General features: G+C 42.9%; 3 protein-coding genes across 3 annotated transcripts in view; 2 read left to right on the forward strand and 1 right to left on the reverse strand.

The window, feature by feature from the left end:
- The first annotated feature begins 12,644 nt into the window (after positions 1-12,644).
- Jam3 (junctional adhesion molecule 3) lies at positions 12,645-71,853 on the forward strand. The gene is made up of 9 exons (XM_034510944.2): positions 12,645-12,806; positions 62,437-62,502; positions 63,225-63,338; positions 67,230-67,382; positions 67,796-67,998; positions 69,018-69,117; positions 70,319-70,448; positions 70,527-70,581; positions 70,879-71,853. The coding sequence occupies exons 1-9, from the start codon at positions 12,731-12,733 to the stop codon at positions 70,912-70,914; spliced, it is 933 nt and encodes a 310-aa protein (XP_034366835.1). The 5' UTR covers positions 12,645-12,730; the 3' UTR covers positions 70,915-71,853.
- Positions 71,854-74,233: 2,380 nt separating this feature from the next.
- Positions 74,234-140,207, reverse strand: Ncapd3 (non-SMC condensin II complex subunit D3). The gene is given in 36 exon segments (XM_034509855.2): positions 74,234-74,586; positions 74,672-74,732; positions 74,822-74,896; positions 79,893-79,970; positions 80,661-80,794; positions 81,032-81,189; positions 81,645-81,827; positions 83,240-83,350; positions 85,861-86,057; positions 86,280-86,413; positions 86,681-86,818; positions 95,808-95,887; positions 96,718-96,956; positions 97,871-97,978; positions 98,071-98,185; positions 100,661-100,768; positions 104,897-105,012; positions 105,122-105,219; positions 105,556-105,747; positions 110,423-110,643; positions 112,392-112,526; positions 113,066-113,139; positions 119,739-119,810; positions 119,979-120,035; positions 120,519-120,771; positions 120,904-121,029; positions 122,062-122,134; positions 124,119-124,252; positions 126,426-126,513; positions 126,825-126,886; positions 127,195-127,368; positions 127,749-127,832; positions 127,834-127,934; positions 130,941-131,103; positions 134,883-135,037; positions 139,598-140,207. Coding segments are annotated over 36 exon segments (4,476 nt in total). The 5' UTR covers positions 139,668-140,207; the 3' UTR covers positions 74,234-74,477.
- A 105-nt stretch (positions 140,208-140,312) lies between these two features.
- Positions 140,313-144,179, forward strand: part of Vps26b (VPS26 retromer complex component B) — a 25,612-nt gene continuing 21,745 nt past the window's right edge. The window contains exon 1 of the mRNA XM_034509856.2: positions 140,313-141,006. Within this exon, the coding sequence (XP_034365747.1) occupies positions 140,784-141,006 (223 nt within the window). The 5' untranslated portion in view covers positions 140,313-140,783. The remainder of the gene's footprint in view (positions 141,007-144,179) is intronic.

Genomic DNA, 144,179 nt, shown 5'->3' on the forward strand with positions numbered 1-144,179 from the left:
CTTAAGGAAGAGATTGCACAGAGCTCTACAATTTACGGGACAGAACAGAGCCAAGACAATGGCAGGTCAAGGACAAGCAGGACAACATCTTGATCAGGACTATTTACTTAAGCATATCTCATGTGCTCTATTTTAACCTAAACATCATGTAAGAACCCTGAAGACTGACTTAGGGGTATTAGACCCCTTTATTTTTTTCTCCTCCTCCCAATGTGGCCTCATTAAAGATTTCTCTACTTAACATGATTATTTATTCACTTAATATGCAGGGGATGGATGTTCAATCCTACCTACCCTTGGGACTGCCAGAGGAGAGGGCGGCTTAGACCCTAAAAACTCTGGATCTCTCCCATCTACGCCATTAAGATTCACACAGAAATCTTCTCTGGGGCACTCGACAGAGACATAACCAGGTTTCCCAGGTTACTTGGTAGTTCTTAATGCAGGCAGGTTGAGATCTAACATTAACTATCACACCTTGAGAATCCTATTAGCTTCTTTAAGCCAATGACCCACGTCTTCGCGTGAATTCTGGGTATCCTGAGCCTTCTCTTCACTGTCTTCATCCTTGTTCATGTGCATCATCCTACAGTTCTTAGTCTGCTTGTCTTCTTATCCCACCACACACTCAGAGGAGGCTGTGCCTTATACATCCCTTCCATGTTCCTCGTTCGTTTGTTCTCCAACCTAATCCTTCCACTGAGGCCTCCCTGTTATTACCCCTTTTGGATCATTTTATTCATCTCGAGATTTGAACAGATTTTTTCCATTTGCTTTTTTGAGTTCTCCGCTGTGTAGGTCGGAGAGGGTCAAGCAAGTTCACGCCCCACACAGGCATTTGACAAAGTCCTAGAGGCTGGGATTTGTCAGAGGAAATAGCTTTTCCTTTGAGTTTAGGGGCAGAAATGGATGCTTTTCCTCCCCACACACCCTCCTCCTACGAAGCAAGCTTTCAATTACAAAACTGCTGTTAGTAACTGTCCCTCTGGGCTGCCTCTTCACCCCGTAGGTCCAGGCCTGCTCTGCTCTGCCTGATTCCCCGTTCACCTTCCGCCTTCTCTTTCTTCTGCCTCCCCTCCCCATCTTTCCATTATCATCTCTCTTTCAAATATTATTTTATCTTCAAGTCCCTTTTACTTTCTCTCACTTGGAAACATATTTCTTCCTCTCCAGCTCTGTGTATTTAACTTTCTTCTTTTCTTTTACACAGGATTACTCTGTATAACACAGCAGAGAAGTAGAAATCAATGCTGGGTCACTCTGAAGGTTTCTTCGGCCTTAATTGCCATTTGTCTCCCTCTTTCGTTTTTGCGGAACACAAACTCCTCCAGGCAGGAACTTTTATCTGAGCTCCTTAGTTCCTACCTCAAAACTGAGCGCATGCACAACATATTGCCTGTTAAACAACAGGAAGAACCTGTTAGGATCAGGCTGTCCCTCTCTATGACGTGTAAAACAGTGATTTTCAGACTGTGCACTGCCACGAAAAAGCTCTATTTGACAGGCAGCATTCGACTCCATTTTGAGTGCAATACAAAGAGATGATATGACGACTCTGTACCTGGGTGGACTTGTAACCAACATCTGTCCAGTGCTAGCCATGTAAAAACTAGCTGAAAGCTTAGCCCTAACAGTAAAAAAGGGTTCCAGCCGATAAAGTTATCAAGGCAATCTGGGACTGCATGGAGACATTGTGTTATAGGGTAAAAACCTTTCATGGGAAGACACAACATATATGTCTATTTGCCCCAGATAGGGAGTACTCAGCAGAGTAAAGCACCCAACTTGGTGAATCAAAGAATTTTACTGGAATCACTTACAGGAATATGGGTGAGGGGTTAGTAACAGGAATAGAAATGACTCAAAGACAGCTGCTGGGTCACTTAGACTCACCTTAGCACAGGTGGTAGCTCACAAAGCTGGAACCTGAAGCACACTCTACAGCCTGGAGGCAGCCCAACAGGTTGGGAGTATCCTTTCCAAGTGCCTCAGTTGATCTAAACCTCTTCCAGGCAGCTCAGTTAGTTTCTGCTTCTAGGTGTTTGGTCTAGTCTCAGAGTTTTTGCAGTTTGGCTTGTGTGAGAGTCTTCTTTGTGGCTCAGCTTTGTTCTGTCTGAGAGGGACGCTCATGTTGTTTTGTTTGTTTGTTTTTATTTTGTTTTGTTTTGCTTTGCTTTGCTTAGTTTGGCAAGGAGGGGGCCTTGGGTCTGGTCAGTTTCAGGGACTTCCTGAAGCTCTTTTGAGTTGTTTGCTTTCCTCTTCAGGTAGCTTCCCTGCAGGATAGAATGTTTCAGTCTTGGAGGAAACTGTTACATAACCCATGGGTGCATAAAAACCAGGCCCACACACTTTTCAAATACATCAGACTGAGTCACAACACCTTCACCTGTACCCTAAAAAGACAATGACATCTGACACTGTTGGCGACAGCCTACAATGACCTGTCACCTCATCACCTCATGTATGCATCAATTCATCAATAAGTGGAGAGTTCTCTACTGTCCTGGCTGCTTCTGCTTGGTTCTGTCATCACTGTTGACCTAAATGACCACACATCTATCCATTCACCTATTTGTCTGTCTGAGCCTGCAGCTCATTCATCTTCCCCTTTGCCCACTTAAACTTTGCCTCATCCTTTACCTCTGTGGCCTCTCTAGTCTTGTACCTTGCTTGCACTTGACCCTGTGGCTTAACCCTGTAGCAAAGTCTTGAGCCAACAAACTTGTCTCATGCAGAAGACTTTCTTTGTATCCCTGTGGGTTTTCTGCTTATTTCTAGTTATTCCTCTCTAAAACTTTTTTCTTTAGCCCTTTGTAGCCATTCCATAACCTACACAATGCAAGATTTAATATAAGTAAGAATCCGAAGTTAATAAACGTATGCCATTCTATAACCTATACAATATGCACTGATGTGGTAAGATTATTATGTAATATGACCTAAGAATTAATATAAGTAAGGATTCAATTTTTTTAAACATATTTATCTTGAGTAGCTATCAAGGAAAATCAGACGGATGTGGCAAATTGTGGCCAATGAAACCACTCTAGCCTATGAATCTATTGTCAACAAAGTCTAACACTGTCTGTCCACGTTTCTGACATAGTATACTCACAACAGGGCTTTTCAAGGGCAAACCTCTAGGTATTTTTCCATCTTCAGGGAAAAAAAATCCAGCATCCTCAGCATGAAGATATTCTCTTACTTATCATTTCCTGAGATAGGATATCCCTACGCAGTTTTGCCTGGCCTGGGACTTTCGATGTTATGTAGACCAGGCTGACCTCAAATTTATAGAGATCTCCCTGTTTCTTGTCCTTGGTGTGCTGAGGTTAAGGACATGTGTCACTGCTCCTGGAGAGATATTCCTTTATTCTTCAAACTCCTTGGTCATTTATGGCTCCCGTGTGGGAGTACGCTTTACTTTATTTAGGGTTCAAAAGTGCTTAAGGAGCAACATGCTGTAGATGTGGCCTGTGGTACAGGAAGTAGTGCTTACACTGAACTTTTTCTCTTGTCAGAAGAGGTAATGTGGAAACCATAAGTCTACCGTGGGCACATACCACAGGGCACATTCCATTTGTCATAATTTTGTTCTTTGAGAGGATTGTATGTGTTGGGAAGAAAATACTTTAACATAGGTATTTGGGAGAGCAGCTCAGACTGTAGGGAGCTTGATGATGGGAATGAAAGGTTCTTAAGCTAGAAGGAGATGGGAGAAGGAGGCTGTTAGAGAGGAGGCCTCACATTTTCAGGCATCACCATAATGGCTCAGTTCTCTGGCGTATACTATGTATACCACGTAATTAAAAATAAAAGGAATTTTGACAGAACTGAACTTTTTCAGAAAGAGAGGAAATAACTCCATGAAGATATTGGGGCTTGGGGGAGTATAATACATAAATTTAACTTATTTATACCCCTATACCCAACTATCAAGAATATACCTCATTTTCTAATTACAAAAGGCACATTTAAAGTTAAATATTAGCAAGACATAAAGTCACTCTCAACAAATACAGAGTGTTAATTTTAATTATATCTCATTTTCTGACCAAAACAGTGGCTGTAACTCCAGCAGGGCTCAGGATGGAACTACATGGTAGAATCAGTAGCCAGCATGCTGAAGGCCCTAGACTTCATGGGGGTAATGGGAGAAGACAAGACTTCAGGAAAGCAGACTTCTAAACAATGAGTGAGTAGTAAGTATAAACTGATCATCATAGTGGCTTGGGAGACAACTCAGCCGTAAAATGCACTCGCTGTCCTTGAGAAGAACCCAGGTTCACTTTCCAGTCTCCATGTGGTGGCTCACAGCCTTCTCTAACTCCAAATCCCAGAAATTCGATGCCATCTTCTGACCTCCATGTGGACTTTACATATTTGAGGCACAGACATACATGCAGGCAAGACACCCATACACATAATTAAGTCTTAAAAAAATTTAGCAGTCACAAATGAGATCATAAAGTACTTGAGACCACGTATCAAAAAGGCAGTATACTGTGGCTATAGATGCAGCTAAAGCTGTTTTTTAAAAGGATGATGGTCTCAAACATCTACATTAACACAAAAGAAAAGCTAAAAGTGGACTGGAGAGATCACTCAGCAGTTAAGAGCACTGACTGCTCTTTCAGAGGTCCTGAGTTCAAATCCCAGCAACCACATGGTGGCTCACGACCATATGTAATGAGATCTGATGCCCTCTATGGGATGTCTGAAGACAGCTACAGTGTACTTACATATAATAAATAAATAAACCATGGAGCCAGAGTGAGAGGGGCGGGAGTGAGAGGGAGAAGGGGGTGAGGGGAAGGAAGGGGGTGAGGGGAAGGAAGGGGGTGAGGGGAGGGAAGGGGGTGAGGGGAGGGAAGGGGGTGAGGGGAGGAGAAATCATCATCTTAAAAAAAAAGAAAGAAAAGCTAAAAGCAATTAGACTCAATGTCTATAAAGTCTATGGAGAAAATATGTATTACAATCTAATATAGTATAAATTAGAGGTGTATATGTTATATTTAGAAATACAAAAAAAGACCATTTAAATTGCATTGGGGGGCACGATGGAACTTGGGAATCCTAGTGGTCGGGTATGTAAAGACATAATATCTGAAGTGGATCCTCAGGACATAATGAGTTTGGAAATGAACATGGGAAAGGAAAGGAACGGAAATTCAGAAGGACATCCCACACAGGCACTGTTTTGTGACAGCCAGAGGAGTTTTAAGAAGTGTTAGGTTCTCAGTGTAAGCTGACTCTAAGGAAGAAAGGAAAAGGTAATGCAAGAGACTGAAGTTGTGACACTCATGAATATAACAACTTGTTTCCTAGCTGTGACTTCTTTGGTCATAACTCAGGAATCTAAAGAGCACAAGGAACAAATTATGCATTTCAGGACGAAAAGCTGGGTATTCCAAACACAAGGGAGGCAGAGGCAGATCTCTGTGAGTTTCAGGCCAGCCTGTTTTGCAGGTTCCAGACCAGTCAAGGCTACACAGAGGGACCCTATCTCAAAAAGAATGAAGAGGAAGAGTACGGAAGAGGAGGAGGAACCAGAAGAGAAGGAGGAAGAGAAGAAAGAGGAGGAGGAAGAAAAAAAATTTCAATCCGAACACCTTAGTTGTTAGTTCTACAGGACACAGGAGTGTTTCCTTCATTCTAAAGGTATTAATTATTAATTAATTAAGACTATTAACCATCTATTATTGTCTAGGCCACAATTTTGATGTCTACATATGGAAAGAGCTGCCTGAAGATCAGTACAACAAGACATATACGCCATGTTGAAGTCACATTAGATCAGTTCCAGGTGCACTGCTACCCTGTCAGGAGGACAGATGGGAACTCTGCATCGCAAAGCTTAGCAAAACTGCCTAGTTCTTTCCTGAATTCTAGGGAACAGGGCCAGCCTGGAAGAGAACATGTTGCCTGGAAAGAGGGAATGGGCTCAAATAACACCAGACTATCAAAGGCAGTGAAACAGAGGAGCCCTTAGGGATGAGTGATTCTAGCTGTTTCTCTTGTCCAGGGTTGAATGGCATCACCAGGGGAGGAAGACTCTGCTGAATGTCATCAGTGCTGTCAGATCTGACTTTATCCACCTGCCCTGGCTCCCAAATTGTGCTCTATTTCCCAAGGCTAACCATCGAAGAATCTATTAATGTTAGTTTAATGCTGCAGTCAGTTAAAGGTTGGTTTGTGGGACCAAAACTCAGGATGAGTGTTTGAAATAGTAGATTGCTGGCCAAATTTATATCCTCATGAGTTTACCTTTTATAAAGGTATAACTAGTTATAACTACTGTCATTTGTCTGTCCTTTAGTTTTGTGGCCACTTGAGGGTCTTAAGCTGTTTTTCTCATTAATTTTTGTCTTCTTGGTTGTGAGCCTAGCTTTTAATAGCTGAGCAATTTCTCCAGACTTTTGATTCATTTTTTTAACTAGGCAGTGACAAGAGGTTCAAGGTTGCTTTTTTTCCCCTGTAATATTAGTATTACAAGGTTTTCAGCTGCTTCCTATCCCTGCTGCAGGAGAAACTGGGGTAATTGATGGATGCTGTAATGGATTTAACTTGCTAAGGAAATACTAAGTTACATAAAGTAGAACTTTCTTAGAGAAGAGCTCTGCCTCCAGTATGACTTAAAGGTAATCAACGGCTTAACCAGGCTTGTTAGGAGGAAATTCTGTACCGTTAACATAATTGAAGTTTAGGCTTGCTGAACGAACATTTCTATTAAGATTTCTTCACTAAGATTGTCACCAATTAGCAGGGTGGTGGTGCGGTTCATCTTTAATATCAGCACCCCGGAGACAAGCAGGCAAATCTCTGTGAGTTTGAGGCCAGCTTTTTCTACAGAGTTCCAGTAAAACCAGAGCTACACAGAGAAATTCTGTCTTGAAACAAAACAAAACAAAACAAAACAAAACAAAACAAAACAAACACAAAACAACAAGATTGCCACGAATTAGACCCTCTTCCCCATAACAAAAGGAGAGAATCCTGGCTTACAACTGGCCATTGGGGCCCATTTCCATATTGAAGAACACAGCCCTATGGGTAGTCCCAGGATCACAGCTGCCATTAAGACCCACTCAACTATCAGGAGACACATAATTCTGTGAGGTAGGCAGGGTGACCCAGAGTAACAACTGCTGGGAAAGAACAACACTGGTTTACTTAAAAAATAATTGTGATAATATCTTTGCTGGGTAAGTCTCTTACTTGCCCAAACAACTAGATGTACAATCTCCTGTCTCTCTCTAATTGCTCAAAGTGTAACTTGGGGTGGGGACCTGAAAGAGGTTTAAAGATGACAGTGTATGTGGAAGGTGAAAGCTTGAGACCTACATAAGCTGCTAAAATTTTAAGGCTGGTTTCTCTCTGGGCCTTGGTCAGAACTGGATGTTCTTATTAAATGGCCTTTTCCTTATTCCTTATTATGACTGGGTCAGTTCTCAATAGTGGGGCTTAACATGGCTGTGTCATCCCCATGCAGGTGACCCAGGAAATAGAATCAAATCCTCACTTATCCGTTTCTGGAGCATGATATCTAGAATCTGTGTAGTATAGAGAAGTTTTCCTACCTATTGCTGAAAAGGTCTGAGCAGTACAGGCTAGTACTCTTTAGAAGAATTTGCTTATTGTAGAGGCCTGAAACACCAAATTGGACCTAGCAGGGTCTCTACTGAGGTCAGACAATCCCCACAGCAAAGGAGGAACAAAGGGGGAGTCACAGTGCAGGCTTCTGGTTTCTCCCTGGTGCCCCGAGGAAGCAAACAGTCTGTGGTGCAATTTGTGTGAAATGAAAATTACCTCTAATTGGAGGGCTGGGATAAAAATATCTCCAATCTGTAAACAAAGCAATTGCATCCGCTGGAGGCATACAACTATAGCTTAAAGTGCCACAGGTTAGGCACACTGCAACAGGAGGTGGTCTACCCTGCACTTCAGAAGCAAGACTTGCTCCTAGTTTTGTTCCAAGGTAGCTCAGGCTGTCCTTGAGGCTCCTCAGCATCTCCAGTGTTAATGTGTTTTAATATGTATTGGGGAGTAAAGCACCCCAGATACTTTAACCCATGCACTAGCACAACCCTCAACACATATATGAAGACACACACAAAAAAACGCCTACACTTGGGATCCTGAGAGTTCATGTTGGTTAATTAATTAATTTTATTTATGTTGGTTTTGTGAGACAGGGTTTCTCTGTGTAAGTTCTGGTTGTCCTGGAACTCGATTTGCATACCAGACTGGCCTTGAACTCACAGAGATCCTTCTGCCTCTGCCTTCTGAGTGCTGAGATAAAAAGGAGAGATCCACTGTGTCTGACAGATGGGCAGGGGGTGGGGTGGTGATTTTGGTTTCACATTTTTAGATGGAGTTTCATGTAGCCTAGGCTGGCTCGATAGTTGAGAATGATCTAGAATTTCTGATCCTAACTGCCTCTAGTTCCTGAGTGCTGGGATTACAGGTATGTGATACCAAGCCCCTTTATGTGGTGCTTGGGATTAAACCCAGAGCCTCAAGCATGTCAGGCAAGTGCTCTGTCAACTGAGCTGCCTACTGTGCTCCCAGTGACAGTTTTATTAAGTAGCTGCTGCTGAAGGCCTCACCATAGGAAGTCACTGAGAAAAATTTGACACCAGTGTGACCTTTTTTCAACTGAATCACAAAAAGGATTATGGAAATCAAGTGAACTACAACACATTGGAGGAGAAGGATCTACCTGCAACTATTTGATTAGATCAACAGGAGAGGGGTAAGTCTTAAGTAAAATTAAACAACTACTTTGGAGACGAAAATAAGAGGATGACAGTTTGGGTAAAATGTAGGTAAGTGTAGTAGAAAGTATTGCAAAAAAAAAAAAAAGAAAAAAAAAGAAAGAAAGGGTTGAAAGAAATGAGAAAAAAAATAACAAGTATATGACCAAACTCCCAGAAAAGCTGTGTAGAGAAATTTTTTGGGGAGGAGAGGGTCAAGTCTCCCATAAAGAGAAGGATTCTCTTCCTTCTCTCATATTGGGAAAGCTGACTTCAGGTGATTATTTTGGGGCTTAATGACATAGGGAAGGAAACAGTTATGATTGTGTAATTTAAAAAAAAAATAATATCAGCTGGTGTTGTAGTGGAATTAATGCCAGCACTTGGGAGGCAGATGCAGGCAGATCTTTGTGAATTTGGGCCAGCCTGGTCGACACAGTAAGTTTGGGGCCTTGAGTCTTTTTCTCTTTGTGCTTATCACAGAAAGAACACAAGGAAAAGCAAACATCCACGAAAGGCTCTTCTTTGCTTTTCATTCCCTCTGACATCTCTGAAGGTTTGGGAGTGTTTTATTTATCAAAGCTCAGGCAGAATATTGAAGCCATTTTGACCCATTTTTTTATCATGTTTATCAGAAGGATGGTAGTGAGAGAGAGAAGAACTTTGAGCAGCAAACCTGTATTGAGCTACATCTATGATTAAGTTGTTTAATCTCTGGCAATCATTTCACTGGGATGTGTAGTAGCGTCCCTGTTTTATAGGTAAGGAATCCAAGCCTTAGGTAAGTGTAAATAAGCAGACACATTTGCGCTGCTCAGAGGCAAATCAAGCAGGAAACCCACTCTTTGCCTCTTGATGTGCTTTTTGTGTCTATATTAAAAAGTATTGCAAAACTCTTAAGTTCACCTTATGCAGATTTAATTTTAATTCTTTTAAGAAATGCATCTCTCAGCTGGGCAGTGGTGGTGCACGCCTTTGATCTCAGCAGTCAGGAGGCAGAGGCAGGCAGATCTCTTGAGTTTGAGGCATGGAGTCAGTTTCAGGACATCCAGGGCTGCATAGAGAAACTCTGTTTTGAAAAATCAAGAAGAAAGCATCTCTTTCTAATATGCCCCACACTACAATAAACACATTCAGATGAATTGTGCTGCAGTTAAAGGCGCAGACTCCCAACTCTACTTACCAAATGCTTCCAGAACATTGCTTCTGACCTCATTGAGCTTATTCATGCTGAGCAGAGTTCGATTTCTCCAGGAAGAACAGACCACATCACACACAAATGTGTTACCAGCCTTGCAGCATCATCTTCACTTGCATTTCCATTACAAGGACACGCTTTAGACACTCCTAATGACATGGGAACTCTGTTGTGGAGGGAAGTCAGTTCTTTACAGTGAAGCACCTGCCACCCTTTCTCCCAGGGACCTCTGCCCTTTATAGAATATTCATGAAGCCTTTTCTTGCAATCTCTGCCTGAATTTCAAAACAGACTCTAAAACAGAGGGGCATTTAACAGAAAGAGCCATTTTCATAATGCAAACACGGGAATTTAGCAGAAGAAAGGAAGTGTTGGCTTCTAAATAACGGTGCTCTGTCTACAGTCAGATGCCATCTCACGGTCCCCAAGGAATCAGACCAGTTTCTTCAGTTAGGTAAGTATGACTGAGCACATGGCCAGAGGAAAAAAGAGCGCAGAAAAACAAAACAAAACAAAACAAAACAAAAATACCCCTCCCCCCAAACAATTAGGCTTACAGAAACTCCCAGGAAATTCTACTTTGTTTTGTGTTTAATGCAGAGAGAGAGGCCAGCATGAAAAATACTATTTACACACATTTGCCTATGACTTAAACACATGATGATCAGAAATGGAAGGAATGAAAAGACAAGTAGCATTATAGTAGGTTATTTTATCTGGACGTTTGGGATTAGTTTTGTTTTTGTTTTTTTGTTTTTTTTTTTTTTTCCTTCTGGGTTTGTGGTGGAGTAATCAATTCACATTTGTAAAGCTTTGAACATTTATAAAATGTAGACTGAAGGTCATGTAGAAATGAAAATCGAAACACGCTTGGCAGTGACCTTTCTCTTTCAAATTTCTTGAAATATTATTTTGTTACCCACTGAATAATAGTACTGGTTGTTGGGAACTCTGGCACCCGTTCTCACAGGCTCAGAATTCTGTTTTAACTGTGTTGTTTCTGGAGCCTCAGAGATGCTCTTTGTAATATTAAACGCAGTGTAAACCTTTCTCAAGAGTTTTCCATTGTATTCAATGACACCAGGCTGCCTGATTTCCTTAGGTCTAAGGTCCAGTTCTTTGTTGTTGTTTTGAGACAGAGTTTCTTTATGTAGCCCTGGCTATCCTAGATCTCATCCTACAGACTAGGCAGGCCTCGAACTCACAGAGATCTACCTGCCTCTACCTGCTGAGTGCTGGGATTAACAGGCAGGCACCACCACAGCCCAGCTCCAGTTCATTTTTATCCTTCTTGTCATCTGCTTATAAGATCTTGCTGCTTTTCCTTCCCTATCCTTCCCAGTTCCCACTATTCAGAATTCAGAATTAGGCTAGTAAAATGGCTCAGTGGGTACCTGAATTTGATCTCTGGAATCCATGTAAAGGTGGAAGAAAGTCAACCTCATGAAGTTGTACTCTGACCTCCACATGCACGTTGTGGTATATACGTCCTGCCAGGTACTTCTGTACTCACATACAAATGATGATGGTGATGGCGGTAATGATAAAATGACCAACCAGTTTTAAAATGAAAAAAAAAAAAAAAAAAAAAAAAAGGAAGGCTGGAGAGATGGTTCTGCAGTTAAGAACACCTGCTGCCTTTCCAGAGGACTTAAGTTCAGTTCTCAGCACTCACAGCAGGCTTACCCTTTGTTAACTGCACGTCTGATCTCTCTGGACATCCATTCTTATTTTCACATACCCACATGCAGATATACACACATACATATAATTAAAATTATAAAAAAATTTTAAAAATCCAGATATGGTGGTGGTTATCTTTAGTACTAACACTCGGAGACAGAGGCAGTTGGGCTTATGTGAATTTGAGGCTAGCCTGGTCTATTTAACTTTCAAGTTCAAGGGTGGCCAGGGCTACATAAATAAGACTTTGTTAAAAAAAAAAAAAGTAAAAAACTTGGTGACAAGAATTACTCTTGTATTTTGTAGGATAAACTATTGGAGATACCATTATGCTTTAGCTTTACCAGAGAAATAAATTATACTTCGACAGCATCTTATTGAATTTATGTACTGGGTATGTTTTGTTAAGGTTTACACAGGTTTCAGCGTTTTCTCCTTTCATTACCTATGGAATCAGGACCCCTACAGGTGTGAAAACACTACTGTTTCAAAAATCACTCGGTAATATCTTTATTTGTAAAATAACACACATTTTCTTCAAAAAATATGATTTATTTTATTTTATGTGTATGAGTGTTTTGCCTACATCTATGTATGCACACCACAGGCATATTTAGTGTCGTCAGAGGTCAGAAGAGAGCGTCAGATCGCCTGGAACTGGAGTTACAGATGATTGTGAACCACAATATGGATACTGGGAATGGAATCCGGGTCCTTGCAAGAGCAACAGGTGCTCTTCATTGCTGAGCCATCTCACCAGCCCCAACATTTCCTAAATTTTAATGGAGTAATCCTTCTTAGATCTGTAGCGATAATCTACAATTTCACAAATCTACCCCGCCTCCCTCCCAGACACGTTTTTTAATTCTCTTCCCGCTAAGTTTATCGACAGAGGTAGCACCTGGAAGCACTGAGCATCTTTGCATCCATAGCAACCAGACTTGAGCTTTTTCGGTCACTATGGTGCCGGCTCTGCCCGGCCGCGTGGTCGCTATGGAAACTGGAGGCGGGTCGCAGGGTCCAAGCAGACTGGGCGCATGCGCACGAGGCCGGTTCTCTGCTCCAAGCCTGAGCCCCTCACATTCCCCTCGACATGGCGCTGAGCCGGCGGCTGCGACTTCGGCTGTGCGCGCGGCTGCCCGACTTCTTCCTGCTGCTGCTCTTCAGGGGTGAGTTGACGCTTCAGTGACGCTAGGAAGTGTGTGGTCTGTGACGATGGGGATAGAGCGGCCCGGGCCGCAGTGGAATAACGGTTTCGGTGCCCAGGACTCCAGGTCCGGCCGAGGAGCTGAGGGGTGGCCTCTGCGGGAGAGTGGCGGGCGCGGCTCAGCGGGCCGTCGGGTCGGGTCTCGTGCTGACCCGCGTGGATGCGGCTGGTCCCGCACAGGGACACGGCCCTTTAGAAGGACCGTGGCAGCTGCCTCACGGGCTCTAAAACTTGCTAGAGAAAACACCCCATCAGCAGTGTGGTACCCAGAAGTCGTGGACGACGAGCGGCTTGGGGAGCTCCAGAGGCCTGTCCTCCCGGAGCTGCTAGGGTCAACAAAGAAGCTCAACTGATCGAGGCCAGCCATCCTTGTGCGGAGACGGGGACTGCACAGCGATAAACACCTTTGTTGCAGCGTGGTAGAGGAGACCCTGACTCCCAGATAGCATCTGGGTCATTTTGATCTCTGCACACTGCTGAACTTGAAAGTTTTGCTCATTTCTTTTCAGTGGAATTCCTGGGAGACAGTATTTCCCCGGTCGGTTGGGCAAAAACACTGTTCCGTTTACTTTGCAGTTACTTTCCATAAACACCACAGGGCACTTTGAGCTATTATCTCAGTCCTTAAAACAGCTCAGTGAAGTGGGTTTGTGAACCCATTTTCTGAAGCTAATATTAGCATTCTTAAAAAAAAAAAAAATTATTTCAAGACTGACGGACAAAACAAGCAGTGCCAAACTTAAGGTTGCATAAGGCACCACTCCTTACTCACAAGGTAGCCCAACCCGGACCACTCCTCAACCCTTGGTTTGTTCCTTGGATTTGTTGCCGCCCACGATGTTCTCCAGAATACACAATACACCAAAGCACTGTTGGGGGGGGGAGGGTCAGGCAAGAAAACAAAGCGTTTTTGTGTTTTGACGATTATTTTATTCTTGTGGGGTGCTCAGAGCGGTGGTAGAAACCAGGGCTCTGGTGCAGAAGTATTGCAAACAGGCTTCTGTAGTAAGGGTGACCCTTAGCATGTCGTTTTGACCATAGATTTTGCCTGATTTAAAATTTTCAAACCAAATGCAGTTGGGAGATAGAACTGACCAGAGGCTAGCCAGGAGACAGGAGTGTCAGGAATGTCCAGCTCCCACTGTGTTGGTCACACTGACACGTCCTATTCACGGACTAGAACAACACGCTATTGTTGAAGAGATTTGCTCATGTAAAAAATCTGCAGTTTTTATTAGGGAAACATTTTGCAGTTGACTCCAGGGATGAATTTCTTCATGCTGGTTTGTGAGTAAAAGTAGAAACTGCTAAGGGCTTGATAGACTCTTGTGTCAGATGTTGCCCCTCAGGTGGGGCTAATTTGGTGGGTTTCTTGCTATTGAGGAATGGGATTTACTTGCATTCCATAGAGAGATTTTAGGCTAGGACTGAAGGCAAAGATGGAGGTGCCAGGATGTATATATAAGTCCACTTAGAAAGCTGTAGCTTTCTTTTTAAAGGAAGTAGTTTCCTAGTCTATAGCTCTTAGTTTATGTATACCTTAAAGCTGTACTCTGGGGGCTAGAGGGATAGCTCAGTGATTATGAAGGGATATCCTGGCAGAGGACCCAAGTTCTGTTCACAGCACCCAAGTTGATGACTCAAAGAGCATGCGGCTCTAGCCTCAGACGGTCTGACACACTTTTCTGAGCTCTGTAAGCACTCACATTTATACATGCAGATGGCCCCTTCACACATTAAGTAAAAGTAAAATAAACCTTTAAAAACGTGTCATCTTCCTAGGGGACAGCTGTGCCTTTTTAATTTTTAGGATTATGCTTTTCACTTGGTATTTCTACATAGCATTTTCATTTAAAAAATGCTGGTTCCTGCCTGCTGTGACTCATGCTTATAATGCCAAGGCTGTGGAGGCTGAGGCAGGAGGATCACTGTGAGCTTTAAGGCATTCTCGAATACACAGTGAGTTTCAGGTTACCCTGGGGTAGAGTGAGACAACAAAAAGTACGAGTTTCCCATTGGATGTGGTGGCACATACCTGTAATCTCAGGACTTGAGGGGCAGAGAGAGGCAGGAGGATCACTGCCAGTTCTTCAAGTCCAGCCTAGGCTACATGGCAAATTCAAGGCATGCCAGGGCTACACAGAGACCATATTTCAAAAAAGAAAAAGAAAAAAAAAAAAAGGTAATTTCTAACATAGTAAACATTCCATGTAATTGCCCCCTTTGCTGGGCGATATTATGACAACTTAGTGTGAATTATTGTATTTAATTTTGATCACTTAAGACTGTGTTACTGTTTTTCCTTTTTTTGTATATGAAGAAACATGCATGCAGAGAGGTAAGGTGTTTGAGTTGATACCTCAAGCATCTTAAACTTAGAAGTCTCTAGTCTGTGGCAATTCAGTCTTTGGCTACTTGTTTATTGTATTTGACTGTGGAAATTCTTACTATGGATCAGTTTAGTGAAATTATCATGTGTTCAAAGACATACTGTTTGTATATGAATAATATTCCTTTGTGAGATCGATCACTGGTGTGATTCAGCTTTACAGATCTTGTGCCTCATCCTCTTTTTGAGTGGTTATGTAGCAATTCAATAACTTTCCAGAACTTTTTACCAGAGAGAAGACTTTATTTAGAACTAGAATAACAGTTTGTAGTCTTGAAGACAGTTTGCGAGATGAAATGTAGAGAAATTTTGGACCAGATACTCTAATTCTTCTGTTTACTTGGACTCCTGAAACATGTTTTAGAATGGCCTACATTGACTGATTGCTTGATTGAACTCAGAGCCTTGAACATAATATAGCCCCTGCCCTTTTGTGGTATTTTAATTCCTTTTGATTACTTGATTGTCACAATCATACATGCTTTCTGATTGTATATTGTAATAGAAGACGCCACGGACATAGTGCACCCAACTTGCAGCTGTCAGAGATGCCGTATTAACAAATTCCTTCTTCATAAATCCTTTAAATTCTTTCAAAGCACAAGTGGGTTAAAAGAAAAGAAAATATGTGTGTGTGTGAGTGAGTGAGTGAGTTAGAGCATGCAGTTGGCCGAGGACAGCCTAGTGATGGGAGGTTGATTCTAGATTCTCAAGGTGTTTCCAATCAGGCATGTGATGGCATTAGGGTTGAATGCACATCTGAAATCTTTGCACACGCCTCTGAATTCTAACACTGTAAACATATATCTTCACTGGCACATGAAGAGATCCGGAAGCTAAGTTGGGTAAGCACATTCTTTTACACTCAGGCTAGCAAGGACACTATCCACTGAGCGGGAGCCTAACACATTAATTTCGTGCCTCTTTGCTGCTTGCTGTGATGCACAGAAGTCTACCTGTTTCCAATATCCCAGGAAACAGTGTTTTTTCCGTGGTGGTGTTTCAGTTTTCTTGCGTCTCTGTGGTATTGATTGTGTGCCGTGCATTGCCCTTTCCCCCACCCCTCAGCACCGTGCGCAGCAGGATTTGTGGTGCTGCTTTGCTCTTCGATCTATAAGGAAGATTCTTCACTTACGACCTTTTGCCTCTTCTTTTAAAAGTTTTTTTTTTTTTTTTTTTTTCAAATAAATGTTTTATGTTGTTTTAGTTACTTTTCGGTTGCCATGACCAAGCACCCTGACCAAGTCAACTTATAAAAGAAAGCACTTAATTTGGGGCTCACGGTTCTGGAGGATTAAAGTCCATGACCATCATGGTGGGGAGCATGGCAGCGGGCAGGCGTGCGTGCGTGCGTGCGTGCGTGCGTGCGTGCGTGGCACTGCCTGCCCTAACTAGGAGCTTATATCTTAATAGGTAAGAAGGAGGGAGGAAGAGAAGAGAAGAAGGAAAGAGCTAATTGGGGATGACATGGGCTTTTGAGACCTCAAAGCCCACCCCCAGTGACACACCTCCTCCAACAAGGCCACACTTCCCCATCCTTCTCAGTTGTGAGCTGCCAGTTGAGTACTGGGAGTCAAACTCAGGTCTTTTGGAAGAAAACCAATACTCTTAACCACTGAGCCAACTCTCCAGTCCCCATAACTTTATTTGTATGAATGTGTACCTGTTTGTCTGTATGTGTATGGATGCACATGTCCAGAGAGGCCAGAAGAGGGTGTCAGGTCCCCCAGAACTGGAATTAGCAGGTGGTTTGGAGTTAACTCTGTGTAGGTGCTGGGACCAGAACTGGGTCCTCGGCAAAGGCAGCAAATGGCCTTAAATGCTGAGCTCTTTCCAGCTCTTTATGTATTTGATCTGTAGAGCATCTCAGTACCTCGTTGGTTTACTTTGTTTCTACAATTCAAGTTCTACCAGCCTTGTCTTCTGTTGTCTCCGGTAGCTTCAACTCACCCTCATCTTTCCTGTCTGAATAATCACATTTCATGGTCTGTAGTTCATTTCATTCCAACCAAGTTAACATGTCTACATTATGTCAGGTAGTGTTCATCACAGTAGGGACACACAGTGAGTAAGAAGGCCAGCCCTTGAAGAGCCAGCCATAATATGTCTATGACCACTCACACTGGGCTTTGGCCATTGGTGTGGGTACAATTAACAGTGATGTTAAAAAGGAAACTGACCCAGGACAGAGATGGCTCTAGTAAGTCTTGCTTGTCTGTCTTTGTCACTTAAAAGCCAGTTAACATTTTTAACCACTCTGTGTGTCTAGGCATTTTTAGTAGTTCTTATTTTAGTTCAGCGGCTGCAGGAACGTCAGGGTAGTCTCAGTTGTTACTGTCATAGTTGTTGTGGAAGGAAATGGTATTTTCTGTCATCTACTCTGCGTAGCTGCAAAGTTAAGAGGAAAAACGTGGAGAAATGTTTATCAGGCGCTTTAAAGGACACGGGCTGCTGCCACTACTACAGTTTGTGATTACAGTCATGTAAAACACCAGGGGAGAATGTGGCGATCATTGCTGGGTTGTTTCTAAGCAGCGGAGCTCAGGGCTGCTTTCCTTGACTCCTGTGCTTTCCCTTCCTGATTCTTTTGCTTTGTTTTTGAAGTCTTTAATAAGGATTAAAAAATATATATATAATTTTTAAAAAGTTGCACTTTGTTTTGATTTCTCATAGCTACGGTACTAAGATTTTAGATAAGACATTAGTATAGAGAAAACGTGATTTGTTTAACTACCTGTAGCCTCTGCCTTTATCTAGTTTCTTCACTGAAGCCGAATTGGATAAAGGAGGAATGTCCTCGGAGTTCACTTGTTTGTTCCTGTATTCTTTGTGACACATTTCAGCGATTAATTGCCACTGGCTTTGGGTAGGAGAACAGCTGTGGCGTCAACAAATGGTTAAGGGGGACTGAAGTCTCTCGCAGTACCTGCCCTGCCCCCCATCATTAGGAACAAACAAAAGAACCCGAGTGATTGCCTGGCTTGCTGCTGCACTTTGATTGAGCACTGCCCTGTGCCAGCCACTGAGCTCCCGGGGTGGGGGGGAGGGGGAGTGCGGGATGGGGGAGGAGAGGGGGAAGGGGGGGGAGATGGGGCTGGGAGTAGGGGGAGGGAATGGTTCTCTAAGGTGATGAGAATAAGGAGGGCAGGTTGCTTTCACGGGAAGCAGAAAGTTATCCACCCCTGTTTCTGTCCAATGTGGACGGACAGCCCTGTCACTAGAATGAGTTGCAGCTTCGCAGCTGTCTGGAAGCTTATGGAGGATGTAGCAGACCCTCAAGACAGCTGCTTCTCTTTCTTTGGCCACGGTTTACATTAAAGCACTTCTGTGTTTTGTTCTTTCCTTTGCTAACAAACAGTCTGGGCTTGTATAGCTCAGACTTGCCTCTCTCTCAGTGTCTCTCTCTCTATCTCTGTCTACCCCCCCCCCCCCCATCCAGTGTCAGAGGTTGATGTCAAGTGACTTCTATAATTGCTTTCTATCTTATTTTTTGAGACATGGTCTCTCACTGAACTGGGGACTGGTCAGAGTCCACTTGGCAGAGTGGACAGCCAGCCCCAGGGCTTCCTGTCACTACCTGTCCAGTGCTGGGATTTACAGCTTGTGCTGTGTCGCCTGGCCTTTACTTGGGTTCTGAGGTATCCTTTCAGGTCCTCATGCTTGCATGGCCTTACTGAGTGATTGTTCCACCTCAGCTGTTGGTACACAGGGCTTACAGGTATGTAACACCACACTTGCCTTCCCACTGACCACATAACTGCAAGTTTAGGTGAGTAGAAATGTGAGAAGAGAAGAAAGTGGAGGAAATAGTGTGGACAGGGATGTGCTTGGGAGTGTGTAGTGTTTGTTGAGACTCTGGGTTATTATGATACATAACAGCTGTTGAATGTGGTGTGCTGGGCATTGTATGGATTGTACCAGACAATGTAGAGAGTTCAGGCTACTATAGCATAATATCATAAACTGAGTGCCTTAAACCGTAGCCATTTGTGTCTCACTGTTTTGGAGTCTCAGATGTCTGAGATCAAGGTTGCTAGCAGGTCCAGTTCCTAGTGAGGCCTTCTTCCTGGCTTGTGGATGACTGTTGTCTTTTCACAGGCTGGAGAAGGAGAGAGAGCTTGATGTCTCTTATAGCAGCCACTATCACATGATGGGGTACTACTCTCATGACCTAAGCCCAGTTACTTTTTAAAGCCAGCACCTAATACCATCTTATTAGGGACTGAGGCTTCACCATGAGCTTTAGGAGAACACGAACTTGAGCTGCCTTAACTGGTCTCAGCACTTATTTTTATTTACAGGTACTGAATTTGTAGATGTGGAATCTGAAGCCTGGCCCAAGGTCACAATAAATAAAAGAGCCATACCCAACGTGGGGCGTCTGCAGTGCTCTCTCCAAAGCTCAGGGGCCAGTGCACAAGAAAAGGCAGGAATACAGCATGAAAGAGCCTGAAGTGTGTGACACTGTCTTTTGGACATAACATAGCTTGTACCCTTGAGCTCTCAACAGCTGGATTACCTATGCGAGATTGGATTTGTCACCATTGCAAGTGTGGAGATTTGTTTGTCAGTCGGAAGCAGGAATATGTATGAACAAAAGAAGTCAAGAAGATTGCAGTGGAAAGATCACCTAGAAAGTATTATTAACAGTCTTAGTAATGGTCTGGAGCATGGGTATCCTGGTTCTAGACTGGGTTTTGTTTATATTCTGGACCCTCCCTTTTAGCTGTGGACAGTCTGTTCCAAGACACCCAGTAGATTCCTAAACCTAGATAGAGCAGAACTCTGTGTGTCCTGTGATAGTTCCTCTACACAACATGCAAACATCATGCCTTTTCCCTCTTAATTAAGCACTTACCGTGCCGTGTACTGTGGCTGAGATTTACGCAGTTTTTAAACAATAAAATACAATTAATGTCTTTTTCCCTTCACACTTTCAAAGTTAGAAGATACTTCGATGGCTTCTTTTTCTTTGGTTATCAAGTGAAGAATTTTCAGCTTTTTACTGAAGAGTAGCACTGTATGGCTTCTGTGCCACGTCTGAATTGCCAGTGTTGGGGCCGCTGAGTAAAGTCAGGGTTACATGGATACGGTCTGTATCCTGATGGTTGACCTACTAGCCAGATGCCTTCTGAAGTGAACAGTGAGCTGTCATGTATATGGTGTAGACATCATGGATAAGGGGGTGATCCATATCCTAGGTAGGACAAGCAGGACAGCATCAGTTTTTATCTCAGCAGAGTGGCCTACAGTTTCTAACTTAGGAACTGCAGCTTTTGGAATTTTCATTTGCTATTCCAGGATATAGCTGACCTCAGGTAACTAAAACTGCTGATGGGGGAGGTGGTACTTGTGTCTGAAAAACTGTACCTAGGGTTAATGTTGTTCTTCAAGTGCATATCTACTGGACATGCTATTTTAGGTTGTCAGTCCTTTTGTCTTAGAACTTAGAGAGAGGATGAAGAAGGGACAGTGTGTATGCTCAGCCCTCTGGTTGAGCAGTTTAGAGTTGTATCCATTTCTTCCTCTAGATTGCTAATCTTTTTCCTAGCTACATTCAGAGTTGGTTTTCTCCTTTCCCCTTCTTTTTTGGGGGAGGGGCATTTTGAAATGTTTCTGCTTTATGTCACTAAGGTAAGTTTCCTTTTGGTTTTCTACTTAGATTTTATAGTTTATATATCTATATGTTTTTTTTCCTGTGTATTCAGTATTTGTTCAAATAGTCATCTTTTATTTTCTTATCTTTCAACTTGGGGCTCTGACTAAATGCATTCAGATACTGTGTCCTCCAAGACTGTTGTTTTTTCCTCTCATACTGTTATATTCTTGCCTGTGTAAGCTATTCTGAATTCTGCAACTAGATATTTCTGCTTCTAGCCTTATCTGTTATTGAACCAATGCCTGGAGGACTTTTCCCCTACTGATTATTATGTTCATTTCTGAATTTTTACTTGGTTCTTTTTGGAACTTTTTGCTTAAGGTTTCTTTGAAAAACTTGAGGCTATGTGTCTATAATCAGCCCTGGTAATCAGGACACTCACCCAGGAGGGACTGGAGTGTGAGCCCAGTTTGGGATACAGGTTCTTTGGCTACTTTGTGGGTTCTTCTTTCTTCCACCTTTTTGCACCCTTTTCCACTTTTTCAACTTCCTAACACTAGATATGAGAAAAAATGGATAGAGAGGGAAAGGGAACATTATTAGACCACTTCCTGCTGATTAGGGCCTTCAGGTTTCTTGGGGCAAGTTTGATATTCCTTGCTATCAGAATATCTAATTTTTTCTCCTTTTTTTTTCTTTGCTCACAACTACTTAATAAACTGGGACCAACAACAAACCAACCAAAAATCCACCACCAACTCTGGGCCCTAGCATTCTTATATCCTCTGAAAAATCCCCAGTATTCCAAATGTGGCAAAACCTCAGAAACTACCTGCAACTGGCAAAAATCACACCTCTGCTAGAGCATGAGACAAATCATAGCCAGCTGCAGTGGATAGTTTGAAGTAGCCTCATATTCTATACCTGGGATTAAATGAAAACATATTCTTAAATAAATTTCCATGTTTTTAAAAAAAAAATTCCAAAATTGTCACTACAATAAGTTGAAATCCTGGCTCATTCAACATGCAAACAAATTTTAGCATTTATTCATAGCTATCTTAGTTTCTGTATTCGATATTCCAATATCTAAAGTCTTAGGCATCTAAATCTAGTGTTCCTTGTTTCTCGTGACTTTTACATGTAGGGTTTTGCTTCCTTGCTTATAAGGAACAAGATTCATCTGTGACAACTAGGCCTAACTCAAGGATGCTTATTTTGAGACCAGGCTTCTACCCAGTGCCAGCTACCAGTTCCCACCTCTAGGGTGACTGTTGTCCTTTGCAGGATCCCTGGAGTAATTTGAAAATGTTAGGCTCTGCATCATTTTATTCCCTTTGACTGAAGGACACAGAGAACCCTGAAATGCTAAACTATGAGCGTGTGCTCTCAGTGCTCCCTCCCTGCCTTTTGGTTTAGCCCAAGCTATTTCTGTTTGTCCTTTTACTATCTCCTCACTGCCTATGAGTCCAGAAGTGCAGTGTCTAACCTGTGAAGATCTTGCTGTTGGGGTGAATTGCATTTCCAGAAACCTCTATTTTACTTGTTTCCTGTTTTGATTAACAGAAGAGCTATACAAATAATGTTTGCCATGACAGGAATGCTGTTGTCATCCAAATATAATTTGCTGTAGTTTACACACTTCCGGGATGCTGTGCAGTCCCCTGGGGAAAGAGTGCATATGACACTGCTCCAGGCTGGGGCTCTGTAGCTTTAGTCCTATGCCTAGTCCTACAGTTGTAATCTCTGACCTTTATCTGCCATTCAGGACATAGCCACATAGATAGGAGACTTACAGTCACCCAAAGTGGAAGTCACAGCAGTGACAGCTGTAAGTGAGACATCCTGAGGCCAGGGACAAAGGTGACCTGGGGCTTCCAGCTGAAATAGGAGATTCTTCCTTGTTCAGGATGAGTGTTAGCTTAAAAGGACAGATGCCACCCACTGCACCCTGTTCATCTCTACGCACTTTCCGGGCGATGGAAGGAGCTCTGCATTGTGGGTCGAATGGTCTAGATTTTTTCCAGATATTATGTGATTTGTATTTAGATCTCAGGGAACTAATACTGGTTTTAATCCAGATAATTAAAACCGCACCTCTTCTCTTACACTATCACCAAAATATTCATGATTGTTTCCTTTTGTTGTTAGATAATGGGTTTTAGTTTTGAGTGTTAGATCCAAAGACGTGATTTTCCAGGCATCTGGCAAAGTTGTTAAGTGATTAGCTGAACTAATGTATGTATGTATTCATTCTTTATAATTGTATTCGAGACTTTTAAAACTTGAACAGCAAATTCTTCTGGCCAGCATTTAGATATGGTCTGGAGCCAGGTAAGCGTCATTTGAAGCCTACCATGGGAGGTTGGAAAAACTCGTTCTCAGAGCCACAGGCGTTTGTCTGTTACCCTCCTCCTTAAATATCCTACTAGATCTAGTAGTTCAAGAGCTCCTGCTTTTATTTACCAAGAATCAAAGAGACATAGGTAATTGGTTGGGTTGCATTATTTGAAGTATACAGCTCCCTAAGTTCTAGCCATAATCCAACTCTAGAATCTTTTTTTTTTTTTTTAAGTTTTTTTTGAGACAGGGTTTCTCTGTGTACCCTGGTTGTTGTGGACCTCACTCTGTAGACCAGGCTGTCCTCGAACTCAGAGATCCGCCTGCCTCTGCCTCCCAAGTGCTGGGATTAAAGGCGTACACCACCACTGCCCCGGGGTTGCATTATTAATTAGACCGAATTCTTTAATGCCTACTGTTGGTCACCTTGACAGTGCTTAAAACTGTTAAGGGAGGAAGGGTTTGCGCAACTCACTGATTCAGAACTTGCTGTGCATCACATCTTGGAGAAGTATGGCAGGGCTAACATCATGGAGGCTGGGAAGCATATCCAGGTGGAAAAAGGAAGAGAAGGAGGCAGGGAAGGAGTGGGAGAGACAAATGGACTGAGAGACAGCCCTACAGGTGTGCTTACCAGTCTCCAGGGCTTAAGCATTAACGCCTATCATCAGATAGGGCATTTTCTCTGCTGCTGTATTTGGTTTGGCTATAAGCTGTTTGGCTGTATTTATTCATTTTTAAAATTTGGTGTATATGTGTGTTTTTGCCTACATTTATGTATGTGTACTATGTGTTCGATTGGTACTTACTGAGGCCAGAAGAGGGTGTCCGAGCCTCTGGAACTGGAGTTCCAGATGCTTGTGAGCTGCCAGGTGGGTGCTGAGAACTGAACCCTGTTCTTCTGCCAGAGCAACAAGTGATCTTAGCCTTTGAGTCACATCTCCAGGCTCAGTTGTCCGACTTTACAGGATGAGTTTGGAACCTTAGCTGTGAGTCTATAAAGCCATCACTCAATTAGAACAACCATGTCTTTTCCATATCTTTTATTTGAATGCAGTGTTTTAGACCTAAGGGGACACAAACTTGTGTTTTGGAAACGTCATAGTAAAAGATGAAGATTAAAACCTTTTCCGAAAAAATATTTTTATGTCCATACCTGTTAATTTCAGTGGGAAAGTGGGAGTAGCAGCAGGTAAAGGGGCCTGTTGCCTGGTACCTTAAGTTCAGTCCTTGGGACTCACATGGTTCCCAGGACCTCCATAGCTGGCTCTTAAGGACATGTAACCTCAGCTCCAGGGGATCTAACACCTTCCCCTGACTGCTGGGGGTGAGCGCCTGCACTTGGACACACACTGACACATAAATAAAAAGTAAGTCTTTGAAAATTAAATTGAAAAAGCATGCATGTTACTTGAGGGAGGATAATCTTTGTCTCAGGAGATAGCAGAGGTAAACCACCACACAGGGGACAAGAATATACAGGGATGAGTTTGTGACTGGAGTTTCTCATCCATCATCTACCTCTGATGTCCACTGATCATCCCCCAGGCACTACTGTTCACAGCTTTGGAGGGGAGGGGGGTATGGACCCCACTGAGGTCGAAGCTCTTAGGCCATGGCTAAAGCCTCACTTGCTGTTTGCAAAAGCTGCAGGAAGCCATTCCTCAGGGTGAGTTCAGGCTAGGTGACTGTTGAGGTGTATATTTTGTGTTTTGTTCTTGAGCTCACAGAATTTACTCTCTGTGCTTCTCTTGTCAAGTACATTTGCTCCGTGTGAAGTAAATTAAGGTTTACTGAAGCCTGGTCGCTTCTGTTCTTACCTGTGAACAGCACCTTTTACCTCACACATTTTGAAAGCCTTTTAAGAGACTTCGAGGAAGAACATTAGCTCAGGTTTGAAGATGCCAGTTAAAAAAACAATCTTTATCAGAGTATCATACACATATACAGTGAGACATGATCATTCCAATCCTCCAACTTCTCCTTAAGCCCCTGCAATAAAGCCTCCTCAGAATTTGTGTGTGTGTGTCTTTTTTTTTTTTTTTTTTTTTTTTTTTCTGTTTCTGTGTTTTCCTTGGTGCTGCCCGTTTGTGTGTTAGGTGGGGCCATACATTGGAGCACGGGAAATCTACCATGGCCATGTATTTAGAAAAGAACTCACCAGAAGCTCCCCTGCCAATAATGCCTCGGTAAGGATGGGACCTGAGGAGCTCCTCATTCCTGCTGCGGTTTGGGCTGCACTGCTCCTGTACAGGACGACGTTAGCTGATGGTCGTGACACCACGTCACACATTTCACTTTCTACTTCCTTTCCCCTGATGTTGCCTTAGACTTGGTGGTGGGGGCAGCCATGGCAGTGGTGGGATGGCGTGTGATAAAGGTGCTTATTGAGAACCGAGCCCTCCGTTTCTTATTCTCAGCATGTTGACAGCCATGCATCTCTCTAGCAGCTGCTGCCCAGTGCGGAAGAACAGCCCTGGCCTGAATTTAACCATACATATTAAATACAATTTGAGGATGTTACAATTGAACAAATCAACCCTTTGGACTTCTATCTTAGGTTCTTCCTTCCCATGGGAGTTAGCCCAAGATTACGTACCAAGGCATGAAATTCCCTTCTGTGGAGCAGGCCTCAGATCCAGTCAGAACACCATTAGTTACTCCATAATAATAGTCATGCCTCTAATGTACACATTGCCATATATCTTGCCTAGGTTAGTATTGTAGTGTGCAAGGCCCAGTGCTAGGTAAGAAAGACCACTGAAGTATTTTCTCTCTGGTTGTTTGTATAGTGCCTTCTGATGGAAGCTAGGAAGCTAGGCAGGAGAGATTCCTGGTAGGTTCAATTGCTTTCTCGGTGTCCTGTAGCCAACGTGAGTGATTAAGACCCAGGTTTGGGTTTTGGTCTTATGACTTATCCCCTTTTCTCTGTTATTTGTAATGGAAGAATCATGTGCCCTGCTTTGTTGTAAAGCCTTGATGACCCATGCAAATACTCTTTCTTTCAAGGGAAAATGACTGGGTGTAGCTTTCTGGATGTAGCCTTTCCCTCTTTTCATGTCTATGTCCCGCCTTTCAAAGAGGAGCTGGGAGATGAAGCTGGGTGCTAAAGCACGGCCCCCTTCCCCTCTTGCTTCTTGCACATGGCTATGTAATAATAAGTTGATACTAAAGTTGATGCTAAAACTGTAATAGTTGATTTTCTGCTGGAGGACCCTGAGATTGGTCGTGTGCTGCCAGGTTCTGTGGAGCCGCACTGTCTCTGAGTGACTGCCGTGGTGGTGTCCTACAGTTCCATTGCTGCAGCTGACCTGTGCACTGCAGGACATCATCTTTCTTCTTGTTCCTTTTCAACTCTCTCCACGACATCCAGCTTTATGGATTCTTTGTGCAGCCTCTTGGTAGAACTTTAGTCTGAGGCAACCTCCTTCTCTTCCACGTTCTATTTATCAGAGCCAGCATAAGCTAAATCTGGCTTGACTCACTCCTGCTGTGTCCACTCTCGGCCCTTTCCTTATCTAGAAACCAGCAGTACTACACACCTCTGGGGTTATTTTACAAACTACTGGCTATATAAAGTACTAACAGTAATAAAAATAACTTACTAGTATACTACAGTTAAGGTGAAATCATTTAGTTTATGGTGGCTCACACCCAGCCTGTGCTACATCGCAAGGTCCTGTCTTTAAAAAAAAAAAAAAAAAAAAAAGAAAATAAATTAACAAATATTAAATTCATAGTTCATGTGGAGAATACTCAGTAGAGTTCCTGGCATGACCACAAGTGCTTTTTTTAGGTTTGCTTTTCAGTGATAATCGGTCAAGAATTACTGTTACCAACCCCTGTTGCTGCGGCTACATATATTAAGCTGCAGCTTCTTTGATTCTTAGTTATCTATCAACAAAGTGAAGTTGCCTAGCTGGCTTCCCTCACCTATGAAGGAAGCCCTTCCAAGGCCCTGAATCCCATCTAGTAACATGCCCTTGGTTTTGCAAAAGATGTTTTATCTACAATTAAGATTTCTTTTCTTCTGCTTTGCCTTTTCCCCTCTTGTACTTCTGGTTATATAGGTGATGTTAGAATAGCCACAGACATTTTTTCCCAGGTAAGGGGACTTGATTTGGTAGGTTGTAATTTTTTTTATCACTGAAGACAGGGTTTCTCTGTGTAGCCCTGGCTGCCCTAGAACTCACTCTGTAGACCAGATTGGCCTCAAACTCAAAGATCTGCCTGCCTCTGCATCCCAGGTGCTGAGATTAAAGGTGTGTGCTGCCACCCCCCATAGGAGGTTGCAAATTAAAAAAAAAATTTAAATTCCTATGTTGGAAAAATATTATGTTCAAAATGTCCTCTAGAATTTTTCTGCAAAACACTAATCAAACACTAATAAAATTTTGAAAATTGTGAGTAAAGAAGAAACGTTCTTTCAGACATTTAGACATTCTTGTCTCAGAAAGTGGTTGTTGCACCCCACTCAACCAGCAAGGAAGATGCGAACAACCGGATCCTTCTCAACAGCCTTTATTGTAAAAGCGCTTCATTATTTACCAGGGAACCCCAAGCACCCAGAGCGAGCTGCTTATATACACTCAACCCTAGTTGGGGAATGCGCGTGGAGGTGCTCGATTGGTCAGAATTGCAGTGCTTCATTAACATATCCTGCTCGGGAGGGGTTGGTGCCAAAACTGAGTTGGTCCATAGGTGATCGCATGCGCAGTGCACTTGTTTACTTGTAGATCATACCAGAAGCCAGTGCCATCTTGATTAGCCTAGTCGGGTCGGAGGCCTACAAGTGGTTCCCTGATTATTTATAGAGGAAATTAGACCTCTTTGCCTGGGAGACATTTTTCTTGCCTGTACCAGGAAACACTGAAGTTTAGTGGAAATTTCAGCCAGCATCTTTAGAAGTAAAGGAGCTGCCACTGTACCTCAGAGTTTACATTAAGAACAAACATGTGGTTCAATAAATACTCTTAATGGCTGAAGCTGTTTGGTGCATATGTATAATTCCAGCTCTCAGGAGACTGAGGCAGGAGGATTATGAGTTCTAGGATGGCTTAGCAAGACTGTCTTAAACAAACGATAGAGGACCCCATGGCTCAAAGGGCACATTACTAGACTGGCCTCCGTGTTCTGAGGTTTGTTTATACAAACAAACTTAGAGTTTTAGTTGTTTTATTTTTTTCCCATAACTTTTCCCATAACTTTTCCCATAAGTTTCATATTCTGAGGTTATTGTGTTATAGTTTTTGGGTGATGGACATTTTTGGGGGGTGGGTGGGAGGAAGGAATGAGAGAGAAGAAAACTCCCAACTCAGCAAAGTTCACCACTCAAAGATACAGCTAGCCACATGCAAGGGTGTTAAAGTAGAGAGAACATTGTAGAATTAATTAAGTTCTGGCCTCCCTGAGCTTTCCTAGATTATATTCATATTCATTTCAGATCTTTAGTTGAAGTCTTTAGAGTCTGGAAGTATGAATTGTTTAAGTTAGAGGCATATACTGGGCAGCAAATCTTGGAATTTGCCTTGTTGTAGACCTCGGTAGATAAGACCAAATTTCCTTTGTCTATCCAGTTCCCCTGTGTTCGGCTTCTGCACATGAAGCTGTTTGATAAAATCTTGTTACTTAGTAACTGGGCTGATGATCTGGAGGCCTGGGCTCTGCCCCTGGTTCACACTGTTGATCCAACCTATTCATTCACCCTTCCCTGTTGTTTTCTACCCATAGACAAATTCTTACCCATCTACTCACATAGACATGCAGGGTGCTGACTTTTAGAGTGGAGAGATGTGGTAAGGCAGGACCTTTCAATTTCAATGGGTAGTGCACTCATGTGCCACTGAGCATTGAGAAGCTCACTGCATGCCAGGACATCTGAACACGACTCCAGATGTTTCCAGGTGTGGGTGTCAGTATCCCTGCTGAGCATCACTGTAAGTCAGCTTGCTCACACCACTGCTGTAAGTCTGGTCAGCAGAAGGCAATTGAGGCCTACGGAGCTGAGCAACAAGCTTTAGATCATATGACTATATAGTGATATAACTGGGTCTGAAGCTCCTGTTTCATGAATGAACTTGGCAGATGTTCAGTGTTTATCTGCTGCGCAGTACTCAGTTTGCTGCTGTGAGCCATAGAGTAACTATGTTTGATGTACATGTAGAGTATCGATAACCACTGAATTCCAGTCTAGGGAAACGAGCAGGAGTACATCTCTGGAATCCAGTAGCCATTGCCCAAATAATATTAACTGCTTTAGGGCTTATGTTGAACTCTTCTGTATTTTCCATTTGTACTTTTAATGCTTTCCAGTTTATGCTTTTTAATAAAGGCAAAAATCTACATAGTAATCTTTTAGTACTTTTGTTGTTTTGTTCCATTTTATCGTAATGTCCTGAGTCTTCAATGTACAGAAATTCTGGATTCACTTGGAAATAAGCAAGAAAAGTCGTAAAGGAGGGTCCCAGAGAAATGTGAACGAGCATGGTGCCGCATGCCTGTAATCACTGCACTGGGAGATAGGGGAAGGGAGAGCAGGAGTTCAAGGCTATCCTTGGCTATATCGAGTTTGAAGCCAGACTGTCCTTCATGAGACTCTATCAATCAAACAAAAAGTTAAGTACAGTTGGTTCTCAGAAAGAAACTAAATGTCAGACAGGGACATCCAGAACTATTAAGCAAACACTTGTTTAAGGGCTGATCACATTATCTGAACATTGGGATTCCAGAGTTCTTTCAAGCTCTTAGCTGTGAAATCTCGGCTGTGGTGCAGTCGTGAGTAGGACCTTTCCTTTGGTGGTTATGTAACAAAGCCATTCATCTTTGCGGGTTGCCTGAGCTACTTGCTGTGTTGAAGACCTCAAATGCTTTGCTTTGAAGATGCTTTTCTTCTTAAATGTACCGAGATTTCTGGATTTATAATTGGGTTGTTATATAATGTGATTCCAAAACTGAATTTAGAACATGAAAGAGCTTTGAGTCCCATGGTCAGCCTATCAGGGGTCACATCCTTAAAATAAACCAACTGTCTACACCCAGAAGCCATCAACTGTCAGTAGCTCCTCAGGAAGGTGTTGGGGGGGTTTGTGAGTCCTTCCCCATTACTGCTGGTATGTCACAGGCTTGATCTCGTACATGTAACTATATTTACTGCTGAGAGTTCATAAGTTCAATGGTTCTGTCATGTCCAAAGACACTGTTTTGCCCCAGTCCTCTAGACCTGTGGCCCTTACGTTCTTTCCACCCCTCTTCTGTTAACCCCGAGTCTTGGGGGGAGAGGAGATGTGATATAGGTGAGTCTTGGGGGGAGAGGAGATGTGATATAGGTGTCCCATTTGTGGCTGACCTTTATTGTCTACACTCTACTTCTGAGTTTCTGTTTAATCACTGTCCGGTGCACAGTGGCTTCTCTGATATGGTCACTAATGTATGGGCACTGTGCCATTTTATAAGGCATTCGAAGGGCTGGAGAGATGACTCAGTGGATCACAGTACTAGCTGCTCTCCCGGGGGACCCAGGCTTGATGTCCAGCACCTACATGGTGGCTCACAACCATTTCAGGGGATCCAGTGCCCTCTCCTGGTCTCTTGTAGACACGGGTTATGTTCTAGGTCTATAGGCATGCAGGCAAAACACCTATGCATATGTGCTGAATAAGTGAATGGATGAATGGGCTTTGAGCATCTGCAGGATTTTGTATTGGAGTTTCCTTATTCCTGTTGTCCAGAATCCATTTCAGTATTGTACCCTAGTCTGCTTTCCTTTAAACAGAGAGTGGTTCTCTGACGTTTCCAGCCCCTCTGTACTGACAGCTTCCGTATAGTGGAGTGTGCAGTTGGTTACCAATAAACATTTTGATTCTCCCCTCCTTTGGTAGACAGCGCCTAGGTTTACTAATGAGACAAGTAACTAACCCACCAAATGTTAACATATTTAATTTGGCTTAATATTATTAAACATTTGTTGGATGCTCATGGATGTTGGTACTTTCCAGAATGGTTTGTTGATTACCTAAAGAGTGTGTGATGTCCTGGAGATTGTGAAAAGGGCTCCAGTCACTGTCATTGTAGGATATACTTCAGGACCCCTTTGACCTTTATTCAAGCTTTACTGAGACCTCAGAATGAGGTCAGCACCTTATGATAGGAATGGAAATTGTGACTGCCTCCATTTTCTTTGGCTATCCTCCTCCCCAGAAGTTTGTACTAGAACCAGTTTCTAAGAGGAAAAGCTGGCAGGTTGTGGCCACAGTTGTTGATATCTGTGGTAGGTGCTCTGCATTCCAAGACCTTTGCTAATTGGACGATCCCGGCTGCTCACTGTGCTGCACGATGCAGTCGGGAACAGGGCACGTGACACTTCATCAAAAAAATTTTATTTTAAAGATTATTTTATTTTATGTCATTAACTGTTTTTGGTTGTATGTATGCATGTGTACATCTTGTATGCCTGGTGCCCTCTGGAGGCCAGAGACGGCATTGACTCTTCCAGAACTGGAATTAATGTGGTTGTGAGCCACTGTGTAGGTTCTGGGAATCAAGAATCCTTTGGATATACAGCCAATGGTTTTAAGTGCTGAGCCATCTCGACAGCTCCTGGCATCACTTTTTTTTTGTTAGATTTATTTATTTTACATATGAATGTATTGCCTGCATGCATGCATCTATGTGCACTCTGTGTATTCCAGGTGCTTGATGAGGTCAGAAGAGGGCATTGGAGTCCCTGGAACTGGGGTGATGGTTATGAGCCACTATATGGTTTCTGGGAACCTTGGAACTAGTGCCTCTCCCATCATTTTTGAGACCTGTGAAATCATTTGGTGAACCTTCCTGGAACATGACACAATTTAATTCCTTTTGCAGAAGCATTTCTTAAATCTAAATGGCTGTTGCAGCTTGAAGGAACAGGTTCATTTCTAGCTGTGGCAATAGCTCTTGTTTTATTCTACAAACAGAGAATAAAAATGAAGTGTGGAAAGTCCAAACAGTGAAGAATCGAAAACAAGTCAGAACTATTTTCTAATGTTAGCTGTATTTCTGTCTAGATAACACTTATTTCAGGTTGATCTTTCTTTGATAAATCCCATAAATTATGGAGACTAGATTTAAGGCGTCTCTTTCAGGGATGTATTTGTGCTCCTTCCCCATCTAGACAGAAACCCACTGTTCGGTACAGGTTGCCTGCAAAGGTGTGCTTCTCCTGTCTAAGCCTCCTGAGTGTTGAGGTAACAATTTTGCATCACCATACCTGGCTCTATTTTTGAGATTTTGAATCTGTTTTTTTTGTTGTTGTTGTTGTTGTTTGTTTGTTTGTTGTTTTTTTCGAGACATGGTCTCTATTATTACATGGTTCTGGATGTCCTGGGACTTGCTATGTAGACCAGGCTGGCCTTGAATTCAGAGAGATCCACCAATTTCTGCCTCCCTATTGCTCCACCATGCCCAACCTAAGTCTGTTCTTTCTTTCACCTTGCCTGTGTATGCTTTTTGCACTTTAAGATCAATTCTAAGTTCTTCTCATTGTTAAGGACTCTAGCCCTTGAGAGTTTGAGAGGAAGAGAGAAGGGGAGAAGGAATGAGAGCGAATGACTTTGCCTTAAGTCTTGTTTGATGAGGTAAGTCTCTCACACTGTATACTGTAAGCTACCTGGCCCATGAGCTTCTGGGAGATTCTCTTGTTTCTGCCTTTTATTGCCCCAGAGGAATACTAATACTGTATTGTACCCTATTTTTCATGTGTAGTTCTGGGGTTCCAAACTCATGTCAGGCTTGTAAGGCAAGTGCTTTTACCTGCTGAACCGTCTCTCAGGCTTGTCCGTGAATTCTTAAATATTTAGTGCTGATAGAATTGTGAGAACTACATTCATTTTTTTCCTAATTATTTCAATCTGTTAAAACATAAACTTTATGCAACACACAGGAAACATTTCCTTTCCTATTTAGTTTCCTTAAAAATCTGGATCAGATCCAGCCCTTTGGACTAGTCAGTATTTAGGGCGAGCCTGCTGCACCCAGATATGAATGACACAGGCTCTGCCTTCTGGAATAGGTAGCCTTGCTTTGCCCTCTCTCTCTTCCTTCTTATCTTTTTCTTCCTTTCATTTTTTTTGGGGGGGGGGATGGGGAGGCAGAGAATCTCTCTATGTAGTTCTGACTTTATTGGAATTCACAATGTAGACCAGGCTGGCCTGGAACTCACAGAGATCCTTCTGCCTCCACCTCTGGAATGGTAGTCCACTTTTTACTGCAGCATATACATATTGCTTCTATATAGAAACCTAAAAAAATAAAAAAAAAAAAAAAAAAAAACAAACAACAAAACAAAAACAAAACAAAAAAAAACCCACAAGTTAATGGAGATCTGTTTGGAAAGCTTTCTCTTAATGAAACAAAAGTTGGTTCTTCTTCTTCTTTTTTTTCTTAAATGTGAAAATCTTTATTGGATATTTTATTTACATTTCAGATGCCACCCCCTTTCCCCATTTCCCCTCCCTAGAAAACCCCTATCCCACCCCCACTTCTCCTTTTTGCTTTTATACTATTTTTTTAAATGTTAATCAAAGGCTTTATAAGTTTGGTAATGCTCAATATCAATCAGAAGTGTAACCCAATACCCAACCTAGATATATCAACTATCTTTGACTGGTGGGGACACGCAAATATCCACCTCCATGTCCCCCCCCACCTTGTCACCTAGCTCCTCCTCACCTCCTCTCCTTACTCCTTATCTTCCTTTCCTTACTCCTCCCACCTTAGCTCCTCCTACATATCACTGTTCCTGTTAAAATAAAACTTTTCTCTTAGAATCCAGTTAAAGCATAACTATACCAATTTGTATCAGTAAGGTGCAAGATAGACCTAATACCCAGTCCATCATTTTGTTGACTAAACAGAACCTCTGTCGTCCCTTTTAACTAAAAGACTTAATTCTGAACCTGGCTTTTTTTCTTGGCTTTAGAATGAATGTCAGCTGAAAACCATCCTCTCAAACCTTTTCTCTCAAAGTAAATAGCCGGGATTGGCTATGAGACTATAAGTCTTCAACCCCGTCAGAAATCCAGAATGACTGAGTTAACTGAAATTATGGGAAACACAAAGCATAGTTTCTAAAACTTAGCCAAATTATAGAGACCACTGAGCACCTGGACAGTCCCTATACTACAAAATGTTGGAACATTCCATCTTCAGCCTTCTGGCCCAGCATCATCTGACAGACCAAGTGATGCAGAATTATTAAGGGCTGATTACTCTGTCTTGGCAGATATAATCAGTCAACTATTCTACAAGTGTGTCCTTTTCTGGACAGTGATTTGTCTGTAGATGAAAAGAGGCAATTCTTGCCTAGTGGCTGTGTCACCACAACTGGAGTAACTCCAAAGATGCTCAATTTCTTCTTAGAATCCAAGTCAAGAAGCTGTCAGGAGCAGACAGGTCTCTAATCAAAATGGACATTAATACAGAAATGTTTGTAACGTCAATTCTGTGGACTTCTGACGTTTTGAAAACCAACTATCCATGTAAGGCAATCTGGACTATTGTTTGTTAACTCCTCTCAGCTAAGTAAAATATAGAAAACACCCTAACAATAAACTTAGAGCCATGAATTTGCTATAGGCCCTTAACTCACAGGCTAACCATCTCAAATCAGTTTAAAAAGTTAAAGAAGGACTGGGTCTAAGCCTTGTATTCCTAAATGTGTTATACAGGCGCAATGCCTATGATAGTAACAATATTCATCTCACTTTTATATTAATAAGAAGCTCATACCAATGAAAACCTTAAATTTGAAATCAAAGTAAATTTTGTACCATTTAAGAAATTATAACTTCATTTTAATAACAATTATACATATTTCTACCAGTAGGTTATGGCTATGCAATAAATCCTAGCTAATCCTCCCTGTTCCACCAAAACCACTACTTTTCCCTAGAAAGACAGCCCAATATTAACCACCTCAGTCCCCAAGTCCAGGGAATAGGGACGCCGACTCTTCATTAACTTCTTCAAGCTGATTATGGGTGTTGAGATATTAAAAGAGGGGCAGGGGGAAGAGTAAATTGATAAGCCTGTGACACTGTGTCTTCACTGCATCCAGCTGCAATTCCAGGACTTCAGAGGTTTGAGCAGGTCTGCTCAGCTCACTTGATGAGTAGATACACTGAGGCTGTGTATTCTGCAATATACAATTCTCAAAACAAATTTGAGCATCTAGATAATTGTTTGTTTAAATTCTGGAATCTAGTCTTCTGGAGACCTGCCTCTGTCATGTCTAATCCATATAATTCTGGGAGTTTCTATGAGGGTGTGCTCCCACCATTCTCCCATTTTCACCTTTCTGCTCTCAAATTCCCCAACACTAGGGAATCCAAACTTTCAGGCACCAAGGCCCTCTACTTCCACTGATGCCTAACCCCTTACCCCATCCCCCCTCCTCCATTTACTATGAGGGTGTGCTCCCACCATCCTCTCATTCCCACCTCCCTGCTCTTAAAATTCCCCAACACTAGGGAATCCAAACTTTCAGGTATCAAGGCTGTCCACTTCCACTGATGTCTGGCAAGGCCACCCTCAACTACCTATACAGGTGGAGCTATGAGTCCCTCCCTTTGTGTTCTCGGGCTAGAGATTTTAGAATGGCTACTCTAGCTTGTTTCTTAGGGCCATTTGCTTGAAAAATTGTTTTCCAGCCTTTTACTCTAAGGTAGAGTCTGTCTTTGTCACTGAGACGGGTTTTCTGTATGCAGCAAAATGCTGGGCCCTGCTTACGTATCCAGTCCATTAGCCTATGTGTTTTAATTGGGGGATTGAGTCCATTGATGTTAAGAGATGTTAAGGAACAGTGATTGTTGCTTCTTGTTTATTAGAGGTGAAATTATTTTTGTGTGGCTATCTTCTTTTGGATTTGTTGGAAAAGGATTACTTTCTTGCTCTTTCTAGGGTATAATTTCCCTCCTTGTATTGAAGCTTTCCTGCTGTTATCCTTTGTAATACTGGGTTTGTGGAAAGATATTATGTAAATTTGGTTTTGTCGTGGAATATCTTGGTTTCTCCATCTATGGTAATTGAGAGTTTTGCTGGGTATAGTAGCCTGGGCTGGCATTTGTGTTCTCTTAGGGTCTGTATGACATCTGTCCAGCATCTTCTAGCTTTTATAGTATCTGGTGAGAAGTCTGGTGTGATTCTGATAAGTCTGCCTTTAAATGTTACTTGGCCTTTTTTCTTACTGCATTTAATATTCTTTCTTTGTTTTGTGCACTTGGTGTTTTGGTTATTATGTGACGACGGGTATTTCTTTTCTGGTCTAGTCTATTTGGCGTTCTATAGGCTTCTTGTATGTTTATTGGCATCTTGTTCTTTAGGGAAGTTTTCTTCTATAATTTTGTTGAAGATATTTATTGGCCCTTTAAGTTGGGAATCTTCACTCTCATCTATACCTATTATCCTTAGGTTTGGTCTCCTCATTGTGTCCTGGATTTCCTGGATATTTTGTGTTAAGAACTTTTTGCATTTTGCATTTTCTTTGACAGTTGTGTTGATATTTTCTATGGTATCTTCTGCACCTGAGATTCTTCTATCTCTTGTATTCTGTTGGTGATGCTTGTGTCTATGACTCCTGATTTCTTTCCTAGGTTTTCTATCTTCCAGGGTAGTCTCCCTTTGTGATTTCTTGATTGTTTCTACTTCCATTTTTATGTCTTGGATGGTTTTGTTCAATTCCTTCATCTTTTTGGTTGTGTTCTCTTGGAATTCTTTAAGGGATTTTTGTGTTTCCACTTTAAGGGCTTCTACCTGTCTACCTGTGTTCTCCTCAAATTCTTTGAGAGTATTATTTATGTCCTTCTAAAAGTTCTCTATCATCATCATTAGAAGTGATTTTAAATCTGAATCTTGCTTTCGTAGTGATATAAGGAATTGAGGACTTTCTAGTGTAGGAGAACTAGGTTCTAATGATGCCAAGTATCCTGGGTTGCTGATGCTTATGTTCTTGTGCTTGCCTTTTGCCATCTGGATCTCCTTAGTGCTACCTGCCCTGTTCCTGACTGGAGCCTGTCTTTCCTATTATCTTGGTTGTATCGGAACTTTGTGGGGTGGGTGTTACTACTGGGGTAAGAGCTGGGGCCCAAAATTTGCTCAGTGCTCTGGGCCAAGAGTGACTTCCTGGGTCCTAGTGGGTCCCAGTTACTCCCTGTTTGGGGCAGGGGTTGCTGTCTGCTTACCTTAGATACTGCCAGGGTTAGAGCACCTGGGAGGCCTGCTTCCTCTGGGTTCTTAGAGATTGGGGGCAGAGCTGCCGCCAGGGATCTGCTCAGTGCTCAGGCCCAAACCGGAAGGACCAAAAGTTGGTTCTTAGAAGACACTGGCTAAAACCAGTGAACCTTAAAAGAGTTCATGGGAGATGTGGGGGATTTGTTAAATTAGCTTCAATGTTTTGGGGAAGAAAATTAATTTTTTTTTATCTGCCAAGGAATTTTTTTTTTCTGTTTGCATAGTAAGAACTGTGGTCTCTGATATATAAATGCCATCCCAAGTCCACAAGTAAATGCTTCAAGCTGGGCAGGCAGTCTCGTCTTTATGTCGGACTTGTCCTCAACAATATTGTTGAGGTGGTAGGGAAAGCCATTTGCTGCTATGTACCCATGACATTGTCTCCGTGCACTGACCCGTGGATTGAAGTGATAGTGGTGTTTTCTCTCTGTCTTTCCCGGGTCTTATTTAACATTATATGGAGCTTTCTATCCATGTGATTTTTGGAGCCATCTGGGGATGTTTAGCTTTCCACCTGCTGGTACTTGACAGGGGCACTCAATAAATACTCTGTTCTTAGGATCTCTTTGCCACTAATACACATAGGTAGTCCATCATTAGAGGTAGAACTCTGGGTTGTCAGAATCTCTAGGTCCCTATTTAAAAATGTGTTGGTTATGTGGCACAGGAGCGAGGTGATTCCGAAGCATGTGGCTGCTGAGTCAGAATGACAGGCTCAGACACAGGTGCCTTGGTAGCAGTTCATGACGAAGTCTGTTTGCACTCTCTCTGAAGTTCTTCCCACTCCTCTCTAATTAGAAGGGCACTTGAGGTACACACATAGGATTCTACCTACATCCTTCTTTCAATGTGTCCTGAGCTTCTCTGGTGATAGCATAGGAGCTGACAGCATTTATCAGCCTCTGTTAACAATATTGTATTTTAAATCAAATTTCTACCATTTACTTGTATCTGTTAATTTCCAGATGTCTCCCCTTTTACTTTCCTTTGCCTAGTGGAGATTTTCCAGTGTTACCCTAAATATATTTATAAGTCAGTGTGCTATTGATTTGCATCAATGTCTGTAAGATTAGAGTTTCTCTTTGTCGAAACATAACCCCATTATATGGGAAGGTGATGTTGTTACTGAACTGGGGATCACAACCTGTGCCCAAGTAAGGTCTGGCCACCATCCTCAGTTTACTAATTTGAAAAGCCAAATAAAAAGCAAAGAGCAGAAGACTATTTATCCAGTGTGGCCAGTTCGGAAGAGGAACTGTCTTAGTAACCCTTCTTTTGCTGTGAAGAGACATCATGTCCAAGGCAACTTATAAAAGAAGGCATTTAATTGGGGGCTTGCTTATAGTTTCAGAGGTGAGTCCTTGAGCATCATGGCAGTGAGCTTGGCAGCAGACAGGCAGACATGGTGCTGGTGCAGTAGCTGAGAGCTCATATCTGATCGATAAGCATGTGGCAGAAAGAGCAAAGCAAGACTGGGTCTGCCATGTGCTTTTGAAACCCCAGAGCTCACCCCCAAATGATACACCTCCTCCAAGGCCTCCTAACCCTCCCTAAAACAGTTCTTCCAACCAGACACCAAGCATTCAAATATATAAGCCTGTGGGTGCCATCCTCATTTAAACCACCACAGGGATAAAAAGATCCAGTGAACTTTCCACCTCTGTCTTTAGGTCCTCAAGTGAGTTCACAGTTTAAGTAGTAAGTGAGGGATATGCACATCTATCCCACCTACCACTTGCCCTTCATTAGCTGAACTTCAGTCTTACTCCATAAGGTGGGCTGACAGGTTGCTAGAACTGTGTGAAATCTGTTTTTGGGAGATGAATCCCCCTCTCTGGCTGGCACCTTTCCTTTCTCCCAGCATGAGATTCCTGAGGGAAATTTCCATTTCTTTGGGGTCATCAATAGCCTGACAAGTGTCTCTTTAGAATACCTTCATTTCTATCTGTCAGGTTTCTCTCTCTCTCTCTCTCTCTCTCTCTCTCTCTCTCTCTCCCTCCCTCCCTCCCTCCCTCCCTCCCATATATATATATATATGTGTGTGCTTTTTAAAGATTTATTTAGTATATAGTGTTCTGTATGCATATATGCCTATGCACCAGAAGAAGGCACCAGATTATAGAAGGTTATAAGCCTCTGGAAAAGCAGCTAGTGCTTTTAACCTCTGAGCTATCTTTCCATCCCCTGTTACAAAATATTTTATTAGATGGTAGGTCAGTGGTTATAAAGATAGAAGTGTCTTCTTGTTTGTCTTCATGTACACGTATGGGTGCACATGTGTGTGACGATGCACATTCACGTGTATGATGGCCAGAAGTCAACCTCAAATGTTGTTCCATGGGAGCCTTTCATTTGGGTTTTTGGCTTTTTGAGACAGTCTTTGCTGGCTTGAATTCACTATACAGACCAGGGTGGCCTCAGACTCATAAGAGACCTCCTATCTCAGCCACTGGAGGGCTATATTTAAAGGCATGTGCCACTATGCCTGACTTTCCACATTGCTTTTCTTTTTGAGACAGTTTCTTACTGGTGGTCCCCAGAGGAATGCCAGTTCAACTAAGTTGGTGGGTCAGGAGTCCTGATGATCTTCTTGTGTCTGTCACTCCAGAGCTGACCTTATAAACATGAACCAAAATGCCTGGCTTGTTTACATGCTGGGGTTTGAACACAGGTCCTCATTCTTGCATGGCAAAGCATGGTACACACTGAAGTATTTGACTAGCCTCTCTTTTGGTTCTTGTTTTGTATTTTTAGAATGAGTAATGACCACTTTGTAGCCCTGGCTGGCCTAGAACTCATTATGTAGACTGACTTGAAACTACCTCAGCCTCTTCAGTGCTGGGATTAGAGGCACGTGTTACCATGGTTAACAGAAATATATTATTTAAACATTATGTGCATGCGTATGTATGTGTGCTTCTGCTAGTTTCTGTGTGCTGTGTGCATGTAGGAGCTCATAGAGGCCAGAAGGGGGCATTGGGTCTCTTGGGACTGAAGTTACAGACATTTGTGAGCTGTCATATGTGTGCTGGGGACCAAATTTGGCTCCTCTGCAAGAGTAGCCAGTGCTCTTAACTGCTGAGCCACTTTTCTAGGCCTTCTCTCTATTTTTTAATTAAATTGTATTATTTCCCTTCTTTCCCCTTCCATTCCCCAACTCCCTCTCAAATACATGGCTTTTTTCCCCCTTTGATTATTTGTGTGTGTGTGTGTGTGTGTGTGTGTGTGTGTGTGTGTGTGTGTGTGGTGGTTTGAAAGAAAATGGCTCTATAGGCTCATAGGGAATGGCACCATTAGGACATGCCTCAAGGGGCCCCACCCCTATACAAAAACTACAGATAACTCACCCCCTCTCTGTTTTTGTAAGGGTCCATGATTCCCCAACAAATGATTCTCTGGACTCACATAGTATACAAAAGCAAAGAGAAATTTATTTTGCAGAAGTCCAACATAATGGGGTCTAATATCTTCCAAGATACAGGCCCCAAAGTAAGCTCTCAGGCCTGATTTAAAGCACATTAGGGGAATTCTGGGGGTAGAGGGGTGACCTCTATTTTAATTTGTTGGCTCGATCTCTAGGAACATTCCAGAACCAATCCTCGAGTGTGGGGGGGCTGGAAACTTTTGGGGGGAAGTCTGGAAATTATTGCCGAGGAAGTCTGGAAACTGCTGCTGACCCATTGTCCTTGCCTCTAGCCAGGTCCAGGGGTAGCTTCTGGGGCCTGGATTTGCTTGAACTTGCCTAGTTCTTGGAAACAGAGATAGAAGCCTAGTCTCCTGTACTGCCAGTTTGCAGCCTGTCATGAAGTCAGCCTATCTCATTCCTTCCTTCCTTCAGTAATAGGCCATCTCTAATCCTTGAGATGTTTCTATGTGTTGGTATTGTTGTTTGAGAATCATCAATTGAACGGTAGAAGTCCGTTCCTTAACAAACTTAACTAAAGCATTGATTATTCAGGGACCATAATTCAAGGCCAGCATCAGTAGGATAAGATGACCCATCAGGGCAGAGACAAGGTAATCAGCTAAGGGGACCAGTTGAAGAGGATCATACCAACCATGAGACCATTCTCTTTCTATTCTTCTGTCTCGTAGTCTCTTCCTGACTAAGGCCATGGATTTTTTTTGACCACCACTGAGTGGTCAACATAGAAACAACGTTCCTCACCTAAGGCTGTACAGAATCCTCCCTGCTGGAAGAACAGCAAATCTAGGCCTCTTCGGTTCTATAAGACTACTTCTGCCAGGGAGGGTAGGGACTCCTGCAGGCCTGTGATGGACATCTCCTGTATATCTGCATCTGTCGCCACCTGTAGGGTCTTGTAATTTTTTTCTTGAAGCATTAGGGCTGAGGCACCTACACTAGCAGCTCTGGCCAGCCCTATGCCAAGGAGAGAACACTGTGGAAATGCTACCTTTTTTACCTGATTGTTTGGAGGTGCTAGCTGGTTGAAGACCTTCTCCTCAGAGTAATAAGTCACTCTGGGTACAAGCTGTACTAGAACACAAAAATCCTCAGTTGTATTTACAACCAGGCCATAAATGCATGGGGTAAGCCCCGAGGTACAAGCCTGCCGAGCATTCTCTGGAGGCAGCATGTATCCTGCAACAGTAGGGGTTACAGTGCTGTTGTAGAGGTGGGAATAAGCTATGGGTACCTTATTTCCAATACAGAGTCCCTGTCCGGTAACCAACAGTTCTGGGTTAAGCCTGGGAAGAGAGGAGTTAAGAACCTGCTGTCCAATTGGCCTTCTTGCCAGCCACTGTGAACTTGGTGACAAGGTTGTTGCATCGCCTCTGGGGGTACCCAGATAGTAAGGGGGCTAGTGGCTGGTACAGCAAAGCGTAAGCAGCAAGCAGTCAGGATCAGGAGCACTGGAGTCAACAGGGTGAGGGGTAGTGACCTTTCATCATTTTTTTTTTTTTTTTTTTTTGGGTGGCAGTTCACCTGGAAGTTTCCACTGGGACTTCAACTGCTGGATGTCTCTCTCCTGCCAGGCTTAATGTAAGAGTGTCCACCGTCCTGATCCTGTCCACCTTAATAGCCATAGCTGATCCAGGCATGGCCAGGATCATGGTGTGAAGCCCTTTCTTTCCAGCAAAGTTCCAGAGTCTTGTGGTTATGTCTCTTAATCCAGACTTCCTCACCTGGTTCAAAGCAGTGGGGCTTAAGGGAAGGAGGAGACTCATACATCTGCATATGGCAGGTCAGAGTTGCTTCTGGACCCTATGGAGGGCTTCCAAGGATTTTCATGGGAGGGGACCTCCGATACAGGATCTCAGAGGAGGGGGAGACCTAAAGTACAGAGGTGTTCCTCGCCCTATATAAGGCATAAGGTAGGAGAGATGCCCAGTCACCACCAGTTTCAAGGGTTAATTTGGTCAAGGCTTCCTTCAGGATCTGAGTCATCCTCTCTACTTACCCTGAACTCTGGGGTCTGATGCACAGTGTAATTCCAATTGGTCCCCAGAACCTGTGCTAGAGACTGAGTTACCTGAGAGATGGATGCTGGTCTATTGTCAGACCCAAGCAGGGTACGCAAACCAGATCTGGGGATGATGTTTTCCAGAAGCTTCTTTGCCACTACGTTGACAGTCTTCTTTGTAGGGTAGACTTCTACCCACCCTGAAAAGGTATCTATAAAAACTAGCAAATACTTGTATCCATATGTTCCTGGTTTTATTTCTGTATTACCTATTTCCCAACTAGCCCCTGGCCTTCGACCCCTGATTCTGGTTCCTGGAGCGGCTCCTTGATTGGGGCCTGAGGAGTTCACAGCCTGGTAGGTGGCACCATCTGAGATTACGTGATCAACCAAGCATCCTAAGTCAAATACTTTGTACCTTGCCCCGCACAGCAGTTCCTTCAGTTTTCCGAGACCCAGGTGAAGCTCGATGACCCTGATGGAGGCGTGGCTTAGCAAACTCCTTAGGTAGGACGGTGCAGCCTCCAGAGGCCAGCAAGCATCAGTCTCTTCTGTAAACTTGGCATTTTGCCTGATGTTGTTTGTCTTCAGCAGTATATTCAGGGATGGCTGGCAAAGCTACCAGGATGCTGGCAGTGGAAGCCTGGGATGTCTCCCTTCAGCTCTATCAGCTAGCCTGTTTCCTCGGGCTATTTCTGATGTCCTTTTTTGATGCCCTGGCTTCCTTTGAGAGGAAGCCATGATGCCTCCAATAAAGCAAGCATTCCTTCCTTATTTTTGATGCTTTTTCCTTCATCAGTCAGTAATCCTATCTGCTGTCGGTGTAAATGTTAGCTATGCCTCCTTTTGCCAATTTTAAAGCCTGGGTTAGAGCCTTTAGTTCAGCTTTCTAGGTCAAAAGGAGTCCTATAGGCTTCAAAAAGTCTTTCTAGATATTCTCTGGGGCTCTTATTCTTTCCCTGTATCACCTGCCTCATCTTAGATAAATTTGTGGGCCATCTGGTGGTAGATGTGGAGCCTCTCCGTATGTTCAGCAGTGTTAAAATCCCAGTCGGGTCAAGTCAAAGGAAGGGCTGCATGGTATCAGTCTGACCCTGAGTGCCAGCTCAAGCTCCTTTGCTGCGGGTCTCTTTGCACAGTAGTGTAGCTGGGCCATGTGGTAGTTCAGGTTTTCGTTGTTTAAGTCACATTCACAGTACGGAGTGGCTGCTCCAGCTTTTACTCTTTCCACGGATGGCCCTCCTTCCCCACATCCTCGTTAACACTCACTGCCATTTGTTTTCCCAATGATTATCACTCTGACTGGGGTGAAATGGAATCTCAAGCTAGTTTGAATATGTATTTCTTTTAGAAACTGTTTATATGTCTGAATGTTTTGCCTATGTGCTTATGTGCGTCACATGTGTGCGGTGACAGTAGGCACCAGAAGAGGGCATTAGATCCCCTGAAACCGGAATTATGGATGTTTTTGTTGAGCACAATAACTGAGAGGAGAAAAGTCAGTTCCATAATTACCCATTCAAAGCAAACTTTTTTTAGAGGTGCACCTGGCACTGGCCAGCTGACTGTCTCACCGTAAGTAGGGATTTTGGAGAGTATCTGCTTTGGCCATTTGAAGTCTCTCTCTTTTCTGGGGGAGAGGTAAAGTATTAACAGCTGTAAGTGTGTTTAGAGGGGTGAGAGAATTGGCTGAGAGAGATTGTTAGAAAAATACAGTCAAAGAGGAAGGCAAAGATGTAAGCAGGGTCATGTGGTTTGCAGGTTACATTGGATTTAAGAGACAGAAACATTCTTACATAGAAATAGTTTTTGTAAAGTATGGGAGCTTGACATAGTGGTCTTTGCAAGGTATGTTACTTCTGCCTCGCTCGCACCTTTTGAGCTGTGATTTTTGGTTCTGGGAAACAAACCCAGGTCCTCCAGAAGAGAAGCGAGTGCCTGTAACTGCTTGGCCATTTCTCCAGGCCTCTGTTTCCCCTTTTAAAACATTTATTAACCATTTGTATTTTTTCTCTTGAGAACTCTCTGTCAAGAATATTAGCCTGTGTATTGATTGACAGTGTGTGTATGTTTAGGTTTTACAGATCTTCATATAGTTCAGATATTAACACCCAGTGTGAGGATAGCTCATTCTGTAGGGTCTGCTTCTTTGATAGGGTTCTTTGCTGTGTAGAAGCCTTTTCAAGTCCTGTAGTTTTATTTATTAGTTCTTTGGGTTATTGCCTGTGTCACAGGGATTTTCAGAATGTTCTTAGTCATACCTCTGTCTTCAAGTGAGACTGTAACTAGCCTGCCAGAAATGACAGTATTTTACATAGAGACTTAACAGTGGACCCCAGGAAGTGGGAATTTCTTCAGGAATCTCACTCAGGGAGAAGTAAAAGCACCAGCCCTGGGGTGGGGGTGGGACTATTAATTGAGTTTTTAAAATTTTTTTTTTTTTTTTAGAACAGTGGTTGAATTTTGCTGCTTGGGGTATAGGCAGTTGATCCCAAATTTGATAACATTTTCCTATAGTAGTTATATGGGTTTGGGTTTTGAATTAAAGTATTTGATCTATTTTGAACTGATTTTCATGCAGGTGAAAGAATACATCGAATTTCATTCTTCTGAGGGTAGGTATCCAATTTTGCCATCAATTTATTGAATAGGATTTCTTTTGCCAGTGTGTGATTAATTTGTTTTTAAATCTGTTCTTATTTTTTTATGTGTATTTTATCTGTATCTGTGACTGTGCACTGTATGTGACAGAATAAATTCGACAGAGGTCTGGGGTATCTTTGGTGGGCCCACCAAGATCTGTGGCTAAGAGCACTCAAAACAAGACAGGAAGCAGGGAGACACGGAGGCGAGTATCTGTGGTGGTGGTGGGGTTCTTATGTGTCCACCTGTGCCTGTAGCACCTGTCATACCTGTTGGTGGCAGGTGATGCCTAAGCTGTTGCTAGACCCTGAGGACAGGCTGGTTCACATACATGATGGCTAACAGTGTGGGCATGTGTTCCTTCTGCCTTCAAAGGCTAGAAGAGGGCTCCTGATTCCCTGGAACTGAAGTTACAGATGGTTGTGAGCCATGTCTGTTCTAGGAATTGAATCCAGGTCCTCTGGAAGATCAGCTGGTTCTCGTAGCTGTTCTAGCCTTCCAAGTGTATGTTTTTGACAGTTTTGATATTAGGTGGCTGAAGCTGTGCAGATTCATTTATAGGCCGGTGTCACGTTCCATTGGCCTTCATCTCTGTTTTTGTGTGGTACCATGTTACCTGTTTCTGTGGTTCTGTAGTATGCTTTGAGGTCAGGTGTTGTGATAATGTTCTTTCTGCTGAGGATGGCTTTGGCTACCTGTGATTTTGTGTGCGTGTGCGTGTGTGTGTGTGTGTGTTTCTGTATGAATTTTAGGATTTCCTTTTAGTTCTCTGAAGAGCTGGACATATTTCTGATAAGAAAGATACTTGAAGTTAATCACTCTCCTTCTCCCTTAAAAAAAGTTAGTAGTTATTATCTGTACTGTTAAAAAAAAAAAAAAAAAGGATCCTATATTTTTATTCCTATCCAAACAAGTTTCTTAACTCTTCTGTGAGGCCGTATCTTCTGGAAAGTGTTTGCTTTGTACATAACATACAGTGTTCCTTGCCGCTTTCCACCCACAGAGCCTTTCTTGGTGAGGAGGAGGTGTGATATAGGAAAATTATGAAGGCTTTTCAGACCTGCTTTAATTGATGGCCCAGATGGTGAGGAAAACCCTATGGAGAGCTAAAAATTAAATGAGTGATAGCAGATTTAAAAGTTCATAATTAGACACTCATAGTCATATATCTCTCCCCTCCCCCACACCCTCCCTCTTGCCCTTTCCTGCCCTCCCCCTTCCCCCCCATCCCGTGTGTGTGTGTGTGTGTGTGTGTGTGTGTGTGTGTGTGTAGGGGTGGGAGGAGAGAGAGGGAGAGAGATGTATATAAGGGTGAACTCTAACTCACTTTGTAGCTCTGGATGGCCTTGAACACCTAATCCTTTTAATCCTGCCTCCACGCCTCCACCTCCCATATGCTGGGAGTATAGACATGCGCTACCACCTGGTTTGATTCTCTTTCTCCTTAAGAGTACTTGCGAGGACCCAGTCTTTTACTTACACGTGGAATTCTGTTTCCCAGTGAGGTTAGTTTGGAATTGGAACATTACTGATACCTCAGCACATGTAAAATCATTCTCCAATATAACACTAATGGCTAGTGTAAGCCAGATGCTCTCAGTGTGTTGGGCACTGTACTTTGTATATGCTATCTTATTTAATATTTGCTGTCTTGGGCCAGGAAGCATTATAATCATTTAATCATTTGCCTCTTAGACATAAGGCTAGATCCAAGTCAGAATGGCCGTAAGCCCTGGAGTGTAGAGCTCAGACAGACGACACCACACCACTACCTTATGAAACACTTGGCTTTTAAATAAATATCTTTTGAGCAAAACAGTGAATGAACTGAGCTTAAAATTAATTTTCCAGAATCACAGAGATGTTTTATGCCTCTTTACAATAAACCGTGCTCAGTGTGAGCGGTCAGCACGCTGCTGTGCTTGGTGAGGCTTATAATTAAGGAAGATGATGCCCCTGACAGGTTGCAGTGTAAACACGTTGCTTCTCTATTCTTCTCCTTCAAAGTAGAAAAATCAGGAGCAGCTAACAGTGTTGTCTTAGTGAGAGGCTTCTCAAGTATTGCTTGGTGTAATGCTGAGTTAATGTGGCATTATTTACAGAATGGTTTTGACATTCAGATGCAAATTAAAATGTGGATTTTCCACTCCAGTCCCATAGTAAGTGCCTTGCCGTGGGGACCACTGAATAACCCGTGGAGCATCATTAAGTAGGTTCTTGATTCTATAACCATAAGACCAGAATTCAGCTACAGCAGGGATTCTCAACCTGTGTGCCAAAGGACCTTTTCACAGGAGTCACCTAAGACCACCCTACATATCAGATATTTATATTATGATTCACAATGGTAGCAAAATTATAGTTGTGAAATGATAACAAAAATAATTTTATCATGGGGGGATTATCACAACAGGAAGAAGTGTATTATAGTCACAGCATCAGGAAAGTTGAGAACCCCTGAGCTATAGTGTCCAGTCAGGATTCTCCTGCTTACCTTAGTTAACTTGTTCTGGACTTAACAACTGTTCTGGAGTAGCTGTGATCATTCTCAGGAGACCCTCAAGAAGCCTGTGTAGCCTTTGTAGTGGGGGACACTGACTACAGCGCTCACAAGGTCCTCAGTGTGTCTCCTTTCCTGAGGTTAGATAAACTGTTGGTACAGGGGACCCCAGAGTAGTATAGCTGCCTGTGAGTGTGTGGGGATTCGTTAAGGGTGTAGCTTTTTGTGGGTTGTCCATGCTTCTCGTGGATTCCAGTTGTGAAGCAGCTACAAGTTGCTCTGGGGACTTCCTTGTGATGTAGCTGCCTGTGTAGTTTGAATATGCTTGGCCCATGGGAAGTGGCACTATTAGGAGGTGTGGCTTTATTAGAGGAAGTGTGTCACTGTGTAGGCAGCCTTTGAGGTCTCATAGTACTAGGCTCCTGCCCAGTGAGGGAAAGAGATCCTCCTCCTGGCAGCCTTTGGGTCAAGATGTAGAACACTCAGCTCCTAGACCTATACCTGCCTGCACACTGCCATGCTTCCTGTGCTTCCTGCCATGATGATAATGGACTAAACTTCTGAAACCGTAAGCCGGCCCCCATGAAATACTGCCTTTATAACAGTTGCCTTGGTCATGGTTTCTTTTCACAACAGTAAAACCCAAACTAAGACACTGCCTTTGTGTCACCCATGAATAATCTTAGCAGACATTTGCTTTTCCAGTCTGGACTTATATAGGATTGTTTCTTTGGCCCTTCTTACATAGTGTGTATAGGTACTCAGGTATTTTACTGAGGTTTTTTTTTTTTAATTTACATTTTGTGTGTGTGTGTGTGCGCATGCATATGAGAATAGTGCCTACAGAGCTCTGAAGCGGCAGAAACTGGTTATGGCAGGTGTGAGCTGCCTCATGTGGGTGCTGGGAATCAAGCTCTAGTCTCTGCAAGAGCAGTTTGTGCTAATCTCTGAGTCGTCTCTCCAGCTACTTGCTGATTGTTTGTTTGTTAACATCTCCCCGGAAATGACGAAATAACTCTCTACCCTAATGTTGAGAACACTGGGATGTGACTCAAGGCGTTAGGAATTTCAGTTTGTCTCCATTTAGAATGTCTGGGTTTAGACAAGGCATTCCTTATTCTCTGGTACCAGGAAGTATTCTAAGTGTAATAGAAACTAAGCAAGCTTCTTGGTGCGTCTGTGGGGATACAGTGTTCTTTTGGTAGGGTTTTCCTTCCACTATAGCAGCACCTCTCACTAGCTTAAAAATAAATCTGATCATATATTACTCCACCTTTTCATTAGTTCAGTTTTTATTGAGTACTTACTATGTACTAGGAATTTTGTAAGTCCTTTATATGCAATCCTTAATTATGTCAATTACTGGATAAGATAGGCACTAATTTCATTATCTCACAAATGAGAGACAGTAATGCCCCAAGTAGCATGTTGGATGGTGGGCCTCTTATCAACCTCATTCCAGAACCACAGTGTCAGTTACTCTCAGTGAAAGGTTTATTTCTCAGGATTCACACAGCAAAACAGTTATGAGCCCCGGTTACACACTAATTCCTGTACGAGCTCCAGTGGCTCCTGGGTGGCCAGAGTGCTCTCTTTCCAGTGCCCTTAGCTGGAGAACTTCGTTAATGACCTTGTAAGGGGTTTATTCAGGAGCTCTGGCCACTCTAGTTCCTTCCCACTACACAGAGGACAGCATATTAAGGTTTGTTTTTTTTTTTGTTTGTTTGTTTTGTTTTTTACCAGTCTGTTGCTTCAATCTTCCCAGGAGACAGGGTTTCTAGTCTCCATCCATTCTTTCGCATGTTGAAGATGTCTGTTAATATCTTCTACCATGTGAAGACAGATTGTGTCAATTTTGTGCGGAGTATGCACTCTGCCCTCATGTGCTCTGGAGACCCTGTTGGGTTTCTCCCTTCACCTGATGCACTACATTATCCTGCTGAGTGAGTTTCCATGTCTGTAGTTTGGGTGGTCACAGTAGGCACCTTGTAGGATAGTTAGGAAGAATATAAAGTTGTTTAGAAAAGTAGTGGTTGGCACGGAACAAGCACTCGAGGGAATTCTTTATGAGAATGTGTGTGTGTGTGTGTAATCAATGTACACACATAAATATAGTAGTTTAGACTGTCTGATTTGAAACACATTTCCATTTCTAAAGCTGAATGTACAGCATTTTGCTTGGGGGGGGGGAGTTGTGGTTGATTGTTTTTTAGATTTTGTTGGTTTGCTACTCTGTTCCAAGGCTGGCCTGGGTTTCATTGTGCAGCCCAGGTTGGCTTAAAATTTGTATCCTTCCTGCCTCGGCCTCTACAGTATGAGATTACAGTCATGTGTTATCATGCTTATTCATATAGCTCATGTTCAGTTGCTTTTCTGAGATGAGAATGTTGACATGAGATAGATATCTCAGAGAGGCTGTTCTCCCCTCCCCTCCCCTCCCCTCCCCTCCCCCTCCCCTCCCCCTCCCCTCCCCTCCCCTCCCCGTTTTATGCTGTAGATCAAACTCAGGCCTCCTCCTGTATGCTAGGTTAATGCTGTTATGTAGCTGCATCTTAGCCTGGTTCCTTTTATATGATACTTTTCATCTATTTTTTCCTTAGGATTCTACAGAGACAACAGAAAAATGAAACTTTTCATGTATATCTTCTGTAGTAGAGTTAAAAATTGGTATTGTTGGATAGGATGCCAATATGGGGAATACAGAAAGGGTCTAAAAGGAGCAAACTGATTTCTCTTCCCACAGCCTCTGCTGGGAGGACATGATTGCGTTAGTTCATCTTTGTTCTCCAGTTACTGTTTTAATCGGTCCACAATCAGTACTAACTTCTAAGTTTGAAGTTTAAAAAAAGAACTAGAGGTATAAGTTGCCATAAGATAAACTGTGTATATTTTAAATATGTAGTATCTGATTTTGTAAATTTAGCATATATGAAAGGTCTTGCAACTACTACCACGTCAAAAATAGTGACTACAGCTACGATCTCCAGGTACTTTCAGTGGAGAGACCCACCAGTCTGGCTGTCCCTGGTGGGTCTCATAGCATGTGCAGTGTGTCCTCACGGACACATGCATCACCCACAAGAATACTAGTCTTCCCTGTGATCTCTCTCTGTCACCCCTTCTTTACTGTACCCCATTCTTCTTGGGCACTACACACATACTTGTATGTATACTAGTTTGGATTTCCTGCAGTTTTAAAAAGGATTTCATTAGTTCAAAAAATTTTAATTTGTGTGTGTGTGTATCTGTGTGTGTGTGTCTGTATGTATGAGACTTGTCTGTCTGTCTTTGTGAGAGTAAGTGCACATTCATATTGGTGCCCACAGAGGACAGAAGACGGTGTCAGACTCCCTGGAGCTGTGGTTATAGGTCACTGGGCGCTGGGAGCTGAACTTAGGTACTCTGCAACAGCAGTAAGCCGTCTTAATCTTAATTTCATTTGGTCTGACAGCAGACTTTGTATGACTTCACTATTAAAATTTGCAGTGATTGGTGGTTAGAACATGGTCTATCTTGGTGAGTCTGAATTTTAGAAATATCAAGTAGATTAAGTTTGTTGGTAATTTTTTTCTTTACTAATTCTCTGCCTACTTGTTTTGTTAATTAAAAGAACTGTTGAAATTTGCAACAAAACTTTTTTTTTTTGGCAAGTTTTGCATTAAATTAAGTGCATGACTTTGGGAATTTTATGTCCCTTGAAGAGTGATGTATCACTATTAGATGCCACACTGTTCATTACCAACGTGGCTCTTTGACCTTTGGGTTTTTTTTTAAAAAATATTTTTTCATTTTTCTTTTTTTTCTCTTTTTAAAATTCTTTATTTTATGTATATATGTAAGGACACTGTAGCTGTCTTCAGACACACCAGAAGAGGTCATTGAATCCCATTACAGATGGTTGTGAGCCACCATATGGTTGCTGGGAATTGAACTCAAGACCCCTGGAAGGGCAGTCAGTGCTCTTAACCACTGAGCCATCTCTCCAGCCCCTTTATTTTTATTTTTGTTATTACTATTTTTTTCGTTTTAGTTTTCAAGACAAGGTTTCTCTGTGTAGCTCTGCTTGTCCTGGAACTCGATCTATAGACCAGGCTTGATCTGATCTCAGAGATCCACTAGCTTCTGCCACCCCAGTGCTGGGATTAAAAGCATGTGCTCACTACCTCCCAGCTTTTTATAAAATCGGAAAAAAAAAAACCAAAACCAAAAGCACACTAATTTTTATGTGTGTGGATTTTGTATGTACCATGTGCGTAGGAGTCCATGGAGTCCACGGAGTCTGTTCGATGGCATCAGATCACCAGAACTGCAATTACAGAGGGTTGTGAGTTACTGTGTATGTGCTGGGAATTGGACCCAGGTCCTCTGCAAGAGGAGTAGATGCTCTTAACTGCTGAGCCACGCCTCCTGCCCATTCTTTAACATTTTTGTTACTGTTTTTTAATGCAGTTTCTTACCTTCTTGTACTAACTACAAGGCTCATCTTATCTTTTCTGGCACTAGAATCATCCATTCCTCCAGTGAGTCCAATGTCCTGTTACTGGAGAAGGCTATTTAGAATGCCGAGGTGCTCGTGCCTTTAGGCCCTCTGTGGAGCAGGGCTAGGTGATGCTCTGTGCATGCCCACGTATCTGTGTCTCTGTCATTGGTGTGCATTAAATACAATGTTTATGATGGCATCTCTTTGATTACCCCTGCATGCTCCTTTCTTCTCTTTAAGAACTTGGTTCTCTATCTACAACATGACTTATTTTTTGTTGTTATATATGTAAAGGTTTTTTTTTCCATTTGAGTTGCTAACCCACATTGCTGTTGGGGGAAAACTAGAGTGCAGTGTCTTCTCAGATGCACTTGTCAGTAGGTTTTTATTCTCCCCCCTCAGGGATCCCTGCAGATAAGGTTCTGGTATTTGTAACTGTTTCCTTCTTCATATACTGTCCTTCATCTTAGCTTCCTGAACATCCTAGCCGATTCTTTTGTTAAGTTTTTATACAATAGAGTTCACTCTTTATGATCTTTAATTCTAACCAATTGACAAATGCTTAGTCATGTGTCCACTGTTGCCTCATCTTATAAATGCTTAGTCATGTGTTTACTGTTGCAGCATCCTGGAAATGCTTAGTCATGTGTCCACTGTTGCCTCATCTTATAAATGCTTAGTCATGTGTTTACTGTTGAAGCATTCTGGAACTGCTTAGTCATGTGTCCACTGTTGCAGCATCTTAAATGCTTAGTCATGTGTTCACTGTTGCAGCATCTAATAAATGCTTAGTCATGTGCTCACTGTTGCAGCATTATACTCCAGAAATTCCATTATGTCATCCTTCCTGACATCTTTTGATTTTTTTTAAATTAAAGTAACTTATTTCATGGATAGTATATATGTTTATGCCAAACCAACAGAGAAAATGTCATGCTCACTTTTTCACAGTGGCTTTGGACATAGAAAGTGTGTAGATTAAGCAGGACTAAATTCATTGAATTTTGACACCTGAAATTAACAGGAAGGGACTTATCTAGGAAACCCTTGCTTTGTTTTCATTCTGGGCTGGAATGGTCAGTCACCTTCAGCATGAGTCCAAAATGGTTCTTTCCCTCCGAAGTAGCACCTCTCATTTAAAACAAGCGAGCGGAGTTAACCAAGGGAAGGCCGCTGCTTACATAGCCTGGAGCCTGCCACCATTAATACTGTGATTTCCCGCAGCACAGTAGCCTAGCTTTCAGACTGTGCCATGTGTTGCATTTTCTTTTCTACCTCTTTAAAAATATTTTTCATTCTTGCCTTTTTCTTGTATTTGTGAATTTATTCATTCAGTGAATTTTAGATATTTAGTTGTGATTATATGTATGACATTAAAGTATAGTGTTTACTCTTATTAGCTTGTTTCCTTAAACTAAACATAAAACTACAATGTTTATTTTGAATTATTATATTTATTGACTACATTTATTTATATTTGTATAATTTATACACTGACTATACATGCATTTCTTTCATGCTTTAATTTAAAATACAGTGTTTTTTTCCTTTTGTGAAACAAGGTCTTGCTGCAGCCCAGATGGGCCTCTCACTTGCTGTGCATTCAGAACTTACCTCAAACGCTCTGCTTTCAGCTCAGTGTCCTAAGTATTGGAATTATAGGCATCCGACTAGCACACTTAGCTCATGTGAATATTTTTCTTATTCATCGAGGAAAGAAAAATAAAACTAAATTGCTTTATTTCTAAGTATATAACTCAGTAGTCATGGGTTAGAAAAGATTTTCCTGTAATAGACAGATTCTTGGTAGTGTATATTTTGATGGGACTGAGCTGAAGTTAAACTGTACACATGAGAATTGAATTCACTCTTTTTTCCCCCATAAAACCATTCTTCATTTTCCTCGTCCTTCAACATCTCATTACACTGTGTACTTTTAAACCATGTTTATTTTTCTTTCAACATGTTAAAGCTGAAACTCCTAGCTTGAATATGTTTCTTATTGCCATGACAGTGGGATAAAGAAATCTCATCTCTTCTTTCCAGTGGCCTGTGGTAGGTCTGGGAGCCATGAAGTGGCTATTCCATTTACATTTAAAGTAGGATCATACTCCTTCTCTGCCCATGACCACAGCAGCTAAGGCTGTTTTCCTGCACCTCCTCAGGCTGCAGAGACAGGGCCTTGGAGAATGTAAGCAAGATGGAAGCTTATTGCAGAGTTTATACAGTTGGAATGCAAAAATAACTTGGTATATATTTGAATTGAATTGAATATATTTCATTTGAATTGAATATATTCTTTGTAACACATAAGAGCACATATTTTTGTCTTGGAATTCTGATACCAGAATTTGTAATGACATGCAAATAGTGTTTACAGGACCTGCTCACACAGAGTTGCATCAGGCCAAGGTTTCCTTCCAGTCAGGTTAAGTGTTAGGGATGATGTATTTGCAGATGAGATGTTTTACAGAATGAGAATGCGCCTTGACACATGATGCGTATTTAGTCATCACCATTGTCATGCCTCAGTACCTCCAAGATGAGTCTCACGGAAAAAGATGTCTCTCTAAGCTTTCGAGGCATGGGTAGTACACTCTTGGTATGATTACTCTGCTGTTAGCAGCTGTGAAGATGGTGAGCTTGTATGAACACGCTGACCACCCTCTCTCTCCTAAGTATGTTACAGCTCCATACTTGTTTCAGCCAAAGCTAAACTCATGGTGAGCCAAGCAGGGATGCCACCCAGCTCGGTTTTTGTTGTATAAACTTCTTGAGTGATTAAAAAGGATAGGGATCAACCATCAATTACAAAAAAAGGTGGGCTGTTACTCTGCGCTTCTGTCCCTTCCTGTTCCCCTCCGCCTTTCTGCCTCCCGTACCGGACCTCAGGCCTGCTCGCTGTCTTCTTCTTCCTTCATTCTTCCTGGAAGAGTGTTTGGTGCTGACGGAGTACAGAGGCCATATTGCCTTGTATATTGAAGAGCGTGTGTAACGCACATGTCCCCCTTTCTCTCTTGGTCTTTCCTTACAGATTCTGTGCACATTGAACTTCTCCCCTCTACAAATCCCAGACCTTCTCTTTCAAGTGTACAAAGCAATGTCTTAGAGAAAGGAGAGGAGGAATGTGTGTGTGTTGGGGGGTGGTCACTTCTTCCAGGACAGCTATTTCTTTACTCACATCTGTCTCAGGTATTATTAGATAGAGTTTTCCTGTTTTGATATTAATCATATTTGTGCTTAAGAAATCTTTGGGGGATCTGGAGAGATGGCTCAGTAATCAAGAATGCATACTGCTCCTACAGAGGACCTGAGTTTGACAGGCAGCACCCGTATCAAGTAGCTCAAGCCACCTGTTAACTCTAGCTGTAGGGGATCTGATGCTGTCTTTGGACTTAAAAGGTATCCTGTGCACCTTCCACCCCAATATATACACATAGTTAAAAATAAAAGTATTTTTTAAAAAATCAATTTTTGGTGCCTTGAGTTAGGAGCCAGTGGAATCAAATACAAACAGCATCTCGTCTGACTTCACCTGGGATGTGGTGAGCCACCGCTCTGGTTCTACACTCCGACGTCCCCCCAGGGAATTCTTCTGAGTGTGTGTACAGTGTATGTGAACACACGTTGTTCTTTCAAGACGCACCACAGCCACAGCATGTCAGCATTCTTCAGAGAAAGAGCTCTCCAGAGAAGAGGCATGGGAAGGATTGTGTTGAGATTATGAACGCTGACATGTTAGGAATGTACAGTGTGTCGCTGCAGCCTGCTGACCCTGGAGAGACAGTGGCATCACCAGGCCCGAAGACATTGTGCTGAGGAACTTCCTCTTGCATGGGGAGGGCATCTTTAGTCTGTTTAGATCTGCAGCCAATTTCAGGATAAGATCTAATGATACCGGAACCCAGAGTTCCACAGTTTAAATAGTCATGCTGTGCACAGCGCCCTCCACACTGACACAGACGATTAACCACTCAAGCTGGATTGAGTCTAATCCCATCTTGTTTGGCTCATCCCTTTTTGTGTGTGGGTTTTTTTTTTTCTTTTTTTCCCAAGATAAGGTTTCTCTGTGTATTCCTGGCTGTTCTGGAACTTGCTGTGTTTTCCAGGCTGGCCTTGAACTCTCAGAGATCCACTTCCTTTTCTGCTGAGATTTAATGCTAAGATTAAAGGTGTGTGCCACCACCCAGCTCCCTCCTTCCCTCCCTCCCTCCCTCCCCCCTCCCTCCCTCCCTCTCTCTGTCCCTCCTCTCTCTCCCTCCCTCCCTCCCTCCCTCCCTCCCTCCCTCCCTCCCTCCCTCCTTCTCCCCCTCCTTGCCTTCTTTCTTTCTTTTAAAGAAAGACATGGTGTTGTTCTGAATCCCAGGCTGGCCTAAAACTTACATGTCCTGTCCTCTCACATGTATCACTAGCTAAACTTAAACGTCATTTTTAAGGCTCTGTTAGATTATATTGACATTTAGTTTGGCTTTGATCACATTGGTAGGTACAGGCAGGACTTCCCTAGTTGTGCTATGGTGGGAACCTGTTTGAATGATTTATATTCTGCTGTGTTGTGCAGGAGGATGGTTCTGGACAATAGCGTTCTGCGTTTGCTCTTCCTCAATTTAAATTCCTGGAAAGTTGGCTAATACTCTGTGACATTATTGAAATGATGCTTTATACGGAACTATTTTTCTGTAGGGTGGTTTGCACTGAACAAGTGTAAGCAAGTATTCTGTTTTGAACAGTAAACATGCAGTTAATGTCCGTGGAAAAGCCTGTGTTGCTGCTTTATATTTAGGCTTGAGCCCCAGTGGGCCAGCACAGTCCCACAGTGCTGTGTGCTGACGTGATATTCTCGGCTTGAGTCCTGCTTAGGGGAAAGTTTTCTTTTGAGCAGAAGACAAAGTGAACAGAGTGCCAGAAAGCTAAATATAAATCCTCTGAGAGCCAGTCACACATAAACTAGGTTTTAGCAACAACATATTGTAGACTGAAATAATTTTAAAAGAAAAATCTCCTCCTGTTTTAGAGTAATTGGTATAAATCGTAGTTAATGTAATTTTCCATGAAAAGCTAAGCGTACTGATCTCTCCTGACTGGCCATGTAGGTAAATAAAGCCACTATTAAAGATAGGGCCCCTTCTCCCAGTATTGTAGCAGTTTTCTCATGAGTCAGTAGGTCCAGTCTCCTGTTTGCATGGCTTTAATGTCAAAGAAAGAGGAGAAGATGGAGGAAGATGCACAGTTGCCATTGAGATGCTGAGCGTGGTTCCTGTGGGCTGTGTCGTCACCCTTGGAGTTCGCGGCAGCCCTTAGAACGTTCAGCCAGAATGAGCCGACTGCAGAGCTAACAAGTGTGTGGGTCGAAGCTCCACAATTCAACACCTCTCTCATGGTTTAGGTCTGGGTTTGTCGCAGTGTTTTACGGTGTTGGCTGGTCTTGCTTGAGGCTCCAGAAGCATTTTATAGCCAGTTGCTCTAGGGCAGTAGAAGGAAGCATGGGTGTCCCCAGGCTGGGCAACAGACTTTCTGACTAACAACTGCAGATGGGGGCCTGGCCCCTCAAGGCTTCTTAGGCAGCACTGCGTGTAAAAACCTCCAGGCATGTTTGGCAAGACCTAAAGATGTGCGCATTCCGCGGGGTGAGGGGGCTGGACAGTGGTCCTTGCCTTTACCTGTTCTAGTTAGCATAGTGGCTTCACTCTGGCATTCCCGTCTGTGCACATTGCACTTTGCTCATACTTGCCCCTCTTGCCTCCCCTGCCCATACCTGTCCGCCCCCAACAATGTCCCCTCCTCCTGACATCCCCGTCTCCCGTCTCTCATATACATGAGAAAAATACAGTTTGTTCTCGCTTTACCCCCGTTCCCTCTTCTCCCCTCACTTTAGATTTCTTCCTCTCACAGTCCCCTTTCCAGTGTGTGTGTGTGTGTGTGTGTGTGTGTGTGTGTGTGTGTGTGTGTGTGTGTGTGTGTAGTTCCGAGTCTGGCTTAGGGAAATTGTATAGAGCTTGCCTGCCATCCTAGCCACAGACGCTGTCTGAGTCTCTAGCTCTCTCTACACTGAAGGAGGAAACTGCAGTTCTTGCCCACAGGTGCCTCAATTGTTCCCGATAAGGAAAGGGAAGGGGAAATGGAGAACACTGCAGCTCTGGGCGCTGGCCATGAGGAAGGGCGCGCGAGCGTCAGAGCGCCAGTGTTTCCTCTTGTGCCTTATCATCCTCATCTTGCCTGTTCCCTGCCCTCTCCAGTTCCTTGTTGTGAGTGGGAGGAAGCGGGTTGGAGATGACCTTGCCAACTGCACATCACACCGAGACCTTTTAAAAGCCACTTCCCTTGCCAACTTGTCTGATTTAGACTTCAGGGTCTGATTCATGTCTTCCTTTAGCATAAAATCTCCATTATGTGGATCTGCTGTTGCCTCTCTTATTTCTGGGTAGATTCCTGCATTGTTCCTTATAAGAAAATTAATGAAGTAAATCATTATTAATGAAGTAGGAATGGTAAGTCCAAATTCCTGGGCTTGATTCTTGACTGTGCTTGTTGCCAGTAGGCTCTGTCCCCTGCCTGGGAAGTACATGCAGTCGTCTTTACAGTCAAGGAGGGGAGGCTGAGTCCGTGCTGAGAATGCTGTTAGACAGCCCCAGTGATGCTCAGAGGTGCATCTCGGTAGAATCCAGCAGCACCGGGTGTATCCTTGCCCTGCTCCATCTGTCACAGTACTGGGTGGGGGTGGAGAACGGGGTTTGCTGGGTCTTTTCTCTACAATAAGCATCACTTGGCAGGCAGAATGATAGTTTCCTTTAGCAGAATAGTCAGCTGATCTACAAGAAGCAAACCATTGTAGTTGGTGCCTGTGAAAATCATGCTGTCTGTAAGTTTAGGTCTCATTTCTGGTCTGTCTTCTCTGCACATTACTGACTCCTCATATGCGACATCGTACACTCTGTAGCTCGTGGATTTTCATGTGACATTCCTTCCCCTGACTACTGTTGTTTTCCCAGGGAAAGCACAAATTTGCCTTATGGGTATGATGTCCAGAAGGGTGGGGTGCTGGTAATTCTTGGAGCTAGCTTCTTAACCAGAGGATATGACCACTCGGAAATGACCTGAGGTATTCTGACCCTCTCAGCTTCATTAACTTTGATCAGATTTACGGATGTCAGCTTTTCTCCTGCTTGCTCTCATTGTGCTACAAATAACCTGTGGTTGGTACATTGTAGGATGTCCTTGTGTTTGGACCATTTTAGCATTTGGGAAATAAGTCGCTAGATCACAGATAAGGGGTTTTCAGATGTTTATTCTCTCTTCCTAACTCCTAGTTTTCCAGGCAAGGTCTCACTCTGTAGCCCTAATCGGCCCTGAGTTTACTGTGTTTGCCAGTCTGTTCTCAAACTCTTGCTCTTCCAACCTTAACCTCCCTGATGCTGAGTCACAGGCCTGCGCCACCACTCCTGGTCCCTCGCTTCTTTCTTTTTATTATTTTAAATAATATTTTATTTTTTGAAAACTCCATGCATTTATACTATGTTTTGATTACATCTCCACCTCCTCCCAACACCCCATTGCCTCCACACTGTTTCCCTTGTAGCCTCCTGTCCTCCCTCTTTTTGCTGTTCTTGTTATTATAACTGAGTCACATTAGTGCCCTCCATATGCACATGAGTGAATGTGTGGCATCCACTGCGACAGAGCAACAACCTATCAGCATCTGCATCCCCAAAGAAAATCTGACTTCTTTTCTCTCAGAGACTTCAGCTGCCAGTACTTCTCTGAAAGCAGCGGGTCTTGGGCCCTCCCTCAACCACATTGGGAGTTTTTGACTGGCTTGATCTTTTTCTGGTTACAGGCACAATAGTAACCACAGATACCCTGAGTCGATGCATGCAATAACTCTGCCATATCCAGAAGTGAGCATTTCACATCTCTCCTCTCCATTCCTGTTTTGTTTTTCCCCTTCCCTTCTGCCTCTTTCTCCCGCCCCACTTGCTCCAGCCCAAAGGTTTTTACTTACTTATTATATGTTAAGTACACTGTAGCTGTCTTCAGACACCCCATAAGAGGGCATCAGATGTCATTATGGATGGTTGTGAGCCACCATCTGGTTGCTGGGAGTTGAACTCAGGACCTCTGGAAGAGCAGTCAGTGCTATTAACTGCTGAGCCGTCTCTCCAGCCCCATACCCTGTTTTTTGTTTGTTTTGTTTTCTTTCTTTTGTTTTGGTTTGGTTTTTCGAGACAGGGTTTCTCTGTGTAGTCCTGGCTGTCCTGGAACTCACTTTGTAGACCAGGCTGGCCTCGAACTCAGAAATCCGCCTGTTTCTGCCTCCCAAGTGCTGGGATTAAAGGCGTGCGCCACCACCGCCTGGCTTGTTTTCTTTTTAAACATTCATTCCACATCATTTTGCAAAGTTCTCTCAGCTTTGGATGGTGGGAAATTGATATGGATGATGCTTGCAAGCTGAACACTCTTCATTACTTACACTCCGCACTTGGACCAGTTTTATGAGTCTATGTGTTAACAGTTCTGCACCTCAAAAAGAGCTTCTCTGTTCAAGGTTGAGAGAACAGATCTGTGGGTGAAAACATAAATCTTCAGAAGGTGGTTTGACAACAGAGGTGTTTAGCAGAGCAACGGTTGTAGGATTCCCCAAGCCGTAAGCGTTTGACCACCTTCCTAGTTCTGGGTGTGAAATACCTCCTGTGGGTCAGGTTACCCCCTCACATCACACCATTATTGTACCATATGTTGCCGGCAGGTCAGTGTGGTAAGCATGCAGTATCCAGCACTGGGTAAGGCCATTGATATTTTTTCTTGTTAGCAGTCTACATAGCATCTTCTGGCAACAGTGTAAGCTAGTTTCCTGTTCAGTTTGAGTTGATTTCTCTATATCCTGTATCTAAAGTCAATAATATCTTTATCAGTGGACTTATATTAGGTTAGTGGACAACCAAGAGCAGTGGCAGTGGCCTGTCCTGGTCTTAGTGCCTCTGAGGGAGGCCTTTATGACCAACAACTCACAGGGATGTCTTTACCAGATCCTAGTGGCAAGTGTGTGGAGGCATTCTCTTGATTAATGATTGATTGATGAGGGAGGGCCCAGCCCATTGTGGGTGGTGCCTCTCCTGCCCAGGTGGTCCTGAGGCATATCAGAAAGCAAACTGAGGAAGCCATGAGGAACAAGCCAGTAAACACCATTCCTCCATGGCTTCTGCTTCCGGTCCTGCCTGCAGGTTCCTGCCTTGACTTCCCTCAGTAGTGCAGTGTGGAGAGTTGTAAGATGAAATCAGTCCTTTTCTCCCCAAGTTGCTTTCAGTCCTGGTGTGTTACCAGCAATAGAAACACAACCTAAGACACTAAGTGCTACTAAGTGCTACTTAAAAATAAAATAGAGGCTAGAGAGATGATTTGGTCAATAGAGCGCTTGCTTTGAAAGCATTGAATGCCTTAGTTAGGTCTCTAGAGTCCTGTCAGAAAGTAGGTGTGGTGGCACATATCAGTTATTCATCGCCGGGGAGGCAGAGAGCTGGTAGATCATTGAGGGTCACTGCCACACATTCTGTCCTAATCTGGGATTCCAGACCAGTGGGAGACCGTCTCAAACAACGTGCCTGTGAAGCCTACCCAGGGTAGCTGTAGCAGAGAGGCTATGCCGAGGCTCACTAGGATACACAGAAAAGTCACTCTGTTCAAAGCTTGCTGGGTCTGAGTGCTGTCCTTTGTCGTCTTGGGTAGTAATGATGGGTGGTTATTTCCACTTTCAAAATTTTTCCTTAAATTCTTTGCGATTATGAGAAACAGGAAAGCATCGACTACTGTTTGTCTAAGACACTGTTGAGGATGTATTTTCACAGCTCCTGTGTTTTGTGATGGACATGCACGTATACATGGAAGGAAACGTGGCCTCCACCCAGTGTTTCTTGCTGCTATAAGGCTGTTGATTTTACTTTTGTTTTTTCTTTCAGGCTGCATGATAGAGGCAGTGAATCTTAAATCCAGCAACCGAAACCCAGTGGTACATGAATTTGAAAGTAAGTACGAGGAAACATGGAGAGGGATGGGGCCCTCTAGTGGACATTAGGTAGCTCTGCAGCCAACACAGCACCTGTTCTACTGTGATTATTGTATTGATATATTTATATATTTGTGGGTTTTGTTGTTGTTGTTGTTTTGTTTTGTTTTTTTTTTGAGACAGAATCTCACTGTGTAGCCCTGGCTGCTGTGGAATTCACTATAGAGACCAGGCTAGAACTCACAGAGATCTGCCTGTTTCTGCCTTCCAAGTGCTAGGATTAAAAGTGTACACCACCACACCCAGTCTATTATCATCCAAAAACTATTTATTTGTCACTGTGTGTCTGTGTATGTGTCAGGAAGATGCTGCAGAGGCCTGGATCTCTAGGAGATGAAGTTATAGAGAGTTGTGTGCTGGAAACTGAACTGCTCTCTGCAAGAGCAGTAAGGGCTCTTAACCATTAAGCCATCCCTCCAGCCCCCATTCCCCTGTGTGTAACAGCCGAGAATGTTGAGGATGCTATTGTGTATGGGCAGACCAGCAGCACTCTGTACTGCCATCTGTTTCTTGCCTATCCTTGTACCTACACAAGAAAGAAATCTCACAGAATAGATGGGGATGTCTAAAGGGAAGGTGAGTTCCCTACAGGGAAACACTTACGAATGTTTTTATTGTTTTTTTGGCAGAAGCTCATCTTGGAAAGTTTAGGCTTATAATCTTTCTCCCATTGCTCTCCAGGTGTGGAATTGTCTTGCATCATTACAGATTCACAGACAAATGACCCTAGGATTGAATGGAAGAAAATCCAAGATGGCCAAACTACATATGTGTATTTTGACAACAAGATTCAAGGTATGAACCCACTGTCCTCAGACGTCTATCTGTCCATAGGTCGTGAAATTTATTTATAGTAATATTTTCCCCAGACTACTAACCTGCTCCTGTGGCTAGGACTGTTCTGACTTTCTGAGTTTATCGTTGGAGAAAATTTCAATTTCAGCATTGATATTTTGAGCCTGCCTGTACCTGTACAATGCAGCTTCAACAAATCCCAGATCCTTAGTAAAAACTTGGATCTCTGCACAGATCACCTGAGAAATCACAGCAAACCATTTCCTTGTTTGTTATGGCAAACCATGCTGTTATGGCCCATGGCAGACATACTGTGAGTGGGTGCCCAAAGGGATTGTCACAGCAGTGTGGGGGCAGAGGATTGCGCTCCACTGTGTCCAGTGTTGGTCTGGGGCCTTCCTACACCGACCTGTGACAGGTCAACCCTGGGGACAGTGCTAATGTAAGCTACCATGGAATGGCGAGGAGGAGGAGGAGGAGACTGAGAGCCAGGCATCAGTACAGGAGGCTGCAGAGTGCTCAGGCAGTCTACAAGAGAGCAAGTGCTGCATGGTGAGAGACGTAGTGGCAGGCAAGAATGCTACATATGGACACAGAAACCAGGGCGAGCTCAGCTGCTGAGAAGAGCTGTAGCCAGGGCCTGGCTGAGGGAGATGAGGAAGATGGGAGGTACATGGGGTGTCAGGCACAGCTGTCCGGACAGCAGACAGTACCCATCAGAGGTGCTAGGAGAAGTTATAGAGACCGGAGGTGATCACAGCTGCGAGCAGGACCAGATCAGATTTCCTTTGCAGTGTGGTTGGTGGGCTTGCTCACAGTGGGTGAGCTGAGGTATCCCATAGGAAGTGCAAGGGGAGAAGTGCTAGGATCGGCTGTACTGGGGGATGTGGTGCTGGGGCTGTGAGAGGCAGAGTAGGATGTTACTTTCCATCTGGCAACAAGGGAAGGAGTAAACAGGAGGGCCAGTGCAGATACATTCAGTTTTAGCCAAGTTGTGGGCTTTGTGATCTGAGTTCTGCAGGTCTTCAGGAGTTGTATGCACTTAAAAATAGTTTGTTGGCTACGGCTGTAGCTCGGTGGTACATTGCTTACCCAGCATTCTTGAAACCCTGAGTTCAGTTTTCTAGGACTGAGGGGGAAAAACAAGGTCAAACCCCAACAACTTCAAGGACTCTATGTATAGCTCAGTGGTAGCGCCCTCAGAGCTCACAACTCCAGGGGATCTGACACCTCCTCCTGGCCTTCACAGGCCATGAATGCATGCATGTGGGTGTAGACAAAACACTCCTACACCAAGAATATAAATAAGTCTTAAAAAAACAACCTACTTATTAAAACTCTTAAAAACCTAATGATTTTTTTTTGGGGGGGGGGGGCTGGGGTTAGAGCGATGATAGAGTTGTTACTGCTGCAGAGGATTGAGCTCAGGTCCTGGTTCCCACTCCCAGCAGCTGTAGCCCAGCTCCTCTGGAGTCTGCAGGTGCTGCGCTCAAACGTGAACACACCCACACTCAGTACATATAACAACAAGCAATACACATGAATCTTTAAGAAAACTCGTATGTCCCTAGTGTAGGGGGTGGAGTGGTCAAAGTGATGGACCACTGATCTGGTACACACGAGACCCTGAGTTATCACTCCCATCACCAGCGATAACAACTTTCTCTTTGTGGACATCAGAGGTTTTACCATAAAGGACATGTACCACAAAGAAGCAGAAGGGTGGGGGCAGGACTGGTGCTGTGCCCAAGGCACCTGTTACACCTGTCACTTCTGTTACTCCTGTTACACCTGTCCCTCTTGAAGTGTAAATTCAGGTTCTGCACTCACATAGGTATGGAAACACCCTGTCAATCCCAGAACCTCTCTGTAGCCAGAGTGGAAGCCCATGCAATGAACAGTCAGGGCCCTCCCCTCTTCTCTTAGCAGCCTTTATCCACACACCTCTCTAGCTTTGCGTTCTTTGACTTAGCACAGGACTTTAAGGAGAGATGGGTTCTCTTCTGTGGTGGGGTCACTGTTCTCTGTGTGGGTGCTGCTTTGAGTACGCATCAGGTGATGAGTACAGATGGGCTGCTTTTACACTGGCTGTCATCAGTATTCTGTACTTGTCTCTGTGTGACAACCAAGTAAACAACTACTGGGCCTCGAGGTAGCTGCATGGAGTTTTTGGAAAGCTGCATAGCTTTCCAAAGTGGTGTCACCATTTTTTTTAAAAATTATGTATTTATTTTGTCTGCATATGTCTGTGCACTCCATCTGTATGCTGGGTGTGCAGAGGTCAGAAGAGGGCATTAGCTCCTGGGGAATTGGAGCTAGGGATGGTTGTGAGCCACCATACCTACCGTTGCTTGGAACCAAATCTGGATCCTGTGCAAAAGTAGTAACTATCCTTAACCCCCGAGCCGCTTGCCCAGCCCTGGCTTCTGCATTTTACACTTGCACTTCAGTGCTTCCCCCATAGCCACACCCACACTTGACCTTTATCTTAAGAGTCTTAGAGAGTATAAGATATCCGAGTGGAGTTTCATCTCTTCATGTGCAAAGTGGGCAGTGTAGATTTTCTTGGGAGAAACACCTGATCCAACTGTTAGGTTCATTTAAAAAATGTGTGTGCTGGGCAGTGGTGGTGCACACCTTTAATCCCAGCACTTGGGAAGCAGAGGCAGGTGGATTTCTAAGTTCGAGGCCAGCCTGGTCTACAGAGTGAGTTCCAGGACAGCCAGAGCTATACAGAGAAACCCTGTCTCGGGGGGAAAAAAAAAGGTGTGCATTTCCATGGAGTTGTAGGTTTATATATTGCAGAGGTGAGTCCTTTTCTGACATGGCTTGGAGGGTTCCCCCCACTGTGTAGATTGCCTTCTCAGTTGCTTACATCCTTTAAAGCACAGCTGTTGTTAACTTGATGGAATCTAGTATAACCCCACATTTTTGTGCTTGTGTCTCTGTTGTTGTATCTAAGAATCTGTTACAGAAGCCAAGGTCATGAAAATTATGCCTTCTGGAGAGATGGCTCAGTGGTTAGAGCACTGGCTGCTCTTGCAGAGGACCTGGGTTTGATTCCACACACACCAGGCACATATCTGCTGTAAAGACATACATGCAGACAAAACACTCATCCACATAAAGTAAATAAATCTAAAATATTCAGGCCCTTTTTCCTTAAGACTTTTTTACTTTTTCAGACTGCAGTTTGCTAATGTTACCCAGGCTGGCCCTGAGTTTATTGTGTTGCCTAGGCTAACCTCAAACTCAATTCTTGTAAGCTTATAGTATTGCAAATACATGTCCAGCTCTTGTTCAACTCTTAGTGGGTGTTTGTTGACTAAGGAGGCAGCCAGGGGTCAGCTTTCTTCTATTTATTTAATTTTTAAATTATTTATGTTATGTATGTGAGTACACTGTCACTGTCTTCAGACACACCAGAAGAGGGCATGGGATCCCATTACAGATGGTTGTGAGCCACCATATGATTGCTGGGAATTGAACTCAGGACGTCTGGAAGAGCAGACAGTGCTCTTAACCACTGAGCCATTTCTCCAGCCCCAGCTTTCTTCCTTTTTATGTGGATAGCCACACCATCCTTTGTGGACTTTGTTTGTCGGTGTTTATTTGGTTTTCCTTTAATTGTCATTGAACTTTTCCTTTGATTATTTATCTCCTCCTGGGGATAATAAGGAGAAACGGGGTTCCTGGCTTTACCTTAAACACCAGCTACTAGTTCTGATGCTCAGGTTGCACATGGGGAGAAGTCAGCTTCCTGGTCCTCATGAAGATCACATCTTTCACACAGGAACAGGACAGAGCACTGTGCAGTCTTCTTGCTGTGCCATGAAGTCCAGCCCCACACTGTCTTCTAGTGTCCAGTATCTTGTGTCTTCTTGTTTATAGGAGACCTGGCAGGTCGCACAGATGTGTTTGGAAAAACTTCTCTGAGGATCTGGAATGTGACACGGTCGGACTCAGCCATCTATCGCTGTGAGGTTGTTGCTCTAAATGACCGAAAAGAAGTTGATGAGATTACCATTGAGTTAATTGTGCAAGGTAGGCCCCATTAGTGTGCAGCATCTCCACTGGCCAGGCCTCATGAGTGAGTCCTTAGCTCTAGAATAAGAGTCTAGCTCATATTTTGATTCCTTCCTCCAGAGCTGGGTTCCTGGGGTTATCTGCAGTTTGGGAGGGGAGCCAGTGGTGTGGGAAGATGAGAATACAGGAACACCTGCTGTGTTCCTCACCGGCCTTAGGGACCTGCCTTCTCTGCTAACTCCTCAAGGTGGAAGAACTGGAGACTGTGCGATTGGACCCATGGGCTGGAATGAACTCAGAGAGTGAGCAGGGTGCAGGCAGCAGGCAGTCAGTGGATGGGCTGTGGTCTTCAGAGCTGGTTTATTACACTAGGTTTTGGTATGACGGGCTTGTGCTGAGATTTTAAACACTAACCTGTATTTTGCCTGCAGTGAAGCCAGTGACCCCTGTCTGTAGAGTACCAACAGCTGTGCCTGTAGGCAAGTCAGCAACACTGCAATGCCAAGAGAGCGAGGGCTATCCACGGCCTCACTACAGCTGGTACCGCAACGATGTGCCACTGCCTACAGACTCCAGAGCCAATCCCAGGTTCCAGAATTCCTCTTTCCACGTGAACTCGGAGACAGGCACTCTGGTAAGATCTCTTCCAAGGTGAGGAAGCAGATGCATTTGTTGGGACCTAGGATGCCTGTGAGGAGAGCCAGAGAGGCTCCTTTGCAAGGTAGAGGCAAAACCTAGAACATCAGAAACGCTATAGGAAAGGTGGCTTTGGCTTTTCTACAAACAAGTTCTAAGTGGTAAAACAAAACAGAAACCTGTACATCTAGATGAGACCAAGGGGCCGGTAAACAAGTGGGTTGTTTGAATCCTGCTTTGAATAATCAACAGAACATAGATGTCATGTGAAGGAAATGTGCTTACTGGGCAGATACTAAGCCATTTTCAACAGAATTGTGATTATATCATACAGAGATACATATGTATGGATTAAACATGCCTTCAATTTGCTTCAGAATAACCTTCTGGTGCCTGGTGGTGGCTGGCAGCCGGTGCCTTTAATCCCAGCACTCAAGGAGGCAGGTGATTTCTGAGTTCGAGGCCATCCTGGTCTACAGAGTGAGTTCCAGGACAGCCAAGGCTACACAGAGAAACTCTGTCTCAAAAAACAAAAAAACAAAAAAACACAAAAAACAAAACAAAAACAAAAACAAAAAAAAGAGAATAACCTACTGGGAGTTAGGAGGTCACATGGGAGAGAAAAGAAAATGAAACAGCATGACTTGGCCATGTGCAAAGGATGTGCTGGCTTTGAGGCACTTCGGCAGGAAGACCCAACTTTAAGCGTGATCAGGTGAATCGGTATAGAGTATTGGCATTTGTCTAAGGAGAGCTGCCAGGATCCCTTTGGCTTCAGAGGGACAGTGAAGCGGCTGCTCCTGGTTACTGCCTAGCTTTGCTCTCTCCACATCCTGGACGGAATTCCTTGTTAAGCTCTTGTTAAGCAGGGCGGCAAAATGCTGAGGAGAGTAGAGCCTGGGAGGCTGCTGCGGGCGAGCGGACGACTTTGCGGCTTCATTGGGGGCCTCGGGTGTTAGTCTTGGTGTCTGCCACCCAGCTTGTCCTGTGGAGTAATACTTATCATTTCTAAAACAGGTTTTCAATGCTGTCCACAAGGACGACTCTGGGCAGTACTACTGCATTGCCTCCAATGACGCGGGTGCAGCCAGGTGTGCGGGGCAGGACATGGAAGTCTGTGAGTCACTTGAAACAATTACACTGAAGGCTGGGAAATGACTAGAGCATTTAAGATGAATGGCAGTGTAGCTAACCACTCTGCCTTGAGTCAGTTTTCCTCTGGAGCTGACAGGGGACTCATCAAATCCACTGGGAGCCTGATGGGAGCATGAAAGAGCATGAGGTCTAAACGAGAAGATCCTCAAACCAGTTTCCTGGGGGCTTGGGTGTTGGTAACATGTCGTCATGGAACTTGCACCAGGTGTAATAGTTTTTTTGGTAAATGTTAGAAATGTCAAAACCAGTTGTGTAGGGAGCGCTGATGGGCCTCTGGGAATCTAGCCAGTTAGAGTAGCTATTATTTGCAGGAAACTCAAAAGCTTCATGCTTTTCTCCAGTGATGTTATTGTTAGGTAGCGAGCACAGGAGGAGGTGTTGGAAGTGGGTAGGGTAAGCTGAGCCACTGGGGGACTTTCCTCCGTTCTCAGTTGTGGCTACTCCCCAGAGCAGTGTTTCCCTAGACTGTTGGAGGACTGTTGCATACACCGGCCAGGGATCACCTGAACTTGCCACAAGTGTCCGTGACCTGTAGCATTCTAATGCATCTATGGTGGAATTTGGGGAATTACTTTAATTCACTGCTGTAGGAAGGTTCCCAGCATTCTTCAAGCATCTTATTTGCATAGAGGGGGAAGACCACTAGAGCCTCTGCCTGGAAGACATCAAGGGTTATCCAGGGGCCAAGGACAGGCAGCCACTGAAGTGGAAGGTCAAGTTTGCATTGAACGGTTTTTACGGCTAAGATTTGAAGCTTTCTTTTCCTCAAGTCATCTCCGGCAAAGGCAGGCTGTATAAATTAGGGAGGTTACTTTCCTTAGGGCTTCTGGCTCTTGATGCTATATAAATATAGCCATTTCTCCATGAATAATATAAGATTTTAAGGCCTTTTATACACTGGTAAGCATCTCTCAGTGGCTTTGAGTATAGCTGCATTTGAACCATCCACATCCCAGTATGCTTTATGGTATCAGGGGTTATGGTAGCTTGTATTTTCTTTTCCAGAGAGATGTTAATGGGCTAGTTTCAGTTTCCTTTTCTGGCTAGAGTAGGCATGACTAGACAGGGGCAAATGGCTCAGCATAGGAGTTGGAAAGGTAAGCTAACAGGGTCAAGGTCTTTTGATGGACTACACCATCTCTGTCTACAACTTTTTTCTGCAGATGATTTGAACATTGCTGGGATTATTGGGGGAGTCCTGGTTGTCCTTATTGTTCTTGCTGTGATCACGATGGGCATCTGCTGTGCATATAGACGAGGCTGCTTCATCAGTAGTAAACAAGATGGAGAAAGGTACATGTGCCTTGTTTGAACTTCAGACTTGTATTAATGGCGTAGCTGCACTACTGAGCTGTCCTCTTGTGTTCACAGTTATAAAAGCCCAGGGAAGCATGATGGAGTTAACTACATCCGGACAAGTGAGGAGGTAAGAGCAGAAACCCTAGTGTTTCTGGTGTGTCCTGCCAGGAGAATTACCTTCTGTTTGGAGACCCAGTGGCTCTCAGGGTCCTGGGAGTTACCGTCTGCTCCCTGAGCTCCTTGCTAACTCCTTCCTCACCCGCTCATGCGTGCTAATGGAGGTTACTGCTGAAGACTGAAGACTTAGTTCATCTCTCAGGTTTCATTTTTAGAGGACAAGATTAGCTTACATTTGATTTGACCAATGTATGTCAAACACCACCCAACAAAGCCCCTGAATTGATTCTTTGTGCTGCCTTTGCAGGGTGACTTCAGACACAAATCTTCCTTTGTTATCTGAGACCTGTCGGCTGGGAGAGCACATGCAAGTACCTCTATTGGAAACTGGTCGGGGGCTGCTGTGAGCCAAGCACCCGGGCAAAGCTAGATGAGAAGCTTTTGGTTTTGGCCAAACTTGATGATTCCTTCCTTCCTCTTTAACAAGCCACAAGAATAAAAGAAATCCTCCTGCAGATGGGCCTAGACACCTAGACTGTTGCTGGCCTGACCACCTTATGGGGATTGGGTGATCTTCAGGGCCTTTCTAGTCTCAGTGCTCCGTGCAGGGCAATTTGGACTGGTTTTGCCCCAGGCTGTTTAGCTGCCAGGACAACACTGGCTGAGAGGATGAGGCGCTGGGCTGCAGCAGCAGTGTTGCCTGATGCCTGTGACAGTGCCCCAGGAAGGTTTGCAGGCAGTGCCTTGCTCCCTGGACCCTGACCCACCATGTTGCCTCTGTTGATTGGCCAGTATTGTCATTTCCATCCTGGAGAGTTTGTTTGGATCAACATTTTATAAAAACCCAAATCAGAAAGGTGAAATTGTTTGCTTGGAAGAGGGAACGCTCCTTCCCAAGAGTTAGGAGAACCTCTGTCCTAAGCTAAGTCTGAAATGGTACTGAAGTCTTCTTTTCTATTGGTCCTACTTATTTTATAAAAATTTTAACATTCTAAACTTTTGCTAAAGATGTATTTTGATTATTGAAAATTTCTATATAAACTGTAAATATATTGCCATACAGTGTTTCAAAACTTATTTTTTTAAGAGTTCAACCTAAGGTAGAAGGCTCAGGCTGCTAGTGTCCAATTGGAAAATAGCAGTAATAAAGTCTTTTAAGGAATTTTCTTAAGGAGGCTGGCTGAATATTCCTTTGTTCAAAAGAAGTTTTAGCATTTTTCATAAGAAAACTTACTGTGTCTGACCACTGTTGCTTAGGAAACCATTAAAGAATTCCAATCTAGTCATGTTTGTATCTTTTTTTAATAAGAAACTCTGAGAACTCCTGGGCTAGTTTTGAATGGCCTCATCCTGAAATCTTAAGATTTCCTACTCCCAGAGAGGACCTGTGCAGTCCCAGTTGAGTGGTCCCAAGGTTAGCTAAGTCACTTCTCATGGTTACTAATTTGTGTGAGATGGAATGTCCACTTACACCTGCACAGCTCTGTACCTGACCAAAATGGCCACTGGTAGTATTCTGGGCTGGTCTTAGGCAGGAAGCTGAGGAAGGCCGGTGGCTGGTGGTTCCTAGTCCTTGAGTGCCTGTGACAGAACCCCAGTCTGTTTTGGGTAGCTGATAAGACATAGCCAGTGCACTTGCTTGTAAAAATCATTTAAAATATTTGTTTAGTTGATAAGTGTATCCGAGTCCAAAGACAATTTTGAAACTGAACATGTCAACTACAGTACTATTTAAAAAGAAGATTCTTTGTTGTGATGAAAGAGTCTCGGCACTGCAGGCTGTCTCCTCCATGACAAGCCGCTGTGTCCAGCATAGTTCTTTGAAGAATATCAGAAAGTATAGCCAGGGGACAAAGCCTGATGGTGAGCAGAGTAGTGTCTGACCAAAAGCAGTTTCTAATTTTTATTGTAAACCTTTTATCTGTCCCAGACACTGCTCATTTTATGGGATATTAGAAACACCATTCAAAAGCCTTTGTTCTTCAAGAACAGATGTTCTTGGTCTCAAACACATGCTAGACTCATGATAGGAAGTGGGTAGAAGCCAGGAGCATCTGAAGGAGTCCCTGATCCTACCTTGTACCTACGGGTGGTTTTTATGGAGAAGTTAGACACTTTGTCATCTTAATTTCTTTATACTTTTTTTTTCTTTTCAATTTCTCTTCCTGTTTTCATTGACTACGTGAGACGCACTTTTTTCCCTAAGTTACACTGAAGGCTGTATACTGAAATGTTAGCAGGAACAGCCGGGCATTGCTTCTGTGCCTGCTCTTTCTTGCCTTTGCATCTTGGATAATACTGTCCCTCTTCCACCTTCCTCTTGGGAGAAGAAGATAGCTGCCACTTGAGTGGGGTGGTGGGACAGGACACTGGCTTTCCAGTGGCTGTCACAGCAATAGGGTAGCCATGTTGCCCTCTCTTTTACTCCTCTATGCCCTAAAACCTTTTTTCATAGTGCCATGGGAACTAAGTTTGACAAAGCAACACATGAGGCTGGAGAACAATGGCCTGGGACTGACATGATGGGAGAGCGCTCAATTACCTGTACAATGTGAATGTGACTGAAGAAACTCGAAAGAGGCTGGTGTTGGCCACTGATGTTGAAATTGTTCATAGGTGTTAACAGACCTGTACTAACACACTTGCAATTTGGTTATTTGGAAAAAGCAAAGAAAACAACCCACCTCGCTCACTTATAAAAACTTAAAAAAACAAAACAAAATGAAACCATTTTCTTTCTGTTAGGTTTGCCCTGCATTCTTAGCATCTGGTTACGCACATATTCCTTCACGATAAGGAAATCAGCACCTGTACTGCAGCCCAGGTTGTTCACTCAAGAGCATCTGTGACACTTGGGCCAACTGTCAGAGCTTCTTTATGACAGAATACAGGGACCAGTGGTAGAGGGCTTGCCTAGACATGCATGGACCTGGGTTAGCATTGGGTAGGAGGAGGATATGGTGGAGCATGCCTGCTGTCCCTGTTACCCAGAAGGCTGAGACAAAGAAAAGGACTGGCTGAATCCAGTTCAACCTGCTGAGCAATACATGAGATGCTTGTCTCCAAAAAGGCAGAGCATTCAATCTCATCTCTTCAGGCTCCTGAAACAGTACCTGTCTGTACAGGAGACTCACGCCACGCCCAGTGGTGCAGCAGTCCTTAGCAGTCTCACATGTTTGTACCACTGCTCTAAGGGTCAAGAAGCCGTTCCAGCATAAGCAAGCTTTACCTACCTGAAGTACTCATGGAGATGGCTGTTGGGACACAAGAGAGACAAAGTTTCTATGTGAGAAAAAGGGCAGGTGGGCAGATTAACTAAATAAACCCTAATGGGAAGGAACTGATCTTAAATATTTAATGCAATGGTAAGAAGACCATCAATAAAGCCTTGCTCCAGATACTAAATGCTAGGTTATATTTATATTTGACCTTTATTATTTTGTTTTAGAAAGACTGTACACCTCTTTTAATAAAAAATTGCAATTATAAATAATAGAAAAATATTTCAAAATTTTGCCATTAGCTGGGGGACATATCTATTATATTGAATTCACACAAGCTATAGACACTTGAGTTATACAGAAGAAAGCTGGTATCTAAAATTGTGTTCCTTAAAGACCAGACTGTAACTTACCACAGAAAAGTTTGATACTCAAATAGAATATCAGTATTAAATAGCTTAATGTTATTGTGAGAAAGTCATCATTTCTCTATTTACAAATCTCAGCTGCAATGATACACAGAGAAATATGAAAGGTTGGTTAGCCAAACACAAGCTGCACAAAGCCGCAGTGGTGTTCTAGACAGGAGTTGGCAGTGCGCAGGGAAGTCTCTCCCACGTGGGTGCAGGCCACACCTTTCTTTCCCCTTCCACACAGGAGATGCAAATATTCCCACAGGCAGGTCTCAGTTGGCTGTCTTCAGGGGAGTCTTGGGAAGTGACCTCCTGCTGGATCTTGGGTTGCCTTGGTTCCTGGCTGGAGACTTTACATTCCACTGTGGAGACTTTGGAGGCCTAAAGAAGGAAACCATGCAGTCAACAGCTCAACAACAACAAAAAAAACCCCTCAACCAGAAAAAGTCTACCAGCCAAAACTTACCTTTTATCAAGCATCGATAAACATAAAATGTCATTTCCTTGTTCCTGAGCTTCAAGTTTCTCTGAAAAGGAGTCAAACACAAAGAAATTTAGTTTTCTCAGAATTTCTGAGGCAGTGGTTGTGTTGACCAAGAGAAAACCAAGAGCTTACCTTTGGTAAAAAACGAAGTTGTTGGTGTCCCTATGTAACTGACCCCTGCTCCAAATGTGACATCATTGATGGAATCTGGGGAAAGGGAGAACAGTCGTTATAAAACTGTAACACACAGACATCAAATGCAGGAGCTTACGTGTGAGTCTGCCATGGGTTCTCTCTGCTAGTCCCTAGGTCACTCACAAAGATGGGCATTCATCAAAACCTTTGGCTTGCCTCAGGACTTCATGCACACTGAAACACTGACTTTCTCTTCCCAGCAGGGCCCTTCAAAGCTTGCACTGCAGCCGACTCCTTTGTTTTCAGATTTGTAGCGTCTCACCTCGTTCTTCAGTGACTGCCTACATGGAGGTGACTACATTTCCTATAACTTCTCACCTAAAGGCAGCACACCTGCTATATTTCCCTATTTACGCCCCATTGCATTTCTTTCTTGTCCCTATACACTGGAAGGCTTGATACGTGGTTCTCTAAGGCTTTAACTGGCCAGAACCTTGGGCTACATCTCTCTATAAAATCAGGAGCCACCCTGTCCCTGGTGCTGTCCAAGCATGACTTCCTCCTTGGCTCCATCCTCGCTCATCCCAAGTATCTTAGTCTTTTCAGCCCCTACTCTTGACCTTTCATGTGTGTCCCTGACCTTTAAGGCCTCCCCAGCCAAATACACCAAAGTACACTGGGACTGTGCTCTGGCTTTCACACCAGCAGACATTTAAGTCATTCCCAGTCAGTTAATACAAGATGCAAAGTGTTTCAACACAGTATCTGATACAAGGTAAATGCCAAGGAAATAATTTATTAGCTATAATCCCTTATGTCACCGGCATCAAGCTGATGTAAAGAACAGGTAAAGTTAGTGTCTCTTGGTTAGGAACCTTGATGAGGCTCTGTCCATCAAGGAGACCCTAAAATCTATCACTTTGAGCTAGCCCAGCCCATCTCTATAAACTCAAGAGATTTCACAAACATAGTGTAATCCACTTGTGTCCACCAGGCATATGGCTGACCTTTCTTCAGCAGTCCTAGCCTGTCACACCTGTGTGCTCATTCAATTGCTCTGTCACCTGTACCTGCCCCATCCAAGAATCTGACAGCTATAGCCTTGGTGTCGTGTGTACAAACCTAGCCTGTTAGAAACTCCACATGCTGCATCCCTATGGGCACTTGTATGAGGTTGGCTCCAAAGCCCACATTTCCCACACTATCCTTGTGAGGAGCACACAGTGACCTGTGATGGATGGAAACATGCTAACATCCACTCAGAGCTGCACCACAGCAGCAACTCAGGCTCTGTTAACACACTGCAGACAATCCCCCATCTTTTGCTGCTACCATCAGCAGTGCGTGGCTGCTTGTTTCTGTCCCTGGAGATCTACTGACTGGTGGAATCTTCTCCTCACAGGCACACTGGCTCTCCCAGCCGCAAGCCTCTAAGCATCCTGCGTGATTCTCACGGCTCTACTGCACTCTGCTCAGAATCAAAGGCAGAATGAGTAATAAAAAAATAATTTCATTCACATTAGCCAAAAACAAAACCTAGGAATGTCTAATAGGAGGCTGAGGAAACCACAATGACTACTGTAAATTACTGAACGAAAAGAATATGTCAGATGATAAAAGTCTTCCTGTGTGGGATGAAGAGACGGCTGGCTCAGCTATTAAAGGTTTACACTCATGGCCAAAAAGATAGGACTTCCCATGTTTATGGGTCACCAGAATCCACATTATGAAAATGGATCAGCAAAATAAATACAGATTCAGTGACTCTTTACCAAAATTCCATTGGTATTTGCAGAAACAAACAAAAAAGATTCAAAGATTTATATGGAAGAAGAAAAGACTCCCAAATTGCCAAAGTAACAGAGAGGAGAGCACAGTGCTGGAGTATCAGCAGTGCCTGATTGCAATTATACTACACAGACCTAGGGCAGTGGCAGGGCCGCAGCTCAACCGAGCAGAGGAGCCAATCTCAACCTGGACAGCTGGAGACTCCTGATTTTCAACAAAGGTGCTTTAAAATGAAGGAAAGAAATCATCTTCAACAAGGAGGCGGCTCGAGACAACAGGCTCTCTGCCTGTAGAACAACAGTAGGCTAAATCCTCTGGAAACAGAGCAAAGGCCTCCATGTAAGACTCTGAAACTGCTAGAGGAGACACCGGGGGTAGCGGGATTTCAAGGTACAACATGAACAATGACTTTCTGAATAGGATTCCAGGAACCCAAGAAAGAGAGACACCTGAGGAATGGGATTGAATGAAGCCACAAAGTTCCACTCAGCGAAGGAAACCACAGAGTGAAGAGACAGGACAGGCTGAAATCTGTCAGCTGTTCCTGATGACGTTAATATCCACAGCATATAAAGAGTTAAACACCAATGGACAAAATCCAGTGAATAAATGGGCACATTAAGTGAACAAGTTCTCAAAGTATACATGGCCAATATATACATGGAAGGAATGTGTTCAGCCATCAGGGACACGGGAATGAGAACAGAGATCAGGTATCTGCCTCATCAGAAGGGACAGCTCCCAGCAGGCAATGGGGAGCTGAGATCATGCTGACGCAGCACCGCATGCTCTGAACATTCTCCCAAGAAGCAGGGCCTTTAAGCATTCCTTCCTGGTTCAAAATATAGACGGGAAGAAATTGCATTAACACCCAGAGAAAGAACAAGTAGTGTCACGACCTAGTGACACCCGAGTTTGACTTTCTATCAAAGCCAAGTCCTTACACACAAATTAAAGCAGCATTGGTGCACCGCACCAGATTTCACTGCTAAGCAACTCATGCTGCCAGGAAACCAACTCAAGATTGACATCAGAGACTCATGGGATACGCAAAGTTGAAATGAGGTACATGTGTTCTGCTCCTACGGCATATGGTGCCTAACTGCCAAAATAGAAGTACTTGGTTACCCCGAGCCAGAACACTCATTATAAAAACCTCTCTGAAAGAGGACAATTTTACATATCTAATGTCATACCTGCTGGTACCCAGCAAGCCAAAGTTACTGTCTTACTGTCAAAAACTGCCTCGATCCAGTTATCTAAGGAAATGCAGGGTGGGAATTCTGTTCATTCATGATCGGCCTTAAAAGGGAGTCCTGCATGGCAATTAAAATAAAATTAATTAAATACTGTAAGACACCAAAGCACTGTAAGTTAACAAGATGTCAAGTAGCCAGAATCCATGTGGTATGTTGGGAAAGTACGTGGGCTCAAGGCAGGAGTGCCTCGTCACTGCTGCACAGTGGAAGCTCACAGTCCTGGCAAACAAACTGAGAGAAAAGCCTAGAGTACAGAGGCCGCAATCTGGTGTTTTTGAACAGGTCTCTGGAACATGTATCCATGCGCTCTGTGGTTAGTCTCATGAAGACAGGAGTAAAACAGCTTGCAAAAACCATCGAGGACAGAAAGAACGAAGTCTGAAGTGTGGGGTGCAACACCAAGAGGCCTAGGGCCTTTCAGCATGAAGCGGCAAGGAGAGGGGCATTCTGGATGAAGACTCTGCCGAGGAAGAGTGGTTTGACACAGGCACTCTGGCGTGCACAGCTTAGGCAGGGAACAAAGGGTGCTCAATGGCAGAGCATGTCAGACAGTGGTCTCAATAGTGCAAGCTCAATGATGACAATCTTAAAAAGTAGAACTCAGAAATGACCTAAAATCTGAATTATTTTCAGTGCAGTAATTTGACTTTAAGTAAAAGTGGAGAATTGTACACTGACCTTACATGATGGTGATAGTTAAAACACAGGCACACCACATGAACTGTCTAAAATTAGACTATTTGTTTGGGGGTACACATGTAGTAGGTTGGCCCAATGCTGCTTGTATTCTAATACTAATTTCCGGCCCCCAGGACTGGTGTCCTGGAGAGGAGAGAATCCACAGGTAAGACACCAAGTAACCCTGCCCCCAGTTAATTTGAGTGGCAAATACAGATGCCAACAGGCAGTAGCTGGGCAGAAGAGAGATAGGTGGGGTTGGGTTTTGGCGGGCTTAGAGGAAGGAGCGGGAGGAAGAAGAAGGAAGGAGTGGGAGGAAGAAGGAAGGAGCAGGCATGGAAGAAGAACTTGCAGGAGGGAGAGAGAGAGTCACCATGGGGTAGGAGTAAAGAGGATGTGGCCCTGTGGCATGGCCAATGAAAGCTAAGAGCAGCCCAGATGGAATGATGAAACCATAGTACAACAGCACGGAGGGTAGGCAGCTGCCTAGCTACTACGCTGCCTAAGACATACTTAGAAATATAAAGCCTGTGTGTGTGTGTCTTTCATCTGGGAACATAAACGGTCTAAGGTAGGGAAAACCCCACGCTGGGATGTTTTAGTAATATTACTACATATGTATGAGGCATAAATAAATTTTCGGGTCCCATGCCAAAGATATCTCATTAAAATATGCAAATATACAAAAAATATAAGGATATTTGAAATTGCAAACACTACTGGTGCCAAACATAAGGGTCTTCTACCTGAATAACAATTCTCTCCAAATAAGAGCTTTTACTACGTTAGGGAGAAGATGCTAATTGTTCTAACTTAGAACATTAGGAACAAACACTTAATAAGGAGGAGACACACAGACTCTTAGCAGAGCTGGAGTGTGAGCTTTAACACGTCACTGAACCTGCAGTCTTGGTGTGTCACCAGGGTAGAACCCTAGAGCGCACAAGATAAATGTAGGGCCAAACCCTGACCACAACCTAGGGCAAAACAGACTAGCACCTCCCAGTATACCTAGAGCAGCAGAGGGCTACTTCCACAATGTCACTGCTGTGCTATGACCTGACCTATCTGTCCCCGGTTAACAGTGGTCGTACATGGACTGAGTTAATGCATGCACAACATTGGGATGAATGTTTCATATTCAATACATTTTCTATCAGCTACAAACAATCACCACAACACATATAATTTGGACAGTAGCTCAGTGAGCATCAGCAGCCAAACGTAAGGACTATTTTACAAGGAGGTTACTATTTTATAAAGAAGATTCACCACCAGTGTTACTGTGTAGGCAACTGTAGGGAAGGACTGGAAGAACTAGCGTATTCCAGTTAGTTACTTACTCTCTGGGGTGCTGACTGCCCGTTTAGTTACGTGTTTGACAGCTCTGTCAGACTTTTGCTCCAAGCTTAAGGAAGATGCTAGGATAAAACAGAAGAGTCTGTCAGCACGAAAGCCCAAAGCAACATCATACAGAAAACAAACAACAACAAACCCATAATACATTTGAAAAGTTAAGATGCCCAATGTTTCAAGCGATATATAGACAGGCCACAGAGATTAGGAAAGCAATGCAAATAAACATTGAAGCTCCAGGCAATGTTCATATTCACAGCACTTAAGGAAGTAGAAGGTAAACCCATATTAAATTTATGTTCTTGATAGTTTGGCAATATAAAATGTTTATGTGTATGTTTAAATTATTTATTACTTTAAACGCAGCTTAAGGTTATAAATACTTTGACCATAGTCACTGGAAATAATTTCCCATACAAGGCTATACTTACAAGGTTGTTTTACTGTGTCATTTACATAAAAAAGCATCAATGCTTGCATGAATAGGGTAGTAACCCAAGTCTCAGTACTTCCAGTTTAAGGACAAGAGTTCTGAAATTCTCAAGGAGACATTTTCACTGCATGTCTCCCAGGCCTGTGTACCTAAGGAGCGTGCCAACTTTTAACACACCATTCCCCAAACCCCTTAGCACAGGAAATTAATTTTCTCAGCCTTAATCTGAAATCTCCAATTAATGCTACTTAAGTCAATAGAAAACATTTAAAAAGGAATGAGGATCACTTTTGAATTGTACATGTTCAACTGTAAGACTTACCATGGCTGGAGGGGTTTTCTGGGCTTCCGGTGTCCACATTAAATGGCAAGGCTCCTAAACTGCGTGTCCTTCTCTTCGATGCAACAGCTTTCTTGACTGAATTCAGGATGGCAATGGTACTCAGAGACATGGGCCTACAGAGACAGGATGCCGGAGGTTGACTCCAAGTCAGACCACCCTGAGAGCATCAGTTCCTTCCCACTTCTCTTCTGATATACTGCTCACCCACCCTCTTCCCAGCCTCTCAGGGAAGCATGTAGTGTAAGGGATTGGTACAAACAGTGATGAGGCAGTTCTGGCCTGGTGGGAATGAAGAGATGCCTACGAGGATGCCACAACTGGGGCTGCTGCTGGCTCAGTGGGCTACCTACCTGGTATTAGACATCATCTGCAGAGGCCCATTTTCGGATATGGGAGGCAAAGTTGGTGTGAAGCTGGACCCAGGTGCTGAAGGCCGGCTCTGGGCTGGAGGCACGTGAGTATCGTCCTGACCAGCAGTGGCAGGTCCAGCTTGTAAGTCTGGAGCAACCTATCACAAGAGTGAACAAGAATACCATCGTTTGCTATAAGAAGTGCGTAGGTAATCCACTTTAAAACCTGTGCACAGGGACGGCTGCAACCTTCTCTTTAAAACAGCTGTTGGCAAACTGCTACACACAGATGTCAGGGCAGGCTTGTCGCTCATTTTTTAATATAGCATATCTACTTGGATTTCCTCAAGCTAAAAGGTGAGCCTACAGCTATACTCAGAAATGCCTTTGCAGACAATAAGCTCTCCAGAGCAGAAATAATCCATAAGACATATCTGTGGAGAGATACAGGAGGAGGTAGCTACAGAAATCAAACACCACAAGTGCTGTGCTCTGCCGGTGTACCTACTGGAAACTCATGCATTCTGATGAGTCCCACAATTTTCCAGGCAAAGTTCCCTCACAGGGCCTGGGGAAAGAAAAGCATTGAGCTACTGGTGTGCCCATTACCCACCTGCACGGAGGGCACCTGGTCACTGTCTTCAGGCAGTCTGGCTGCACTGGCATGTTCTGACAGAGCTTGCTCCTGGGCTAGCTGCTCGTTGTACTTCTTCATGTCATACTCAAGTTCAGATGCCAGCTGTTTGTCAACTGCAAAGAAATCTTTGATTTCATCCCGATAATCTTGCATTACTTCCTGAAACAGATCCAGAAGCATCTGTTAGTGCCTTTTTCCATAAAAAGTGACGCTTTACTGGTATGGTGCACACCTGCAACTCCAGAACCAGAGAAGGCGAGACTGAAGGGCAGGAGTTCCAGACCAGCTCAAGACACATGGCAGACTTCCCCTCCCCCGACTCATGACAGGGTTTCTCTGTGTAGTCCTGGCTGTTCTGGAATGCACTCCATAGATCAGCCCAGCCTCGAACTCTGCCTGCAGGTTACTCAGTATGACGGCATTTTCCTGAGGAGACACTGACCACATAAGCAGGCAACCATGTTTATTAGTTAGCTAACAGCTGTGGTCTCTTGGGAAGTTTCTTGTCTAGCTGCCATGCTCTTGATAAGAGAGGACCTTGTAGAGGTCACACAGGTTGTATAGTCTGGAAGCTTCTAGTGTCCACAGCAACTTTATCCATGGGTGCCCAGGAGGGAGGGAAGTATGTCACAGAAAAAAGAAAAGAAAAGAAAAGTTTCATATTCTCTGTAAAGTGAGCTCAGCTCTCCTATCTGATCTTCCTAGGATACAAAACTATTTGAAAAATTCTATTTAGGATAGTTTTGTTACAGTCCTTAACGGAGCTTTTCCAATTTTTCAAAAAAAACATTTCAAGTCAGAAGGAAACTTACTGGTGTGTAAGTTTTCAGCATGTATGTAGCTTCTGGCAAGCACCTTTATCTGATGAGCTGTCTTGTTAGCATCAAGATTTTTTCTTTTCCTTCTTTCCTTCCTTCCTTTTTTTTTTTTTTTTTTTTTTTTGAAGAAAAACAAATGTGAACCAAGAAAAAGCTGCTAAAGGAGAAAATGTGCCATTTCTTTCTGAATGCTTTTTTGTCAGAAGCCTGAGGCTTTGCTCAGAGCTGTATTATAAGCAAACACATCCCAGCTTTGCTGGGGCAGCTTCTCCTGGTCCTTTGCTTTACAGACAACCCAGCAACAGGAGCTGTCTCAAGATAACCCCTTATCTCTGTGTGCATGATATCGCCACAGGGCCGTGACATCCTGCCTCAAATCAAATGCCCAACATTAAATGTGATGACCAATTTCCAATTCATCCTGTCCACCTCATCCTTAGGGTGAACTAGCACAAGTCTTGTCCTCAGCTTTAGTTGAGAAAATCTTTAGATTGGAACATATTCCCAAGGAGGGTTCAAGACATAAACATATACTTTAAAAATTCAGTGGCCTGAGAAACAGACAGCAACCTCAGTGGTACTTGTGGCTACACCCTTCAGTATCTCAACGTCCTCAGCAGCCTGCTAGGTCCATTTCTACAGACGAGGCTTCCTAGCATTCTGAGTTCTTGCCATTTACGGTCTAGACTAAGCAATGAACCTGGGGCAGTGGGGCTTGGGAGGAAAACCCCACAGGACAAGCTCCTCACTTACCCTGAGGTAGTTCATGAGTTCCCGCAAAGCAGGGATCTTATTTTTCTCCAGCAGTGTCTTCAGGGAGATGATGATTGGAATAATATTTTCTATGAAATTCCTCTTTTGAACCTGCAGGAACACACAAAAGCATGCTTTGGATGCACATACAGCTCAAGAATAACTTTTCCTTGGTCTACTTCTTTAAGCACATCAAATCTAGCAGCTCCAGGAGCCCATCTGCCATTTGACTAGGATCCTGGGAATGAAGAGCTTGCGCCTTTGTCATCATACTGTACGCACCATAGCACATACAGGCCTGCACAGCAGAATGCATAGTAACACCACTTCTCTGTGAAACGAGTAAGAGATACACTGAAGAACTTGACAAAAAGCTTCAGTCTCCAAACAACCCTTGGCTCTGATCCACTATGTATCCTTGCTTTTGAAAGACAATCTGGTCATGTGACCACCAGAGAGATACATTATAATCTTGTGTATAAAAAGACAATGATCTATAGTTGGGTAAGTGTGCACATGTATGTGTGTATATGTGTGTGTGTGTATGTGTGTATGCAAGTGCTCATGAATGCACATATGTGTCTGCCTTTTTTTTTTTCTATGTATACATAATTCTGTATACATTTTTGAAAGTGTAATGTACTGGGGTGTGATGACCTGAGCCTTATAATCTCAGCACTCAGGAGGCTGAGGAAAAAAGATTAAGAGTTCTAAGCCAACCTGAGTCACATGGTAAGACCTTTTAAAAAAGCAAATAGGCAAATAAAGAAACTACAAGATTTAAATAATCAGTATACAAGATATTGTGCAATAAATCTAAGAATTAAAAATAATTCATTATATTATCCCACATATGTTAGAATATCCTTCTGAAGCTGAAATGTACTCTTTTTTTTTTTCATTTAAAGCTAACAGGGTTTCTTGCTTGTATGCCACTTATTTTTGAAGCTTTGGGTCAGAATCCCTAAAACAGGATAACAAATGGAGAAATACACAAGCTAATAAACATGCATCTGAAAATACAGTAAGCTTGTCACTATCATAAATGTGGCCTAATGCACTCAACAAGTATCGTCAAGCCCATTCTCCGTCCTAGACACAAGCTAACCTCTGGAGACACAGAAAAGACATCAAGAGTTTCTGTCCTTACACTGCTTCCAAACCAGTGTGTGTTGTGGTAAACGGCTGGGGAGGACAAGCTGTAGGAGCTGGGGACTGATGGAGAGGTTGCTTTAGATGTGTGGGGATTAGAATGGGGGAGGGCAGTTTTGTGTGGAGAGAGTGAGCACTCAGACCAATGGCTCTTAACCCACAAGGGTCACATGTCAGATATCCTGCATATCAGATATTTACATTACAAGTCAGAACAATAGCAAAATTACAGCTGTGGAGTAGCAATGAAGTAATTTTATGGTTGGGAGTCATAACGACGTAAGTAACTGTACTGAAGGGTCCCAGCATTCGGAAGTTTGAAAATACTGACTCAGATAAAAGAATGAGTGTCAAAGGCATGGAACAGAACACATCTGAGGAGAAAAGGAAGAAATGAGGTGAGAACAGGCACTTTTCTACCCTGAGAATCTGGATTTTAATCCAGAAGGTGACAGTGCACCACCAAGGTAGCTTAGCCTTACATAAAATCTGATATTTTTACCTTTCTTTAAAAAAAAAAAAAAACACTTATTTCATATGTGTGCCTAAGTTTCATGCATACAGGAGCCTGCAGAAATCAAAAGTGCACTGGAATCCCTGGAACACCAGTTAAAGCCACTGCGAGTTTCATGTGGGTACAGGGAGCTGAACAGCAAGCGTTCTTAACTGCTGAGGCCCTTTTCCAGCCCCAACTGTTACCAGCTTTAATACAAAAATTCCGTGAGTGTTCATAAAGAACTAAATGTTCGATACCACAGATCATCTACAACCCAGCCTCCCTGGAAGTTTCTTGCTGCCTCAGCAGCCATTTTCAGTATATTTTACAGAGAATAATTTTGTTGAAGAAAGACTTCTCTGGCAAGAGAAAAAACAGAGGCAGAAAGGGTGCTGACAGGAAATGACACAGGCTTAAAGAAACAATCACCAGAAAGGCAAAAGAGAAGGGCATGCAAGCAAAACAGACACGATCTGAATCTTGCTGGATTGGGTGTAATCAAAATCCATTTTGTTGGGATCAGAAGCCTCCAGGGATCAGGTGGGAAATACAAACCAAATTAGGTACAATTACATGGAGCCTGCTGAGGGATGTGGTACCTAGGTTGTTCCAGTCATTGAATTTCTAACTTGACATCTTTGGTCAGCCCAAACATACTCTTGGCATGCCAGACTCCTCTTCTGCCTTTGGCTGTAAAAACTATCTAAAAAGACACTTTCGGGTACATACACCTTTGGTATATAACTGTTCCATTCCCTGCAACAGACTGAGAAAAAAACCAAGCAAGGAGAAATGATTAATTCAATTCTGACAGTAAATCTGAGATACCATGGCACACCCAGGCAAGCTAGTAGACACACCCTCATGGTAGGAGCTGTATCTAGAGGCAGGGACTTCAGAACCACAACCAGCTGAGCAGAGGAGAGCCAGTGGTAAGAACGGCCCACGGTGTGGGGCAGCAGCGGGCACACACCTGTGAGATGATCTTCATATGGGCCTCCTGCATGACCACATTTGCCAGAGCCATGTCATCCTCCTCCAGGACGTCCTTGGATGTCTGCGCTCTCATTGCCAATAGTTTGATCTCCTTGGAGCTGAGGACGTCAAAGGTATCTGAGAGCAACTCACTGGCTTCCATGTCCATGGGCAAGATGCCATCCGTGAAGCATGCTGAGGGAACACAGGATCAGCCTCTGAAAAACCCTTGGCCCAGAGGGGAAAAAGAATTCACAGAACTAGGGAAGTGACAGTCCGGTTACAGGGTTGGGATTCTAAGAGACATAACTGATGCCAAGATGGACAAAACAGACATGTCTTCTGTACAGACCTGCTGCACTATCATCGACACAGTATTTTAAGAACACTTATCTCAAAGACACCAGATGTACTCACCCAAAATGTTAAGACAGATCTTGGAAGTGACATTGAATCGCTGCTCATCTGTGAAGTGCTCAAGAAGAAACTTGTAGATCCTCATTCGCTTCTCTTTGTTTGTCTTTCCCTTGAGCAAAAACAGTGGCTTCCCCCTGGAGCCGAACAGGACAGTATTACTGCTTGTGTGGATATAGGTGACAAAGATTCAAATACAGAAGCCTCAATGTTGTGTGACAAGGACACTGAGAGGCTCCAGTGTCATTACAGGCATTATCTTTTGTGCCAAGGAAACTAATGACCACTGAAGCAGACATCATGTAAGTGCCAGTGTCCAACCTATGCATACGACACGGGCAGCCCTCCAGAGCCTTACTGAACCTCTTCCTGAGACGGAGAGCTCTCCGCAGCCACTCACTCACCTCTCGGACTGGGGAAACTTGTTGTACTGCCCGTGCTTCTCATAGCTGGTGAAGTAGAATATGCACTCAATGAAGTGCTGGAAAAACATGGTAGGGTTCCTCTTCAGCAGCAAGTGAGCCAGGCAGAACTCCCCAAGGCTGCAAGGGAGAGTGGCAGAGGAGACTCATTACTCACCGTCAGGCTACAGAGTCACCAAGAATTCTGCTGCCACACAGAAAAACACAGAACGCTAAATACATCCGGACAAGCAGCTCAAAGCAAGTCAATGATGTTACTTGCTTTATTTGTCCAGGCTCAACATTTCATTTCAAAGCTAAGGGCTGTATACATGCCTTCTTTATCAGGTTCTATTGTTACGATTTACTACTTTTAAGTGTGTGTATGCATGTATGTGTAGGGGTATGTCCACATGTTACAGATGTGTAGCCTGACGAGGCAAAAAAAAAAAAAACAAACCAAAACCAAAACCAAAACCCAACCAACCAACCAAACAAAAAAAAAAAAAAAAAAAAACAAAAAAAAAAAAAAAAAAAAAAAAAAAAAAAAACCCCAGGGTTTCGAAATCCCTGGAGCTGAGGAACAGAACTGTGGCCTCTGCAAGAACATTCTGCTCCGTCAGCTTTTATTTCAAAACTCAAATATGGTGTTACTACCCAGCTATACTTATAATAGAAAGAAAAAACAACTTCTCCAAAACTCTCTGAAGCAGAGGCCTGGGTCCTCGTGGCTAATGCAATGATGACGGTTACCTGAAAATGAGCACGTGGCCTTCATACTCCAGCTTTAAATTGTTGCCCACGATGATGAGCAAAACCCATTGTAACACTCAGAATAAGAATAGCGATAATAAGAGCTTCGCTATCGGGCTAGAAGCACTACTCTCCAGAGAATTAATGATTCTGGCACTTTCCTTGCACCTGTGGCTCCAAAGCTGAAAGTCTTTCAGCTGCACCCAATGCCACACATTTGACAAATACCACATAGGACCATACAGAAATGAAGGACAAACTTCTTCTAATGGCTTCCAAAGCCCAACTGTCACCCGCAGCCTACATGATCATTTCTGTGTTATCACAGTAGGAATGAATGAACACCAAGGTGGCTTGCTAAGGGGATGCCCAGGTGAGGCAGGGCTCGCTGCTTCAGTCTATCAGGAACAGAGCTTTAGTTTCACTATACAGCTCAGCTGAGATTCCCACCCACCAGCAGCACCGGCCAGCTGGTGCTGGGACACAGAGACGAGCTTGACTGTTAAAGTCAAGTACTAGGACATTGCTGGAAACTGACTTTTTCCAAGTTGTATTTTTCAGTCTGAGAATCTAACAGTTTTCTATTGCGCATATCAATTACATCTGAGAACAGGGAGCTCAGAAACCACGATGTAAGAAAAGCTTAGTTTGACAGGCGGTGGTGGCGCACGCCTTTAATCCCAGCACTTAGGAGGCAGAGGCAGGCGGATTTCTGAGTTCGAGGCCAGCCTGGTCTACAGAGTGAGTTCCAGGACAGCCAGGGCTACACAGAGAAACCCTGTCTCGAAAAACCAAAACCAAAAAAAAAAAAAAAAAAAAAAAAAAAAAAAAAAAAAAAAAAAGAAAAGCTTAGTTTTTAAAAGTTCTATAGAGGACAATCAGGTACTGCCTAGGAAATAAGCTACCAGGATAACCTTTTCTTTTAATTATTTAAAATGTTTTCTAAAAATGGTGCCAAGTACAACATAATTTTTTCCTACAATATATATTTTGATCATATTATTTATTCCCTTCTCCTACTTCCTCCTCCCCACTTCTCTGCCAACCAAACTTCAAGTTCTTTCTCCTGACCCTCCAAAAAGCACAGAAAACCAGGAAAACACATGGAGTTTGTTTTGTATTGGCCAACTACCCCGAGAGCATGGGCCTGCCCTGGAGTGCAGTTGATACACCCAGTGACACTCCACTGAAGAAACCCATCTTCCTCTCCTGGCAGTGTTCAATGCAAAGATTCTCAGTTAGGGCTATGACTGTGCCCCTCCCCTTCTCAGTGCTGGAGTCTGGTGCATGTTGCCACAGTCTGAGAGTTCATCTGGAAGACAGTTTCCTTAAGTCATCCATGACCTCTGGCTCCTGCAACCTTTCTCCTTTCTCTTCCTCATAGCTCCTCAAGCCTTAAGGGTTGGGGCTTTGATGAAGACATGATTTAGGCCTGAGTGTTCTAAAGTCTCTCTCTCTCTATTCTATGTTAATTACCATCTTCTCCAAGAAGCTTCCCTGGTGAGGGTTGAGCAAGCGCTGTCACAGAGTCATTTGATTCTTACTTTACTTTCCCTTTGCAGAACAACAGGACTAGGACAGCCCCTAGGCCCATTACCTAACCGGTCTCAGGTTCTCGCACACTTTACCAATCAATGTCAGGTATAGGATCTATCTTGTGTATGGGCCTTAAATCTAGTTTTCAAAAAGTAGTTATGTACCCCCCGTAACATTTGTGCCACTGTATCTGAGCCACTGTACCCTGCAGACAGGTCACTGTAGGCTGCAGGGCTTGTAGCTGAGTGACAATGACTGCTTTTGTCCTCTGGTAGCCGCATGCAAAGTACCTTCAGTACCATGAATGTGAGTCAGCAGGAGTGAAGATTCTAGACAGGTACTAGCTCAACTTTTTCTTTTCCTTCTCCATGCTCGTTGACAGTACAAAGTGTCTCCACAACAGGGTCTTAGCATTAGGATGTGAAGAACAACCGATGCATTGGCAATAGTCTATGATGTTTGAGGAAGCCCATGGGAGGCCTTTAGCCAAGGACTCCATGAGATATAACCCATTCCTGGGACTGGGATTTCAGTTTTGGCATTGTTTCCCCTATAATATGGTGATTCCATTTAAATTCCTTTCACATATGACTATGTTTTAGGAAGCTTCTGTAGTAGTAGGCTTCCACATAGCTTTTCAGAGGACCATTAGTGTTAGCTGTTTCTCCCCATATTCCTTCCTGTATCCTGTTTTCTCATACCATTTCCTTTTATTCTGATTTCCCTGTGATCACTCCACAATACTATAGTCTATTTTGCCCCTTCCCTGGGAGATGCCCTTGTTCCTGCTCCCCTGCCATCTTTTACTAGGTAGCAAGCCTCTATGGTTATTCAGCTGGTAGCACAGATATGAAAAACTTAAAAAGCTAACAGCCATGTCACCTCACTCAGGATGAATGCTCCTAGTTCTACCCACTTACCTGCCAAATGCATGATTTTACCTTTCTCAACAGCTGAGTAATATTCCCTAGAGTTCATGGATCTTTTTAAACTGTTTATCTTGATTTAGGCCATATATATGAAAAAAAAAATGATCCATTTCTTTTATGTTTTCAGGTATGGTGGAACAAAGATTGTTAAACTACATCCTTATGACTATCAGATTTTCTCAGAGCCTACTGTAATGTTTCCCCTTTAATCTTTAATTTTATTAATGTCTCTATGTCTTTTGATTTGTTTGGCTGTGTCCCACAGGCTGGATATACTATGTTCTCATTCTCATTCAATTCTAAGAATTTGTGATTTCCTTCTTTATTTCTTGGCTCAGTTTTTAGTCAGCAGTGAGTTTTCAGTTTGCTTGAATTTGTATTTCTACTATTTCTGTTGTTGTTGATGTAAGATAGGAAGTGGGGTGTTACCCTATTTTTCTTGTATCTGTTGAGACGTGCTCTGAGTCCTGATATGTGGTCAACTTTGGAGAAAGTTCCATGAGGGGCTGAAGGAGAAGTATATTATCTAGTGTTTCAGTGCAATGTTCTGTAAATATCTGCCAGGTCCCTTTGATTGATGATGGTATTTAACTTTAGTCCATCTTTGTTTAGTTTTTATCTGGATGACCTGTTTATTGGAGAGAGTTGGGTATTAACGTCATCCACTACCAGTGTGTTAGGGCTAATATGCGATTTTAGTTGTAGTACTGCTCCTTTTACGAACTGGTGTGTAAATGTTTAGGACTGCAATGTCCTCTTGGTAGACTTTTCCTTTAATGAGTATGTAGTGTCCTTTCCTATCTCTTCTGATTAGTTTTGGTTTGAAGTCTATTTTGTCAGATATTAAAATAGCTATGCTTGTTTTCTTCTTCGGTCCATTTACTTGAAATACCCTTTTCCACTTTTTTAGCCTGAGTTGATATCCGTCCTTGATGGTGAGGTATGTTTTTTGGATGCAGCAGAAAGATGAATCCTAAACTTCTAATCCAATCTGTTAGTCTATATCTTTGTATTTGGGGAACTGAGGCCACGAACAGAGTTACTAATGACCAATGTTTCTGGCTCCTGTTATTCATTGTGGTGGCGAGTCCCTCTCCCCACAGCACTGTTCTGGAATTATCTATTTACTTGTTTTGTCCTTGTGGATGTTGTTAACTTCTCTTCAGACTAACGCTTTCCTTCTCATGTCTTCTATATATCTGGACTGGTAGATAGAAATTGCTTAAATTTGTTTTTATTGTGGAATGTTGTTTCTTTCCCTGTTGTGATTAATATTTCTGCTGGGTTTGGTAGTCTGGGCTGGCATCTGTAGGCCCTTCTGACGTTCCGAGTTTCCATCGAAAAGGCAGGTGTTATTCTAATAGGCCTGTCTTTATATACAACTTGGCTTTTCCCCTTGAACTTGAAGTGTTTAATGTACTTTCTCTGTTCTATATATTTAGCATTTTCTTGTGGGTTATGGGGAATTTCTTTTCTGGTTCAGTCTACTTGGTGGTCTGTATGCTTCTTGTACCCTGATAGGCACTTCCTTCTTTAGGTTGGGAAAATTTTCTTCTCTAATTTTGTTAAAAATATTTTCTGTGCCTTTGACCTGGGTTTCTTTGCCTTCCTCTATTATTCATAGATTTGGTCTTTTTTATAATGTTCTGGCCTCCTGGATGTTTTGTGTCTGGATGTCTCCTTCACTCGCCCTGCCTCCCAGATACAGTTTCTTTGATTACGCTATCCATTTCTTCATCTTGTCTTCAAGACCTGACATTCTTTCTTCCAAGTCTTTTAATCCGTTGGTGAGGCTTACTTCTGAGGTTTTTGTTTGACATCCTGAGGTTTCCATTTCTAGTTTTATTTTACTTTGGGTTCTCTTTAGTGACTCTATTTCTTTGTGAAATTCTATTTCAAGGTCTTGAATTGTTTTCACTATTTCATTAACTGTATATGTTTTCATGCTCTTCATTAAGGCATTTATTTGTATCCTTTTAAGGTCCTAGAACACATGCATAATTGCTATTTTGAAGTCTTTGTCTTGTGTTTCAGCTAAATTGCTTTTCTCGGGGCTTATTGCAAATAGGGTTGCTGGCTCCTGGAGGAGGCAAACTGTCTTGGCTGCTCAGGCTTGTGATTTTGCCCTGGGATCTAGGCATCTAGAGTAAGCATGACTGAAGTGTTTGTTGCATAGATATCTGGCTTTGTCTCTCTGTTGAGTGGATGTTCTGTTCTTTTGTTGCTGGTACTACTGTGTCCTAGGTAAGTGTGATGGCTATTGGGTCCCTGGTAGACTGTTTTTGCAGGTTGGCAAGTGTCATGAAAGAATAGATATGGGCCAGAAGGGAAGGTTGAAAGGAGCTGTAGGAATGAATTAGAGAGACCCTAGTTCTGTCTAGGATGACTTCCACATACAGAATCAAATACAGCTTTGTATGACAAAAGAAAGTTCCTGAGAACCTTTCACTTAAGGTCTGCTTTAGACACCTGTCATCTATGAGTTCTCTCTCTCTCTTTGAGACAAGGTCTCAAGTAGCCCATGTTCACCTTGCCCTTGATAAACAGCTGAACTCCTGAGCCTGTTTCCACTTCCTGAGTGCTGGGATTACAAGCACGAGCCACCATGGTTGGCTCCATGTTATTCTTTACGGACTGTTCTGTCTAAAAATCTGCATTTGAAAGGCAAAGGTCACAACATCAGATGCAGTTCTTCCTAAACTAATGTTACTGTGGTAAACCATCTGTGACCAGAATGGGGAAAACCATTAAATGGAGAACAAATCTCCCAAGGAAATGAAGAATTTACCCTCTGTGGTCTTTCTATGGTCAACCTACTTACTAGAGCAGTGTTCTCACATCTACCCGAACTTTCCCCTCAGATCTGAATTCAAATTATGAATCTATTAATTCATCAGTAAGAAGAGAGATTGCTTTAATCTGATCTTAGGACAAAAGCTGGTCTTCTTGGGGTGTAGGATGGGAATGCAGACTGGCAGAGGTAACTGGGGGGTGAGTTACTACTTGGCACATATATTTAATATATATATATATATACTGTCATATATATATATACATACTGTCATATATATATATATATACATACTGTCATATATATATATATATATATATATATATATATATATAGTCATATACAGTGTGCATGTTCACATAAAGCCTGCACATAAACAATGCATGTGGAGGAACGAAAGCTGCCATGAAGCCTTCCTTCCATTAGGAGAAGCTGAAATCAGTGAGTGCACAGTGTTTAATCTCTATGTTCCATTTACCCCAGGCTTTCCTAACGCAGCACGTTTCAGTCTTGACACTCTGGAGACAAGGATCTAACTTTTTTGTTTGCTGAAAAGTTAAAAGAAACTTAAATGCAGACTCAGGGAAGATGAAGGCAAGGCATGGGGGAAGTGGCAACTGGGTTCAGCAGCACACATGTGGCTAGTCCAGCACCACAGCCTCTACTGTTTACCTGTACTCTGCTAGTTTGATATTTTTCTCTCAATCCCAGATCATGACTCAGGATCTTCAATGTTCATACATAGGCACCCAAGTGTCACCCACATCTGCCATTTTCCAGACTTTTTTACCCACAGTTACCTATGTTTGTATTTCATGCTACCACTCTGTGAACATGCCATGGACTATGTCACTATACTGAATCCAAGCACTTCCCCTGTACACACCCTGCCTACCCTCCTGCTGTCTGCAGGCCTCCATCCCATTCCTGCAGGGTTCTGCAGGGTTCACTGACTTCTCTACGAGTGGAGTTTCCTTGTCTCCCAAGCCAAGACACCTTTGTTTTTCCTTCCTTTTCTCTCAGTTATATTTTGTTTGAACTTAATTTTGCAGCAACTGCGTATTAAACAGTCTGCTTATTACTTGGCTATCATTCTGTGACCAACAGTCTACAAAGTCACCACATAGTGGTCAGGGAAGAAAATATTATCATACAATTTTTTAGCCTCAACACTTGGTTTTATATGGGCCTGCTAAAGATGCAGGCCAGGATGCAGGCCAGTGGTAGAACACATACAGAACATGTGAGAGGCCCTGGGCTTCAGTGTCCATCCCTAATTTTCCTTCCTCAATTTCCTCATGCCAGAATCTTTAGGAAATCCAACTGGACCAGAAAATATATATTCAATAGACTACTCTTGGTAAATTCTGACTTGGCAGAAAGACACAGAGAAACTAATCCATAATATAAGCACATACACCTCACCATTGGCCTAGAATATATACACACCAGCTTTTACGAGAGAAAAAAGTCCTGTCCACTTTTAAACCATGGTTTAAACCCACACTGTAGAGATAAAACTGAAAGATTTAGGGGCTAGTGAGATGGCTAAAGGGCCTGCCAGCAAATCCGATGGCCCGAGGTTAACACTGGGACCCACATGGTGAAAGGAGACAAGTAACTCCTGAAAGTTGTCTTTCACCCACCAAATGCATGCTGTGGCATGTATGCCCTACGCAGATATGCATAAAAAGGAAATAAGATATAATAAAAATCTTTAGTGAGAACATCAAGGTCCTAAAAGTGCTAATTGTTTCACCAGAGTACAGCATCTCTTTATCTGACTGAATGAATTTCCTTCTGACCTATATGCCCTGGGAATCTGGATTCACACAGAGAAACTAATGTAAACATTATGCACAGTGATTAATGCTCTTCTTTAAATACATTCTTTTCAACTTTTAAAAATGTATTATTTTCAATCAATACATCTACATTGTACATACTTATGGGGTACCATGTGATATCAACATGTGTGTAGACTGTGAAATGTTTAAACTGGGTTAAACTTATCTATTGACTCTTTTAAACGTGTGTATACGGGAGCTGATAAAAGTAAGAGAAAAGATAGAATTACAAGTTAGACAGACAGCACTGCATCCTAAGTTCATCACCTGAAAGCATTCTGAGCACTTCTGCCAGGCCTGGATTGCAGACCACGAAGACTGCTGGCCACAAGGGGCCTATGGGAACACATTAAAGTCACACAGGACTGGAACATCCCATTCTTTTCTCCACTACACAAAGAAGAAGCTGGTGGCCCCAGCTTTTTTGCTTCTGGCTCTAGATGGTATTAATTAGAAGGTTAATTTTCTGCTACTTTGTTATGTGAAATGTTCCTCCTTTCAAAATTACACCAAAAGAACTTAACAGAAACTCTTCTATGGAAAGCAAACTAAATTATCAGTGACCAAATTTAGAACCAGAGGTTGCTATTAGCACAAGCTATTTATAGTTAATGAACTCTGTGAAGACCTTTCGCCTGCTGTGGAGGCTTCTGTTGTGGCATTGAGCATCCTGTTTTCCAAATGAAGATTTGCTTTAAAAAATAATTATTCATACAGTATAATCTGGAGTATCAAATTCTATCAGAGCATTTCCAAACCCCTTGAAAATAAGTCTTTAAAAGGAAAATACAAGAATAAGAATTATAAAATGGCAAAGTAATACTTCTTTCCAATTCTCAAGAAACACCCCTATCCTCTGTAATGTGTGCGCTGCATCCACTTTTGGTTCCTAGACTCTCTTCCTTACCATTTCTGAACTGAAAAGAAAACTGAATCTCAGTGTCAACATTAACCTTTGTTTTGATCTAGCAATCACTAGGAGAGTCACCACTTAATGCCTTCCGTAGTGTGCAGCTGAACTGACAAGGCACAGAGCGTTCTTTACTACTTCTTAGTGAGGGCAGTGTTAGCCCATAGTACAGTTAATGCTGAGCTTATTTAGTTATCAGCCTGCTTGGTTTTGGTTTGTTTTGCTCCCAAAACATACATATGTAAGATCTGTTCTAACATTTAGTACTTTCCGATTTTCTGGTATTTATTAGATGCTTACCAAGTCCCAAACAACTGTAGACTACTCTGAAAGGAAAGACAGTGCATAGCAGAGGCAAGATTACCTGGCAATGTCTGGTTGTGAGTCTACCAGAGTGCTGACAAATCGGAAGAACAGAGAGCCCTTCCACTTCACATACTCCTCCTGTACCAGGACAGAAACAGCACATTTCAGGATGGACTTCACTATGTAAACACTAGACACACCAAGCTGCACAGACATTTGTTGGCTTTCTTTTATGTAATACCCCACCTGCTGGCTACTGGTCCATCTGGGACCCAAGTTTGGTTAGACAGTTATCTACTTCCTAATAGCCTTGCAAGCACATAGAGGGCTATTTGGGCAAAAAGTTATCAAGTCTACATTATAAGGAAAATTACACAAAGAACATGGCTTTCATGGGCAGATCCACTGGTGCCTTTATAAGGTATGTAATGCACGATGAAATGACCTTATGAATCTGTAGAATGGATATATAAGTTAGTGAATGCCTTCTTTTTAAATAATCAAATTCTTCTTTCTTGTTACAGGCTATCTACAAGCTCTGAATGTACACAGATACCAAATGCTCGATACAGCTCTGCAGCTCAAGGCATTTTAGAGACTGAAAACAGACTGAAAGCTCACTGGACTTTGGCAGCAATGCTGGAAGACAGTGCATTCCAAATATGATCTACAGTGTAAAGCAGGAGCCATTAGGACGGAAACACATGGATGTGGTGAAAAGCAGTGGAGCCTGGACTATGGTCACCTGTCCTCAAGCACTTCCCTCCGTAGATCTGCTGACACAGAACTGCACTGCTTCACCAGACTGCTGTGCAGATATGCCAGTGAGCACTGAAGGTTAAGCCAGAAATGAGAATAATCGTCTTTGAATTCTCTAACAAAGCAAGCACATTTCCCATTCTTAATTGAATAGTTCCTTGAAGCAGCCATAATAGAGCAGAAAAGCAGAGTCTGACTCCTACACATACCTGTAAGAGGTTGGTAAGCAAGATCAGTGTCTGCTTTCGGATGAACGGGTCTGAATCCTTCAGGCAGATGGAAATATTGGGAATATAATTGTCCACCATGGCAGTGTACCGGATACAAAGATCACACATCACAATGATGACATTGTTGCGGACAGCCACATCCTCACACATTTCAAGTTCTCGCACAAGGGCTGGGATGCTTTTCTTTGCAAGGTCTTCATGCTGTAAGCAGAGTTTACCTATCACAAAAGAGAGAAAGATGTTTAGATTACACCCCATGAGTTTTATATAAAGTAAAATTATGCCCTAAATCACCACCACCAACAAACAACAAATATTAGGAAGCAGATACCACCCCCTTTTCCCTCCTTAGAAACCCCCTATCCCACCTGCCCTTCTTTTTGCTTTTATACCATTTTAATTACATGCATGCATTAAGGTCAGTTGTAGGTGGAGGAACTAGAAATATAATAGATGCAAATAGTCAAGGAACAAACAAGACAATAAACACAAATAGTCAAAGAACATGCAAAAAACCTAACACATTTTACTTTCGGTTATATACATGCTCTAAATACCCTTTCTGCATTAGAAATGCAAGCTAGATAGGCAGGAATGAATGCTGTCTCATTTATTTTATTCTTTATTCAGCTAGAAAAAGGCTGAATTATATTCACTAGTATGTTTGCTTTGTGGCTTGGAGAAGGTTTCACTCTTAACTTGTAACATTTAAGCATTTTAAAAATAACCAATGTCACCAAACCAAACCAACAAAACAATAAAAAAATCTCCCAAACTAAACAACAGCAACAACAAAGGCCACCATTCAAAACTACACTTATTATCAAATATACAATCACTTTAAAGATTGAATATTCAAATTACAGCCAGAGGTCAGTGTTTTCATGATGAACTATTTGAGCTGGTGGAGAAATGTGCTCACAGCTCATCTTTCAGTTCTGGAAAATATTAAATAAACATTCTCCTTCTATAAACTGAGCTTCAAACTTTCCATTCCTAAAACTCCGTGCACTGTCGACTGCCATTCTTCGTTTTCTGTGTGCAGACTCATGTGCATACATGAGTATCAGTGGAGGGCAGAAGACACATAGGCTACAGACTACAGCCACATTTCCCTATGTGGTACCCTCACCTAAAGTGATGATGGCATGCGCTCTAATCACAGAAGTCATGGCAGAGCTTCTGGCCTGGAAAGGAGGCTGACTGGTGAGGATGTCTGTGGTCCCTTGAGACGATGGTACTGAAGGGGAGGAAGAGGAAAGGGCTTATTATTGAGACAGTTAACTGAGCTTCAGAACAGAATGGTGCAGAGGATGACTTCAAGGGTCTTACAGTGATCCGCATGAGCAGAAGAAGCCAGAACAGACTGGATTAGAAGGAAGACTCGCTTCTCTACTATGGCTGGACATAACTGGGCTATATCTCCTAGGGTAAAAATACATTTCACCTGCAAAGAGAATGGATTTTACAATAAAAACAAGGCAAAAAGAAAATAAACACTAGCTAGAGTAACATGTCAAAAGAACATTATTTTGTTTCACGAATTACAAAAATACTACTTTTGCTAGTAATAAAATATTGCTGCTTAATAAATTCATTCGATATTTGTCATCTAAACCCATAAATTTCCGTGAATAACTGGGGCTTCTACTGATAATCGTGTTATGATGGAAGGTATCATCCCTTTAAAGACTGTAGAGTGCCATGTGAAAGCTATGGGTTTCATGCTAATTGTATTGAGTGTTGTACCCTTAGTGAGTGGTTATTTCTAAAGTAGCCCTGATGAATACCTGCGAAACCTACTGTTTGATTCTCCTTGTGGTGAAATCCACACTGAGAGAGCACATTCTGGGAGTCTAGCTCATGGCAGCAATCACTAGCCGAGCATGCTCAAGGCCCTGTGTCTGATTCCTAGACTTCTAACTAAATTTGTTTTTAGAAGCATGTAAACTCAATCTACACTTGTAAAACATAACTCCCAATTGTCCTTCACATTAGTTTACTATTTAAACTCCTACTCGGAACACATATAAATCTTTCCACACAGCCAGCCCCCCCTATTTATGGTTTCTAATGACATCAGTTTAATAAGTAATACTGTTTTTCTTTACCCCAAAGATGGAAAAGCATTATCAAAAAGTCAGATGTCAGACGAAGGCTTATTTTAGAGTTTGGGTCAGGCATACATGCATGCCTACAATCTTACCAACTAGGGAAGAAGTACAGGAAGAGGATCACTTGGGCCTAGAGGTTAAAGGTCAGCCCAAGCAACACAGCAAGATCTTGACTCAAATAAACAAAACAAAAATAACTCCTTAACCTTGCAGTAAGAAAGCCAGTAGCACACGTCTTGATGTATGGTGTTTTTTCTAGTTGCTGTGGTTCCTTTCTGTTTTTTTTTTTTTTGTAATACCGGTGTGGGTGGTGCCTGAGACTTGATAAGCCGAGCCCTTTGCTGTCTACTGCACAGAGTGGCCTTGCCTTACAACCCTAACCCTGGTCTGCAATCACTCACAACTACAAGAGCTGAGCTGGCAGAGCAGGAGCTGAACACAGAGAGGAGCAGCTCTACTCACTTAAACAGAAGAGAGGAGCAGTCAGGTTTAGTTAAATGCTGAGTCATGTTGAAGGGCATCAAAACCACAGCTTATTCCCTCTACTGGACAATGTCTGATGCCAGCGCCAGAATTTCTGTTAACTGACTGCTATGTTCAAAGGGGTCTCTTCCTGTATGGGTGTCCATTAAGATAACTGGCTTCGCCAAGGGCATCTGTGTCCTCACTGGTCAAATCTCCCCTTTTATTCTGCACATTACAAAATCTCAGCTCTATACCCCAGTGTAAGACATGTACAACTATTTTAAAAGTCAAAAGGACAAATAGGAGCTGGAGAGATGGCTCAATGATTAAAAACACTTGCTGTTCTTGCAGGGGACTATTGCAGTATTTGATTACACTATGAACCCCTGAGATTGTGTTGTTTACTGGAAAAACATGTTTCTAGTTTTGGTGTGGCTCAGCCTTAGCACACACCTTTAAGCCCTTTGGCTGGAATACAGGCAGGCCCTTTGTATACATTCTTAATTCCAAACACTGAAGGAAAAGTTTCAGGGTAAAATTGTAGAAGCAAGCACCTATGTTTGAAAGTGATGTCTGAGTGGCAGACAAAGTGTCGAATCAGAGAAAGATTTGACAGAACAGGACAGAGAGGCTACTTAAGAGAGCTCAGAGAGAAAACAGGAGAGGAGACAGTTTTACTAGGACACTTGTACAGACACAGGATGCAGAGAGAGAACAAGCTAGACACAGGTGAATACGGAATGAGTCAGAGAATGAGAAGGAGCTAGGAGACTGGAACATATTGCCAAAGCTCGTATGAGGCCAAGCAAAGCAAAAAGTCAGAGATGAGAAAGAAGCCATACTGAATCAGTCAGCTTGGAGAAGACTTTCGAGCCAGAATAGCTGAGTTGAACCAGCCAGCTTGAGTTCAGAAAGAACTAGAAAGGGTTAGCTTATTCAGCAGCGAGTCTCAGAGGCTGAAAACATTCTAGGTCTACATCAGATTGTTCAGAAGCTAGAAGGTTTCAGGACTAGGCCTAGGTTAGCAGACAAAGGCAGTAAGCCCTGGAGATGACAATTACTCCAGGAGAATAAAAGATACTTTTACAGGGGACCAGCATCCATATGGCAATTACAAACGCCTGTGACTACAGCTCCATAGCATCTAATGACAGGTATCTGCATTCACATGCATGTACCCTCTGCCCCAACATAAACAAGCAAACACATAAAGCAAACAAATAAAAAATTTAAAAAATCTAAAAAGTAAGGTATAAAAGCCCCTTTCCCATCAACAGTATCAAAAACTCACATTATACGAAAAACCCTGCTATAAAAAAGATTATGAAAAAGCAACTGCTTACCACCAGGTCTTCATCCATGTTCCCTGTCCCATCTTCCTTTAGAAGAATGTTAGAGAGGTGTTCCTCACAGGTCAAGAGTACATCCCCACACACCTGCTTCAGCAGTTCCTGCAAGTCACAAGTCAGCTCTGAAGGGTCTCATGTCTCAGATGACTCAACAAGTCTAGTTTTTAGAACCTCCAGGCTCGTCGAAGGCATGGAAGACCCCAGCTGCCACACTGATGCTTTCCACCTTTCCCAGCACTGTCCCACAAAACACTTATAGCAACCTGGCCAACCCGAACTAGCTAAGTCAAATATTGAAAGAGCAGTGTGCATATCAGCTTTCCTCTTGTATTTGCTCTAGAAGAGCAAAGGCAAGTAGGAGAATTTAGTTCTCAGGGTTATAAATGTTGTTCTTCCAACAGCAGAGGAAAAATGACAATGGTAGCATACACAGGTAGAGAATCAGCTTTATGACTAACACTTTACTTTTAAAAGATATATGATGAGAATGGATGTTGGGTTAGGTACGGCAATCCCAGCACTTAGTAGGTGGAGGTGAGAAGATTCTGAGTTCCAGCTTGATTTAGGCAACTTGAGATTTTTCAGGCCATTGTGGCTGCCTACCTAGCTAGACACTGTCTTAGCCACACATTCCCATGAATGCCTGTTCCAAACAGGGCAGAGACAAAAGGATCCTTTGAGCTTGCTGGCATTCAGTCTATCTGAGGGTAAGCCCCAGGTTCAGGAGAGAGACTCTGCCCCAAAATGGCTATGTATGTAATGACAGAAGACAGCCAACTATCCTCTTCTGACCCCTGTGCATATGCACAGATCACATAGACCAAGACAGATATAGACAGACAGACAGACAGACAGACAGACAGACAGACAGACACACACACACACACACACACACACACACACACACTCTGCAGTTGCTACTCTTCTGTAATATATTAGGTACAAGTTTTCACTCTCTTAATGATTACAGAAAGTTCCAGGGGGTCCCTGGCACTCACAATGACACTTCTGTGCCCAAGGGCATTCTTAAAACTCAGAATTCTCATACTTCATTTTCTCTAGAAGGCCATTCCAAAATACTTAGGTAGAGTAAGTGCCTCCCCAACAGAAATGAACATCAGGACACATCCTTCTACTCTGGAGATAACTGTACTGCAATGACATTATCTGTGACATGTATGTCAGGCTTTCAAAGACCACCTTAGGAGTCACCCGAGCAATGTAATGTCACATCAGCACTTGCCAAACAGCAGAAATCACCACCACAAGAAAAACAATCTGGCTTAGCCTAGCATTTCCCAAAATTACTGTGTTTATCACTTTTTTTTTTTTTTTTTGAAGACAGGGTTTCTCTGTGCCTTGGCTGTCCCAGAACTTGCTCTGTAGACCAGGCTGGCCTTAAACTCAGAGGTTCTGCCTGTTTCCTTAGTGCTGGGATTAAAGGTGTGTACTACAACTGCCCTGCATGTGCTTATTATTCAAGAATAATTACAACTATGATTTTAATAGATCACCCAACCTAACCATCACTTGTTGGCCATGAGAGCTCCTGAAATTGACAGGCCTTAATCTTGAGGAAGAGATGAAGGTTGATTGTTTCAAAGCTTTAAAAAGAACCTGGGTGATTTGAAGTAATTACTCAGAGCCACAGAGCCTGAGAATGCTGTCAAGGCCAAACAATTCAGAGATTCTCACTACACAACAGCTCGTGTCAGGCTGTGCAACAGCATCCTGTAAGCACCTCCAAAGACCAGGATAGGGACCAAGCAAGGCAGGCCCCTTTATTTTAGGCACATTTCAGTGTTGGGCATTGGTTAGTGCTGCTACATATATTCAAATGCTAAATACTGGGCCCCAAGATCTGGTTGCCCCTCGACTCCAAGCAGATCCTCATGTACAGCAAGTGATGCTATGTAAACCGTGGTCCCCAACTGAAAACTGTTGGTTAATAGTAATAGTAATTGGCTATAGCCAGTTATTGGAAGTATAGAAAAGGCGTAGTTTCAGCTACTGGGCTAGGGGTCTAGGGTCACAGGTAGGGACCATGAGGAGGAAGGAGAAAGGAAAAGAAAGAAGAATGAAGGAGGACAAAGACGGAACAAACAGGAGGTTTCCATTTGACATGATAGACTAGGAGCATGAATGAAATGCCCCACCCCTCAGGACAGACTGCAGGAGAAGTAACCTGGGCCAGATTCAAACAGCATGTTCTTGGGTAATGCAACTGGGGAGTAGAGAGTCTAGCAATTAGAAAAATAGATTTAGGGGTAATCCCCCCAGTAACTGTGCAAGAGCTGATTAAATTATTTATAGGACTCTACTTTGGTTATTGGGGGCTGACTTAATAACTAATAGAGTTTCTTAAACTCCATTTATACTTCAGTAAGTTTTCTCTAGTTGGCCGAAATCTGCTCTCTTCCAATATCTAAGCACTTCTATATATGGGACAGCTCTGTATACCAAATAAATTCAATTCTTTTATGCCTTCATATACATAAATTCAGATAGGCAGCCTGTCTCACATAACTTCTTCCATGCTATCCTCCACCAGGCAGGACCTCAGCTACATAATTTGCTTCACAACCCCTCATCTAATTGTCTTCCACATAAAGTCCACCTGTTAACATGTTTCCAAAGAGGTAGCACAGAAAATGGCACCTTAAGTTCACATAGGACAAGGAGCAGGGCCACCATCCCTCTTAGTCTAGACACTTTCCCCATTAATACAGTCTAAGTTCTCATCAAGAGTTTAATGACAGTACAGTACAGAAGACCAACTCTTATCAACCTTACAGATGCTCACAATGAGCAAGGCCCACACACTACTGTGGAGCAGCGTATCGATCATCTACATTGAATCAGTTCTTGTTCTTAGTAAAACACAGAATGCTTACTTACAAAGGAAAAAGAGAAGTGTGTTTATATGAACTTAAGTTCCCTAGAATGCCAGAAAACTCTCCAGGCCTTATTCTACTAATGCCTAACAAGGGAGATGTTGGCAGAAATGAATAGTGGTTGTTTTCCTACTACGATCGAGTTTTCACAAGTTTAGGTCCTTGTTTCTAAATCTGAAGACGTTTTGGATTTCTCCCAGGCTGTAATAACAACATAACCAGACGGCCTGCTGACCATGGGTACTCGCAGGCACAGCCCGCAGCAGACATGACTTGTTCTAGCGAGTGCTGGTGGTAAGCATGGAAGGAAGGAACCAGACCTTCCTTCTAACCCCAGCTCTGCCATCAGTAGTGTATGTGCTACTGCCCCTTGCAACTGCCACCAAGCAACACAGCATCAGCTGCATTTTTTTTGTATTGTACTCCAATAAGTCTAGTGGCCTCCATGGTCACCCTCACACACATGACATTCACTCACAAAAACACACATCCAAGCAAATGAAAAATTAAGAATAAAAGAGTATATCTCATGATAAAAGCAGAAAGCACTGATAAAATAATTGTTTAGATACAGAGAGATGGCTCAGTAGTTTGGGACACTGGGGCACTGGCTACACTTGCAGAGGACCTGGGTTCAATTCCCAGAAACCACGGGGTGGCTTGTAACTGTCAATTGCTTCTGTTCTGGGGGATCCAACATGCCCATACAGACAGACATAGAGGCAAACCACCAATGCATATAAAATAAAAATAACTTAAAATGTGATATGGTTGTTGAGATGGCTCAGGGGATAAAGGTACTTACTGCCTAGCCTGACAACCTAAGTTTAACCCCTGGGACCCACCTGGTGGGGGGACAGAACTGACTCCTATCAGCTGTCCTCTTTCCTTCACACATGTGCTATCACAGTCACATTAAGTACATAGAACTTAAAATACTGATAGAAGAAATTTTCCATAGAGGTCAAAGTAACAGTCTCACATAATGCATGTATTTAGATTTGTATGACAATTACTAGAATTTTGCTCTTGGAATGTAAGGCTATCACTTATTAAAAGACAACCTTGCGGATTCATTACCAGAAAGACAGATACTAATCAGTAAGCACACATAGTACCTGGAGCCACAGTGGGGATATCTAAGGGAGCCATGCCGGCAGCAGTCAGCTCTTAGGGATGTCAGCTGCTAGATACACAGGCCGTTGACCTTTAAGGGCCGCCGGGCACTACGCATCCTTCCACGCCCTCTATTCTTAGAGAACACTTCTTAGGTGTCAAATAAAGTAGCACGTTTGAAAAGAAGCTGGAAACACAAAAAGTGTTCGGCCATACATACCTGCTCTTCTAGCAGTGTCTTTGCAGATGCTCTGCAAAGTCCTTGCAACGTGTCAACAGATGAACTGATTAACTCTAGAGACCACTGAAATCTATTCAGCTTGATCTTGATCACACCTAAGAAAAGGAAAAAAGTTAAAATGTAACTGCTTAGAAAATCATGCAGAGCTATAATAACCTCTGCAGTGAAGGGCAAGGCCTCTTCAAAACAGTCTGTTAGACTCACCAGTTATCCTGTCCCGGGTGTCCTTGGGAAGATGCTTTGCAATATGCCCAATGACACACAGCATATAGCTTAAGGTGTTTGAGTTGGGAGAATGTTCTCTAGAGAAAAGGAAGGAGAGAGTGCCAAATTAACCAGCATGCTGCCAAAACAAACAAACAACAAAACACCCCCAAACCCCCAAATACAAAACTACAACAAAACTCATTCCCTCTGGATTGTTAGTATTAGAAGTCAGTAGTTAACAAGGCTTAACTGCGAGGTCCACGAACACCAAGATGCTTAATGAACTTTGACATAGGTAACCTGCTTAAATAAGATCCTGTTTTTCAAGCGTGTGCTTGAGCCAGAATCTAAAGTGACAGCCATGAAGTAGGCCAGAGCTTTGCTTCCAGCAAACTGGGGTCGGCTAGTGGCTACTTTGTAAGCACGCAAACCTGCTGAGTTTCTCCCACGACTCCATTATCTTGGTGTAGTCCAGCTTGGGTGATGAGCAAGTGATCTTGGAGAGCAGCATCCAGGCTGCTGCCGAATGTTCTGTGTCAGTGTGGGATATCACACTGTTTACAAAAGTGGATGAGAATTTATCTTTCTTGGACCAAATATGAAAAGCCTTATTTAAATAGCGGCTGGAAAAAGAGAAGGGAAAGGAGAATTGTAATTAGAAATATACAAAAGTGTTCCGACTAACTCTCACTGAAAGGGTATCAACTTCTGCATCTCCAGGATTTCTCTGGTACATAAAACATCCATGCAGTGAGTCTGGCTCTTTGCATATCTGATACCAAACAAGATATCTTCTTAATTTCCCCTTCAGAATAAACTGTCTTTATTCCCCGCCCCCTCACAAAATACTATTTACAACAAAGAAAAAATTTCAAAACCATCTCTTTCAAAATTTCCACACATTTAGCTTATTATAATAAGTACGTCCATGTTGATAAGAACAAAATAACAGAAGATAATAAATATCTCTTATTTAATGAGAAGCCAGAGAGAAGGGACATCATAGCATTTAAATACGGCATAGCAAACGAGCTGAAACTTGGTACACCTTAGTAACACACAGATAAAATTGAAAATGCTTCCAATACACAAGTACTCATGTTTACTGTTCTCGTGTGTCATACATGTACATGCATGTTCTTGAGGTTGCTGTTGAGTGTCTTCCCGGCCACTCTCCACCTTACTTCATGAGCCAGGGTCTCTTACTGAACCCGGAAGTCATGGTTCGACTACGCAAACTGGGCAGCAGATCTTTGTCTCTGCAGTGCCGCCACTAGGTCACACACCACCATGCTCATCTTTATTCAGGGGAATAAGCCCTGGGGATCCAAACGCAGGTCTCTACGCTTGCAAGGCAAGCACACTGCCAACTGATGTACTCGCTACCCAGGGCCCTTCACTACTGTCTTTAAATCATCTCTTATTTTCTTTCCTATAGCACGGAATGAGATGGTAAGACTCATGATCTTATGCCACATCAGATGTTTGAAAGGATACAACAGTACAGCTCTTGGGGCTGGAGGGCTGGCATGTGTAATACCCAGGTTTTGGTCTCCCACAAAAAGGCAGGACAAAAGGAAGGGATGGATGGAGGGAAGTTGGAAGAGAAGAAATAATAACAAAATGCAATTCTATCCTCCCTTTGTGCTCCTGTAATAAGCTTCCTACCAAAACTGGGTTTGTTTTGTGAAATTTCCAATAGACTAAGAGCAACCTAAGTAGAGTAAGGTGTCAAGTCCGACAACGCTTCAGCTCTTAGACTGGGGCACTGAAAATGAGCACTTAAAATGTTAAGCTCCTGTTCTACTCCCCACCCCAACACTTGTCTCCTTCCTCTGTTCCACTGCCTCCTCTTATTCTGCCCCCATTACCTGTGATTTAAATCACTTCACACAGGCCCGTGTTCTCAACATCCAGTTTGGGGCTCTTGGTCTCCAAGCATAAATCCACTTTCTCTATTTCCTAAAATGTAAATCCCAGTCTTATCTCCCTATTCAAGTTCATCAGCCAGCTTCTCCTTGCTACTCTGCTTTTAACGGAAGCTTCTTCGAATGTTGTATTACAATGCTGCAGTTTAAGCTGGGTCCCAGGCTCCCTACACTCACACTGGCCACCAGCGCGCTGAGATGCGAGTGTAGCATACCATCTTATGCAGCCAGGACTGTCCTTTTGCTCCTTATTTGGCTCGACAGTGACTAAACCACATAGCTTTTGCAGAGGATCAGTGTTTGTTTCCTAGCACGTAGCAGGCTGACTAGCCCACAACTAACCGTTTCTTCAGCTTGAGGGGATCTGAGGTCTTCTGGCCTTGATAGGCACCTTCACTCAAGTGCACCCTCAGAGGATATACAGATACACATACAATTAAAAAAAATCTTAAATAAAAAGTCATTTTAAAGGTCAGCTATCCTTTAAAGCACTTGCTCTCTGTTGATAAACAATCTTAACATAAATCTTGTACATCACTGTTTATAGGGTTCTTTATTCCATTAACCCCATTGTTTTTAATTGTTCTTTTTGGGGGGTATGTATGTATGTATGTTTGTATGCATGTATGTATGTGTCAGTGTGGGTGTGTAGGCAGTGGGTGGTACAGACTCTAGTCTCACATTTTAACAAACTGAAACTTGTTTTATTTCTAAACTCCTTTGCCTGTTAGAGAAGTTTAATATCAGGTTAATTATCTGTTTATTGCTCATCTCCACTTTGGCTTGTGACCTGCTTCTCATGTCCCCTATTTTCCATGAGGAGTGCTCCACGGAGTGAGAAGCATCCTTTATTGTGGGTTCCGGTTCTCCAGCCTGTCCTTCCTGTGGTTTTTGTGGTTCATTTTTGTCCGTCTTCTGAGTTCCTTTTATACATCTAGGAATGTGTAACTGATAAAGAATAGAATCTACTCTTCACAATCCTAAAAGCCGGGAAATCTAAGGTTAAGGTCCAGGCTTAGTGTCTGCTGAGGTCATTCTTTGCTCCAACACAGTGCCTTGCACGCTGCATCCTCTGGAGGAAGCAAGCAGGCAGGGGAGCTCATGGCACAAAATCAGAGATGGAACAAGACAGCCCACTCCTGGAAGCTCTCTTTCTACAAATACTAAATAATTCAGAAAACAGCCCTGGCTGCCTAATAGCATCTTACATCTTACCACCTCATATTCTTGTATTTGCCAGTTTATACAAAACAAGCTTTATAAGGGAAACATGCAGCCGTAGCAGCTGCTGATGGTTATTCTAGCGTATATTCACCATGCCACTATGATGCAACTGCTTAGGTTCAGCGTGGAAAAGAAGACACAACATTTCCCCCTTAGAAGTGTGTGATGCGCTGACCTGCACCCTTCTAAAATCCCTATGTTACGAGACCCAACATTGTAATCTCAGAATAGAATATGACTGCATTTGGAGACGGTGCCTATAAAAGAACCAAGAGAGTCAGTCAAAAGGAGGCCACTAGGGATCACATTAAGAAAATGTGACACGTGTCCTTACAAGAGGAGATTGGACTCCTACAGTTTCCAGGAACATACAGGTACAGAGAAAAGACTCTGAGGGCATAGCAAGACACAAGGCTGTCTGCAGGCCAGCAAGAGGCCTAAGAGAAAGCATAGAACCTTAACCTGGGATCGCCAGCCTCCAGAACCATGAGAAGCAAATTTCTACTATTGAAGACATGCAGACTCTGATATGCTGTCATACTAAACCTAACAAACATGAGGGACTAAACTCATTACAGTTTCACATTTAACATTTCTGAAAAAAAAAAAAATTCTAGAGGGCTGTGCCCCTTTTTATAAGAACAGTTACAGTTGTCTTACTTAGAGTGTCTATTGCTGCAGTGACGCACCACGACTAAAGTGAGTTGGGGAGAAAAGGGTTAATTTGGCATACACTTCCACACTGCAGTCCATCACTGCAGGAGGCCAGGGCAGAAACTCATAGAACCCAGGATCACCAGCCCAATCATGGCACCACCAACAATGGGCTGGGTCCGCCTCCAATCACTAATAAGGAAAATGCCCTACAGCTGGAACTTATGGAGGCATTCTCCTGAGTGAGGTTCCCTCCTTTTGGATGTCTCTAGCTTAGTTGACAATATAGTGTTATATTCTCTCCCTCTGTGGCAACAGACACTTTGAGAGAAGGCTGTGACACCTATTCAGTGTGTCTAGGCTGGGTGGCTGGTTGGGTAGGCTGAAGGCTGTGCCAGAGCCATAGCAGCCTCCTTTTTGGCGGTTATTTTTATTCATTTTGAAATCAGATAGCTGTGTATTTGAAAACATTAAGAAATGGGACTGAAATGAAGCTATAAATAGTCTGTAAACACAAGTGTTTGTACTTGCAGAGTAGGCATTTAAAGGGTCCTCGTGTTCTATCAAGCATTAGAGAATGCATATCATAGGATACTTAGAAGGTAAGGTATCATGTAGATATACATTATAGTAGGAAAGCATGGAATACCAACGAGCCCAATGTTTAGGAAGTAAAAAAAAAAAAAAAAAAACAACCAGGGAAAAGCCCATTTGAGAGGGAGCCAATTGTTTAAAACTGGGGCAACCCTGGGGACCTAAGACTAGGTGATAGTTACACATCAACTTGACAGAGTCTAGCATCACCTAAGAGGCAAGACTCTAAGCTTCCCCATGAGGGATTCCCTTACGGTCAGCATCTGAGAATGTCTGTGAGAGATTATCTCACATTTAAATGCCAGACTGCATTAAATGATATGGGAAGACGAGAATGTTTCGTGGGCCGGATCCTGAATGGCACTCAATGCAGACAAAGCTCTACACTGGCATTTGTTGCTCTTTGCTTTCTTACTGTGGCTCCCTCACATCATATGCATCGGTAAGCCAAGATAAACTGTTTCCTCCTTAAGACTCTTGTCAGGGAATTTTATTACAGCAACAGAGAAAGAAACTAAGATAGTAACAAGAGTGAGAAAGTAGATTCTGCCGTGGAATAAATCCCTCCCTTAAACAAATCCCTCCCAGCAAAAATGTAGGTGGTACTGAGAAAATACTGACTAGATGAAGCCATTTTTAGTGATAAAGTGTTAATACCAAAGGGCTGAAAATATCAAGTAGCCCATTAGCTACACACACTCACACACACACACACACACACAGAGAGAGAGAGAGAGAGACGAGAGAGGAGAGAGAGAGAGAGAGAGAGAGAGAGAGGCAAAACATTCATAGATATAAAAAACTACTCTTTAAAACACAACAAAATAGCCGGGCGGTGGTGGCGCACGCCTTTAATCCTAGCACTTGGGAGGCAGAGGCAGGTGGATAGTCAACGTACCTCAGATCCTGGCTTTCTGTGGTGAGGAGAGCAAGTAGGTCCCAAGCAAGCACCTGGCTTCTGTCCGCATTGTGGAACTTCCTGTGATGTTTAATGTTCTGCAACAGGAGCTGGTCCAGGCACTCCAAGGCCTTTTCTTGCACTGAGCTCTCACAGTCCATCACCACTGGGATAACACCCATCAACCAGGCTTTCTGGACTGGGACACATGTAGGCTGGGCCTAAGGTTGAAGACATAGCAGAAGATCTGACATTAATATAAGTTTAGATACAATCCAATGAAGTTCCAGTTGGAATTTCAAAAGACATGCTAAATATGATCACACCTACAGGGGGTAGGAAGCCCTTGGCATAATATTTGGCACTGTACCTAAGCAAACAAATAATTGCACTTAGTTGCAGATAAAACATAAAACAGAAACCAAAAGAACATTCAAAGTTATCAAAAAACAAACTGTAACCTCAAGCTTATGATGAATCAATAAATATTAAACTTATAAATTAAAGCCATTATTTTATTATTAGGGACTAGTATTATTTTGGTTATTCAAAACCACTAACAAATGATATTTACTTCAAAAAGCCAAAATATGCACTGCTAGGGCTTGAGAGATGGCTCAGTAGTTAACTGCACTTGCTGGTCTTCTAGCTCACTAAGTTGGATTCCCAGTACCCATGTCAGGCAGCTCACAACTCAGCTACCTCCAGATCCGGAGGCTCTGATGTCTCTGGCCTCCATGGGCACTGCATGAGCACACACACTTAAATAATAAAAATAAATCTTAAAGTTACGCTTTCTTTAATGTCTTCTCTGATAAAAAATAGTCATCCTTTAAAAAAATTTCAACAGACAATTAATTGGAAGGAATAAATTACATATCATAGTAATGAATAAACTCTTCTGGTAATATTTGCAAATCTTATGTGACAAAAAATTAATGTAGGCCTTTTTAAATAAAGTTGACCTTATTTTGGGGGCTCAAGAGATGGTGTGATGGTTAAGATGAGCAATGTCCCTTAGGCCCAGGCATTTGAACACTCTGTCCCCAGTTGTGGGCACTGTATGGAAAGGTTACAGTGGGGAGGGTACAGCCTTGCTGAAGTCTAGTCCCATTCCAGTCTGTTCTCTGCTGGGTTAAGATGTGAGCTCTCAGCTTCCAGATCATCATAACACCTGCTGACTGCTGCCACGCCTCCCTGCCACAGTAGACTCTCACCCTCTGGGACTATGAACAAAAATAAACACTTTTTTCAAGTTGCTTTTGGTTCTGGTGTTTTGCCACAGCAACAAAAAATAACTAACAGAGACAGCTCAGTGGTTAGAGCACATGCTGCTCTTCTAGAGTGGTCAGTTCCCAGTACTCGTGTTAGCTGGTTCATGATCCACTGCAAGATATCATGTCTCCGACCCCTGTGAGCACCTACACACGAATTTACATACTCACGGATACAGACGTGCACACATATACATAAATAAAAATTAAAATCAATGCAAACTTTTTTATTTTCTTCTTCTAGCTGGGATTTAAGATAAAAATCAAGAAGTGGCACAGCACTGTTTATTATTAGTTCCTAGTTCGATTTAAAAAGGCAGTCACCTGCCACACCTCGTTTTATTCCCCGTTGATGGTGTTTAGTCCTATAGCGGGCTCCAGTGAATTTCTAAATGGTTTACTTAACATTTAGCCACAGGTAATTCTTGTGTACAGTTACTCCTGCCCCAGTTTGGTGTTGGGGACTAAACTCAAGCACTTTGTGCATACAAAGTGTATGCTCTAGCCTGAAGCCTACAAGTCCAGAACTTTTTTTTTTGAGATGGGGTATACTGTAGTCTGAGATGGCCTCAACTTCATAGTAACCGTCCTGCCTCAGCCTTATGACTGTTATAAGTGTGAACCATTAACACCAACTCAGAACTGCTTTTGATGTAAAGCTCCGAGCACTCTACACACAGTGTGACGTTCCTCACCATAATAAGTTCTGTAAGAGACTGTAGGGCTTGCTTCCGCACAGATATGGCAGGGTCTCGACAATGGTCCTGCAGAATCAACAGGTCCTCGTCCATGCCCAAGATGTCACAGTGTTTCAAAATACTCATTAACACCTGAAAGGTATAAAATGGATTAACATGCACAGGGCATAAGCAGAAAGAGAAAACGTAGACAAAGAAACACTTCAGTTCTTCTCGTTGTCAACATTTTGGGGATAGGTAGCAACCCTACTTCCCTATAGTATCCATCTTTGGAATGGAATCTCTAGGGAAAACTGAACATTATGACCAACTTCACGAACCTACTGAAATTTATCTGTGGCCTCCTAGTTCAGATGAATAAATATAAGCGGTGGCTTGTTTTTTATACGATTGCCCTGGGTGAGTTAGAACTCATTATGTAGATCAGGCTGGCCTCAAACTCAAACTTCCTTCAATCTGGATGTCTGCTTCTGCCTCCGAGGGCTAGGTTATGGGCATGTACCATTACACCACTCAAACGCTGAGTGTCTTAAAAAGCCACCAAGTAAATCTGAAAGCTTAAAAGTCAGCAAGTTCTGTTAGTTTTACTTCTTATAAATGGCAGTGCCAAGGTCAAGTATGAAAAGCAGGTTAAGTAATGAGTGTGGCATTTCTGAGTTTTCATTTCCCACCTGAAGGGCAGACTTCCTGACGTTGATCTTCTCATCCTTGGTTCTTTTTCTCAGCATTGTCATGAAGCATCTCTCTGTGGATCAACACCAAAGAGTCACCATCTTGAGAAAGACCATGCACAACCTAACATATCACAACACTGAGAAGACAGGATTGGCTGAGACTCACTAATTATTCTAAGTTCTAAGAAAGGAGAGGACAGAAAAATCTTGAAAACAGAAAAGACTTATAATGACCCAGAGGCCTTTTAAAGATCTGACAGGGTATTATGTGACTCCTTTCAATTTTCTCCTCTAAAAGCTTCTGGGATTTCTAAGCACCTAAAAGAGTTGTTCTCTATAGATTGTCTTAATCTAAATTAAGTAATTCATTAAGTAAGAGGAGCTGGGAAGATGGCTCTGTGGATAGAGAGGCTTGCCATCCAAGTCTGAACGTCTTGCTTTTAGTCCCTAAAGCCCATGTAAAGAAAGGGGTAAAAAGTTGTCCTCAGACCTCCACATGTGCACTGTGGCATGGCCTATCTGCTCCATTACACAGACACACAACAACAATATTTTAAAAATCAGTTAAATAAAAGGAAGAACATGCAACAACATACAACATACATACAACAGGGACACATGCTCCACTATGTTCATAGCAGCCTTATTCATAATGGCCAGAAGCTGGAAAGAACCCAGATGTCCTTTAACAGAGGAATGGATACAAAAAATGTGGTACATTTACACAATGGAGTATTACTCAGCTATTAAAAACAATGAGTTCATGAAATTCTTAGGCAAATGGATGGAACTGGAAAATATCATTCTGAGTGAGGTAACCCAATCACAAAAGAACATACATGGTATGCACTCACTGATAATTGGATATCAGCCCAAAAGCCCACAATATCTAAGATACAATGCATAGACCACATGAAACTCAAGAAGGGAGATCAAAGTGTGGATGCTTTGGTCCTTCTTAGAAGGAGTATCAAAATATTCAACCAGAGCTCCCAGGGTCTAAACCTCCAGCCTGAGAACACAAAGGGACTCATGGCTCTACCTGTATAGGTAGTTGAGGGTACCCTTGTCAGGCATCAGTGGAAGTGGAGGGCCTTGGTCCCTGAAAGTTTGGATTCCCTAGTGTTGGGGAATTCGAGAGCAGGAGGTGGAAATGGGAGGATGGTGGGAGCACAGCCACATAGAAATAGGAGGAGGGAGGATGGGATAAGGGGTTTTGGGGGAGGAATGGGAGAGGAGGTAACATTGAAAGGTAAATAAATAAAATATCCAATAAAAAAACCAGATAATGTGTTTGGCAATTGTAGCTGAGCAGTTTAGACTTTTTGTCAACAATTTATTACAGGGATTCCATATAATCCTCAAGGACAAGGTATTGTGGAAGAGGCCCATGGAACTTTGAAAAGATTGGTAAGACATACTGTTGCTGAGACAAAGAATGATGCTGACCTGTGAGCTTGCTGAGTACCCTGACAATGGTGACTGGGGAGCTGTATTGGACATAAGTTCCTGACCCACCTTTGCTTGACTATATCCCAGATGGGACAAGCTGCCTTGCCTTAAGTTTTTAGACCTTGTGGGATAGAGAATCAAAACGAGAAATTATATCTCTTGTATTCTTCTTAAAGGTGATCATCAATTAGGACTCAATCATGTACTGGTCTAGAAATCAATCCAATATGGCAAATAACAGTCTACTTTTGGAAGACTGGATCTGAACTTTGTCAGAGACATATTTGGAAGTTAGCTGTAGTTCACTATGTTGTTACAATAGCAAGAGATAAAGTTGGGACAGGATCTGGATTTCAAACAAGGGTTAGTGCATGTTTTAAGTCTCCTTTAATTGTCAAGCTAAAATTGGTTTTGTCTCTTCTACAGCATTTATTGTAAGTTACACTGACTGTATAATTTCCAAATATGTTAGTGTTGAAACCTGGCATGTCTGTTACGGGGTCTATCAACCAGCTTTTGTCTCACTGCCCTGAGTATTAGAAAACCTTGATTCTCTGAAAGAAAACTTAAAAGTTCTGGAAGAAGTGAGTTAGGCTTTAAGCAGAAGCAAGAGGGTAGTGGACTTGATTATTGCTGGTATAGCAGCTTTAATTCCATTAATTGCTAGCACCACTGCTTCTGCAATAGCATTGACACAAGGAGTTAAGACAACTATTTTTGTTAACCATCTAGCAAAAAAAATGTTACTAATGTATTGAGTATACAAAAGGATTTATATAGGTATCTAGAACAACGAATGATGCTCTATAAGCCATTCAAATTATCTGAAGGAGGTTTAGGGTTCAAGAGCTAGGAGCTATCCCAAGTGTCATGACAAATATCATTGGAGTAATGTTACTTGTGAAATTCACAATGATTGTCATTATAATTAGAAAAAAGTTTAAAGACACCTGTAGGATAATTTGGCATAATCCTAACACCTCTCTGGGTGTGTTAACTTTGCATAGTGAGATTATGAATTTAAAGAACGTTGCTCTGTTGAACTTTGATGCTGCAGATAATGCCAATAAAATTATCCATGGCCTGAGGTCAGTATTTCCATTTTGGTCAAACCTCAGAAATGGCATATATAGCTTCATCAGGCTAGCCCTTCTTGTCCTGGGAATACTTTTATTCCTGCCCATCATGTTGGCAGCCAAAGTACATGGCTTAAACCTGAAAACGGAGCCCAAGACAGTTATTAAATTAACAGGCTGGCGAGCCAAGGACAGGTAAGATTCTGCACAAAGCCTTACCAACCTAAGACAGAAATGCATTGCTTTTGATAATGCATATTCCATGATGGGTAAGGAAGACATTCTTGTCAGAATGACCTAAGACAGGCTCAGTATTGTTAATGAAACAAAACGGGGGAGAGGTGGACAGCCTTTGGGCTGCTTGTCAAGAAGCTGACATGGGCCAAGAATAAGGAAATGGGCTGCTTGGCAGGAATATGACATTGGCCAAGGAAAAGGAAATAGGCTTTAAGCAGAAATCTGACATTAGACTAGAACAAAGAAATAATCCAAATCATAGGCTACAACAAAGAAGTAATCTCAGGCAGGAATCTAAATATTAGGCTACAACAAAGAAGTAACCTCAGGCAGGATCTAAATTTTAGGCTAGAACAAGGAAGTAGATTTCAAACATGAAAATGACCTTGGGCTAGGTCATAGGGAAGTAGGCTCAGATACTTTGGTCACCCTGATAAGCCTTTAGAAACAGTGATCATGAGAGTGTTCATGTAATTGGGTTTAATGACTTGTTTTTTCTTTGACTATTTGTGTTTATTATATTGCTTGTTCCTCGACTATTTGCATCTATTGTATTGCAAGACCTTCAACCTAGAACTGACTTTAATACATGCATGTAAACAAAATGGTATAAAAGCACGAATGAAGAGGGGATATAGGATAGGGGGTTCTAGGGAGGGGAAATGGGATGACATCTGTATTGTAAATAACTAAAATAACCAAAAAAAAAAAAAAAAAAAAAAAAAAACAACCAAAAACCCCACTATAAATAATGTTTTTAAAAACAGCTGTGCTTTCTACAAGATAACAGTAGGGCGGTGCTTTTGCACATTTTTGTACACTCTGATGCCTGGCTTAGCAGACAGCTGCTGAATGGTCATATGCTATAACTATACACTACAGGACCTTGGGGGAAATGTCAATTTACTTGTGAAAAGATCAAGGTAAGGGAAGTAGATTATACCTTGATAATAATATGAACATGGTTTTTGTGTCAAAGACCCTTGTGAGGGTCTTAGTAACAACCCCTAAGATGTCCTCAAACCAAAGATGGAAACTGTTTAGATAAAATGGAGAAAATTCAGCAAAGCCCAGGTAATATTTTGAAAATAGCTAAAAACTTAACACACGTTAACAAGCTTTAACTATACTCAATAACAACAACAAAAAAGTATTAAAGTTGTTTAAACCAGATATGCAACATTATGAAATTACTATCAGTTTACAGAGCATAGAGGGATATAGGAACAATTTTTTGTTAATGAATTTTTAATGAAATGAACAAGTGCTCAGAAGATTGATAATCAAAGGTGACTTAATGAGAGGAAGAAAATGACTACACCTATAAACATGAAGAAACTCAACTGGTCGGAAAAGAACTTCACACTATATGCACAAAAGCCAAAGACTAGCAGGTTCACTAGGCGTCCTATCAAATGATGCCCAGAAATAAGTGAGACTCCTTCACCACCTCAAACAAAAGGGAGAAGAGAAAAATATACTCCCCTCAGATTATTGGGCTAATATCACCATGACAACAACACCAGACACCTCAATAAATTGAACCCTTAAAACTACAAATAGCAACAATCTCAGCAAAAACACTAGTAAGTTGAACTCAGCAAGATTAAAAAAGAATTTTACCATGTCTGCTATTTATCTCAGGAATTAAAGGTTGATTCTAATGTGAAAAACCAATGAGTGAAAATAGCACAGCATCAGAAAAAAAGGAAAACCACACAATCATCTTTTTTTTTGTTGTTTTTGTTTTTTGGGGTTTTTTTTGAATCTTTCAAGACAGGGTTTCTCTGTGTATCCCTGGCTGTCCTGGAACTCACTCGGTAGACCAGGCTGGCCTCGAACTCAGAAATCCTCCTGCCTCTGCCTCCCAAGTGCTGGGAGTAAAGGCGTGTGCCACCACCGCCCAGCCACAATCATCTTTTTAAATGAAGAAAAGTGAGATATTGAGGAGTAAAACATTCAGGAAAAAAAATTCAGCAAATTTGGAACAGAAGGCAACTTCCTTCTAACAAAGGATGTCCTGAAAAGCTTACAGCTGATATCCTGCTCAATAAAGAATACTGTGATAGCTATTGTTGGTTGTCAACTTGACTATATCTGGAATGAACTAGAATCCAGAAATGGAGGGCACACCTGTTATTCAGATCTTGAGGCAGGAAGATACCTTTAATCTGGGCCACACGTTCTGCCTATGTAAGGACAATGGGAGAAGGAAGACGCTATTCTTTGCCTGCTTGCTCTTGCCTTGCTAGCACATCCATTCCTTCACTGACATTGGAATCTGAGTTGTTAATTGCCTCAAACTCTTACAATCGACTGCTTGATGAGAAAATCTGGTTACTAGCCTGTGTGGTGCAGACTGGAAGAGAATGCTCAGAACAACCCACAGAGGGGGCTTAGACTTACATGGTGTCTTCAACAGAAAACTGTAAGTTGGTTGAAAAAATGATGGTGTGGGCATACAACTTCGGCTTCCAAGGGTAGGAAGATAAAGTGTAGATGCCTAATAGACTGAGATCTTGTTTGGAGACCCCTTCATTGATCCTTATAATAGTCATATTACTCTATTCACTCTGCACTTCCTTCTTTTCTTTAAAAATGTATTTATGAACTTCACTTTCTACTTTTCCCCTACTCCCTTTCCACATTTTAAATATTCTAGATTTTTCTTTTGCTTTTTATTTCCCATTTTCTTCTCTCTTATTTTCCTCTTTTCTTTTCATTTGTCTTTTAAAACTTTCCAGTTTGTGGCTGAAGAGATGGCTCAGTGGTTAAGAGCAGGGACTGCTTATAACTGTCACTAACTGCAGTCCCTAGGGATCTGACGCCCTCTTCTGGCCTCTAAGGACACTGGACATATGTAGTGCACAGGCACGCATGAAGGCAAAACATCCATACATACAAAATGATAAAATAATGAAGAATTTTAAAAATGAAACTTTCCTGTTTAGGGAGCCGGTGAGATAGCATAGCAGGCAGACACTTGCTAAGCTTGACAACCTAAGTTCAATGCTTGGAAAGAGAGAAATGAGTCCTTCAAGTTGTCCTTTTACCGTCATTATGCACCTGTAGTATTCATGACTACCGACAGATAGACAGACAGACACACAAAACCAATAAAAAATAAAAACAAAACCCTTTCTGTTTGAGAATACTCCTACTCTACCATGCCTGTCGTTAGCATTGTTGAGTATGGACGGTGGTACTTGGGTTTCTACTCTATTTCCACAGCACAATGGCATCCTTGGCCACAAGAGACTTTGTCTCAAAAATATAAACAAAAAACCCCCAATGCTTACAAGGACATGGTGGGAAACGCAATCCTGGTGCATTGCCAATAGAACTGACTGCCTTGGCTGGGCACAGTAGTGCCTTTAAACCCAGCATCAAAAGACAAAGACAGGAGAATCTCTGAGTTTGAGACCAGTCAGAAATACACAGTAAGACCCTGTCTTAAATATATACATAGTAACAAACAGTTCTTAATAAAATAAAAACAGAATTGTCATATGACTCAGCTATATTACATGGATGTGAGTTTTTAACCGAAAGAAATCTAGCTTAGTACATAACAGATACACCTATATCTTCATGCCTGTTGTGGCATCATTCACAACCCCGGAGCCACACATAGACCTTAGTGGATAAAGAGACTGTGGTGCACACACAGCTGGAGTCCAAGTCAACCACACAGGACAAAATGATGCCACCTGCTGAGATGCACGGAGCCAGAGATCACGTCAAGCACAATCCCCCAGACCTGGAAATACACTATCACAGATGTTCCCTCACATGGGAAAACTAAACTATAACAAATTTATATATGTATTAAATATCTATGCTATGAAAGTAGAACAGGTCATATTTGGGAAGAGGCAGCAGAGGGAGAGAGAAAGTGTGGGTACCTCTAGGCTGACTCTGTTCACCATTTTCATGGGTACTGCTGTGCATGGAGGGGCAATTTCGACTGGTTAACCCTATTAAAGAAAAAGATCAGAGGTCAAAGTCTGTTATATAGTTAATGGCATGAGCGCTGCATGTTACTCAAGTAACAAAGCTCGGGGGTGGCAAAGTCATTCTAACGGCAGCACATTGTGTTTTTTTAGAGACCACTCAGTGTTTGAAAAATACTGATGATTGATTACCTGTTGAGGGTCTCAGTAAGGTTCCAGAGTGACTCTGTACTCCTGTAACTAAATTACCTGAAAGTAAGCAGACGCATATGAGAGAGAAGTACCATAAACCGCATGCGACACACACAGGAGCCGCAGTCTGAGCAGACTCGTTCAAAACTGCTGACAACTTTTTTTTCTTTCAGAAAGGGAGTTTCCAATGGATCAGGTTTCCTTGCTTTAGAAAGGGATTTGAAGTGGGAGACAAGTTCAAGTTGTAGAATACATGCTTATCTGCGTGAGGTCCTGGGATGAATCCTACATACATAGTATAACAACAAATGATAAAGTGGTTTGTGGGGGTAAAAATTAACTAGCACATGTGCTTGCGTACACACACACACACACACACACACATACACACACACACACACAGCCTTAACAAAAAATGATCCATTTGCAGTTTTTGATTTTTTTTTTCTTTTCTGGCCACGCATAGTGGGTACTGACCCCTGGCCTCACATATACTAGGCAAGCAAACCCTGAGTTAAGCCTCTAGCCTCTCCCACTCACTGTTAATGAAGATATCCAATATACTCTCAGATGTGTTGCTAGCAGACAACTCCAGACAATGTGCAAAACTGGACAGTGCCTTGCTGCGGACAGTAGGTGCCTTGTCTAAGCAACGATCAAATATAATTTCTTGCACAAAAAATTTGTGCTTTAGAAACTTCTGATGCTCCAATAATACAGCGTCATCCACCTCTCTTTCGGGCAGCTCCAAGAGAGCTAAAGCAACATCCAGAGTGAAAACCCGGTACGCAATCTGGTGAGGCAGAATCAGAGGAATCCATCACTAAGAGGAAGAGTCAGAACACAAGTCTCTTCTGCACTCAGTCCTGGCTGTCATCAGATGCCAAAGCCAGGTCCCGAGCTTTTATTCAGACACATCTCTTACCTTGGAACTCCGTGAATATTTGTAAAGCCAGGCAATGAATGTAGCATACGCCTCAGAGGGCAGTTTATTAAGCAGCTGGACCAGGGACTGTGCTGCGTATGTCCGATACTCTGCTTTATCTACCACCTGGAACAAATGAAAGAAAGATGGCTGGCCATCCACTTGCAGAATGACTGAAGCTGATGATGGAGCTGGAAATTAGCAGGTGTGATTAGCTCAGTGACCTTTCAAACACTGGATAAATGACAAACTTCATGTTTCTTATCCCACTGAGCCCTAAATTATAAGCCTCTCTGCAGAAAAGCATACAACTTCAGTATGTATCTCTATAGTAGATAAGGTTCAAATGAAGAGTCACTGCTTACACAGCTCCACAGATTTATAAACTATCAGTAAACATTTCAGAATGCAAGCTGCTGAGGCTTCTCAGCATTTAAGAGTGCTTATTGATCTTGCGAAGGACCTCAGCACCACATTGTGACTCATAACTCTCTCTAAGCCCAGTTCCAAGGGATCCCGTAGCCTCTTCTGGTCTCCATGGGTAACAGTCACACACATGTGCACATATATACATGTAAGCAAAACTCACACACATTAAAAAACCTTTCAGAATTGAACATGATTAGATAACTGATAGTAGTTTGTCTTTTAGGTGGTAAATATTTTATGTTCTTTTTAAAGTTCTTATCCTTTATACAGAAACATACTGAAATATTATGAATGAAAGAATACAATAGAATTTGCTTCCGTAGAAAAGTGTGCATGTGCATTCAAGATACACAAAGCAAACAAAACTGGAATGATGGGAAGGTGTTGATCAACTCACCACACTCTCCTCCAAGCTCCTGTGCATGTCTACCACTTTTCAAAATCAACAGCTTATACCGCGAAAGAATACTTTGTTATTAGCTCGGTATGGGGGTGCTTGCCTTTCATCTCTGCACTCAGCCGGCCAAGAGCAAGCAGATCATGACTTAAGCCTACCTTCAGCTATACAGGAAGACCCTGCCTGAAAACACCCACAAAACCAACCGACCGACAGACTGACCGACCGACCAGCCCAAACCCTGCCTGGTTTAAGACAGTATCTACTTTTAAAGCTTCCATTCATGATGACACAAACTGGTTCTCAAGAACAAACACGTAAGCACACAGTACCTTGGCACAGATGTGCTGCAGTAAGGTCCCAAGGACTGGAAACACACTTTCTTGTAGTTCATCCACAAGTGCGCTGATTCACAGAAAAACACAAATCCAGTTACAACGTACACAGCAGGAACTTCTTATGTCTGTGTCCCAAATCCAATACTTGTGTACTTTATAAACATCTCAAACATTCAACAAGGTAGCTCAGCAAGTAAAGGCATTTGGCTCACAAGTCGCAACCAGCTTGATTCCCAGAATTCATTTAAACACTTACTGGTTTCAAGATAGAACTGACACTACAAAGTTGTTTTCTGACCTCCATCTGTGCTTGTGGTGCAGGCATGAGCACATGCCAGCACACACACATGTGCAAACATACCCATACAGGTACATCTACATAGGCACAGAGCAATAATAATAACCAAAAATCGTAAAAACAAACTACCTCTTTGAGTTGTTTCAGTAAAAGAATTAAAGATACATTGCAACAGGTTAAAAAAAACATGCTCCCAATGCAGTTCCGGAGGCATCACTGAGAAGTTGAGTCATTAGGGAAGGACAAAAATTCAATCTTTTAACTATAATAAATTTCACATTAAGATGTAAAATGCATCACTTTAGGATAAATCAGGAGGACATAGTGCCACCTTGTGTCAGTTCAATGAGGTGCTATTAGTTTAATGTATTCTCCCACTAGATTTTACTATTTGATTTGTACCATTATATAAACATTCAACAGGCAATATGATAAACTATGTTTTTGTTTTATCTGAAACAAGGGCTCTCTATGTAGCCCAGGCTGTCCTGGAACTCACGGTATAGACCAGGCTGGTCTTGAACTCACAGAGATCAGCCTGCCTCTGCCTCCCTAGTACTGAGATTAAAGACATGTGCCATAAAGTCATATGAAAAAAAACCATTTCTACTTAACACATCCTAGATATTTAATGTTTTAAAAATTCTTTCTATGAAGCTAGACAATGAGATGACTCAGTGGATAAAGGCACCTGCCATTAAAGCTTGGTGACCTGAATTCAATCACTAGGTTCCACACTAGGGAAGGAGAGAACCAATTCCCCTAAGCATGCATGCATACAAACATACACACACACACACACACACACACACACACACACACACAAAAGAGGAGGAAGAGGAGGAAGAAGCTAATGATGACGATGACAATGATGACTACGAGGACGACAATGATGACAATGACAAAGAAGGAATCCTAGCCAGGCACTGATGGTTCATGCCTGCAAACCCAGCACTCAGGAAGCTGAGGTAGGAGGATTCTCAGAAGGTGAAGCCCAGGCTGGTCTACATAGTGAGTTCTAGTCTAGCCTTGGTAACAGTGAGAGACTGTTTCAAACAAGGCCAATCCTATTGAGAGACACTTGCTCAGCGACAAGATAGTATCAGTCAGTGCCAGTGCCAGTGTCTCCATCCACACCCTAGGAAAGAAGCCTGCAAAGCATGCATGCACTAACAGGTACATATTCGCTTTACAGTGAATGCCAAGTAATCAGTGGTGGAGCAATGAAAGTGGAAGACACAGCAAATGTACCTTTCCCAGTAAAGCTAAGAGGGGGCTTTTAGGTGGAGCTATGTATCATGGCAGAGAGCAGTCTATCAGCCATAAGAAATTAAGCAACCTCCTCACTTTCACCCTTCAGCAAGTCCTTCTTGAAGTAGAGGATGGAAGAGAAAAGTGAGAACAAAAAAATGTGCAAGGAACAGAAATGTAAGTAGAGAGAAAACAGGTGCGCCTCCTGTCCTGGAGAAGGGATGCAGGAGTGGGCAGCTGACTACACAAATGAATCAGGCTGGAGCCTGACTTTGGCTCAAGAACTACAGATTCACTGCGTCCTTAACAATACCCTAACATGGAAGCTGTCAACAAATGTGACTCAGGCAGGGGAAACTGATAGGCCATGACGTGCCTGACCCACAAACCCACCACTGGTCTGACATTCTAATGCCACAAGAGTCAGCCTGTGGTTAGTGCAGGGCCCAGACTTTCAAGGGAGAGTGATCTTCAAGAAAAATTCAAGATGTATGTACTTTACCTGACAAACTGGACTGCCTGGTTTCTACAGTTGATGACTTGTGAGGTTATGGCAAGGGGGGCACAACGGGACCCTTCCCCTACTTCTAACATCAATATCACATTTAGCATTTGATGGAAAATAGAACTGATAACCTAAAAGAGAAAAGGAAATTTGATTTAAACTATGACAGAGAATCCAGTTGTCTCAAGGATTTTGCTGCTAACCACTAAGGTGGTGTTTCTTGGGCAACGAACAAGTATTCAGTAAGTACAAGCTATACCTTATGCATTAAGTTATTTATGTTAATAAGTTACAACAGGTAACTTTAAGAATACTATCTTGTTTCCATAATGTCTTCATATCATTACACAAAATATAGGGTATGTGGCAAACTATAATTCATTAATAGTAAATATTAATATTACCATATATTAAAAGGGAATATACTTGTATTTTATGAAACATCCAATATATTATCCCATATAATATATTTATCTGACAAATAATTCCAGTAAATACTGAAAACACTTTCATATATTTAACTGGACTGAAGAATCTGAAGTATCGGAACCATCCTTTGAGGCAAGCAAGAAAAGAAACATAATTTCCACTGTGCAGGTAACAAAATGAATTTCAAAGGTAAGCTGTCCAAAGTCAAATAATTAATGTTCTCGTAAAACCAAGGCTGTCTAGCGTGAAGCAAAAAATCCTCGAAATTAAAAACCCTTAGAGATACAGTCCACCTCCAAGGGTGACCTTTCCCATTGACCATATTTTTTAAAATGCTTGGAAGGACATGGAAACACACCTTTGAATTCCATCATATTCACAGTTTAAAGTCCATAGACATGATAGATGTAATAAATTATAAACTACTGCATGTGGATGGGCATGGTGATGCATGCTTTTAGTCTTAGCACTTGGGAAACAGAGGTAGATGGAACGCTGTGAGTTCAAGGTCAGTCTGGTCTGTATAGAGAATCCCAGGCCAGCCCGACCAAGCAAGATCCTGTTTGTTTTTTTAAACTTGTTTTTGAAGCAAGAGAAACTGCATCCTGTATTCAGCATTTGGTTTAATTTGGTGGCAATCTAGGATGAAACTTCCTGTCTTCCTTGTCCAGACGGAAACATTCCCAAGATCATGTAACTCACAGTGCTAGCAGGAAGTGGATTGGGAATTTGAACACAGATGTGCATAGCCCAACATGCTTCTAACTACATAGTGCTGCATCATACTAACTATATCACACTGACCAAAAGCCACAGGAACGGGACTGTCTGTGGCTTCCCCAGAATATCCTGCTTTTATTATGGTATCGAAGCTTAGTGAGGTTCCCTTATTACAACTACAATGTCTACTGAGAAAGTAACATAAGGTAACTCAGAAGGCAAGATGCAGGCTACCAACAAATGGCAACCTAAAAACCTCTGTAGACTATCAACAGGAAGAATACAGATACTAACATGTTCTCAAGCACACAGGAACTACCAAAGAAACTTAAAAATTCTGACTGTTCATTCCTTTTTGTTTGTTTTACTCTGAGACTGGGTCCCACTGTGCAGTTCCTGCTGGCATGGAATTTGCTATGCAGACAAGGTTAGGCTGGCCTCAAACCTGGCCTTTGCTTAATGAGTGCTGGGACTAAAGGCATGCACCACCACAGCAGTCCTGACTGCTCTCTTTAGGACAACGTGGTCAGTTTCTACATGAAAGTGTTTTGTCTCTTCTCCCAGTTAAGTAAACCAAACTTTGTCTCCCCTCGGGAACTTAGAAATAATTTGTTGGGGCCGCCAAATATATTGGGTAACTACTGATAATGAAGACTAGATAGCAAGCAAAAATAGTGACATGTTATTATAGAAAGAACACCAAGTTCTGAAATGATATAGTAAGTCAAATGCTATTACAGCCAGCTGGCCCTGAGCCACAGAGCGTATGTGCCAAGACACCTCCCCAGTGGATATCTAAAGATGTGGCCAGTACAATCCTGTATCAGTTTTCCTATACAGACATAACTACAATGCAACTTAATTTGTAAACCTTGCTGGGCAGGTATTCAGCCTGGCTGTAATCCTAAAGGACAAGCTACTAGCTCAACTAACCACAGTACTGATTCACAAGAATGAGATGAACAAGAATTAAACAGCAGAACAATTATAACAATATGCTGTAATAAAAGATATGTGGACGTGTTCTCTCTCTGAAAGTATTACAGGTACTCACTTCTCTTACCACACATGACTTCAGCTAACCAAACCTCTTTCCATTATTTGGCCTGTCCACTTTCAACTCAACTTGGATATTAGAATATACGTCTCCCCTACCTTATTTCCTTCTCCATGTACTGGGGAGCACAGTAAATACAACCCAGAGTAGGCCAGCTCTGATATGTGTTTTACTTCATTGAGGTTCCTAAAGAAAAGAAAGGGGGAAATGTTGGCTAATAGATTTGATTTTATATTCCATAGCCTATAAGCTTCTGTCTCTCTCTCTCTCTCTTCCCCTCCCTCCTTTCTTGGAAACAGCATCCCTGTGTGCTGACCTCAAACGACTTACTCAACCTTCCAAGCAGATAGAGTACATGGGCGTCACACCAGCATTTTCTATAAGTCAAACTTAAATGAAAAAAAAAAAAATTCTGCTTCCATACTAAATAGAATAAAATAGCATTTCAGTTCTGAAAAACATCATTAGATTGACATGTTGAAAGATGAAGGGCTCACCTGGCTTGTGAAATAACAAATTTATGAGAAACTGGCTCAAAACTAGTTAATGCAACAAACACCTGGAAGACAAATACCAAGAAAGGTGTGAGTATTTTCTCCATTCAGTAAATACTAGAGATAAGTAACAGTGGTTCTCCACCTTCCTAATGCTCTGACCCGTTAACAATGCAGCTCTTTATGTTGTAACCCCCAACCATAAAATTATCTTCATTGATACTTCATGACTTTAAGTTAATACTACTGTTATGAATTATAATGAAAATATTGTCAGAGATAAAAGGTTTGCCAAAAAGGTCGTGACCTACAGGTTGAGAACCACTGATCTAGAACTTCATCCCCCAAGTCTTGGGAATTAATTTTCACTTACCTCTATACAAGTCTGAATGGCCTGTGGCTTTTCTTTAAGAGAAAACTTGGGCAGAAGCCTCAAAAAATTCTTTAGAAGATTAAATATGGCATCTCGTATCTGAGAAAGGTCCCTGCCAGAAAAATAAATCTCCTCTTCCTCTTCCTCCTCTTCCTCTCTTGAGAGTTCATCCACCTGAATCATGGAAAGTGCGCCAGTGACTGTGATGCTGACTCATGCTGTCCCATGCTCTCCATGTGCCCAAATGGAGTCAAGGCCAGTCCAGCTTCACTCACCAGAGGCTATGACTCTGCCCAGGTCCCTATGTTGTTCTAGGTCTTAAAGGCCAGAGTGGTCTGGTCTGCACTGGTCTGCTTGACTGCTACAGTCCTGTTTACTTCTGTGTTTATATAGTTTTTGGGTTGTTTTTGACAGTTTATAACCCTGGGTGTCTTAAAACCAAGCTGACTTCAAACACAAACACCTATCTGCATCTGCCTCCCGAGTGCTAGGATTAAGGGTACGCGCCACCAAGCCCGTCTTGGAAATGTCTCCTTATCCTACCCACTTCTTACCTGATAATCCTCTTTCCTAGGTTGTCTTCCTCTTTTTCTGCCCCTACTATAGTTATCTTTAGAACTCCTCGAGTGTTCCTTTTTTTCTTTTCTGAGTCAAGTAAGATTCTTGAGGCCAGCTCTTCTTCAGAATCTGAATACACTTGTCAAACATCACCGGGTGGAATACTTGATTGACTACGCTGCCTAGTCACAAGGAACAGACAATGTGCAGGTTAGTTTGTTGTTGTTAAGACAGGGTCTTCCTAACTTGAACTCATATACACTTCCTCTCTTATTCTTTGGAGTGCTGGAATTATGGGCATGCACCTCTATCAGCTTAAGCAAGTTAAGCTTAACTGTCTTAAATATGAATAAGTCTGGGAGATGGCTTAGTGTATAAAATATTTACTGTGCAAGTGTGAGGACCACAGTTCAGATTCTCAGGACCTACACAAAGGCTGGGCAGGCATGGTAGCCTGTCTGTATTTCCAGCACTCAGGTTGAGATGGGATTCCTAGGACAAGCTGCCAGGTGAGCTGACTAAAATCAATGAACGGCTGTGAGCTCTGACAGGGGTCAGAGACACCCTGCCTCAAGAGTGAGGTGTGATCATGAAGTCATCTGAGGTTAACCTCAGACTTTATTCACACGCTCACACATTTGTCACAAACACACAAATGCACATGCACACAGATTACACACATAGCAAACAATAGGCATTAAGAAGATGAAAAGTGTAAGAAGTAAGAGCTGGTCTCTCCACCCGACTCTAAGGGAGCCGTGAGCCTTCAGTGAAGATGCGCCATTTTCAACTTTAGCCCTAGAACAGAGCAACACTGCCAATGTAGCAGGAATAAGCAGCACGACTTTGGGACCTGGTCCCTGACAGATAAACGCATTTTACACTTGTCTCCCAGTGAACACAACTGTAACGTCCGACAAAGATGTCTGATACAATCAATATAAAACATGAAGAGAAAAGGGGGGTGGGGCAGAAACTGCCCTAATCTTGTGCCTGTAGGTAATTTCTGGATCTCAGCAGAGAAATGGTAAATGCAAGTAGATAATGGCTGTGCAAAGTAGAGGAGTCAGAGTCAGAAAGGCAGCTCAGCTGGGATATATGGAATGGACTTCTGAAGAGGCAGCTTTGTAACGCAAAAGCTATAGGATTCTGTGCAGGCTGACCACCTCTGTGCACATGTGGGGTAAAAGTCCATCATGGCTCATGAACAACTCTCTCAGAAAACTAGAAGAAAAAGAATTTTCAGACTCCACGCAGGGCTGACATATTTGAGCTCTGCACAGAGAACAGGGACCCTTTAAACATTCAAAGCATTGCATACAGGGGAAGCATACCCTAAAAAGAGTCACAGTTTAATAAAAGGAATATAGTATTGGCACAAAATCAGGCATGTAGATCAACAGAACAGAACTGAGGACACAAACATGGGTACACACAGCTTCAGCCATTTAATATTTGACAAAGATGCCAAAAACATAAGCTGGAAAAAAGAAAGCATTTCAGCAAAGGCTGCTGGAAATATTGTATGTCCACACGTAGAAGGATGAATTTAGATACATATTTATCACCTTGCACAAAAACTAACTCCAAATGAGTTAAAGACCTAGCCCTGAAACACTGGGACTGTTAGAAGAAAACACAGGCAGTGCCTGCATGCTATAGACGCAGGAAGGGACTTTCTGAATACGACTCCATTTGCCCAAGAAATAAGGCCGACAACTGACAAGTGGGACTTCAACAATCTACAAACCATCTGCACAGCTGAAGAAGCAATCGACTTGGTGAAGGGGAAGCACAAAGAATGGGGGGATCTCTGCAGCTACATACGTGGCAGAGGATGAATATCTAAAATACATAAAAGACTTCAGAGCACAAAGACTCAAAAGCAAACAAACAATTCAAAAAATGGGCCAGGGACATATTAAGAGAATTCTCACCCCTGCTCCCTGCAAAAAAAAAAAAAAAAAAAAAAAAAAAAAAAAAAAAAAACAGCTAAGAAATATTTCAGAAAAATGTTCATGGTCCCAAGTAATTAGAGACACATAAATCAAAAACAATTCTGAGATTTCATCTTAACCTAGTCAGAATGGGAAAGATAACCAACAACAGAAAACAAAAACAAAGCTAGGTGTGGTGGCGCCAGGGCTACAGATAGAAACCTGTCTGGTAGAAAGAAACAAACAAAAACTAAACCAAAACAAACATGAAACAAAACAAAAATGCTAGAGGGTATTAAGGCAAAAGGGAACCCTCATAATCGTCAGGTGGAACTGCAAACTGGTAGAGCCACTATGGAAATCAGTGTGAAGAAGTCTTAAAATGCTAAAAGAATGTTTATGATAGGCCCTAGCCAGCCATACCACTCCCTGGCATATGGACTTCCAACCCCACAGCTGTCTGCTCAGCCATGTTCACTGCTGCTCTACTCACAAGCACTAGGAAATGTAAACCCAGCTAAACGTCCTTCAACTTATGGATAATGAAAACGTGGTACATCTACACGGTGGAAGACTATTTAGCTGTAAAGAAAAACAGAATCAAGAAATTTGCAGGTAAACTAGGGAAGATCATATTGAATGAGATAACCTGAACCCCCTAAAACAAATGTTCCAGGTTCTCTCAGATGTGAGCACATAGCCTGGAGTAACTGTAGAAACCAGAAAATAAAGAAACCATTGTCAGGGTAGGGAAGTGGGGAAACTATAGAAAGGAAAATTGCAGGACACAAGTGATCTGATGGGGGAAATGGGAAAAAGGAGGGGGCTCTAATTAGAGAGCAAAGAGGGTAAAAATAGCAATAAGGACATCTGACACAGTAACAAGGAATCAGACTCCCAAACCTGAGGCTATTAAAACAGTCAAGTCCCTCATATAAAATAATTACTACCTTTGTTTTTCTTTGAAGCTTATCTGCATACTTTGTGGTTATCAGCACACAAACTACACATCTTTTGTACTTTAAATCCTGTCTAGACATCCAGTACAACGTAAATGCTATGTAATAATCCCTCTGCTGTATGGCTAAGGCACTGAGAGAAAAGTCTGTACATGTTCAGTACACATCCAGTCGCCACAGGCTTAAGAAAACATATACTAGCAACGATGTAACATTTTCAAGTATTCTTTCCATTCACTTGGTTGCATACAGATGAGGAACCTATCAACAGAGGGCCAGAGAGTATACATACCTGGTATTTCTAGTAGCAAGAAATAGAGCCCAGCAGCATGAAGGCCATATTCTCGATATTGCGCACTGGTGCTTTTTTTATGGGCTTCTTGGACAAAGTGACAGAACAACGCCACCAGTGCATTACTGGAAATGTTATTCTCAGTGAAGAAGGTCCAGATGCTCTGGGAGGAAAGTGTAAGTCACAAGAGCCAGTGATTAGATAAACTAGAAAAAAACCATAATGATACTTACGAGGACTTGGCATCTCAGAAGAGTAATAAGGAGAGTAAACACAGCTCAGTGCCTGCTTAGCAGACACAAGCCTTGTGCTGGATTCTTACACACACACCCACACCCACACACACCCACACCCAGGTGCATGTACATACACATAGTTTAGCACCTAATTATAAATGTCTGCCATCTCCAAAGAGAATCAAAACGCTAAGTTGTTCCTGCCTGAATCTGAGCTGCCACCACAGGCTTGTGTGTTGAGTGCTTCTTCCCCAGCTGCTGCTGCTATGAAGCTGTGGAAGCTTTAGGAGGTAGGGGATGCCTGGCAGAAGGATGTCACTAGTGGCCCAGCCATGGTTTGTAGCCATCCCTGCTATTTAGCCCACAATGAGAGAAATACTCTAGTTAGCTTTCTGTTGCTGTATAAACATTGGGACCAAAAGCAACCTGGGAGGGATGAATTTATTTGGTTTCTACTTCTGGGCCACAATCCGTCACTGACAGAAATCAGGTCTGGAACATGAATAGAAACTGAAGCAGGAATCTTGAAGGAATATCTCTTACTGGCTAGCCCTCTACCTTCTGCTCAGCTAGCTTTCGTATACATCGTAGGGCTACCCTACCTGGTTGTGGTACTACCCACGGGGGTTGAGCCCTCCTACATAAATTAGCAATTATGAAAATATCCCACAGACAGGCTTTGGTTCCCCCAAGTCTACTACAGGTACCACTACAACAGACCTTGAGTATCTTTAAAATAAGAAAGGCTAACAAAATTCAGAAAATCAGACAGTGTGATGTTTCCTCCTTCCTTCAAAAATTAGGACAAGAAGGGCAAAAGAAGGGCAAAAAAAGTGGTACACGCCTGTAATCCCATCACTTGGGAGGCAGAGGCAGGTGGATCTTTGAGTAGCAAGCCAGCCTGGCTACACAGTGAGTTCTAGGACAGCCAGAGCTAAATAAGAAAAAGTTACTTTGCCCAACGCTGCAGAGTAGCCACATTGCACAGCACAAACTAAAGACTGGTGACAATCCTAACAAAACAGGGCATGGTGACACATGTCTATAGTCTTAGTCCTTGGAAGGCTGAAGCAAACAGAACAAGAGTTTGAGGTTGGCCTGGGTTGTCTTTTGTATTCTCCTTTCCTTGAAGGTCATACTGTCACTCCAAATGCAGTAGGCACCCCTCCTCTGACTGTACTATCTAATCACCACAACTCCCCTGTGTCACCTCAGCAGCTGTGATCCCCTGGCTGCTGTCTCGTCTGCAGGGCCTGTACTCCCATCACTGACTACCTCTCTGTGGCCTTATTCAGTAACTCTCCATTCTTACTGGGTCCTCTTCTTGCCCCAGCTCGTAACACCCTTGTCTCAGTGCCCACTCATGCCTCGATCCACAACATTTTGCTCTTACCCTTTGGTCTTCTGATCTGACCTGCATTTCTAACTTCAATCATACCCCTCAGGGATCTTCAAATATAATCTCACCTTGGTTAACATCCTCCTCCTAGTTCTGCTGTCGTTCTAAGGTTCTGCTGGCAGAACTGGGGACTGAACCTACGGCCTCATGCATGCTAGGCAGGTACTGTGCCACTGGCCTAAGGTCTTAGTCTGTATCTTTCTCTACTTATATCTATCGTGGCAATTTATGCCATGTCTTAGAACATGGCCAAAACTTCTTAGTTCTAAAACCTCTATTAATTCTGTCTAAACAAATTTTGTTTTTGGCCTTCCTCTCCAGTTTCTACAACTAAAACTGCAGACAGTACCATTCACCCTCATTACATACTATTCCGGCAGAACCCCAGGCATAACCATGTCTTAGTAAATGTACCAAACTTCACAAGTGAAGCCCATTTATGCTAGCCAGTTTTATGTTACCCTGACACAATCCAGAGTCGCTTGGAAAGAGGGAACCTCAACTGAGAAAATGTCCCCTCCAGATTGGCCTGTAGACAAGCCTATGGGGCATTTTCTGGGTTGATAATTGATATTGGTGGGCCTAGATCACTGTGGTTTGTATCCCTAGGCTGCTAGTCCTCGTGCTATATATAAGGCAGGTTGCCCAACCCATGGAGCAAGCCAGAAAGCAGCACTCCTCTATGGCTTCTGCTCTAGGTTGTCCTACGCTTCCTCAGTGAAAGACTGTTATCTCAAAACTTAAGATGAAATAACCCCTTCCCTTCCAAACTGCCTTTGGTCATGGTGCTTTATCCCAGCAAGAGACCTAATAATAGGACAGCATTTCACATCACCTGTAGTCTGTTCTCAGTCTAACTTATTGCCCTATGTCTCCTATGGCTTAAAAAGTCTGAATGCCAATCATAACAGTCATAATTCTCAACATTCTTTGCATATTCCCTCTGTGTCTCAACCCCACCCCTAGTTTCTACAGTACTCACTGAAATGCTTAGTATTACTCTAAAAGGATGTTTAATTCAATGGAACTACAACTCAGTGATCCCCCTGCCTCTGCCTCCCAAGCACTGGGATTAGAGGTCTGTACTATCACATTTAGCCTGAATTAAGACTTTCTTATTCTGTTTCCTAGCCTTTTGGGTTTTGCCTTTTCTCCCTTATAAAACTTTGTTAATTACATTTATTTATTTGCTTATTGTGTGTGTGTCTGAACACTTGTGAATTTATCATAGCACACATGTGGAGGTCAAAAGGACAATGGCAGGAATTGGTTCTCTGCTTCTATCATGTGGGTCCTGAGAATCAAAGTCAATTTGTTAGGCATGGTAGCATCTTTACCCACGGAGCGCTCAGCAGCCAGCCCTCTTGCTGTCCCCTTTGATTTTTTTTTTTTTTTTTAGATTTAAAACAACTTTTTAATAGAGGATCTTCTTTATAGCCCAGGCTGGCTGTATATTTGTAGCAATAATCCCCTGCCACATCCTCCCAAGTACTGGAATTACAGGTATGTGCTACTATGACTGCTTCTCATTTATTTGGGTTTTTGTTTACTGTTTGTTTTGTTTTGTTTTGTTTGAGACAGGGTCTCACTATTGTAGCTCTGGCTGTCTTGGAACTCACTCTGTTAGACCAGGCTAACCTCAAAGTCACAGAGGTCTGCCTGCCTCTGCCTGCTGAGTATTGGGACCAAAGGTATGCACCACCATGTCTAGCTGACTTGCTTCTTTTTAAAAAGAAGTTCTCAATGTTTATAAGCTCATGAAAGCTGGGGAGATGCCTCCCTCAGTGGACACAGGACTTGGCTCACAAACCATGCCAATCTCATGCTTCCTTTGGAGTCTCAGAATCCATGTGAAATAGCAGAGACAGGCAAGATTCCTGAAGGAATTCCAAACTATCAAGGGATCTAGTGGTTATTACTCAAAGAAAAAGGTGGAAGGCATTTGAGAACTGAGATTAAGTTATCCACTGACATCTCTAATAGCTGGCAGAACACAGTATTAGGTGTGTAAACCACCTAACTACTTTTCAGTCTAACACAAGCTTTCTTAAAGCTATGGCATGCCTGAATTATTACTTCACTTTCAGAGTCTTCTCCCTTGGTTTGTCTGGCGCTCTTCCTTTTTGCTGCTTCATCTTTTAAACTGCTATTGTGAAAAGGCAAAGCTACCAGGACTGTCCGATGAGCAAAGCAGAGTTTCCGCATTACTCTCACCTGAGAAAATTATTTTTAACTTAAACTATGATGACTCTCATCCTCTGTAACACGTAAAAATGGGTCCCTTGATTTGCTCATTTATCTTTTTACCTCTAAAGATCCACTTTCGCCAGTTGCAAAGGGGAAGAGGCTTCCATAGAGCTTTGTGAATGCATCTCTCCCGGTCTCTAGGATCTCTGCTGCTATGCTGGGATCCAAAGGCTCAATCTCTGTGAAGTCCAGGTCCCACACAGTGTTCACCCATTCTTAAGAGAAAACGAAGTAAAATGAATAAATATTCTCAAGCAAGTAAAAAACAATCACGTTCAGATGTGAGGTATATTGTAGAAAACAGTCACCATTCATGTTTAACTGTACAGGTGTCATGTAATAAAAAGAAAAACCTTTCTTCATGGAAGCACAGTGGCTGGGAGTAATCTCAGTACCTGGAAGTCTGATGTGGGGGGGAATACAAGTTCAAAGCTTACCCAGAGCTGCACAGTGAGCTCCAGATCAAACAGAGTTGCTCAGCAAGACCCTGTCTCAAAAATTGAAAAGAAAAATATGATGAAGAAAATCTCTTTGTTAAAACCATAATAGACAGCTCACCTATTAGGTTAATTATCTAAAAATACAAGGGAGAGGGCTGGAGAGATGGCTCAGTAGTTAAGAGCACTGGCTGCTCTTGCAGAGGACCCAGGTCTAGTCCCAGCACCCACAACCATCTGCAACTCTAATCTCCAGGGCTCTAACACCCTCTTATGGCCTCTGAGGGCACCAGGCATACATATGATGTGTAGACATACATGCAAACAAAACATTCATTCATGGAAAATAAAAACAAATCTAAAAACATCAAAAAGAAACATTAGCTATTATTATGTGTAATGGTTTCAGGGAATAGCTCTCGAACAAATGTAGAGATCAAGTTTTCTTATAAGCAGCACTCATAAAAGACACACGCATCACCCAGAGTTTTGGCCACTTGTCTGTGAAAGTCTCATAAACAAGTTGACAAACCCAAATAAAACATAAGGCATATCGCCAGGCCCTTGGACGATAATCTCATGTCACTTCCCCAAAACGTTTACACTAAAAGAGACAGGGCAGGCGTATACAGAAATACTAGGCGGCTCCCAAGCACACAGGAGCAATGAAAAGAATGTGAATCAAAGAGACAGCAGCACAGTCTTCCAGCGGCACTCCTCACCAGGCTTCCCAGCCCTAAGCTCAACTCATCAGGCCAGATTTGAAAGGCAGTTTCTGGCCCGGATTCCAGAATGTTCATATAATTATCATTATGAGTTAAGTCATATCATGGCTACTGTTCTTGAGCCTCCAGTACTTCATCTCTAAGATGTAATAACGCCTATCAATTACCCCTCAATAAACATTTTAAGGAAATAGTTGAAACCCTTTTAAGTCCTAGATTGTAAGATGAACCACACAATGATGAACACTCCTTAATACTGTAAAAAGTGTCTCTAATAGAAGAAAGCCTACTGAGTTTTGCATCATACAGCACACTAATATGCTAACTTGACCACTACCACATAGCTAATCTATTTATTATTGGCACTATATAATTTTTGTGAGAGATAACGTGTATAAGATACCAAAAGTTGTACTAGCTATAAAACTCTCATTGAATAAACAGCTATATATATTTTATAATACTATGTTAACACAGTAATAGATACGTGTGCACAACACTGAAGAGTAAAAAGGAAGTAAGTGGCAGTGAGGGGAAGGACATAGGGAGGATGACTTCTCAACTGGACAGACCACACGAGTGCATGGGGTACCAAAGCACAAGGGCAAAGGGGTTTGGAAACAGAACAGTCACAACACAGAGTCTGGGTGGAGAGAGTCAGAATCGGCATTAGTATCTGTTCATCAATTACTGTACACCAGGCACAAAGTTCAACTGGACAAAAATTCTGTTAGATATTATAAACATTTGACAGATGAGGGAACCAAAGTCTATCCAGGCCAACCTGTCCAATGGTAGCTAAAACACCACCATCACTGAAGCAGCTCTGATGCCAAAGGTAATACTTGTAGAAAAGAAGACCGAAGAGAACAGAGAAAGTTCTGTTACATGGGCCAGCGGGAGTAGAGCCCTACTCTCAATCGCTCCACACTACAGCCCGTTTCCCTGCCTGACAGGGTCAAGGGTAGCATCTCTCCATCTGTCACACATGACTACTGAAAGGGTCCCAGGTTGGGCAAGCAGCTCCACTCCCTGCATAGTTATTGGTAGGGGAAGATGAACAGTGTGTGGTCAGGGAGGCATCATTACCTAACCTTGGATCTACCTTAAACTTTCCATGGGTGCTACTGTCACTCATGTGTCCGCTTGCTCTTACAGCCTTCCAGAGGCCCACAAGTGCTGAATAATCTTATACTTGACATTATCTTACACTCACTTTCCAGTGACCTAAATAGGCTCTCTCATCTGTTTTCCTCCCATTTCATCCTAGAGCTTGAAACTGCTAGGAGTTTCAGCACCTCTCATGTCTGATATACAGTGTATATGCTATGCTAAATCATTAAGACCTACCACAGTCTCTCCCGTCTCTGAAAAATCACGCCTTACTATGGGGTCAGCAAAGCCACTGAAGTCCCATACCAGGCCTGAGGTCTCTGCTGAATCCCTTAACACCGCCATAAACACGAACCATAGACGGCCCAAAGATCTGGGCACCATAAACTTCTGTGATGCCCAATTTTCTCAATAATTCCTGGACTTTCATCTTCCAGTCTTGATAGAAAGATTTTGGCTAGTGTCAGCCAAGTGTGCCCACTGGCTTGTATGGCCCAGTCTGTCAGGAACTGATTTCCAAGTATTAGCTCAGGTTAAGCAGACCTGGCTCAAGGGTGGAGGAGCAGATAGACTTGTTTCTATGCTTTAGGGTACCCAGGCTGATCCCATCTGCTCCATGTCCCAGAGCCTCACAAGCCAGGCTGTAAGAGGCTCTTTCATTTCTTATCATTAAGTCTTTCCCAACTGAAGCAGCTTAGAGACAGTGTATTCCTTAATTCTCTGTTTCCTATGCTAGGCCATTATGAAGGCTTCCATTTTCATGATGAATTATGGGTCCCATGCCCCCTTCTGTACTAAAAAGTAAACCAGAGGAGTATCTTTTATTCCTGTCTCTCTTATTCTCTCCCTCCCCTCTGATCCTTCCCTTAGGTTCCATGGTTTGGATCCCAGGAAGGGCTCTCTACCACAGATTTTATTTGTACTCTTTCCCTTGTGCCCTGCCGCTGTTTGAAAAAGCTAGCCAGTCATCTAGCCCATCATCCTTTCTCTGGATTTCCTGACAGATCATAAGCTAACATGCAGGGCAGCACTACACAGTCTTTTTCTACTGCAATTCCTCTTGTATGCAGCTCTGGACAGCTCTGCTTCAATTGCAAGGACCACAAAGCTGCTGCCAAAGCCAGCTTATAATCCAGTTTCCTATGTGCTGTTCTGAAAGACTTCAATACATTCTCTACTTCATTATCCATTTAGCTGCTTCAACCAGCTGGCTTTGGGAGCCTTGATTTCATTTGAGCATCTAATGAAGTCTTCAAGAGAACCATCTAAGTGAATGTATAATCACAAATTTTAAGAAAAAAAAATCTGAACATAGAGATTGTCTGTTTAAAACTACCTGGGGACAGGGACAGACTTAGTAAGTCCAGCAAGACTGGGTGACAGATGGAGAAAACAGACGCACTAACACTATTAAAGGCCAACTATTAGCTTTTCATGTTATTATTATTGTCATTATGATGATGATGATGGTGATGATGATGATGATGATGATGACACTTCCATACTGGCTTGAACTCATTTGTGTAGCCCAGCATGGTCTTGAACTCATGGCAATCCTCCAGCCACCGACCTCCTCCATGCTAGAACAGTTTAGCTCTCTTTTTACCAATTACTCATCTGGACTCAGATCCCACAGTTTGTTTGGCTGGTCACCACCCTGGCTGGGGAGTGGCTAGTGCTGGCCTTAGCACTTCCCTTGCGCTCACGCTCACGCTCATAGAAGCCCCCCTGCTCCTTCCCTTCACTTGACTCTCTCAAAAGGACACAGGGGAGAGTCCCAAATCCTCATTCCAATAGCACTTCTAGTGCAAGCCCCCCTCCCCGCCCCCGGTCCTGGGAATGGCAAATACCAGCCTGAGAATAGATACTCAGATTCAGCTTCCAGCCCCCATGTCGCTGAGGCTGCCACTCTCTCTGAGAGATGGCTAGACACTCCCCAACACAGGTAGCTTAGGGCCTAGGGAGAAGCAAAGAACCACACATCCTTAGAGAGAAATCAAGCCAATTAAGCGTCCTGAGACAGCTGTGATCGGTTTGTAGAAACACTTAACCCTGACAGCACCATAAAGGCCAGAAGAACACCCTCCCCAATTGCGCGACCCCGCCCGCTGACCCTGTCTGCGCCCCAAACAGGTAGAATTATAGCTTTCCTTATCCGCCATGTAACCCTGAAGCCTTGGAACCTGCTTGTATAAAATCCCCTAAACCCCTAGACGCGGGATCGCAACTTTGCTCTGCTCAATTTGCGATCCAAACCTGGGTTGGAATTAAAAAAGGCTCTTTTGTTTCACTACATCAGATATGGCAATTCTTTGAGATCTCTTGGAGACCCCGAGACCTGGGCATAACAGGATTGTGACAATCCTGGAGGGCTCACGGTCCCGGCAGAGACCAGACCCTTCCCCCACCACTGCCGGCACCGGGCAGCAGGCTTAGATACCTTAGACGGAGCAAAGCACCCCAACCCCCGAACCCAGAACTCGCGCCTGCGTTTCCTCACCGAGGCTGAGACCCAGCGGACACCAAGGCTGCAGGTCTCTTCCAAGATCCTGCAGCGCCATCCGGACCATGAACGTACCGGCTCGCCGCCGCTCCCGCGCGCGCTCTGAGACGTTTCTGCGAACCAGTCACAACGTTCGGGATTTACAATCGACCAATCACCGCGCTGAGCCGTGTTCGTAACTTAGGCCAATGGTCTGGGTCGTCCACTGCGTGCGCAGAAATAGGCGGGGCAAAGGCTGGAAGCTAAACAAGGCTGGCGGAGCTTTTTTTCTTAGTATTCCAGTAATGTTGGGATCAGGAGATCACTAGTGTTTTTCTTACCGTCTTGCCTTTCTTACACGACAGGGAACCTAGAGGCCAGTGGAGACAGCATACTTCCTGTAATAGTCACCTTTGCCCCTACCGGTGACACTGAGCGTCCATGTGAAAAGTACCTCATCCAGTCAGACAGCACGCAAACGTTGTTCGTATTCGAATGTGAAGAGTAGCCTGGCGTTTATCGGACTAAGAAGTAAGAGAAATGCAACCAAAATATTTCAAGGACGCACTTGCAGTGCTAGAACTTTACCGCACATCTGGGCCCGAGTTCTACTGGAAAGAGGCCAAAGCCGCCATGTTAACTAGGAAAGACAAGGAGCCCTTTGGTACTGCACATGCGCAGACGAGTGCACCCCTTGACGGCCTGGAGGGGGGGGGGGAAGAAGAAGTGCGCGTGCGCGTGGCATCTTCTTCGCATCCGGGCCGGAGTTCTCCTGCTCCTTCCCCCGCCCGGCGCAGCCATAGCACTTCGGTGCGTTGCGCCACCGGAGTCAAACCAGTTTAGTGTGTGCGGCTGGGCGCTGGACCCCACCCGGTGGGCGACGAGACGTGCGTGCTTGGCGCCTTTCCGGCCGGGGCCCTAGTCGCTGCACCGCCAGGATCTAGGGAGGTACTGTGTCTGGCCTCTAGGTGCATCGCTGCTCTGGGCTTCGCAACCCGCAGCCGATCGCCTTCCTCCGCCCTGCCTCTCCCCAGGGTCGCAGGCCGTCGGCCGTAGCCCACCCTCCAGCTCAGAGGAGCGGGGCTGCGGTGCGGCGTCCAGCGCGTTCCCGCAGCCGGCCCTCCGGCCTGCCTTCCCCGAAGGCAGCCCGCGCTTTGGAGGGAGGGAGCAGTCTGTGCCGACCCCGGCGCGGTCAGGCGGGGAGATGAGCTTCTTCGGCTTTGGGCAGAGCGTAGAGGTGGAAATCTTGCTGAATGATGCGGAGAGTAGGAAGCGAGCGGAGCATAAGACTGAAGACGGGAAGAAGGAGAAATATTTCCTCTTCTACGACGGGGAAACCGTCTCGGGGAAGGTGAGCCTATCTCTGAAGAACCCCAACAAGCGACTAGAGCACCAGGGCATCAAGATCGAATTCATTGGGCAGATCGGTGAGTCTATTCCCTGGGATCTTCCCAAGCCCGGGATGTCAGCCGGCCCCTGGAATCGAGTGTGGGACGGGCTGGTGGCAGAGATTTTCAGTGCCCAGCTTCTGCGTGGCCTGCGATACGTTCTTTTCAACTGCAATCTAAAGCCTGAGATTCACCCACGAGTCCCGCCCGTGGGCGACTCCCCCATGCATTCATTACCTTCTTCCGTGCCAAAAGTGACAGCGTGCTGCTGGGGAGGTGGGAACAGCCTAGATAGGGTAGGGAGCCCTCTGCTGTATGGTCAGGTGCTCACCGGGTGCTTGGGTATCCCCATTGTCTCTGCAGTATGCTTTCACCTTTGCTTCTAGTACCTGGGATTTCATAGTGAGGTAGACAATATCCTGCAGGTGGGTTTGACAGCCACAGCTGTCAGATCCAATCCAAAGTTAAGCAGTGACCCCACCCACCTAGCCATCATCCTTCCTTCCCCTTTACAACACAGTGTGGTAGACAAGGTTCATAAATTCCATCTATCTCACCTCCATTTTGTACTACATTTCATGTGCAGTTTTTGAATACCTTTAACCTGCCTCTTTCTGACTGCCTCTATTTCTCAAACTTCTTTATTACAATGCTAGTATTTAGTTGTCTAATTTTCTCCTTAAAGGCAGAGAAGTGATGCTGCAGAGACTATATAATTAAACGATCAAAATTTTGCAGTGCTCAAAAGTCATCTTCAAATATTGTTAATTTTAATAGAACTAGACAAGGGAAGGTAATAAAATATTTGGGAGCCGGGTGATTTTGGTGGCACATGCCTTAAATTGTAGCACTTGGGAGGCAGAAACAGGTAGATCTCTGAGGTGAAGGGCCTGGTTCACATAGTGAGTTCTAGGCCAGCCGGTATTACATAGTGAGACTCTGTTTCAAAATAAAACAAAACCCCACAAAGATTTGGGGAGCTGCCCATCATGACTGGGTTGTCACCGATTCTAAGTATTTGGAGTCTTTTTGTGTTATCAAAGTGCTTGGGTACTTCTAAAATAAAAATGCTTGTATCATGAAGTCACCAGTAGGTTATACGCAAGGGATAATAAACACCAGTCAGAAAATCCCTACCCTGTACCCCATACTGCACATATGGACACTGATTTTAGCAACTTCCTTGGGAAATCTTGCTAAATTCATGTGCTAAGAGCTGAGCGTATCATCTGTATGCTCCCTTTTACAGGAGGTAGGTGGAACCCTGGGAACGGGAGTCCTGGCAGCTAGATTTCTACAACCCACTGTTTGGCCTTAAACATCTTCCCTCTGGTGTTTAAAAATAATGAAATCTAGCTGAAGACTGGGTGATCATAAAGGAGCTGCTTGGGTTTTCCTTAAAGCCAGGAGGTGAAAGAGCTGTTGCTGTACCAGAAAAGAGAGTGAAGGGTGAATTTCACACTGGTTGCTCTCCTGCTTCTGGCTTGGACCGGCTGGACAGGAGCACTGTCAATTGATATTTGAAGCCAGATCACTGTTGTTGCAGGCCATTAGCTGGATCTTCAATCTTTCCTGAACTAGAAACCAGGGCATCCCTTCCTTGTCACACAGTAGTGCCTTGAGGTATTGTTGTGTGTCTCCACAGAGGATAAAGTCACTCAGTAAAGAATCACAGGTCAGATTATATAAATCTAAAGCATTTTATGTTAAGCATCATATATGAAATAGTCAGTACTTGCCTACTAAGAATAGGTATTTTAAGTAGGAGTTTTAAAGTTGCTACATCAGTTCTTTTGCTCTGTAATACCAGGAAAAACAGGTATGTTTTAGTCTTTGCCTGTACCATCAACTCCCTGATTGTGAATAACTCAAAAAGTTCCTTGCTTCATTCAGGCAGTATGAAATGAGCCATTCTAGAAGGAAAGCATGGTGTCCAGGTCTCTTTCTATTTAAATAAAAGGTAGTCAAGGAGGCTGTTTGCTGTAATCACTCCACCTGGTCTCTTTCCTAACTCCTTCATTCCAAGACTGTAATAACCTTACTGAATTTTCTTGAAACCTTTTATTGCTTCCTGGGGTAATTTTCCCTGAGACCTTGGTACTCTGACCTGAGGGGGGCCTTAGCTTTGTCAGCTGTAAATTAAGTATATTAAAATCACTTGGTTATTATGAGATATTGGGGGGCTGTGTCTCGTGTCTCAGATAGGGGGTTCCTTTATAGAGGTAAGAGTAGTCTATGTAGTGATACTTCCATTCACAAACTGAATTACAGCCACTGATTCAGGCTCCCCCCCTCCCTCCCCAGGCTTCATAGGTTCTTCTCAGTTAGCTTACCATGTGGACTTTTACAGAGAACACTTTTCAGCTATTTGCCTTAAAAATCATTTACTTCAGTCACATGAGCTTTCACAAGGCTAGCAGTGGGTGTGGTGCTTAAAGTATATAGTTCAAGTTCATTCACATTCATTATCCATGGCTACATGGCAGAACAGTAAAAGATCAGAACAGAATTATAAACAGTATATTTATTGTTTGGGCTTGAGATTTCTTCATCGAGGAGAAGACATCAGAAAAACCTTTCTAAGCAGACATGATGGCATATACTTATAATGCCAGGACTTCAAAGGTTAAGCCAGGAAGATCTGGAGTTCCGGGTCAATCTGGCGACACAGCAAGACACTGTCTCAAAACAAAGAAATAAAGGAAAAGCCTTTCTAGGTATGTTGGTATATAAAAAAAATCTCTCTTCCCACTTTCGCTGCCACTTTTTCCGTCCCTAAAGTTGCTATTAAGGAAATACTAGCTTATTCAGCACAAAGACTTCCCTTGAGCATCATGTTTCTTTACTATCTCTGTGACTTCCCCAGAGAACCAGGGCATGACATATTGTGTCATACATCTAAGACAGTTATTCTGAAGTGACTTCAGGGCACCAGAGCGAGGCCAGTGGGTAGCTTTGTTGAAGTTGTGGTTCTGTGGTTTTCTCCTTGGTTGCATTCTTTGACTATGTATCAAGACGGTGGGACTTCTGTTATGTTAGAAGGTCAGGTTATATGCGTAACTGTAGCTACAGCCAAGAGTTATTTACCATCACGGCGTTCTGTCCTTCCTGATAAAACAGGTTGTGTGTGTGTTTGTTTGTTTGGGTTTTGGAGGAGTTGGAGCTGTTGTCCCTTGTCTAACTCTATAACCTGCTCTGACAGTCTCTTCCAC

The sequence above is a fragment of the Arvicanthis niloticus genome, chromosome 8 (assembly GCF_011762505.2).
Source record: "Arvicanthis niloticus isolate mArvNil1 chromosome 8, mArvNil1.pat.X, whole genome shotgun sequence".
Classification (NCBI taxonomy): domain Eukaryota; kingdom Metazoa; phylum Chordata; class Mammalia; order Rodentia; family Muridae; genus Arvicanthis; species Arvicanthis niloticus.

Bases quoted from the DNA above. Each gene is read 5' to 3' on its own strand.
- Jam3 (XM_034510944.2), top strand. From the start codon at position 12,731: ATGGCGCTGAGCCGGCGGCTGCGACTTCGGCTGTGCGCGCGGCTGCCC. The intron at 69,118-70,318 runs GTGAGTCACTTG...TTTTTTCTGCAG, and splicing joins GGGGCAGGACATGGAAGTCT to ATGATTTGAACATTGCTGGG. The intron at 70,582-70,878 runs GTAAGAGCAGAA...CTGCCTTTGCAG, and splicing joins ACATCCGGACAAGTGAGGAG to GGTGACTTCAGACACAAATC.